Source organism: Balaenoptera ricei, chromosome 15 (assembly GCF_028023285.1).
Source record: "Balaenoptera ricei isolate mBalRic1 chromosome 15, mBalRic1.hap2, whole genome shotgun sequence".
NCBI classification, from domain to species: domain Eukaryota; kingdom Metazoa; phylum Chordata; class Mammalia; order Artiodactyla; family Balaenopteridae; genus Balaenoptera; species Balaenoptera ricei.
The window spans coordinates 73,785,052-73,901,040 of record NC_082653.1 but is presented as its reverse complement, the minus strand read 5'-3'; the positions used below and the strand labels follow the sequence as shown (position 1 = coordinate 73,901,040).

The 115,989-nt window shown below is 46.2% G+C and overlaps 4 protein-coding genes and 1 pseudogene across 5 annotated transcripts; 2 read left to right on the top strand and 3 right to left on the bottom strand.

The window, feature by feature from the left end:
• Positions 1 to 7,660: 7,660 nt before the first annotated feature.
• Positions 7,661 to 44,542, bottom strand: ITGAM (integrin subunit alpha M). The gene is made up of 30 exons (XM_059898890.1): positions 44,460 to 44,542; positions 42,343 to 42,448; positions 39,487 to 39,590; positions 39,143 to 39,213; positions 38,879 to 38,996; positions 33,772 to 33,902; positions 33,181 to 33,326; positions 32,246 to 32,399; positions 31,073 to 31,223; positions 30,017 to 30,090; positions 27,474 to 27,603; positions 27,062 to 27,204; positions 21,338 to 21,478; positions 21,040 to 21,249; positions 17,501 to 17,631; positions 16,804 to 16,967; positions 14,521 to 14,675; positions 14,293 to 14,424; positions 14,048 to 14,121; positions 13,674 to 13,815; positions 13,456 to 13,578; positions 12,353 to 12,432; positions 11,399 to 11,482; positions 10,975 to 11,050; positions 10,238 to 10,345; positions 9,955 to 10,038; positions 9,684 to 9,797; positions 9,497 to 9,598; positions 9,162 to 9,272; positions 7,661 to 8,715 (listed from the first exon to the last, which is right to left on the bottom strand). The coding sequence occupies exons 1-30, from the start codon at positions 44,485 to 44,487 to the stop codon at positions 8,644 to 8,646; spliced, it is 3,459 nt and encodes a 1,152-aa protein (XP_059754873.1). The 5' UTR covers positions 44,488 to 44,542; the 3' UTR covers positions 7,661 to 8,643.
• A 4,130-nt stretch (positions 44,543 to 48,672) lies between these two features.
• On the top strand, positions 48,673 to 49,098 carry LOC132348918 (small ribosomal subunit protein eS26-like; annotated as a pseudogene).
• Positions 49,099 to 74,581: 25,483 nt separating this feature from the next.
• TRIM72 (tripartite motif containing 72) lies at positions 74,582 to 84,169 on the bottom strand. Its single transcript, XM_059897181.1, has 7 exons — positions 83,931 to 84,169; positions 83,092 to 83,488; positions 80,279 to 80,374; positions 79,959 to 80,189; positions 79,083 to 79,105; positions 78,066 to 78,184; positions 74,582 to 77,156 (listed from the first exon to the last, which is right to left on the bottom strand). Exons 2-7 carry the CDS (start codon positions 83,479 to 83,481, stop codon positions 76,579 to 76,581), a joined length of 1,437 nt encoding a protein of 478 aa, XP_059753164.1. The 5' UTR covers positions 83,482 to 83,488; positions 83,931 to 84,169; the 3' UTR covers positions 74,582 to 76,578.
• Positions 84,170 to 91,297: 7,128 nt separating this feature from the next.
• Positions 91,298 to 92,504, top strand: LOC132349158 (apoptosis-associated speck-like protein containing a CARD). The gene is made up of 3 exons (XM_059897331.1): positions 91,298 to 91,573; positions 91,775 to 91,831; positions 92,191 to 92,504. Exons 1-3 carry the CDS (start codon positions 91,300 to 91,302, stop codon positions 92,445 to 92,447), a joined length of 588 nt encoding a protein of 195 aa, XP_059753314.1. The 5' UTR covers positions 91,298 to 91,299; the 3' UTR covers positions 92,448 to 92,504.
• Positions 92,505 to 98,604: 6,100 nt separating this feature from the next.
• FUS (FUS RNA binding protein) lies at positions 98,605 to 108,727 on the bottom strand. 2 transcript variants are annotated; one of them, XM_059896630.1, is made up of 15 exons: positions 108,640 to 108,727; positions 107,066 to 107,090; positions 106,819 to 106,973; positions 105,928 to 106,072; positions 105,577 to 105,758; positions 105,154 to 105,361; positions 103,523 to 103,557; positions 101,972 to 102,004; positions 101,057 to 101,160; positions 100,570 to 100,699; positions 100,224 to 100,325; positions 99,965 to 100,088; positions 99,537 to 99,637; positions 99,273 to 99,420; positions 98,605 to 98,967 (listed from the first exon to the last, which is right to left on the bottom strand). In XM_059896630.1, the coding sequence occupies exons 1-15, from the start codon at positions 108,650 to 108,652 to the stop codon at positions 98,928 to 98,930; spliced, it is 1,545 nt and encodes a 514-aa protein (XP_059752613.1). In that variant the 5' UTR covers positions 108,653 to 108,727; the 3' UTR covers positions 98,605 to 98,927. The 2 variants fall into 2 exon arrangements, with proteins under 2 accessions (XP_059752613.1, XP_059752614.1); XM_059896631.1 differs by having other exon boundaries at positions 105,928 to 106,069.
• Between the last annotated feature and the right edge of the window lie 7,262 nt (positions 108,728 to 115,989).

Genomic DNA, 115,989 nt, shown 5'->3' with positions numbered 1-115,989 from the left:
TCTGTCTGAATTAAAAAAAAAAATCCCACAAGGACTCAGAGGCAAAGAATATACAAATCAATTTTCACTGCAAAGTAAAGGAGCTGTTACAGTGGAGGATTACTGGACTGAATGTCAATATTATGACATAGTATGAGTGTGTTTCATGTTTGGTAATTGCAATCATTGTTGCTTTTGTTGTGGTCATCCATGTACAATGCTTGGTGTCAGTCTATTTATCTCTTGTAAAAATAAAATACAGTGTGTGTGTGTGGAAAAAAAAAAAAAAAAAGCACCAGCAAGTAAATATTTTAGGCTTGTGGGCCATATGGTCTCTGTTGCAACTACTCAACTCTGCCACTGATAAAGGTGTGTGGGTATGTTCAATAAAATGTTATTTATGAAAAAAAAACAAAACAAAAAAACAAACAAACAAAAAACCCACCAACATTCGAATTATAGGCGTCCCAGAAGAAGAAGAGTGAAAGAAAGGGACTCAGAAAATATTTGAAGAGATTATAGTTGAAAACTTCCCTAATATGGGAAAGCAAATAGTTACTCAAGTCCAGGAAGCACAGAGAGTCCCATACAGGATAAATCCAAGGAGAAACATGCCAAGACACATATTCATCAAACTATCAAAAAGTAAATACAAAGAAAAAAAAAATATTAAAAGCAGCAAGGGAAAAACAACTAACATACAAAGGAATCCCCATAAGGTTAACAGCTGATCTTTCAGCAGAAACTCTGCAAGCCAGAAGGGAAGGGCAGGACATATTTAAAGTGATGAAAGGGGAAAAACTACAACCAAGATTACTCTACCCAGCAAGGATCTCATTCAGAGTAGACGGAGAGATTAAAACCTTTACAGACAAGCAAAAGCTAAGAGAATTCACCACCACCAAACCAGCTCTACAACAAATGCTAAAGGAACTTCTCTAGGCAGGAAACACAAGAGAAGGAAAAGACCTAAAATAACAAACCCAAAACAATTAAGAAAATGGTCATAGGAACATACATATTGATAATTACCTTAAATGTAAATGGATTAAATGCTCCAACCAACAGATATAGACTGGCTGAATGGATACAAAAACAAGATCCATCTATATGCTGTCTACAAGAGACCCACTTCAGACCTAGGGACACATACAGACTGAAAGTGAGGGGTTGGAAAAAGATATTCCATGCAAATGGAAATCAAAAGAAAGCTGGAGTAGCAATACTCATATCAGATAAAATAGACTTTAAAATAAAGAATGTTACAAGAGACAAGGAAGGACACTACATAATGATCAAGGGATCAATCCAAGAAGAAGATATAACAATTATAAATATATATGCACCCAACATAGGGGCACTTCAGTACATAAGGTAACTGCTAACAGCTATAAAAGAGGAAATCGACAGTAACACAATAATAGTGGGGGACTTTAGCACCTCACTTACACCAAGGGACAGGTCATCCAGACAGAAAATTAATAAGGAAACACAAGCTTTAAATGACACAATAGACGAGATAGATTTAATTGATATTTATAGGACATTCCATCCCAAAACAGCAGATTACACTTTCTTCTCAAGTGCGCATGGAACATTCTCCAGGATAGGTCACATCTTGGGTCACCAATCAAGCCTTGGTAAGTTTAAGAAAATTGAAATCTTATCAAGTATCTTTTAGGACCACAACGCTATGAGATTAAATATCAATTACAGGGAAAAATCTGTAAAAAATACAAACACAAGGGGGCTAAACAATACACTACTTAATAACCAAGAGATCACTGAATAAATCAAAGAGGAAATCAAAAAATACCTAGAAACAGATGACAATGAAAACACGACGACCCAAAACCTATGGGATGCAGCAAAAGCAGTTCTAAGAGGGAAGTTTATAGCAATACAATCCTACCTTAAGAAACAAGAAACATCTCAAATAAACAACCTAACTTTATACCTAAAGCAATTAGAGAAAGAAGAACAAAAAATCCCCAAAGTTAGCAGAAGGAAAGAAATCATAAAGATCAGATCAGAAATAAATTAAAAAAGAAATGAAGGAAACAATAGCAAAGATCAATAAAACTAAAAACTGGTTCTTTGAGAAGATAAACAAAATTGATAAACCATTAGCCAGACTCATCAAGAAAAAAAGGGAGAAGACTCAAATCAATAGGATTAGAAATGAAAAAGGAGAAGTAACAACTGACACTGCAGAAACACAAAGGCTCATGAGAGATTATTACAAGCAACTATATGCCAATAAAATGGACAACCTGGAAGAAATGGACAAATTTTTAGAAAACCAAAACCTTCTGAGACTGAACCAGGAAGAAATAGAGAATATAAACAGACCAATCACAAGAACTGAAATTGAAACCGTGATTAAAAATCTTCCAACAAACAAAAGCCTAGGACCAGATGGCTTCACAGGTGAATTCTATCAAACATTTAGAGAAGAGCTAACACCTATCCTTCTCAAACTCTTCCAAAATATAGCAGAGGGAGGAACACTTCCAAACTCATTATACGAGGCCACCATCACCCTGATAACAAAACCAAAGAAAGATGTCACAAAGAAAGAAAACTACAGGTAAATATCACTGATGAACATAGATGCAAAAACCCTCAACACATTACTAGCAAACAGAATCCAACTGCACATTAAAAGGATCATACACCATGATCAAGTGGGGTTTATCCCAGGAATGCAAGGATTCTTCAATATACGCAAATCAAGCAATGTGATACACCATATTACCAAATTGAAGAATAAAAACCATATGATCATCTCAATAGATGCAGAAAAAGCTTTTGACAAAATTCAACACCCATTTATGATAAAAACCCTCCAGAAAGTGGGCATAGAGGGAACTTACCTCAACATAATAAAGGCCATATATGACAAACCCACAGCCAACATCATCCTCAATGGTGAAAAACTAAAACCAATTCCACTAAGATCAGGAACAAGACAAGTTTGCCCACTCTCACCACTATTATTCAACATAGTTTTGGAAGTTTTAGCCACAGTAATCAGAGAAGAAAAAAAAATAAAAGGAATCCAAATTGGAAAAGAAGAAGTAAAGCTGTCACTGTTTGCAGATGACATGATATTATACATAGAGAATCCTAAAGATATTACCAGAAAACTACTAGAGCTAATCAATGAATTTGGCAAATTTGCAGGATACAAAATTAATGCACAGAAATCTCTTGCATTCCTATACACTAATGATGAAAAATCTGAAAGTGAAATTAAGGAAACACTCTCATTTACCATTGCAACAAAAAGAATAAAATACCTAGGAATAAACCTACCTAAGGAGACAAAAGACCTGTATGCAGAAAATTATAAGACACTGATGAAAGAAATTAAAGATGATACCAACAGATGGAGAGATATATCATGTTCTTGGATTGGAAGAATCAACATTGTGACAATGACTATACTACCCAAAGCAATCTACAGATTCAATGTAATCCCTATCAAACTACCACTGGCATTTTTCACAGAAGTAGAACAAAAAATTTCACAAGTGGTATGGAAACACAAAAGACCCCAAATAACAAAAGCAATCTTGAGAAAGAAAAACGGAGCTGGAGGAATCAGGCTCCTGGACTTCAGACTATACTACAAAGCTACAGTAATCAAGACAGTATGGTACTGGCACAAAAACAGAAATATAGATCAATGGAACAGGATAGAAAGCCCAGAGATAAACCCACGCACATATGGTCACCTTATTTTTGATAAAGGAGGCAAGAAATTACAATGGAGAAAAGACAGCCTCTTCAATAAGTGGTGCTGGGAAAACTGGACAGCTACATGTAAAAGAATGAAATTAGAGCACTTCCTAACACCATACACAAAAATAAACTCAAAATGGATTAAAGACCTAAATGTAAGGCCAGACATTATCAAACTCTTAGAGGAAAACATAGGCAGAACACTCTATGACATAAATCACAGCAAGATCCTTTTTGACCCACCTCCTACAGAAATGGAAATAAAAACAAAAACAAATGGGACCTAATGAAACTTAAAAGCTTTTGCACAGCAAAGGAAACCATAAACAAGACGAAAAGACAACCCTTAGAACAGGAGAAAATATTTGCAAATGAAGCAACGGACAAAGGATTAATCTCCAAAATTTACAAGCAGCTCAATATCAAAAAAACCAAAAACCCAATCCAAAAATGGGCAGAAGACCTAAATAGACATTTCTCCAAAGAAGATATACAGATGGCCAACAAACACATGAAAGAATGCGCAACATCACTAATCATTAGAGAAATGCAAATCAAAACTACCATGAGATATCACCTCACACCAGTCAGAATGGCCATCATCAAAAAATCTACAAACAATAAATGCTGGAGAGGGTGTGGAGAAAAGGGAACCCTCTTGCACTGTTGGTGGGAATGTAAATTGATACAGCCACTATGGAGAACAATATGGAGGGTCCTTAAAAAACTAAAAATAGAACTACCATATGACCCAGCAGTCCCACTATTGGGCATATACCCTGAGAAAACCATAATTCAAAAAAAGTCGTATACCACAATATTCATTGCAGCTCTATTTACAATAGCCAGGACATGGAAGCAACCTAAGTGTCCATCGACAGATGAATGGATAAAGAAGATGTGGCACATATATACAATGGAATATTACTCAGCCATAAAAAGAAACGAAATTGAGTTATTTGCAGTGAGGTGGATGGATCTAGAGTCTGTCATACAGACTGAAGTAAGTCAGAAAGAGAAAAACAAATACCATATGCTAACACATATATATGGAATCTAAAAAAAAAAAAAAAAGATCATGAAGAACCTAGGGGCAGGATGGGAATAAAGATGCAGACCTACTAGAGAATGGACTTGAGGACACGGGGAGGGGGAAGGGTAAGCTGGGACAAAGTGAGAGAGTGGCATTTACATATATACACTACCAAATGTAAAACTGATAGCTAGTGGGAAGAAGCCACATAGCACAGGGAGATCAGCTTCGTGCTTTGTGACCATCTAGAGGGGTGGGAGGGAGCGAGACACAAGAGGGAAGAGATATGCGGATATATGTATATGTATAGCTGATTCACTTTGTTATAAAGCAGAAACTAACACACCATTGTAAAGCAATTATACTCCAATAAAGATGTTAAAAAAAATAAAATAAAATAAAATTGAAAAAAGAAAAAATGGTGCACCACAACATTCACACACCAGCTGGTGAAAAGATGGCAAGGAGAAAAGGAGCATACTCCTTCTCTCAAAGGACCTGACTCCAAAGTTGTTCACTCACTCTACTCACATCCCCTTCACCAGAATCTAGCTACATGGCCACACCTAGCCACAAAGGAAAATGAGAAATGTTCTTTCATTGTTTGGCTGTATTAGTTATCCATTGCATCATAACCAGCCACTCCAAAACACAGTGGGTTGAAACATCCACAATTTATGATTTCTCACAGTTCTGGGAAGTGACAATCTGGGCAGTTCTTTTGTTGGACTTGCCTGTGGCTGCAGTTGTTGGATGGTTGGACTGGGCTGGAAGGTCCAATATGGCCTCATGCATGCGGTTTTGCTGGCTGTCGGCTGGGGGCCTCAGTTGTCTCATTCTCCAATAGGCTAGCTGGGTCTCAGCACAGTGGTCTCAGGAGTCTGAGAGGTTGAGCACAGAAGCTGCAGTGCTTCTGACGGTCTAGGCCCAGGAACTTGCACAATAGCCCTTCTACCACATTCTATTGGTCAAAGCAAAGCACAAGAGCAACCCAGATTCCAGAGGGTAGAGAGGAAGACCCCACCACTTGATGGGAGCAGCAGCAATGTCACATTGCAAGGGAGTGGGATGCAGGGAGACACAATTCATCGAGGGTCATAACTATTAATATAACAATATAACAATCTTCCACGGTGTCCCAGATAAGAACCTATTACTAAGTAAGAAAAGAAGGGTGGAGACTGCAGAGATTTGTTTATTCTGAACCCCAAAAAGTAAAAACAAGGACAGACTTTCCTGGGTTTATCTGCTTCTCACCAGAGATCTATGGCCCTGTTTATTAGTAACTTTGTGATCATGCTAGGGTAATTTGTCACTAGAAATAATTTACTTTTTAACCTATCATAAAGCTCCTATCTGACTGAATTCAACACAAGTTTCCAGTGCAAAGAGGCCGATGTGGACTCTGAGCCTTGACTGCCCATCCAAGGACAGGTGCCTGCAGGTACAGAGGCCCTCTCCCTTCTGGGTCACTTAAGGACATCTGGAGATCTTGAGGTCTTTTGTCTTTCAACTTAAGGAAGAAGAAAATGGATTTTTAATGGATTTTGAAGTCAGAAGAAGAAATCATGTAGAACAATTTCAAGTGACATGTGTTGCAACACCCCCAAAGATACAAAGGGCCATTGTCTTATCAGTCATCCTTTGATGACATCTAATTGCACTTTGAATAAAACTCAAACTCCTCACTCTAGCTTACAGAGCACATATGCCCAAGCTCCTGCCCACTCTGCTAGCCCCACATGTGCTGCCCTCTGACTGGAAGACTCTTGCCCCTACTTGAGTCAGGGGTCGCCTCCCCTAGGACACTTCCCTCACCTGCCCTCCTTCCTATCACATCTGGAGCAGATGTCCATCTAAGCCATGATTTTCCTGTATCTCGATGAACTGCATGCAATTGCCATTTTTGTCAACAAATGTGTCAGCGATTTCATATGGTTCACCTGATATTATAACAGCTAAACAACAGCCACTCTCTCCCCACTACCTCCCTAGTGCCTGCTACAGGCCATTCCTCTGAGGCCGTCGGGACAGTAAAAGAGAAAAGCTTTGGAGCCAGACAGAAACAGGTTTGAATCCCAGCTCCATCTCCTCTTTATCTGTATGACCTCAGGCAATTGAGATGATCTCTCTAAGTCTCAGCTTCCTCATAAGTGAAATTCAGACATCAGTAAATAGCAAGAGATGGCCACTTAGCAGGACTGATGTGAGCATTAGGATGGGTGCTAAGGGCAGAGTCGTGGGTATTGCACTGGCAAAGGTTGGGAGATGGGCAGTGGGAGAACTCCCCAGAGGAGGGAGGGCTACCTAGAAACAGCTATCAAAACTTCATCTGTACTCACTCTTCATAGCAAGTGCTGTTGGTACCCTGCCTGGATCCCTGCGGGCCTTGCCAGGGGCTATGCTCACCTGGCAGACTTCCAACTGGCAGCATCTGTAGCCCTTTCTCTGGCCACCAGAGCCGCTCTGCCTACATTCAGGGCCGGCCAGAGGTGCCAGGGAATTAGCACTTCCTTCCCCACAAAGAGCAACCCTCAGCCAATAACTATGTGGAATTGGTGTATCCATACGCCAGCTCCTTCTCTGCTCGGGTGGGAAGTGTCAAGGTGTGTGTTCTACTTTGCGTCCCAGACCTCCCCGGTGGGGTTACACTCCAGGAGCTCATAATGGTCCCTCTGTTGATAATATATCCTTTACTGGCTGCCTTTCCCTCCCCAGCTCACGTCCCTCCCCCACTGATATTTCCTGGAGTCTCTCCTAAATAAGTTTCTTTCACTCAAATTCTTCTCTTGGGGTTGCTTCTGGCAGAATTCAGACTTCCAGGAATGTATCCTATAAATTATCTTACACATGTGCAAAAACGACATATATTCAATTTATTAATTCACCATTGTTTGTCATTGTGAGAATCTAGAAATAATATATCGGAGGGAGACAAGGACGTTAGGATCCACCCACACAGTGGAACATGGTGCACTATATAAAAGAATGAAAAAGTACTTTATGTCTTGATATAAAACAATGTCTGAGCCATATTAATGAAGAAAGCAAGATGCAGAACAGTATAAACAATGCATGCTGCCATTTGTGCACAAAAGCTTGTGTGTGTGTGTGTGTGTGTGTGTTTGCATATGCCTAGAATCTTTGTGAAGGAGACCCCCAAACGCATAACCTGGACTACCCTTTACAAGAGACCTAAATGGCTGGCAGACCAGGATGGAAGGGAAACTTCATCACACACCCTTGCGTGTCTTTTGATTTTGATACTACGGACCTGTTCATCCATTCAAAAAATAAAAATAGCATTAAAATAATAAAGTGAATACATAAAGGGAGGTGCACCATTGCACACTGGACACATCAGCTCTAGTGTGGAATGGGTTGGACAGGTTCCTGCTGGCTTGTCCAGGTAGGCTCAGGCCCAGCTGCATGGGCTCCTGCTGGCCTGCGGGCTCACACACAAAAGGAGGTCTCACTTCCTATAGCTGGGGGAGGATTTCTTGCACTTCCCTTTGTGTTCACCCACAAAAGCTGCCATCACTTCTGTCCCCGAGGAAGAACCAATGGCACCTCCACCCACACACAAGGAAGCCCAAGCAACTCCCTTCTGCCTGAGATTTGTGCGGAAGGCACTTGTCCTCATGCGAGAGAGATCTGAGCCACACACACAATTCACACTCGTGCACGCGCACGCACACACACACACACACACACACACAGGAATGGAAACCCAAGCAGGTTGCTCCTGAGTGAGACATCACCGCCCTGGTCTCCCAACAGATGTGTCCATCCAGCAGCCTGGGGACCCGCTCACTCTTCGGTCCGACCACATCCTGTTTGCTGCAGGGAAGGCCACTCAGCAAGGAGTGGGGAAGGAGCTGCTGTTACTGGGGGGAGGCAGTTTCAGGACCAGCTTCAGTTATCATGTCCTTGTACTGTCGTTTGAAGAAGCCAAGCTGTGGAGGCAGAGGCAGGGGAGTAAGGGCACCAAGGCCAGGAGGGCGAGTGAAGGCCATGCAGGCCAGGCTGGGAGACAGCGGGACCAAGAGATGCAAAGAATAACGTGGAGGAGTGCAGAATAGATCTGGGGAAAGTGGGACAGGGAGGGGGATGGCATCACTATTGAGAAAGAAAAGAGGGAAAGAAATCTAAAATATAATAATAAGTACTCTTTATATAGTGTTTACTCTGTACCAGAGACCATTCTAAGTGCTCTAGAGATACGAACCCAAAGACCTCCACAGAATGGGTATTTATAGTCTCATTTTACAGCTGAAGAAACTGAGGCTCTGTGAGCTGCCCGAGGCACAGCTGGGAGCTGAACCCAGGAAGGCGCTGCTGAGTGAGAAGCCGCTGGGGTGGGGGGAGGGGAGGGGCAGGAAGAGGGCCCCGGGGGAGTTACCTTGTACAGGCCGGCAGTGACCAGGGCCAGGAGCACCAGCCCCCCAACCGAGCTGCCCACGATCAGCGGGACAGGGTTATGTACTTCGTAAGGCTCCACCTTGGTCTCTGTCTGGAGCAGGGAGAGGGGGAGGGGGGGCATCAGGGGAGAAAGACTCTGGATTTCTGGGGGTTCCCCAGTCAGAACTTGTGTGCTCCCCAAACCCCATGACTAAATCCCCTGTGCCCCCTAACCCCAGCCCTCACTCCTCCTCCCCAGCCTCCTCTCTCTCTCTCTCCCACAAGCCCAGCCTCCTCTCCTGCCTCCAGCGGTCCCTCTGTGTCCGAGACAGATACCTGGGCCCTCACAAACGCGCCCTGTCCTGGGAGCAGGGCAAACTCCGAATCATCAAACAAGATCTCCGCAGTGCTCACAACCTGAAGGTGGTTATGCAAAGTCTGTGGGAGAGAGAGGATGGGAGCTGGACCCATTGGCCCTGGAGGATCTCATCTGTGCCCAGCCGAGCCTCAGGTACCCACCTACCTTGATATACCAGTCAAATGCGAGGTTGCCCTTGAGGGTGACCTTGAATTCTTCTTGGACGCCAAAGGACGGGATGTCACACTGAATTCTCTGGCAGACAGCGATGGAGCAGTTCTGGGGAAGGGAGGAGGGGAGAGAGGTGAGCAGGAAAGCTGGATGCAGGCCACATCCCATGCACTCAGCCGGCAGATGAGAGCCGGTACTGGGCCCAGGTGAGGGGGCAGTGCGGAGTCTGCGTGCAGCCCGAGGCTGAGGCTGGGCTTAGTCTCACCAGCAGTGGGGTCTTCTTAAGCTCCCCCAGGAAGTCAGAGCGACGAGGGTCACTCTTGTTGGTGTGGCATCTACTGGAGAGGTTCTGAGGAAAGAGGGACACTGTGAGGACGGATTGAAGCGAGGGCTCCTGGGTCCACCCTCCGGGAGGTGAGAAAACCGAGGTCCAAGAGAGGATCAGAAATGGCTCCAAAACCCAACAGAGGAAACAGAAGTGATTTTAGGAAAGACCAGGGCTGTGGAGAGAGGAGCTGGGCCCAATCCTCAGGCCCAGCTGTGCTTACCTGGGAGAAGGTGACGTGGAGCTGGTCCCACACAGTCACCTGGTTCAGCTGGATGGGGACCAAGAAGACCGCACTGATGGGGAGCTTCCTCCCTCCCAGGTTGTTGAACTGCGTGGAGGGGGGGGGCAGATATCAGGGTTCTGGCCTTTCTGCCCCCACCAGCAACTAGAATCAGGCTCCCCACTCCCGACAGCCCAGTACTGAATCAGGCCTCACAGACCCAAGCATCCTGCCTCTTGATGCTTTCTGAGAGACAGGAGAGCACAGGGGTTAAACACCCATTCCAGAACCAGACAGGCTGGTCGGAAGCAGTGGCTCTTCCACTCACTAGGGGTGAGACTGTGGGCATGTTCTGTTAGCCTCTCTGAGCCCCAGTTTCTTCGTCTATAAACTGGGGGAGACAACAGTACCTCTGTTACAGGGTCATTACGAAGATAAAATGAGTTAATACGTGTGTGTATACACATACGGATGCACGTGGTGGTGTGTGTGGATTCACAGCAAGCTTAGAACAGAGCTTGGCCCAAAGCAGGCACCTCATGCATGTTTCCCATCATATATTTTTTTGGCCACGTGGCATGCGGGATCCTAGTTCCCCGACCAAGGATCAAACCCGTGCCCACTGCATTGGAAGGCAAAGTCTTAACCACTGGACCACCAGGGAAGTCCCTCCTACCATTCTTTCTGTGTTCCCATCATCTCGATTTCCCTCCCCAGGCTCCTTCTCAGCTCCCCACCTGATACTGATGCTCTATAATGTGGCTGGTCTTCTCTGAGGCTGTGAAGTTGAGATATTTGGTCGAGACCTCAAGGCTGGTGGGAGAAAGAAGAAGGGGCAGGAGGTGACAGAACATCAGGGGAGTCCTGGGAGGGGTTCTTGGGCTAAGTGTGTAAAGGGGTGAACAGGCACGCAGGTAACGCAGCCCTGAGAGGGTGCGAGCGGGATGGTGTGCAGGGGCAGTGTGGGTGGGACCTGCAGCATGTGCCAGTTTGAGCCCCTCACACACACACGTACACGTGCACGTACAGACACACACGTGTGCACACATATCCTCAGACTCACTCACAGGCACACGTGCACAGACTCGTGCACACAGATACTCAATGCGCCATGTCCAGCCCAGTGGTGAAGGCAGAACTAAAAGCCCCAGCAGCCAGTACCTGGTGACCACCATGTAGACAGCGTATTTCACAGGCAGCTGCAGCTGGAATTCGGTTTTGTTGTTCCCAGGTATGTTGTTCTCACTGAAGGGAAACAGAGAGCTCTGGTCAGCTCTTGAGAATTGAGAATCAGCCTTTCCTTCTCCTTCTTCCTCTCCCTCACCCTCCATCACCAACCAACCACCAAGTCCTGTCCTCTCAGCATCTTAAACGCTGTCCTCTAAATCCAACAGAGGAAACAGAGATTGTAGGAAAGATCAGGGCTGCCCCTGTGTAGCCCAGGCCCATCCCTACTCACCAGGATGGATGCCTGCAGAAGGATGTCTTCTTCTCACTGGTCCCCTGAATTCAAAATGACTCCCACCCCAATCTCCCCCGCTCCTGGAGAGTGATCTTTCTAGCATGCAAAGGTGATCACGTCACTCCCAAGTTAAACTGCAAGTTCCCTAAGAGCACTCATCATGTCATTTCATGACACGGCCTATATCTAACCAACTCCTTCAATCCTGCCTCCTGTGCTCAAACTCAGCCTGACCTTTGCAGTCTCCGGGCTTTGCTTGGTCCACACTTCCTTCTCTCTGTCTTCATGCCCAGCCTCAATTCATGCCTTTGCTTGGCTAACTCACAGCCTGAATGTATAGTCTTCTCTGAACACCAATCTCCCAAGAAGACTGGACATCATTCATTTCATACTGTATCATAATCATCGGCTTTCCTGTCTGTCTTTGCCCCTAAATTATAACCTCTGTGAGGGCAAGAATCACAGCTGTCTTGTCCATCACTGTTCCACCAGCACAGGGGGCCATGCCTGGAACGTGGTGGGTGCTCAGTTGGTGTTTGTTGAGTAAACAAATGAACGGAAGGGAGAACCAGTGGGGAGAGGACAATGGTCCACCCTGAACAGGGGTGCCGGGGGCTGGGGCCTCAAAATGGAGGAGGCCAGGCATAGCGCACCTGGTCACATTGGCCTTGAGAAGTAGTTTGTTTCCAAAGAAAGCATCAGGGTTCACGTCAAATGTGATATTGAAGGTGATCTGGAGTTGGAGAAAGAAGAGACAGTGACAAGAGTAAGAGAGAAGGAACAACCCAAATGTCCATCAGCTGAAGAATGGGTAAATAAAATGGGGCACATCCGTACAACAGAATATTATTCAGCAGTAAAAAGAATCTGAGTATTAATACATCCTGCAACATGGATGATCCTTGAAAGCATGATGCTCAGTCAAAGAAGCAATCCTATTATATGATTCCATTTATATGAAATATCCAGAATAGGTGAATCTCAAGACAGCAAATAGAGTAGTGGTTGCCTAGGGCTGGGAGAGATGGGATGACACAGGCTGATGGCTAAGGGGAGCAGGGTCTTTTCTTGGGGTAATAAAATACACTAACATTGATCATGGTGATGGATGCACAACACTGTGAACATTGCAAAAGCCACTGGATTGTATACTTGAAGTGGGTGAATTGTGTGGTAGATGAATTTTATCTCAATGAAGCTGTTTTTCAAAAAAAAGAAACATCTACTTTTAAAAGAAAGAAGAGAATTCCCTGGCGGTCCATTGGTTAGGACTCCATGCATTTTCACTGCCGAGGGCGCAGGTTCAATATCTGGCCAGGAAACTAAGATCCCACAAGCCATGTAGTGCAGCAAAGAAGAAGAAGGAGGAGAAGGAGAAGGAGGAGAAGAAGTAGAAATAGCAGAAGAAGGAGGAGGAGAAGAAGGAGAAGAAGAAGGAGGAGAAGGGGAAGGAGAAGAGGAAGGAGAAGGAGGAGAAGAAGAAGAAGGAGAAGAAGAAGAAGGAGGAGAAGGAGAAGGGGAAGAAGAAGAGGAAGAAGAAGAAGAAGAAGAAGAAGAAGAAGAAGAAGAAGAAGAAGAAGAAGAAGAAGAAGAAGAAGAAGAAGAAGAGGGAAGAAGAAGAAGAAGAAGAGGAAGAAGAAGAAGAAGAAGAAAAAGGAAGAGGAGGAGGAAAGAAGAAGAAGAAGAAAAAGAAGAACTAGGGAAGAATTCAGAGGAAGACAAAGGAGAAAAAGGGAGGAGGAGCCAACAGCCTGACCTCTGAGTTCTCTAGGAAGATGGGGTGGTTTATGCTGCAGCTGGTGCTCTTCAAGGTCCCAGACCCTTCAGTGGAGACGTCAGACTCACAGATCAGGCGCCAGAACCGCTGTGAGCGCTGGTTCTGGAAGGCAAGGGAGGCAGAGGTGATGATGTCAAACACCAGCCATGGGGGCAGGGAACGCAAAGTCAGATGGAGCCTAAGAAGGGTTTGGCTACCTGGGCGCCTGACACCCTCCGATAGGACAAGCCAGATGGGTAGAAGAAGGTGACCTGTGTTCTGTAGGAGTCCTCGCCCTGGTTTCTCACAGTCAGCGTCACGTTTAAGTCCCGGGAACCACCCACCACCAGGGTGTCCAGGCTGTGGTGGGAACAAGCCATGCCATGAGATGCTGAGTGCTTTCCTGCAGCGGGTCTGCTCCGGCGGGAAGGAGGCACGGACACTCGGAGAGAGAAGACAGTGCACGAGGCAGCCACACAAACACACCTCTGAGGCAGCTGCTCTGCGCCAGGCTCCCCTGGGGGCCAGGAGAAGAACAGAGCAGCAGGTCATGGTGCAGGTCTGGGTGTAAAAATGAGGACAGGAAACTCACCTCATAAAACTGAAGGTGATGCTGAGGTCATCCTGGCAAATGCTGTCATTGCCACAATTCTTCTCAAAGGGAAACTGCCAAAACAGAGTATGAGAAAAATGAAAGGAAATCATGAAAAGAGGTGAAATGAAACAGTAAAATGAAATCTTGAAATAAAATTATGTGAAATGAAATAAAATGAGCTTCAACAACCTTGGCCTCTGGTCCCTTCCACACCCCTGCAGGACTCCAGCTCCCAGACTCACCGAGGCTGTGAAGAGTGTCGGAGCATCTACAGCCAGCACTGGCCGGAGGTTCCCAAAAGAGGACAAGGGCTTTCCCACCAGAGAGAAGTTGAGGCGCAGGGCAATGGGGGTCAGTGAGTCCTCTACACAATCCTGAGAGACAGTGGGGTTTTGGTGGTCTGCCCTCCTCAACATCCCAAGCCTGCCCCATGCTTGGAGGACCCAGGAGTATGGTCACCCTCTGCTCACCAGTAACTGGAGCTTCAGGGTCTCACATTTCTGACTCAGCCCCAACGTCACTATATGTCTGAGAGTTTTGTTCTTTGTCTCTTCAAAGATGGCCTGGGAATGTGGGCGACCTGGGTCCAGAGCCAGGTCATATGTGATGGTGCTCTGGGTATCTCCTGAAGGGACAGGGTAGAATGGTGGTGAGGAGCCTGGGTTTGGAGTCAGACTGGCAGCAGGTGGAGGCCCAGCTCCTCTGCTCTCCAGCTATCTGAATTTGGACATGTTAGCTGACCTCTCTGAGGGCCTCAATTCCTTATTTTTAAATTGAAGATATTGGACCTTCCCAATAGTGAAAACAAAATAGTGCCTACAGAGCATTTAGCATAGTGTCTGCCACACAGTAACTGCTCAATAAATAGTAGCTATTCTGTCACATACTGGAAAATTAAGTATATTTTTTCTGGCTGCTTTTAACTTTTATTCTGTCTTTGGCCTTCAGCAGTTTGTGCCTTGGGATGGTACAATGTCTAATGTTATCTTTCTTTGATTTGGTAGAGAATCTTTTTTTTTTTTTTTTTTTTGGCCACATGGCATATGGGATTTTAGTTCCCCAACCAGGGATCAAACCCACGCCCCCTGCATTGGAAGCAGGGAGTCTTAACCACCAGACGGCCAGGGAAGTTCCTAATTTGGTAGAGAATCTTGATGGTTTTCATCAATTTTAGAAAATTCTTTACCACCATTTCTTTTTTTTTTTTTAATTTTTATTTTATATTGGAGTATAGTTGATTAACAGTGTTGCGTTAGTTTCAGGTGCACAGCAAAGTGATTCAATTATACATATACATGTATCTATTCTTTTTCACATTCTTTTACCATTTAGGTTTAACTCTTGCTTCTTTCTTATTCTGTCTCTCTCTCTCCCTTCTTTTTGGAATTCCAATTACATGTTTATTAGATCTTTCACCATGTCCCATATGTCTCCTATGGTTTATTTTTCATCCTTTTTTCTCTCTGTGTGTTCAGCTGGATACTTGCAATTTACTTACCTTCCAGTTCACTAATTCTCTGTTCTACTTTTTTAAAATATAAGTATAGTTGATTTACAATATTGTGTTAGTTTCAGGTGTACAGCAAAGTGATTCAGTTATACATATATTTTTTCAGATTCTTTTCCATTATAGGTTATACAAGATATTGAATATAGTTCCCTGTGCTATACAGTAAATCCTTGCTGTTTATCTATTTTATATATAGTAGTATATATCTGTTTGTTCTGCTTCTAATCTACTATTAAATCTATCTATTGAATTCTCAATTTCATTCAGTGTATTTTTCAGGGCTAGTGTTTCCATTTAACTCTATTTCATGAATTCCAGGTTTTTTATGAAGTTCTCCATCATTTCCTATTTTTTCTCGAAGATATTAATTTTAGTTATCTTTTAAATTCTTATCTGATAATTCTAATTGCTGAATCACCTATGGGTCTATTTCTATTGTCTATTGTTTCTCTTGGTTTGCTGGTTTCAATGGACATTGTCCCAGTAGAAGGACCAAGGTGTTTTTTAAGGTCCCTCTCAAATCTCTGCTTCCCCAGCATGGGGAAGCTGCTAGATTTCTGTTCAACTCTTGAGCTCTCCAGTTGCTGTCTTCCACTGAGTTTCTAAGAGTATTGATCTGGACATGCATGGCTTAAAAGTCAGCCAATGACTTACAGGAAATTTCTATGTAGATTCTGGGACACCTTCTCTGTAATTCTCTAGTCTCCAAGACTTTGCTCTCAATTTCTAGCCATGCTGGCTGCCCCAAATTCTGACTGCTATCTCCTCAGTCCGGTAAGATTACTGCTAGAAACCAATTTTATCCCCTCCCCCTGTTTCTCTCTAGAACCATCATTACTCTTCCTCACCCTAAGCACAGTGCCACTCTTTGAGAATAGAGACAAGGAAGGAAGTCAAGTTAGTTGTGATAAAATGCATATCTGAATGCTTTGTGAGTTTGTGTTTAGCTTCATCAGCTCAACCTCCCCTTTAAACGAGTTATCTCTCAGTTTAAAAAAAAGACCTGGTTAGTTCACAGGGGCCCTTCATTCTCTGGAGAACTGAGAGTGTAAAGGAGTGCCACATGCTTACTTCTTTAGGGGTGTTTGCTGGGCCTCCCCACCCACCCCCCCAGCAGGGGAACCACTTGCTCACTCCACCCAAGCTTGAAGAAGGCTATCGGAGCCTGTGAGAACTTTACTCTGGGCCACCCATCCATGTCCCCAGTCGTTTAACCTCTTGAGACTTACTCACCCAGCCTCACCTTCTCCCAGCCTGTCCCGTGTGTTCTTGCGGACACGGAGGCAGACTCTGACCTCCCCAGCGATCTGGCCTTTCACCACCCGCTCACGACACTCATACACATCCCTTGCCACTTCCCTGGGTGTGAACTCCATGGTCGCCTCAATTTTCAGCACCGGCTGGGACCTGTGGGGGGACACCAGAGGGCCCTCAGGGGCCTTCGTACAGCAAAGCCACTCCTTAAAAAGAAGATACCTGGGAGACTTCCCTGGTGGTGCAGTGGTTGAGAATCTGGCTGCCAAGGCAGGGGACACGGGTTCGAGCCCTGGTCCGGGAAGATCCCACATGCCCGGGAGCAACTAAACCCATGCACCACAACTACTGAGCCTGTGCTCTAGAGCTCGTGAGCCACAACTACTGAGCTCACGTGCTACAACTACTGAAGTCTGCGTGCCTAGAGCCCACAAGCCACAACTACTGAGCCCGCATGCTGCAACTACTGAAACCCGCACGCCTAGAGCCCATGCTCCGCAACAAGAGAAGCCACCATGATGAGAAGCCCGCGCACCGCAATGAAGAGTAACCCCCGCTTGCCGCAACTAGAGAAAGCCCGAGCAACAACGAAGGCCTAATGCAGCCTAAATAAATATTTTTTTAATTATTAAAAATAAAAAGAAGTACATATGTTAAGAAAAAGAAGATACCTGGTGTGCTCTCACCTGAGCAGCAGCACGTGCCCCTGAGCCCCTACAGCCAGGTCCACCAGTCCATCCACTGTGAGGTCCTGGCCCCCGCTCAGTGACTGCCCAAAATACTGGAGCCTCGGAGAGAACTGGGAGCCTGTGATCCGCTGAGGGTAGAAAAGAGGAGGAGAGAACGGGGTGGGAAAGAATAGGGAAGAGTGTAACTCAGTCTCCTGGGATGACCCAAGGAGAGATTGTCTGGGCTCCACTCAAGTCATACCTCCCACACCTTCTCAAGGAATTAGGGTAACTATTAAGCTTTAGACCACAACCTTGAGATGATAGCCAAGTGTCCATCAATTACTGGGTTTTCCAGGGAAAACAAAAAGTTTCACAGGAAAGAAGTGATATAGTATACTATTTGACTCAGTTGAATCTCTTTTACATGGTCAGGAAAATGCAAACACTGAACATAGATCTAAGCAAAATTATCATATAAATTTAAGGAATGGGGGGGTGGGATGGGAGGCGTGTGAATATGTGGCAAAAGGGGCCTGAAAGAGAGCTCAGTCCTCACCTCCCATAGTGGGAAGTCAATGCGAAAACAAAAATCAAGAAGCAGCAAAATAATTGTGTCCTCGGGAAGTATGGAGAATCATTGAAAGAGCTGAAAGTGGTTTCCTCAGGGGAGGGAAAATGAAGAGGAAATCACAGTGTGGGTGTGGAAATTGTTGCTTTTCATAATAAGCTGTTAAGAACAATTTTACTCTTTAATCTATGTGCAAAAGTAACACTGAAAGGATAACAGCCAAATATATTAAGAAATTTTAAAAGTGATTTTGTCACGAACTTAATGCCACTGAAGTGTACACATAAAAGTGGTTAAGATGGTGAGTTTTAGGTCATGGATATTTTACTGCCATTTTTTTTAAGTGAATTTATCAACTAGAAAGAAGAATGAGGAAGTGTGGGATGTTGGAAATGTGCTATATCTTAATCTGGGTGGTGCTTACTCGAGTTCACAGATAGGAAAATTCATCACTTGAGATTTGTGTGTTTACTGCACGTACATTACACTGCAAATTTTTTTGAGAAAAAGTTAGCGTATTCCGTTGGAAGGATGCTTTGTTTTGAAATTATATAATATGGTAGTTGGGAGAGCCACAGCAGTTTTGCTCGTCTGCATACTGATCACCCTAGCCCCAGTCATAGGAAAAGAGCAAGTAAAAAATGCAAACAGTAGAGCAATAGTATTGCACGACCCTTTTTGCATTTGTTTTTTAATTCCAAAGTCTGTGGGGTGGGAGTGGGTGTATGGGGGTTGTGGGTGGGTGAGAGCAGGTATGTAGGTGTGGGTGAGGGTGGGTGAGTGTGTGGACCCTCCCCTTACCTTGTTTTCCTTTCCAGGTGCAGATAAGGGGAGGGTGTTAAGACTTTCACTGTTGGTTTTTTTCTTCTTTTTTTCTTATTATTTTACAAACCCTTGTGTGGAGGGCTGACTTTCAATAGATCGCAGCAAGGGAGCTGCTCTGCTACATACGAAACCCCGACCCAGAAGCAGGTTGTCTACGAATGGTTTAGCACCAGGTTCCCCACGAACGTGCGGTGCGTGACGGGCGAGGGGGCGGCCGCCTTTCCAGCAGCACCCCGTGTCCCAGGACGAAGGGCTCTCCGCACCGGACCCCGGTCCCAACGCGCGGCGGGGATGGCGGGGGGGGGGACCGGCTATCCGAGGCCAACCGAGGCTTCCGCGGCGCTGCCGCATCGTTCCGCCTGGGCGGGATGCTGACTTAGAGGCGTTCAGTCATAATCCCACAGATGGTAGCTTCGCCCCGTTGGCTCCTCAGCCAAGCACATACACCAAATGTCTGAACCTGCGGTACTGTTTACTTTAGATTTTTTAATTTGTACAAGCATGTAAAGCTTTTGTAATAAAAGTGAAGTAAAACCAGAGCCTTCAAATCCCATTTACACAGAGAAACAACAGGTGCCAATGAAAAGAGGCATATTATAATATTCACACAATTGTGGAAAGAGGCTCCGTGACACAGAGGGAAGAATGTAAGGCAGTAGTGCTTAGCCCGGGCTGCAACTCCAGAGCGTGTGAAAAATACTAGGGCCTATGTAGTGTACTATTCCATACACTAGAATGGGCAAAACTCATCTGTAGTGGAAAATAATTGGAACGGTAGCTTCCTCTGGGAGGGAATGGGGTCAGAAATTGACTGGATGGGGGCGGGAGGGAACTTTCTAGAGTGACGATTATGTTCAGCATCTTGATAGGATTGTGGATTATATTTTTCAAAATTCTTTGACTGGCTAAAGATTTGTGCTTTTCCTGTCTGTACATTTGATCTTAAAAATAACAGTAAGCATATTTGAATATTTTGAATTCTAGTTGATGATATACACGCTGAGGTATTTAGGGGCGAAGTTGGACTGGTGTTGCAAATTACTTTGAATTGCACTAGAAAAAGTAACGATGAACTTGATGGACAGGTAGAAAAAGGATGGAGATGTGATAAAGTAAATCTAGTAAAATATTCATCGTAGATTTTAGCTCATAAATACACAGATGTCCACTGGACAAGTCTTTCGACTTTGCAGTTAACTTTGAAATTTTTCTAAATACAATGTTGAAAAGACTCTACTGATGCCTGGGGCCCTGACCCCAGACCAATTAAATCAGAACCCCTACTGGCAGGGCCCAGGCACCTGTTTTTTAAGACCTTCAGGTGATTTGGATGTGTGGGTAGGGTTGAACCTCTAGGGTGAGGGATTTGGCAGGAGTGATGAGGAGACAGAGAAAAGACAGAAGAAAAATGTGAGGCTGGAAAAAAAAACAGAGACCAGAAGCCAGCAGACTGGATGGCCTCGGCGGGCTGTGATGGGAGACTGCCAGACCGTGGGGGTCCCTCCAGACAGTGGGCTTCATCCAGCAGGAAACAGGGAGCCAGTTTAGAGAGGAAACCAGTTGTGGTGACCCGCATTTCAAGTGACCAACCATCAGGATCAGCTACATAATTTGCAGGACCCAGTGGGGAGAAAAAAATGTAGGACTCCTTGTTCAAAAGTTGTTAAGAGTTTCAAGATGGCCAGAGCAGAGCCTTAATCTAAGCACAGCGCCGTTCTGAGACAGGAGCCCCGTGTAACTGCACAAGTCACAAGCCCATGAAGCATGCAGTCCTGGAAGGGTGACCAACCATAGGCCTTCCTGAGCTGTGAGACTTTCAGTGCTAAAACCGAGACAGATCTGGGCAAACCGGGTCTGCTGGTCATCTTACCAAGACTGAGATTCGGAGGAAAGGAATGTCTACATCCTAACACTTCCACCTCAGCGTTCATCACCTCTGAGCCTTCATCTTCTCGTCTGTAAAGTGGGAGTGATGATGGCCCTGTGCACCTCCTCTAGTTGTGGTAAGAATGAATCTTTTCTGTGAAGTATGTGTTATTTTTGAAGCTTCCGAAAAGGACTACTGGGAGAACTGATCTGGCAGCTGTCGGAATATTGAATTAGAAAGGGACAGATTGGCAAAGAGGCTACAGTTATAACAAAAATAGTGACCGGGCCTCACCTGGCTGTGGGCGGGGCTGATGCCCAGTCCCGAGGTTCCGTGAAACAGGTAGACAGCACCCCGGTTCTCCTGCTCTCCCGGGGCCCCGATGGCCACGTCCGTCAGCCTGTCCCCGTTCACATCCCCCAGCACCGTCAGAGCTGCCCCAAAGCGGGCCCAGAGGTGGCCTTGCTCCCCTCGCAGGACAGCACCACACTGCCACTTAGCCCTCTGCAGAACAAAAACAGTGTCAGGGCTCACCCCAGGCGACCCCTCCACACCCAGACCCCACCCAGCCCGGGTCTCATCAGCCACTCACCCCCCGGGGAAAGGGGCACACGGACACCTGCCCCCCCCGGCTCTGCTCATAGTAATGGGGGGCCCCGATGAGGACCAGGTCGGAGCTGCCATCTCTGTTCACGTCCACGGAGCTGAGGGAGGCCCCGAAGTAGGAGCCGATCTGAAAGAGATAAGGCCAAGATCACATACCTCTTTCCACCTAAAGCAGAGCACGGGGATTTTTCTCCCTGTGAAGAAAAATCATGCCTGCTGAGGAAAGCCCTTTGGAGCGGATGTGGTCCTCTCTCTGTTTCATGATCAATCCTTGTTTGAATGTACTACCAGTTAGAGGAGTATATGGTAGAGTTGACAGGTAGTGAGGATCTACCCCAAATGGTGTTCCAGGGAGATGATTAAGGTAGCGAAGAAGTTGGATTTGAAAATACAGACAGAAAAGCCTGGAAGACCAGACAGGATATCCTTTCAATATATTGCAAGTCTTTAGGGAGGTAAGTCAAATTTGGCAGTCTGGCTAACAAGGAATCAACTGGCTTAGATGAAAAACAACTATTGCCACAGGAATTTTTTTGCATGATATTGAGAAATAATGTCTACCTTTTAAAAGAATCTTAAAAGTATGTTCAAAAAAACACCAAAATATGTTCAATGTAAATAGGTAGAATTCATCCATAGGAATCATCCATTTAGTCATTCTTTCATTCAACAAACAAGGGTTTTCTATTTGCTAAGCGTGAGGCTGGGTAGTGGAGACAGTGCCTTCCAAGGCTCTAGGTGCAGCAGGGTGGAATGGAGGGGAATAGTAACAGATAAAAGGGAGATGTATATGGAAATTTCAAGCTTCTGGGGCAAGTCCTAGGGAGGAAAGTGCAGAGGACGTCAAGACATGACTCACTACAGTCTGATTTCTGCCCCACACACCACTGAGGGAGGCCTCCCAATGGTCCAGTAAAGGCATTTAAGCTTCATCCTAAAGTCAACAGGATTTTTTTGTTTTTAGGTCAAGTTTATTAGGGTATAATTTCCATACAAAAAAAATCAGACTTTTTAGTTTAGTTTTATGAGTTTTGACAAATACATAAATTCATGTAACTGCCACGATGGTCAAGATTCAGAACACTTTCATCACCCCCAAAATATTCCCTTATGCTGTAATCAACCTCTTCCCTCAGTCACCAGCCCCTGACAACCACTGATCTGTTTTTGTCCCTATAGTTTTGCCTTTTCCAGAATGTTATATAAATGGAACCATACAGTATGTAGCCTTTTGGGTCTGGCTTCTTTCAACTAGAGTAAGCATTTAGGATTCATCCAAGTTTTTGCGTGTATCAGTAATCCGTTCCCTTTTATTTCTGACTAGTATTCCATTGTATGGATGTACCACAGTTTGTTTATCCATTCCCCAGTTGAGGGATATTCAGGTTGTTTCTAACTTTTGGCAGTTACGAATAGAGCTACTAGAAACATTCATATACAGGTTTTCCAGTGAACGTCTATTTTTATTTCTCCTGGGTAAATATCTGAGTGTTATGGCAACTGCATAGTGAACTTTGTAAGATACTGAAAACTGTTTTCCAAAGCAGCCGTGCCATTTTCCATTCCAACAGCAATGTCTGAGAGTTTTAGTTGCTACACATCCTTGCCAGGACTTGATACTGCCAATTTACTTCCTTTTTTATGTTAACCATACTAATCGGTGTGCAGTTGTATCTCATTGTGGTTTTATTTTGCATTTCCGTAATGATTTAATGACATGGGACATGTTTTCATGTGCTTATTTGCCATTTACATATCTTCTTTGGTGAAGTGTCTGTTCAAATACTCTGCTTATTTTTGAATTGGATTGTTTGACTTCTTATTCTTGAGTTTTGAAATCCTTTATATATTCTGGATTAAGTCCTTTGTCAGATATGTAATTTTTTAAAAAAGAAGTAAAATTTGTGAATATTTTCTCCCAGTCTGTAGCTTATCTGTTCATTCTCTTAATGAAGAGAGCAAAACTTTCCATTTTGTTGAAATCTTAGTTATCAATTTTTTCTTTATGGACCATGCTTTTAGTGTTATATCTAAGAATTCTTTGCCTAACACAAGGTCACAAAAATTTTATCCTATGTTTTCTCCCACAAGTATAGTAGTTTTAGATTTTACATTTAGCTCTATGATCGATTTAAATTAATCTTAACATGGTTGAATTGACAAGATATGGGTAAGGATTTTGTTTTGTTTTGTTACCATGGATGTTCAATTGTTCCAGCACCATTGAACTCGCCATTGAATTGTCTTTGTGCCTTTATTGAAAATCAATGTGTCAGGCTTATACTTCAGGCCTATTCTGTTCCACTGATCTTCATGTCTATCCTTTTGTCAATGCCACGCTGTCCTGCTTACTGTAACTTTATAGAAAGCCTAAAAATCACATAGTGTATGAATCTTCCACTAAATACCTAATGGTATTTACCTAAGATCCTTTTCAAAACTGTTTTGGATATTTTACTTTCTTTGATTTTCCATATAAATCTTAGAATTAGCTTGTCAATTCTACAAAATAAAATAGGATTTTGATTGGCATTGTGTTGAGACTATAGATCGACTTGAGGAAAAATGACATCTTAACAATTTTGAGTTTTCCAGTCCATGAACACAGTATATTTCTCCATTTATTTAGGGCTTTGATTTCTCTCATTAGTGTTTTGTAGTTTTCAGTACAAAGATGTTGTACACATTTTGTTAGATTTATACCTAAGTATTTAATGGTCTTTGGTGCTATTGTATTAATAAATGGTCCTTTTTCTTTAAATTTAAATTTCCAAATGTTCATTGTTAGTATAGAAATACAACTGATTTTTACATATTGATCTTGTATCCTGAGAACTCACTGAAATAACTTATATAGCTTTTTTGTAGATTCTTTGGGATTTTCCATGCAAACAATCATGTCATCCCCAAATAGAGACAGCTTTATTTTTTCCTTTCCACTCCGCATGCTCTTTTTTCTTTTCTCTTCTTGTCTTATTGCACCAGCTACCTCTTCCAGTATGATGTTGTATAGGAGTGGTAAGAGTGGATATTCCTGCCTTGTTTCCAATTTTAGGAGAAAAACATTCTCTTTTACTTTAAAATATGATGCTAGCTGTAGATTTTTTTGTAAATGTTCTTTCTCAGGTTGAGGAAGTTCCCTTTAATTCTTAGTTTGCTGAGAAGAAAACATCATGAAAGAATGTATTTTGTCAAATTCTTTCTCTGTATCTGTTAAGATTATTACGTTTTTCTTCTCTAGTCTGTTGTTATGGTGAATTACATTGAGTTATTTTTCAGAATGGCTCTTTTAAATTGAAATAAAATTTACATTCCACAAAATTCATCATTTTAAAGTATAAAATTTAGTGGGTTCTAGTATATTCACAACGTTATGTAACCATCACCACTAATTCCAAAACATTTCCATCACCCCAGAAAGAAGCCCTGTAACTGTTAGAAGTCACTCCCAATCCACCCCCCACCATACCCTGGCAACCACTAATCTACTTTCTTTTTTTTTTTTTTTAATTTATTTATTTATTTATTTATGGCTGCGTTGGGTCTTCGTTGCTGTGCGCGGGTTCTCATTGCGGTGGCTTCTGTTGTTGCGGAGCACGGGCTCTAGGCGCGCAGGCTTCAGTAGCTGTGGCTCGAAGCCTCTAGGGCACAGGCTCAGTAGTTGTGGCACACGGGCTTAGTTGCTCCGTGGCATGTGGGATCCTCCCAGACCAGGGCTCAAACCCGTGTCTCCTTCATTGGCAGGCAGATGCCTAACCACTGTGCCACCAGGGAAGCCCTAATCTACTTTCTGACTGTGGGTTTGTCTACTCTAGACGTTTCAGATGAATTAAATCATATAATATGTGTCCTTTTGTGACTGGCTATTTTCATGTAGCATAAATTTTTCAAGGTTTATCCATGTTGTAGCGTGTATCAACACTTCACTCTTTTTATGGCTAAATAGTATTCCACTGTATGGATATACCCCATTTTGTTTATCTATTCATAAGTTAATGAACATTTAGGTTCTTTCTACCTTTTGACTATTATGAATAATGCTGCTATGAACATCCACGTATAAGTTTTTGTTTGAACAACTATTTTCATTCTGGAAAAGGGTATATACCTAGGAGTGAAATTTCTGAGTCATATGATAAATCTATATTTAACTTTTTGAGGAACTGTCAAATTGTGTTCCATAAGGGCTGTATTATTTTACATTCCCACCAGCAATGCATGAGGGTTCTAATTTCTCCACATCCTCACCCACATGTGTTATTTTTCATTTTTTTCTTTAAATAGCCATTCTAATGGTATCTCTATTGTGGTTTTGACTTGTATTTCCCAAATGACGAATAAAGTTGAACATCTTTTCATGTGCTTATTGGTCATTTTTATGTCTTATCTGGAGAAATATCTATTCAAATCCTTTGCCCATTTTTACGTGAGGTTGGCCTTTTATTGTTGAATTGTAAAAGTTCGTTATATATTCTAAATACTAGACCTTTATCAGATATATGATTTGTAAATAGTTTCTCCCATTCTTTTCATTTTCTTGATAGTGTCCTTTGCTGCTCAAAAGTTTTTAATTTAATGAAGTCCAACTAATCTATTTTATCTTTGATTGCTTGTGCTTGTAGTGTCATATCTAAACAATCGTTGCCAAATCTAAAGTTACAAAAATTCACCTATGAATCCCTCTAAGAGACTTATAGCTTTAGTTCTTACATTTAGGTCTTTGATCTATTTTGAATTAATTTTTGCATATTGTGAGGTAAGGGTCCAAATTTATTCTTTTGCCTGTGGACATCCAGTTGACCCAGCACCTTTTTTGAAAATCAATTGACCATAGATGTATGGGTTTATTTGTGGACTCTCAGTTCTATTCCACTGGTCTATCCTTATGCTGGTACCACCCTGTCTTGATTACTGTAACTTTGTAGTAAGTTTCAAAATTGGGAAGTGTGAATCCTCCAACTTAGTTCTTCTTAGTTCTTCTTTTTCAAGATTATTTTGGCTATTCTGGGTCTCTTGCATTGTCATATGAACTTTAGAATCAGCTTGCCCATTTCTGCAACATTGTTGAACAAGCCCCGCATCATTCCTGGGATAAACCGCAATTGGTCATGATGTGCTATCCTTTTTATAGATTGCTGGATTCTGTTTGCTGATACTTTTTTGAGGATTTTAAAAAACAGCTTTTGCAGGGGTGATATTCAAAATATTGAACTCCTGGGACTTCTCAGGCACCAACCATGGGCTTAGCTGGAGTGGGTCCTAGAGGTGCCCTGAGGTTCCCTGTCTGACTTCATAGTTGCTGGATCATGGGGAAGTTCAAAGAGTATTGGGGGAGGGGCCAGAGTGAATGGCAGGTGCAGGGGGGAAGGATGTCTCAAGGAAACAGCTATTTATTGACAGATATAGAATTATTTCAATATTTTAATAACTAATATGGCTATACTGGTTATGGACTGGTCAAATGCCAGCTTTGTGTACAGGTAGACTTGTAGAGAGCTCTGTACAGGTCAAGTGTTGTTATTTACCATTATTAGAAAAGTGAGGACACAACATTCTCAAATGCAAAGTTGGTCCCATGACTCTCCAGCTTAAAGCCCTCTGCTTTACAAAACTCTGTCACACTTGGGATCTGATGATGCCCATCCCAGAAGCCCTCAGCCCCCAGGGTGCCTCTGTTGGCACATCCATGCCCCACACACTCTGCACTCACCTGGGTGCCCTTGATTTCAGCGTTTTTCTCCCAAGCACCTGCATTCTTTTTGAATATCACCACCAGGCCGATGTGCTGATATCGAGGCGCCCCCAGAAGCAGGCTTTGCACCCGGTTCCGCAAGATGACTTCAGCAGCATAACCTGAAGATAATGAACTAAGAGGAAAACACTGCCCCCTCCAACAGGACTATCCCTTGAGCAGGGGCAGTGGGGCAGCCCCATGCTTGGGAGCTTGGGGTAATTGGACCCTGCACTATATTCCTCTTCGTTAACATAATTAAAATGAAGCTTTGAAATTTCTGTCTTTAAACCTATCCCTAGAGCTTATGAAAGATCCAAGGACATCTAAACTAGTTGAGTTATGCCATATCCTGACCCCTTCTTAAAGTAACCCTGCCCTCTCTACTTACCCAAGTAAGCATCATTCATGTCTGAATCTACCCTGGTTGTGTTGATGAAGGTGACTTTATCCTTTGACGTATGCAGAAAGGCTCCGCCAGCCCAGTCAAAGCTCCCCACAGCGCCCAACAAGGGACCATCCTGGGCAAGAAGGTAGAACAGGATTGAGAAATCTAGAGCTTCAGCGTTATCCCTATCAAAAATCCCAATGGCATTTTTTCACCGAAATAGAACAAACAATCCTAAAATTTGTATGGAACCACAAAAGACCCCAAATAATCAAAGCAATTTTGAGAAAGAACAAAGCTGGAGGCATCGCACTTCCTGGTTTCAAACTATATTGCAAAACTATAGTTATCAAAACAGTATGGTATTGGCATAAAAACAGACATGTAGATCGATGGAACAGAACAGAGACCCCTGAAATAAACCCATGCATATATGGTAAATCAATATACAACAAAGGAGAGAATAATATACGATGGCAAAAGGACAGTCTCTTCAATAAATGGTGTTGGGAAAATTAGACAGCCACATGCAAAAGAATGAAACTGGACCACTATCTTACACTAGTCACAAAAATCAATTCAAAATGGATTAAAGACTTGAACATAAGACATGAAACCATAAAACTCCAAGAAGAAAACATAGGTAGTAATCTCCTTGACATTTGTCTTGGCGATGAGTTTTTAGATTTAACACCAAAAACAAAATAAGCAGTGGGACTACATCAACTAAAAAGCTTCTACATAGCAAAGGAAATCATCAACAAAATGAAAAGGTAACCTACAGAGCAGGAGAAAATATTTGCAAATCATATATCCAATAAGGGGTTAATATCCAAAATATATAAAGAACTCATACAACTCAAAAGTTTGTTTTAAAACCTGATTTTTAAATGGGCAGAGGGTCCGAAAAGACATTTTTCCAAAGAAGACACACAGATGGCCAAGAGGTGCATGAAAAAAGTGCTCAACATCACTAATCATCAAGGAAATGCAAATCAAAACCACGATGAGGTATCACCTCACACCTGTTAGATGCCTGGCATCATAAGAGAAGAAATAAGTGTTGTTAAGGATGTGTAGAAAAGGGAACCCTTGTACACTGTTGGTGGAAATGTAATTGGTGAAGCCACTATGGAAAAGAGTATGGGGGTTCCTCAATACTTTAAAAATAAAACTACAGTATGATCCAGCAATTACACTTCTGGATAAATATCCAAAAGAAATGAAAACACTAGCTTGAAAAGCTAGTGCAACCCCATGCAACCCCATGCAACCCCATGATCATTGCAGCATTTTTTACAATAGCCAAGACATGGAGGCAACCTAAGTGTTCATGAACGGATGAACAAATAAAGAAAATGTAGTGTATATGTACACAATGGAATATTATTCAGCCATTAAAAAGAAGGAAGTCCTGCCCTTTGTGACAACATGGATGGACCTGGAGGATTATGCTGAGTGAAATAAATCGGAGAAAGTCAAACACTGCATGATCTTACTTATATGTGAAGTTAAAAATAACAAACTTATACATACAGAGAACAGATTGGTGATTGCCAAAGGCAGCGGTGGGTGGTGTGCAAAATGGGTGAAAGTGGTCAAAAAGTACAAACTTCAAACAAAATTGAGTTATTTGTAGTGAGGTGGATGGACCTAGAGTCTGTCATACCGAGTGAAGTAAGTCAGAAAGAGAAAAACAAATACCATATGCCAACACATATATATGGAATCTAAAAAAAAAAAAAAAATGGTTATGAAGAACCTAGGGGCAGGACAGGAATAAAGACGCAGAAGTAGAGAATGGACTTGAGGACACGGGGAGAGGGAAGGGTAAGCTGGGACGAAGTGAGAGAGTGGCATGGTCATATGTACACTACCAAATGTAGAATAGATAGCTAGTGGGAAACAGCTGCATAGCACAGGGAGATCAGCTCGGTGATTTGTGACCACCTAGAGGGATGAGATAGGGAGGGTGGGAGGGACAAGCAAGAGGGAGGAGATATGGGGATATATGTATATGTATGACTGATTCACTTTGTTATAAAGCAGAAACTACCACACCATTGTAGAGCAATTATACTCCAATAAAGATGTTAAAAAAAAAAATACAAACTTCCAGTCATAAAATAAATAAATCCTGGTGGTGTAATGTACAGCATGGTGACTACAGTTAATACTGTATTGTATATTTGAAAGTTGCTAAGAGAATAAATCTTAAAGTTCTCATCACAAGAAAAAAAATTGTGTAACTGTGTAAGGTGATGGATGTTAACTAGACTTATTGTGGTGATGATTTCGCAATGCTATATACATATATTAAATCACTATGTTGTGCACCTGAGGCTATTATCATGTTATATGTCCATTATATCTCAATTTTTTTAAAAAGAGAACAGAATTGATGAGGAAGAGAGAAGGGACCACTGCTGCCCATCAAAGAGGTGCCTCCCAACAAACACCTGTCACAGAGATGAGCCCCCAAATCTTTGAACCTCTTCTCCCTCTTCGTCTTGCCCCCAACCCCAATTAAACAAAAGACCACTTACAGAGGTGAAGACAGCACTGAAGCCTTCCTGAGACATCTCATACTCAAAGGAGCTGGTACTTCCTGTGTGCGTACCTGTGAGGAGAAGAACGTTTACATTAAAGAAAGTAGAGGAGCCTAGAACAGGGGTTGGAAACTCAGTGCTATGGTGGCCAGACAAAAGGAGGCTCAGATGGAAGCCATGTGCACCCCCCTTTTTCTTACATGTCCTCTGTTATGCTTTCCTTTTTTTATTGAAGCATAGTTAATTTACAATATTAATGTTAGTTTCAGGTGGACAGCATCGTGATTCAGTATTTTTGCAGATTATACTCCATTAAAGGTTGTTACAAGATAGTGCAGGGACTTCCCTGGTGGTCCAGTGGTTAAGACTCCGCACTTCCACTGCAGGGGGTACGGGTTCGGTCCCTGGTCAGGGAACTAAGATCCCGCATGCCTCATGGCGTGGCCAAAAAAATAAATGAATAAATCGGAAAAAAAAAAAGATAATGGCTACAATTTATATGCTTGTTGCTTATCTAGCCACATGCCCCTTTTAAAGGGATGGTGGCTATTTGGCTCCAACTACTTTTTGCCAAGCGGGAATATGGTCCTAAAGGTGTCTAATCTTCCAAATTTTCAAGAGAAACCATAAATCCAGACTGTATATGAACCTTCCCCCAACTTTTAAATTCTTTTATTCAACAAACACTTATTGAGCACCCTTTATGTACCAGGCATTATTCTAGGCACTGGGGATACAGCAGTGAACCAAAGAGACAAATGTTGGCAACACATCCAAATTTGGTGGAAAATACTGTGAGGGATTTGACTCCCCTACCCTCTAATTTTTCAGCCTATAGCCAAGATTGCAAAATTAGAGAGAAAAGTCTAGATCCTTCCATTTCAAAGTAATTGAGCAAGAGAGGCCAGAGTTGCTGGGAAATGGAAGAAGGGAGTTGATGCTGAGGCTCAGGGTACCAAGGGCTAGGAGGTTCTTGTTTCTACAGGGAAGTACGTGTTTTGGGATAAGGAGCTGCCTTTGGAGTTGCTCCAGGATGACAAAACCTTAGCTCACCCTCAATCGCAAAGATCTTTTCCTGAAGCTGGTTCTGAATGGTCTTCAGAGCTTCAAAGTTATTCACCTGGAACACATGATCACCAGGCGGCTTGGATGCGATGGTATCGAGCTCTTTTACAGATTTGTCACTGAAGAAGGCATCTCCCACCTGTTACCAAAAAACAGAGGCCGAATCAGACACTTTCTGGGGGTAGCACTCTCCTCCAGCAAAGAAAACTCTGCAGGAAAAGAATCTGAAACAATATCTGTCCAAGGAAGGAATGCACCAGAAGGCCCCTGGGACAGAGCTGCCAGGTACGGTAGAGCAGGTTGTACACTCTACATTCTGTCAAGGGAGAAATTGGGGCTGAAATCCAGCCTTTGGTCCATTTGCTGTGTCATACCTCCTGGTGTGGGGCTGATCTCTCTTCAGAGGAAGGGGGCGCTTTCTACTTCATATGAAGGTGTTTCCTACTTGCCAAGCCAGAGACCCGTGATGATACCTCTTTCTATGTCATGCAAGATACTGTAGTAGTTTGAGGACACTGATGTTCCCAACCTTTTGCCCCTTCCTGTAGCCAAGACCTTTCCCCAAAGCTGTACTCTGCCCTCCTCCTCTTGGCAGAGTATTCTGTTCCGCTCATTGTCTCTGGGCTCAGCCATGTGTACTGCTTTAGCCCACGGACATTATCATATGTGATAAAAACAGAGGCTGGAAAAAGTGCTTGCAACATTTCCACTTGCTCTTTTGCTCCTCTGCCTTCACCATGAGGACACGCCCCAGCTAGCCCACTGGAGGATGAGACACAGGGAACAGAAGAGCCAAGTTACCCCGGTCGTTCCAGTCCGGCAAACAGATATCAATGGCAACCCTCAGAAATGGAGAAAGCCCAGCCAAGATCATCAGAGCTGCCAACCAACCTGCAGCTGATTACAGATGCATGAGGGAGTCCAGCTAGGACCAGAAAAATTGCCCAGCTGACCCACAGACTCATTGTTTTAAGCCACTGAATGTTGGGATAGTTTGTTACATAGCATTATTGCAACAATAGTTAACTATTGTGAACATATGGGCTAGCAGAGATGAGCCTTGCCCCACTTTGATTTTATTGATGTTTGCAAATTCAAAGGAGGGTGTATCCAAGTAGAACCCTCTACAGAAGCATCAGGCCGGAGAGCCACATTTCCTACCCCAATGACGTAGCGAATGACCCCCTTTCTATCCGCTTCAGGGATGACATCCTTGTAGTCCAAAGGATCGCCATACTTTTCTCCATCTGTGATGACAACCAGGATCTTAAGGGCATTCTCCCGGGCTCCACTTCTGCTGTGAAACAGTTCTCTTCTGTCCAGGGTAGAGGAAGGAAAAGTCAAATTCGAGCCGACAGAGATACGCCTGATGCTAGGGAAGGAACGTCAGCAGTTACAGTTGCAACTGTGCTCTGTCTAGGAGGCACTTGGGTTCTCCTGGGACAAACACTGAGATGTAGCTGCCCCAAGATCTGGAAGGGCAGCAGGAGAACAGGAAAGAGTGGAGGGAAAGGAAGCCTTCATTGCCATTATATACTTTGGCATAGATTGATTTTTTTTTAACTGAGTATTATTCCTTCTAAATTAAAAACAAATTAATAAGCTTAATTGTGCCTTCATCAAACCTCTCCTGATGTGAGGCAATGGTTCTCCAGCGTATCCTCCTGCACTTCTGTCCCAATCCCCACCCTTGCCTCTACACAGACACACACACACACACACACACACACACACACACACACACACACACACAGAGATCAGAGTGAACTTTCTAAAACAAGATATGGGTACGTCTCCCCACTGCTAAAACCTTCAATGGATCCACTGGCTTTTCAGTTGCCTTGGTGACCTGGCCTCAACTGATCTTTCTAGCCTCCCTCTAGCCTTCCCTTCCCTCCCCGCCCCCTTAATCCCACCTTGACTCACGACTTGTATGTCATGAACATACCAGGCACAGTCCCTCCTCCACACGATTACTCACCCCTCCACTGGAAATACCCTCTACCCCAGCCCTGTCTGAACAACTCCCCTCTTCCTGCAAAGCCCAATGAAAAATAAAACCTCCTTCCATCCTAAGCAAAGAGAGAAGAGCTTACACAACTTTGCGGATCCCTGTGGCTGTGTGTGTCCTCCCCAACAGCTGTATTATTGGCTTCACCAGCAATTCCGGGGAAGGGTTTCTCTTGAAATCATTGAAGGTGAAATGAGTCTGAAATTCTTCAGAGTACTGCATCAAAGAGAACTGGGAACGGGCACCTGGTATTACACTGGAGAAGGTGTCCCTCCTCCCCCTTAACCATCTCCCAGCAAGCTCTCCATAAATCTTGAAACACTCTAGTCTCCAAATTCCTCCAAATTCTGCCCTGCCCCCAGTCCTTCTGCCTCACCGGGACAGAGATCGGCCATCAGCTCCCACTTCCCAGCACTAGAACTCAGCCAGAGATGACATGTGGGTTTCATGTCCCACGCCAACCCGTATCAATTAGTCTGCCTGCTTTACAGGGGGCTGGAGGAAGGCTGAGGCCACATCCAGACAGAGCGAGAAAGCAAATCATGAAAGAAAACGATGATCAACTGGCAAGTTGGCAACATCTCTAATAGAAGCAGGACAGTAACGTGGCAGCCTGGTTGCCACGTATTTGCCAACCTTATGCAAGCTGTTCCCTAACCTACCCACTGACCCTTACCAAGGTTTTGGACTTTTGGAATTGACTCATCACAGTTGAGACAAAGTTCTTCATCCGCTGAAAGTCTGTTGGGTTGATGCTACCAGAGCCATCAATCAAAAAAGCAATGTCACTGTCTTGCTGAGGGCACCCTGGGGAAAAAGGAAAAGGAATTGATTACAAGAGACTCAGGGTTCATTTTTTGCATGTCAGCTCTCTGCTGAGCAATGAGAATGAAAGGTGAACAAGATGTAACCCATGTGCCTAGCTAAATAAAAGCATGGGACAGATTGGTATGGAAAAATATGGTTCATTCTGCTCAAGGCAGTCAGGAAAAGCAGTGCTATCAGAGCTACCTCATGAAGAATAAGAAATAATTTGCCAGAAATACAAAGGGAGAAATAAGTTACAGGAGAAAAAAGGAATAGTGCACATAAACGTATGCTGGATGTCCTCCCTCCAACCCCCCATTCTGCCCCAGCCCCAAATCCACTTTCTACTATTCTCCACTTTGCCCAGAGCTCAGCCCACATGGGACATGTCAACAGGGCTCTTTCAACCTCTGGCTTCTAGCTGTGTTTGCCCAGTAAGAAACCTCAACAGGAGACCGGAGGGAGGGAAGAGGGTGAGATCAGAGTATTTCCCTCAGCTCCCTTCCTGCAAGGCTGCTTTGGGCCAACCGTGTCCCTGAACGGATCAGTGCTCCTCTCAAGGAGGCCCACTCCCCATGACTCCCTGTCTTTCCAGATTCTGGGGACTTCTGCCTCTCCTTGTCCCATCAGCCTAGGGTGGCAACAGCTCCACTGTTTTTCACCCTGGGTTCCTGGACCATCCCTTGTAGCTTCTTTAGACCCTGCCACACCTTTATAATTAGTCCCTTTCTAAATACAGTTGAGCAACGCAAGGATGAGGGGCCCCCACCCTCCATGCTGTTGAAAATCCGTGTATAACTTCACAGTCTGCCCTTCGTATCCGCAATTCCATATCTGCAATTCTGCATCTGCGGATTCAACCAACCTCAGATCTGGTAGTACTGTAGCACGAATTTAGTGGGAAAAAAATCCACATATAGGTGGACCCACGCAGTTTAAACTGGCCGTTTTTCAAGGGTCCAGTGTAGAAAGGGATAGCACAAAGGATTTTTTAGGTGGTAAAAGAATTCTTTCACATCCTGTTCATGTTGCTGTTTACACAAATCTAAGCGTATCTTAAAATTAATGGAATTGTACATTACAAGGGGAAAAAAGGTCAATTTTACTGTATCATCAGTGAAAAAATGAGATAAAATTACCCAGAAAAAGTATTGGCTTTTTAAAAAATAGACAAGCAGATTCTAACATTTATATAGAAAATAAACAGGGAAGATAAGCCAGAAATTTTCCTGAAAATCTCAAAGGTACACTAAGTGAAAAGAATCAAGGTACAATCCAGTGTGTAGAGCACGCTACCTTTTGTGGCACAAAGTGAAGTATACAGACGCCTATGTCCATAAATATTGATACGTGGAGTACCTCCAGAAGAAGCCATGAGACGCTGGTAACAGTAGCTGCCTCTCAGGAAGGAAAGACGAGGCTCGGAGACCCAAGAAGGAGAGATTTTTATGGTATATACCTTAGTGCCTTTTGAACTTTGAACCGAGTGCATGTTTTATCTATTTTTAAGGAAATGAAAATGTTTTCAAAAAGAAGAGTCTGGAACGCTTAAGAGCGAGGATTGAAGAGAGAAACGTGGGGGTGGGAGCTGAAGCCACAGAATTGGATGCAGTCAGACACGAAGAGCACATGGGCAAGAACAGAAGCTGTAATCAGATGCCCTTAGGTGGGCAGGGGAGGCAGAGGAAGACAGCTTGGAGCTGGAGCTTCATAGAAGCCCTCAGTAGGGGCACAAGCAAGAGAAAGAGAAGAGAGGAGAGGAGAGATGTCTGAAGCCAAGGTGCTGGGAGAAGGAAGAGGTGATCTTCAGGTCACATTGGAAAAGTCAGAGAACATGAGGACAGAATAGAGATTTGGCCTTTAGAGGGTCACAGATGCCACTGGCAACAGCAAGGTCTATATGATGGGTGGGCAGGAGCCAGATGTCAAAGGGCGAAGGATCACAGCATGGGGGCAATGGAGACAAGGAGAGAGATCCCTTCCAAGAAGGTTGGTGATGAAGGGAAGGAGAGAGGGTAGAAGATGGATAGGAGACCGGGGGAGGGAAGGTAATTTTCATTGCTATCAGTTTGAGTGGTTGATTGTTTTTAAGTTATGGGTAGCATGAGCAGGTTTACATTCAAAGGAAGGGACGGGATTTAGGTTCCTAGAGAGAGCAAGTGATTAAAGATGTGAACCCCAGAGTTGGTGACGCGAGAGAGCCTCAGAAGCCCAGATGGAAGAATTACTCATGGAAAGGACGGGTCTTCCTCTAAAACCAGTGAGATGCTGCCAAGAGTGGTGCCATCGAGGAAATCTGGGCAAGGAGAAGGAAGACGTAGAGGGAGTTTACACCTGGTAGCCTTGGTTTATTCTGTGAAGAAGGAGGGACGGTTATTGGTTGAGAGTGAAGTACAAAGGAGCTTGAGAATAAAAAAAAAACAAAACTGTAAAAAGAAGACATATCTGCCCTTGGTTCCAGAACCAACTTGGAAACAAGCAAAAAGATGGCCAAGCAGTTGAAGAAATTGGTGTCAGAAATCAGCTGGATATGGGACTTCCCTGGTGGCGCAGTGGTTAAGAATCCTCCTGCCAATGCAGGGGACACGGGTTCGAGCCCTGGTCCAGGAAGATCCCACATGCCACGGAGCAACTAAGCCCATGTGCCACACCTACTGAGCCCGCGTGCAACAACTACTGAAGCCTGTGCACCCTGGAACCCACGTGCCACAGATACTGAGCCTGCGTGCTTCAACAACCACAGCCCATGCTCTGCAACAAGAGAAGCCATGGCACTGAGAAGCCCGCACACTGCAACGAAGAGTAGCCCCCGCTTGCCACAACTAGAGAAAGCCCACGCGCAGCAACAAAGACCCAACACAGCCACACACACAAAAAAAGAAATCAGCTGGATTAAAAGATTCATTCACTCACTCTCTTTCAATCAACAGATGTTTGGGGAACAAGGGTAAGGAGCCACCAAGATGGTCCCCGAGATTCTCACCTCCTGATATTTAACACCCTTGCATAATTTCCTCATCTTGATTGTGAGCTGGAGTTTTTATTTATTTATTTTTACTGAAGTATAGTTGATTGACAATACTGTGTTGGTTTCAGGTGTACAGTAAAGTGATTCAAGTATATTTTTCAGATTATTTTCCATTTTAGGTTATTACAAGATATTGAATGTTGTCCGCTGTGTTATACAGTGAATCCTTGTTGCTTATCTATTTTATGTGTAGTAGTGTATATCTGTTAATCCCAGACTCCTAATTTATCCCTCCCACTTCCCTTTCCTCTTTGGTAGCCATAAATTTGTTTTCTATGTCTGTGAGTCTGCTTTGTTTTGCATATAGGTTCATTTATTATTTTTTAGATTCCACATAGAAGTAATACCATGTAATATTTGTCTTTCTCTGACTTACTTCACTTAGTGTGATATTCTCTAGGTCCATCCATGTTGCAGCAAATAACATTATTTCATTCTTTTCTGTGGTTGAGTAGTATTCCGTTGTTCCGTTGTTTCTGTTTATGTGTGTGTGTGTGTATATATATATATATATATATATATATATATATATATATATATCTCACATCTTCTTTATCCATTCTTCTGTTGGTGGACACTTAGGTTGCTTCCATGTCTTGGCTATTATAAATAGTGCTGCTATGAACACTGGGGTCCATGTGTCTTTTTGAATTAGGGTTTTTGTCTTTTCCAGATATATGCCCAGGAGTGGGATTGCTGAATCATATGGTAGCTCTGTTTTTAGTTTTTTAAGGAACCTCCATACTGTCCTCCATAGTAGCTGTACCAATTTACATTCCCACCAACAGTGTAGGAGGGTTCCCTTTTCTCTACATCCTCCCTGTGAGCTGGACTTTTTGACTCACTCCCAAAGAATACAATATGGCAGAAGTGTTCTGAGATTAGATTATAAAAGACTGTGACTTCCATCTTGGGTTCTCACTCTCTCTTGCTCTCTCACTGCCTTGTTCACTCACCCTGAGGGCAGCCAGCTGCCATGTTGTGAGCTGTTCTGTGGGGAAGCCCATGGGACAAGCAAGTGAGGGAAGCAGCCAGCCAGCAGCCAGTGTGGACTGAGGCCCTCAGTCCAACCATCTTATAAGTGAGCTTGGATGTGGATCTTCCCCTAGTCAGGCCTTCAGATGAGACCACACCCCTGGTTTGACAACTTCAAGCTCACGAGAAACCATGAGACAGAGATATCCAACTAGGCTGTGTCCAGATTCCTGATTCACAGAAACTGTAAGATAATTAATGTTTCTTGTTTTAGGCTACTAAGTTCAGGGGCAATTTGTCAAGCAGCAAGTCAACAAACTCAACAAAATCTCTGCCTATCACAGAGCCTACATCCCAGAAGAAAGGACATTTAAGAAATAAGTAAAATATGGATATATAGGTATGAAGAGGGCAAAGCAGGGCAATGTGGTAGGAAGTGATGGTGGAAATGATTAGAAGAGTCCCTCAGGGAAGGTCTCTCTGAAGAGTTAACATTTGAGCTGAGATGACAGTAATAGGTTGTCAGCTGAGATCTGGGGAAAGAGCATGCCAGGCTGAAGGAATAGTGAGTGCAAAGCCCCTGAGGCAGGGACAGCTTGGTGTGGTTCTTGGAGAAGAAAGGCAGCTGGAGCACAGTGACTAAGGTAGAAGGGTTGGGAAAGAAGTTGGAGAGGTGGACGGGGGCCGCACCAGCTAGAGCCTCAAAGGCTACAGTCAGGCACTATGGCCAGGCTGAGTCCAGGCACTAACTCTAAGGACAACGGTTGAGACATTGTCTCACAAAGATGGGTGGTTATATCAGGACTTTCCTCAAAGCGCAAGATCCTAGCACCTCTCCAGAGCCCCTCTCTGCATTGGAACCCAGTTCCCTCACGCTTCTGCACCAAGACTTTTAAATAAACCCCCAGACTATGAGCCCCTCAGCCCAGTCCTGCCAGCCCCCTCCAGTCTCATGCTGCTCGTCTGTACCCACCTCTCAGGGCCTCTGGGAGCCGTCTGAGTTGCTGCTGTAGGTCAGATCCAAACAGGAAGCAGAAGCCGTTCACATAGGTGTTCTCCTTGCAGATTTGCTGCCCGGTGGGGCCACAGGCCTAGGGAGCAGGGGATAGGTGGGAGGGGCTGTCCCTGCTTCCTGTCCTTTCACCCCAGCACCTCCACCCACCAACACCCCAGCCCCAGCAGTCTTAGGCCCCCAATTCCTTCCCTTGGGACACTCCCATGACCCAAGGCAACTCACCAGCAGCTGGAAAGGGTTGGTGGCGAACGCCAGAGTCAGGCCCAAGGACATGTTCACAGCCTCCGGGGGGACTGAAGGGACAGATATATACATGGTCACTCTCGGGGATGGACAGGAACCTCAGCCAGGGAGACATGGAGGTCTGAGGGGTTCAAGGAGGCACGTAGGTCATGGAAAGGGACACAGAGGGGTGTCTGAGGGTGCCTGCATACAGCTCAGAGGCCAGGGAGCTGGCTCCCTGGGCCCCCATCACAGATCCCAAGACAAAGGCAATGTCTGGCAAGTCCAGCTGTGTGCAGAGGTGGAACCCTAGCCCTAGGTCCCAGCGAGGGGCAGTGACTCACCCTGCAGGGGGATGGGTTCACACTTGCCCATGCTGCAGTCGCACTGGTAGAGGCCGCCCGTCTGGTTAGCAGCCTTTATCTCCTGGGGGGCTCCAACCACCAGCCTGGGGGACAAGAGAACGCTATGACATCTGGGGAGAGAAGGAGACCGTGGAAGTTCCGCCACCCAAAATAAAAGTGGGGGAGCCAACCTCACAGGGATTCCCCAACTCCCAGAAATAGGAGGAAGATTCAGCAAAGAAAAACATGGGAATTTTTTTTAACCGCTGATTGTTTATTGTGAATATTCTCATAATCCAGTCATTTGAATTCCCAGGGGTCATTTCAGTAAATTCAAGAATTTCCAAATCCTGAAGGCCAAACAGTGAAGGTAGACAGTCTACCTTCCCAACTTGGAATCACTTCCCTGTTCAGGCAGGGATGCAATATTGCATAGAGGACAGGAATAGAGGCCTTGGAGTTTTACTGCCTGAAATTAAAATTTAGTCCCACCCTTACTTCCTGTGTGACCTTGGGCAAGTCAATTAATTACCTTATTGTGCTTCAATTTTCTCATCTCTAAAATATGGATAATAGCAGTACCTACCTCAAGGTTATTATCAGGATTAAATGAGTTAATCCATGTACAATCCAAAAGTGGGAAAATGTTTAATCTTGGAGTGAGAAGGGCCTCTCTAAGAATGACATAATACCCAGAGGTCATTTTAAAGTGAATACATTCAACTCCACAGTCATTTTAAATAAATTTCTGTATCTGATCAACTACCAAAAGCAAAGTCAGAAAACAAACGATAAACTGGGGGAGGGAGGTGAGCAACTCACACCCCAGACTACTTTCCTCAGTATAGTCAGAGCTCCCACAAACCAGTAAGGAAAAAAAAACAAACCAAGAGAAAAATGGGCAACAGATAAGAAAAAAATGTTCACAGGAAAGGAAATAAATCTCTCCTTAAAAAAGAAATGCAGGGCTTCCCTGGTGACGCAGTGGTTAAGAATCCGCCTGCCAATGCAGGAGACGTGGGTTCGAGCCCTGGTCTGGGAAGATCCCACATGCCGCGGAGCAACTAAGCCCGTGCGCCACAACTACTGAGCCTATGCTCTAGAGGCTTCGAGCCACAGCTACTGAAGCCCACGCGCCTAGAGCCCGTGCTCCACAACAAGAGAGGCCACCGCAATGAGAAGACCCCATGTGGCCATAAATTAATTAATTAATTAATTAATTTTTAAAAAAGAAATGCAATTTAAAACTAAATTGCAATACCATTTCTCACCTGTTCAATTTACAAAGATCGTAAGTTTGCTAACACTTTGGGTTGGCAAGTGGGTGGGGAAGTAGGTGTTTGCATAAACTTCTGGTGTGAGTGCAAATTGTTGCCACCCTCACAGAGAGTAATTTGGAAAAATCTATTAAAATTACATATGCACATGTACCCTTGGATCCAGCAATCCTAGTTCTAGGAATTTACTTCCAAAATATACTTGCACATGTACAAAATGCCAACATTGTTCATATAGCAAAAGTTTGGAAACAATCTCATGTCCATTAAGAAGAGATTTGGGGACTTCCCTGGTGGTCCAGTGGGTAAGACTTCGCGCTCCCAATTCAGGGGGCCCAGGTTCAATCCCTGGTAGGGGAACTAGATCCCACATGCTGCAACTAAGAGCCCACATGCTGCAACTGAAGATCCTGCATGCCGCAACTAAACATGCCGCAATGAAAATCCTGTGTGCCGCAACTGACCCAGCACAGCCTAAATAAATAAATAAATTTTAAAAAGAGATTTAAATGTAATATAAATGTAAATTACAGTACTTCCAAATAATGGAATATGATGTAAGGATTAAAAAGAACAAGTAAGCTCTTTTTTCATTTATTTGGTAAAATCAGCAAGCTCTATTAATTTAAAAAAAAAAATGCAAAGGACAGTGTAGAGCAGAGGCCAGCAAACTTTCTTCTAGAAAAATAACATTATTTCCATAAATATTATTTCTGTAAAAGTAAATATTTTAGGCTTTGCAGGCCGTAGAGTCTCTGTCCCAGCCTCTCTGTTCTGCTACTATAGCTCCAAAACTGCCCCAAAAAATAAATGACTAGAGATTATCATACTAAGTGAAGTAAGTCACACAGAGAAAAATGATGTAAATGAACTTATTTACGAAACAGAAACAGACTCACAGATTTCAAAAACAAACTTATGGTTACCAAAGGGGAAATGTGAGGAGGAGAGATAAATTAGGAGCTTGGGATTAACACACACACACTGCTATATATAAAACAGATAACCAACAAGGACCTACTGTATACCACAGGGAACTCTACTCAATTTTCTGTAATAACCTATATGGGAAAAGAATCTGAAAAAAATGAATATATGTATATGTATAACTGAATCACTTTGCTGTACATCTGAAACTAACACAACATTGTGAATCAACTATACTCCAGTAAAATTTTTTTAAGTATTGGAAAATAATAATAATAATAATAAATGACAAGTGGGGAGTAGGGGTAGCCAAGTGTCAATAAAATGTATTTACAAAAATAGGCAGCAGGTTGTAGTTTGAGTATAATGTGTGCTACAAATTGTGTGCAGGATGATGTGGAGGTCTGTGCACTGTAGAATCTCTCTGAAAGAATACATGAGAAACCATTCAACAGGGACCCTGCTAGGGAGGGAACTGGGAGAAGGGAGTGAGGAAGAGACTTTCTTACTATCACACTCTTTTGTATCTTTTGAATTTAGAACTCTGATAAATTAAGAAAAAAACAAATCAAGGAAATTGTGATTTTTTTTTCAGGTATGTTAAGCCTTGGAGGGAAAGTGTGTGGACAGGGAGTCCCCCTGTGGCCCTTACCGGGATCCCTCAAGCTGGACCACGCTCTGCCCGAAGCCCCTTGCATTGTTTTGGAAGATGACTGCATTTTCCGTGTCCAGGTTGAACCCGTGACATAAGGCCAAGGCTGGAGGGAGAACAAGGGGGGCGGGAGTCAGGAGGAGAGAAGGAGACAGTTAAGAAAGCAGCCTGGGGACTTCCCTGGTGGCGCAGTGGTTAAGAATCCTCCTGCCAATGCAGGGGACACGGGTTTGAGCCCTGGTCCAGGAAGATCCCACATGCTGCAGAGCAACTAAGCCCGTGGGCCACAACTACTGAGCCTGCGCTCTAGAGCCCGTGAGCCACAACTACTGAGCCCACGTGCCTAGAGCCCATGCTCCGCAACAAGAGAAGCCACCGCAATGAGAAGCCTGCGCACCACAACAAAGAGTATCCCCCGCTGGCCACAACTAGAGAAAGCTCGCAGCAACAAAGACCCAATGCAGCCAAAAATAAAATAAATAAATAAATAAATTTATTCTTTTAAAAATAAAAGAAAGCAGCCTGCTCTCCTGCCCCAAGCATCTTCCTGTTGGGATTCACCCTAACCCAGCATGGACATGGGTGTCTCCCAGGTCCCAGCCTGGAGCAGAGGTCACCACACTTTTTCTGTAACGGGCAAGATAGTAAATATTTTAGACTTTGTGGACCAAGAGGCAAATGGAATCTATTACGTACGTACCTATATAAGAAAAGAGGTAATGCATGTCTACAGATTTTTTCATGAAGGAAATTCAAAATATAATAATTGAGTACAATTTTTTTTGTAATACAAATTTACTGATGAGACAAGTGGAATTCTTTAGGAGAAATAACATTGCACGCCATTCAAAGCTAGTGTTCAAAGTGATTCAAAGTTAGTGTTCCCTGTCATGAATCGATTATAAATGTTCATCTGGGACCTATGGCTCCAGGTTGTACAAAAACACATGGTGGAGCCCTCATCTTATGCCCACAGAGGACAGTTTGCTGACTCCTGGCCTAAGAACCACCAACAGGGTGTAATGGAAGAAATTTTCACGTTTTGAGCTATGGGGGAGTCATTCTGGCTTATACATGATTTAGCTTGAATTTTATGCTAACTAAAACAGCCTGTGTGTAGCCTATCAAACATACATCGTACAACTATTCTAATAATTAAAGAAAAGCATGCATTGTCCAGAAGTAAAGAACATCCATGTTAAAAATAAAGATTAAATGCCTCCCTTCCTGGGACACCAGTGCCACTACTCCTTTGATGATAAGACTCCCAGGTGCCAAGGCCATACTGACTGGCTGTGTACATGCTGATCTGTTGCTTGTTTGCTTTGGTTTTTAACCTTGAAGGAATGTATCCCTGACTTGTTTGATGTTCTTTGTTCTGACAAGATATAGAACTGTGCTGAAAACCATGCTTCTCCGGAACAGTTCCTCAGAGTTCTCTGAGAGGCTGTCTCCTGGGCTATAGTCCTCAGTTTGGCTCAAAGAAAACTCTTTTCTTGTTTATTGATTATTTCCATCAACAGGTGCATTCAGCCCCTCTCTGAGCCCCACCCTGGGTTCCCACCCCACTGATTTGCCCAACAATCAAGTTCCTAAAGACTCAAGTAATTTCCTTCCTATGCAACTTTCAAGCATTTCTTTCCCTTCTCTGGCTCTTAGTCCACAAAACACAGACACAAAGGGAAAAAACTTGAATCATTTTGATCAGTCAGTCATTCAACAAACATTTACACCTGCGTCCTTGGAAAAGAGGAGACCAATAGGAGGAGGGGAGGTGGAATCCAAGAAGATACACTCCAAGAAGAGAAGCCAAGACCTGCTGTGCACACTTAGACGTGTCATTTCACCTCTCGGGTCCCCAGTTTCCTCCTCTGTGAAGAAGGGACCAGCCAAACCCCCTTGCATAGTCCATGAATTGAGTCATTTATCCAAGCTTCTCTGCTCATCCCATCTTGGTCTAGCTCTACTCTGCTTCTTGAATCCCTTAACCTTCCCCCAACCCCCTTTGTCTCTCCCAGCCTAACTCCTAAATATTCTGTACCTTTTCTCTCCACAAACTCACAAACCCAAAAATTCCCCTCCTCCTCACTGTGAGGGCCCCCCAACTCCTGGCGCACCTGTTAGTAGAAGGACTCTGTGAGTCATAGCTGGAGAGAGCAGGAGCCGTGAGGCTGCAGGCACCACTGAGCCACTTCAAGGAAGCCACCAAAGCCAGAAAGGACTGAAAAAGGGAAGTAGGAGGCAGAAGTCTATCAGAGACTCAAAGGAAGAGGACGGAGGCTCAGTGAGCACACAGCCCTGCCAGACCTGCCCCCTCTACCCAGCCTCCCGGCCCAAACCATCAGGGCCGCTAACCCATAGGTGGCTTTTTTTGCCCACCTGCTTCTAGAAACATTATGAACAGCAAAGCACAGACTTATGACCTGGCCCCCAGAACATGTCTCCCTGAAAGCACGCTTTGCAAAATGTCCCTCCCTCCTGCCCAGGGAAGTGGGAATACCTGTCAGCCAGAGCTATCCTCCTATGTGGCCATCAGTAAGGTCAACTCAGGTACAGAGAAACCCGGTGCTTTTTTTTAATATAAATTTATTTATTTATGAATTTATTTTTGGCTGCGTTGGGTCTTCGTTGCGGCGCGCAGGCTTCTCAGTGCGATGGCTTCTCTTGTTGCGGAGCACGGGATCTAGGCGCGTAGACTTCAGTAGTTGTGGCGCATGGGCTTAGTGGGTCCGCGGTATGTGGGATCTTCCTGGGCCAGGACTCGAGCCCGTGTCCCCTGCATTGCCAGGCGGATTCTTAACCACTGCACCACAAGAGCAGTCTTCTACGCGGTGCTTTTTTTAATATTATTTTGCTTTTAAAAAAAAACAAAAAAAAACGGGGCTTCCCTGGTGGCGCAGTGGTTGAGAATCTGCCTGCCAATACAGGGAACACGGGTTCGAGCCCTGGTCTGGGAAGATCCCACATGCCGCGGAGCGACTGGGCCCGTGAGCCACAATTACTGAGCCTGCGCGTCTGGAGCCTGTGCTCCGCAACGGGAGAGGCCTGCGCACCGCGATGAAGAGTGGCCCCCGCTCGCCGCAACTAGAGAAAGCCCTTGCACAGAAACGAAGACCCAACACAGCCAAAAATAAATAAATAAATAAAGAGTGAATGGTGGGAAAAAAAAAAAAAAAAACAGCCTCAGGACTTTTCTGGTGGCTCAGTGGTTAAGAATCCGCCTGGCAATGCAGGCGACACGGGTTCGAGCCCTGGTCCAGAAAGATCCTTCATGCCGCGGAGCAACTAAGCCCGCACGCCACAACTACTGAAGCCCATGGCCTAGAGCCCGTGCTCCGCAACAAGAGAAGCCACCGCAATGAGAACCCCATGCACCACAACGAAGAGTAGCCCCCTCTCGCTGCAACCAGAGAAAGCCCGCACACAGCAACAAAGACCCAACGCAGCCAAAAAAAAAAAAAAGCCTCAAACTCTTTTGCCCTGGAATTTTCACTTCCAAGAATTTATCCTAAGAAATATCTGAGAATTACAGTCAAAGATGTCTGCACAAGCTGTTTTCAAAGACACAGGAGCATATCTTCATGAAATTACATAGAACACCAAACCATACTTGTGTGTGTCTGCTAACGTGATCCACAAGCCAATCATTTTTCATTCTCTCTCCAGCATGTTTTCTCTTGCCCTTAGTTCTGCTTTCTTAATAACCAGAGCAAAGAAATGTGTGTGCTCTGAATAAAATTCCATTAAAATTCTGAACATTTTGTTTTAAAATTACCTGTTTAAAAATACGTATGTGTAGGAAAACCAAAATGTTAATAGTGGTTGTCGCTGGATCATAGGACAATGGGTCTGTTCTACTCTATTGTTGCAGAGCAAACTACTCCAAATAAAACGGCAACTATTTTTAAAATTTATTTTATTGAAGTGTAGTTGATTTACAATGTTGTGTTAGTTTCTGGTGTACAACAAAGTAATTCAGTTATACATATACAGAATAGTTTGCATCTGCTAATCTCAAGTTCCCAGTTCATCCCTCCCCCATATCCCCTCTCCCTTGGCAATCACAAGTCTAAAACAGCAACTTCTCATTGTGTCATGGTGCTGTGGATTGTCTAGCCTCAGCAGTTCTCACCAGGGAATCTCAGATGGCTGCAGTCAGATCGTGACTGGGGCTGGAGTCCTTGAAGGCTCAGCTCGGCTGGACTTTCAAAATAGATCACTCCCATGGCTGGAAGTTGGTGCCATCAGCAGGCCAGGAGCTCGGTTGGAGTTGTCAGCTGCAGGACCTCCATGTGGCCTCTCTCTGTGGCTTGGGCTACTCACAGCATAGTGGTTAGACTTCAAGAGCAAGTATTCCAAGAGATAAGAATTGAAAGTTCCCAGTCTCTTAAGGTGTTGATCTGGAAACTGTCACAGAGTCACTTCCACTATATTCTAGTGGTCAAGCAGTCACGGAGCTCGACCACATTCTAAGAGAGGGGGACAAAGATCTCACCTCTCAGTGGGAGGTGTGGCAAAGAATTTGTGATCAACTTTAATCTGCCACAGGGTGATTTTAATTTTCTTCTATATATATTTGTGTACTTAAAACTTTTATACAAAAAAAAAAAAAAAAAGAGTGACGTTTATAATCAGAAAGAAAAGAAAAACACCAATAAGTAATTTAAACAACAAAGGGCCCATTCTTGTTAGCAGGAAAGGAGGCTGAGGAAAAAGAAATAAGACCATTGGATCAGGATGAGAAGCTACCAACCAGGGTGTGGGGACATATTTTAATAAATAAGCTGGCGGGACTTCCCTGGTGGCACAGTGCTTAAGACTCCGCACTCCCAATGGAGGGGGACTGGGTTCGATCCCTGGTCAGGGAACTAGATCCCATATGCATGCTGCAACTAAGAGTTCACATGCCACAACTAAGGAGCCCACATGCTGCAACTAAGACCCGGCGCAACCAAATAAATAATTTTTTTTTAAAAAAAAGAATGAATGCAAAAATAAATAAATAAATAAATAAGCTGGGTTTGTTTTTGATAAAAAAACTTTCACACTCTGATCACCACAGGAGGTTGCTCGGATATCACGGCCCCTCTGTGCCCTTAGCAGAGGCCAAGGGCCCACTTTAAAGGCATAGGCAATATCTCAGAAAGATTGTCCAACCCCCAGAGCTTTTCTTAATGACCCACCTTATGGTGTGCACCTGACCAGGTAACCACAGGTGGGCACCTAGCTATAAGCTCCCATCCATCCCCTACCCCTACTCTTGACGAAAGCTTACCTTGGGTTCCCCTGTACATGAACACTGAGACAAGGGGAAGTAATTTATTTGAGAGGTAATCCAGGAAACACTGGTGAGGAAGTGAACCCATAAAAGCTGTGAGATGAAACAAGTTACTGCTGTGGATGATCGGAGCTCAATACACTGAGGAACTCTGAAATCCAGGGCAGAACATGCCTCAGAGTTATCCACCTGAGAGGAGAGGGGGCTAGATTTTTATCTACAACTCACATTAGCTATCAGTGGAGGGCTGCTCTCCGGGAAAGCCTTACTTCTCTGGTGCATCCAATTTGCCCTGCACCCAGGCAGAGAAGGCTCCAGGAGCCAGAGAGAGCCCTCAGGCAGGCAGGTACTGGCAGCTGGAAACCTGGCCAGCTTGCATGAGAATGATAAACACTGATGGGACGTGAATGGAGCAATTGCAGTGTCTGCTACAGATACTCAGATATTTTTTCATAGCACTTATTATTACATGAAATTATATTACATATTTATGTAGTTTATCTATTGTCTGACTCCCCAACTAGAGTCTATAAGCTCCAGAGAGCAGAGATTCTTGCCTGTCTTGCTCATCACTCTATTTCCAGTGCACAGAAGAGTGCCTGGTTCGTAAGAGAGATCCCCCCCACCCCTCCCTCAGAGAGAGAATTCTGGAAAGAGGGCAGGGTAGCAAGCACCAAGAATCCTTCCTCCCCAACTAGATAGCAAGTGTACCAGAAGAATCTCTCTGATGTAACTATTTAGGAGCTCTGAGTCTATAATGCACCAAAAAAAAAGACCTGTGGTTAATTTCAGTGTATTTCAGCTCTTAGCACTGTAGCAGCTACCAACCGCTCACTAACTGCTATCCCACCGCACGCTTTGCAGGAGCAGGTTGCATGAAGCTTGTAGGAACCAAGGTGTCAAGAACCCATCCGTTTATGATGCCTATCATGGAATCTTAACTACAAAATCTTCAAAACTTGAAATAATTTGAGTGAACCAGTGTTCCTAACATCAAATCAATCTAAATAGAGCATAAGGCGCTTTGCTGGGTCAGGTTAAAAACAACCACCATGCTCTCTCGCCTCCTCGCTTCCAAGACGACCAGGAAAAGAAGGAATAATGGTCGTGCCTAAAAGGGGCGCGGCCACGTGCAGCCTATTCGCTGCACCAGCTGTGACCGATGCGTGCCCGAGGATGAGGCCATTAAGAAGTTCGTCATTTGGAGCATCGTAGAGGCCGCAGCCGTCAGGGACATTTCCAAAGCGAGTGTTTTCGACGGTGAGTGAGCTCCTGGCGCGAACTGTCCTATGTGCTTCCCAAGCTGTATGTGAAACCGCATTACTGCGTGAGTTGTGCCATTCACAGCAAGGTAGTCAGGAATCGTTCTCGGGAAGCCCTGAAGGACCGAACACCTCCACCCCGATTTAGACCTGCTGGTGCTGCCCCAGCACCTCCACCAAAGCCCATGTAAGGAGCTAAGTCCTTAAAGACTAAAGAAATACGGTCCCCTGGAAAGACAATAAAATGGAAATTATACTTCTAAAAAACCCCACCATTTGCTTAGTGATTTACAGGTCCCTTTCACAGACATAATCTCTTCTGATACTCAGGCTCAAACTATGAGTTAGATGCTATTATTAATTCTAATTATCATCTTTCTTGTGCAGAAGTTCTTTTGTTTCATGTGGCCAAATTTATTATTAGCCTTTTCTGTAACTTGTTTAATAAATCTCCAGAGTTAGAAAATTTTTTTTCATCTATATATTCTTCTCAAATACTTCTTTTACTTCAGTTATTTAACTTCTTACTTTGTGTACTGTTGAATTTTTTGTGTGCAGTGTGAAACAGGGAATCCAGTTTCATTTTTGTCCATATGAACAAATAATTTTCCAGTTCCATTCACTGAAAAGAGTTTAAAATAAGCTTTTAGAAGGAAATTTTACTTTCCTATATTTGTCAAATTTTTTTTTACTGCCCATCTGTTTTCTACCCAAGTCAGTATAATGAAAGATTCCAGTATTACGTATCACCCCGGTGCAATTATTTTCTTTCTGAGTCTGAGTAAATTAGGGTATCCAGAACCCAGAGCCCAACTCTGTGGAAAACCACTTCAAAGAGAAGAAACTTTTGTTTCCACCCCAAGGGCAAAAATGATGGGCAGCAGGAACATCCAATCATAACCCTATTTCCTACTTGAGGCAGATTCAATGGGCAAAAAAGTCATCATTTGCAGAAAGTATGAAAACCCAAGACCATTAAGTGATAACTTGTTAGAACTAATCTTATTCAGCAAGATCAACATATAAAAATCTAATCCATTTCTTGTTCAGCTAAGACTAATTTTCTGATTAGAAAATATAATAGGAAAAACACCATTCGTAGCACCAAAAAGCTATAAAACACGTAAGCATAAATCTAGCATGAAATATGTATGAACTATTTATTTTTTAAGCTATTACTCTTTCCTGAAAGACATAAAAGAATAGAGAGCGATGCCATATTCATGGGTGACAAGGCTTAACATTATAAAGGTATCAGTTCTCCGTCAGATTACTCAGTAATTCAGTGTAACCTCACCCAACAAGATTATTATCGAATTTGACAAGCTGATTCTAAAAATCACCTGGAGGAGAAAACACACAAGAATAGCCTAGAAAACTATGAAGCATAGCTTATTACATAACTCCACTCCATAGTCAGACATGCCATATCACAGCACTACCTTAAAGTCAGATAAGCAAAGGTAAGGTGTTGGTTCTGGAATAAATACATAAAACCAAATACATAAAACCAATACTGGTGTATATACAAAAATCTGATATTCCCACCAGAATTAATATATTTCTTTTAATGAAAAAGCAAACAAACTTTATCTGATCCCACTTCCCCTACCAACCACTGCCCCATTTTTTGGCGTCCCTTTTGCAAAGCAGATTCCAGAACAGTTGTCTGTATTTGCTGTGGCCAGGTCTGCCCTTCCCACTCTCCCTTGAACCCATTCCATTCCAGCCTTTGCCCCACCCCAGCCTCCACTTCACCAAAACTTTTTTCATCACTGTCACCAAGGATAAGTGGTTAACTCCAAGAACTGGTTTGCAATCTTCATCTTAAGGGATTCCGCAGCAGCTTTTCACATTTGCCCACTCCGTCCCAGGATTAATTTGTATATTGGCTTCCAAGGACCCTCACTCACCTGTTTCTCCTTCACCTCCATCCCTCCTTCCAGGTTCTTTGGCCAATCCCTCCTTTTCTCCCCAACCTGGTAAGGAGGATTCCAGAGCTCAGTCCTTGGGCCTCTTTTTTTATCTACTCCTGTCCTTAGGTGGGCTCAAGGCTGTAAACATCACCTATATGTCGATGATCCTCGGTTTCTGTCTCCATCCCAGACCTCTCCTGAGCTCCAGACTCAGATAGCCGATGGCTCGCCCCATGTCTGACAAGCTCCGCAAACCAAGTATGTCTAGACCTGAACTCCTGATCACTCCCAATCATGCTCCCCGCATCTGGGCCCATCTCAGCCTCAAGCACATGAGACAAGGCTAGGCCAAGGCACAACTGATTCCACCGGCAAAGTTACAATGAGCCACTGTTAGGTTCATACGGTTTATTACTTACATAGACAGCAAAACCAATCCTTCCATGGTCGTCCTACACATCAAAAAGGACGATACCAAAAAAAGGGAGGCTATATCCTAGACTAAGAGACAAAGCAGTTTTAATCTGGAGCTCTGTTGGGGGGCAGGGGGCGGTGGGTGAGGCAGAAAGCCTCATACAGAGTCAGAACCTGGGACATGAGTCACGACTCCTGAGAGCCTCCTAAGGGACGTAGGAGGGGAGCAGGAGGTGGCCCCAGAGCAGCTCCTCATCCTCTGTTCCAGGAAGATCACAGACGTTCTGCTGAAGCTCAGACGAGCTGTGGTTCAAGCCTTTGCCTGTGTGGCCCACGTGGTAGTGCCAGGTGGCTGGGGGCACCATGGCGGCGCTATTCCCCCACTTTCAATCAGTGGCAGTAGTGTCCTTGTGAGACAGGCTGGGGCCTGGGACTCTTTGCTGCAGTGCTGTAATGCTTGCACCTGGACAAATGTCTCCTCGAGCAACAAAATACAAAGAAACTGTAAGAGACTATAACTGCATGCATGTGCAGTTGGGGCAAATTCTGGACAAAAGAGACAAAAAGACCAAAAAAAAAAAAAACAAACCCAACTGCCACTTCTGAAGAAAAGGGAGCTAAAACAGGGTACTGCGCATGCCCCCTGCACTCAACACCACCTAAGGGGTGGACAGACCACCTAAGCCACGCCTCCAGCCCGACCCCTGGACACACCCCCACCCTCACCCCATATAAGGAGCTGGCTCATCCCCGCCCCTCTCGGGGAGCGAGCAAGGAAACCTGTTACTTGTTTTCGCCCCCTCCTACAGCTGCAGGAACCCCAATACAGACTTGCCTGAAGTTCCTCACTGGCGTCTTCTCAATTTCAGTTGATTGCGGAAGGCCAAAAACCCTGGTCAGTAACACTTCCAGTCACTCAGACTGAAAGTCATAAGGAAATCCTATGGCTCTGCCTTCAAATATGTCCAAAAATATGATCCCTCCTCACCAACTCCACTGTTACCAAAATTGTGGAAACCACCATTGTCCCACCTGGAATGGAGCCTTAGACCTTGTCTGTGCCCCACTGCTTCTCTATTTCCCCCCAACAACACAAAGTCAGTTTTCAACATCGTAGCCAGAGGGAGCCTTTCAAAACACAAGGCATATATTATTCCTCTGCTCAAAAGCTTACCAAGTCTCCTCACCTCGCTGGGAGTCCAAGCCAGTCTTTCCATAACCTACCAGGCCCTGAGTGATCTGTCATCCCAGCCTCCACCCTTGCCTCTCTGAGCTCATCTCCTTCTCTTTGAGCCCTTGCTCCCACCACTCCAGCCACATTGGCCTCCTTGCAGTTCTTCAAGACCAGCACATCGGCTCTTCCCTCTGATTGGAGTATTTTTTCCCCAGATCTTTGCATGGGTCACTCCCTCACCTCCTTCAAACAAGTGGGTTTGCTATCAAATGACTCTCCATGCTCAGCCTTACAAATCCTCTCTGCCGTGTTTCTTCTCCCAAACTTTTCTGGCTTTGCTCTCAAGAGAAAGAAGGTAGCAGGGTCTCCATCTCCTGTTGCCCCATGCAGCACCTAGGATCAAGGCTCCTCTCTCCCCAACACAATCTCTCAGACCCATCTCTCCAAATCTCTTTTCCCTCACCTAGCCAGACAACTTACCTCTGTCTAAACCCCTCCAATTTGCCTGACATACCACATTCAAAGGCAATTGCCTCACAGGATCGACCCTCCTAAGAAGGTTCTGGGAAGTACCAACAACAAAATATTGTTTTTCCATTACACTGAATTGCCAAGGAAAGTTCCACTTGAATGTCATCCTCAACAATCTGGTTAAGCCTTTGATGCCTGGGGCCAGACTTGGGGGGTTAAAATCCTAGCTCTAAAAGCCTGGGACCTTGAACAAGTTATTCTCTGGACCCCATTGTCCTCAACTGGGAAATGATGGTAATAATAGTACTCACCCCTTGGGGTTGTTGTGATGATTAAATGAGATAATAGATGTCAGAGTGCATGTAGTGAATATTCAGTCAACATTAGCTATAATTATTTGACCCACTGTGTCGTGGGATGACCATGATATGGCTGGCATGGCCCCAATGACACATAAATGGTATATTGGCATCAGAGTTGACTGTCACTCAGTTGGAAGCATTCTAGACTTTTCCACCTGCTCCCTCAGTTGTCCAAGCAGGGAGCCAAACGTCAGGCAGATCAGAGAAAAATTCCTACCACAGGCTTGATGGGCGTCTTGGGCATTTCCACCAAAATCACACTAAGAACATGGCTGGCCAGAAGTCACTCGCAGGGCAGGGTCAGACGTGCACTGCCACCACCCCTGAAATACTTCCTCCTGCTTCCCATCCTTGAAAGCAGAAGTAGCTCAGGACCTGACCTGAGCAGAACAGAGAAGAAAACTACTAATTCCTGGAATAGGATGGGAAGGAAGTTGTGCTTCTGTCAGGGGAGGAGAAGAACCAGAATCTCTTTTGTACAGATTCTTTTACTTCTAGGGGTGAGGGGGGTAGACGCAAATGTAAAAGGGCAACCACCTCTCCCCAACCCCACAAGGCAGGTTCTTCTGGAGCGTGAGTCTGATATGTCCTAAGATATCTGACTGTTCAACCCCTAAGAAGTTGGGGCAGGCCTAGGAAGCCACTGTAATTGTATTTCTTTGCAAACTATGCAAACAGTATTATGACAATACTAAAGAAAACAAGAAAAAACAACACATAGTCCCACGACCATAATATATCAGCTTTTCTGCACAGATACTATTTACAAACTTGTCATGATAGGATAGGTTTGATTCTGTACTATGGTTTTGTCATATAACGTTTTAGCACAAATATTTCATGTAGCTTTCCAAGACTTTATTTTTAAAATTTTATTAGGGTATAGTTGATTTACAATGTTGTGTTAGTTTCAGGTGTACAGCAAAGTGATTCAGTTATACATATACATATATTCATTCTTTTTTAGATTCTTTTCTCATATAGGTAGGTTATCACAGAATATTGAGTAGAGTTCCCTGTGCTATACAGTAGGTCCTTGTTGGTTATCTATCTTATATATAGTAGTGTGTGTGTGTTCATCGCAAGCTCTACAGGGCTTATTCTAATGGTATAAAATATTCCATTAAGTTGAGAAATTTTAGTGTTTGACTATTTTAGGCAATACTGCATTAAATAACTTTCTACAAACAGCTCTTTGCAATTCTTTTCTTCAGATATAATTTTTTAAAACATTTTCTATTTATTTTGGCTGTGCTGGGTCTTAGTTGTGCCACACAGGATCTTAGTTGTGGCACACAGGATCTTTGTTGCAGCATGTGGGCTCTTAGTTGCGGCATGCGGACTCTTAGTTGTGGCATATGGACTCTTAGTTGCAGCATGCATGCGGGATGTAGTTCCCCCACCAGGGATCGAACCTGGGCCCCCTGCATTGGGAGCACAGAGTATTACCCACTGGGCCACCAGGGAAGTCCCCAGATAGAATTTTTAAGATGAAATGACTGGGGCCAAGATGCTGCACAATTTGGGACCCTTCCTACTCACTGCCAAATGACTCTCCAAATGGGTGGTACTACATGCATTCTATTTTGAAGCCAATGTTTGCAGAAAGCTTTATAGTTTCAAGCCATTTAATAAATTTTTGTCTCAACCCCCCCTACCCCCCACACACACACCCCACCCCCCACCCCTGGGCAGGTTGGTCTGACTTCTACCTCCACTCACTCTTCTGTGTGTCTCTCCAATAGGGACTGGAAAAGCTGTTTACAGGTTTTCCCAACCTGTCTCACAGCGCGGCGTGGTCATGTGACCCCATTCTGACCAAGGAGATGTAAAGGAAAGCCTTGATGGACAGAGGACTGACACCGCCCCTCCTTGACCGTCGATGTTCCCTCCTCCCCCCTCCCCCCTTTCCAGAATGCGGAAGTGATGCCTTGGGCAAACTAAATTTCGAAGGAGTAGAGGTAACAAAAAGGGAATTAGAGTCTATTCACAGAGAGCAGCAGAGATGTGAGGGAGCGGCACAGCCTCTGAGAGAGGGGTGAAGAGCAGCCTGCCTCTGGGGGTGCTTAGTCCCCCAGAACACACATCCTCACACCTGAGCCCCATGTATCTTCACACCAAGCCCCCATTTTCTTGCAGAAATTCAGGCAGGTCTCTATCCCCTGCAGATAATCAACCGTGCAGGGATTACAGCAGTTCTTCTCACAATTAATATGTGAGAAGTGGGTGGATTTGAAGGATCCAGGCAATCAGGGGTTTGTTCTTCCCGAAGCACAAGAAGAGAGGAAGGTGTTCATACACCAGAGGCCCACTGATCGCTGTCTGAACCACTTGCAGCCTGTGGGCGGTGTGGAGGGTGAAGCAGGTTGTAAGAGTGACAACCAGGTGTCCGTGATTTTCCAACAATCCCAACTTCAAGTTTTTTAAACTTGAAGTTAAAGCGTGCCCCCAATTTGTGGCCAAATAGGTCCAAGAATCAACAGGGAAAAGGGATCCCATTAGATCCATTTTTATACCCTCTTCAAAGCAGCCATCAGTCAGCAGAAAGCCGACTGGGCACAGAAGTGCTCTGTGGAAAGTGAAACATAAAGGTACTTGGTCAGAGTCAATCACTGGAAGCCACATGGCATCATGATTAAGAGTATGGCAATTGACCTTGGTTCAATTACTAGCTCTGCCTTCTTCTAGCTGTACGACTTTGGGCAAGTTAACTCGCTTCTCTGAGACTCATTTTCCTTATAATATAATTAGAAATCATGTTACTTAACAGTAGTGGATGTTGGTTGTTTTTAGGCCACTCAGCATTCATTCCCCCCTTCTTTTACTAATAACAGTCAATTTCCTGTTGGCCAACTACCTCCCCACCATTGTGTACAGTCCTGGTGAGACAATAAATCAAGGTAAGTTAAGGTGCCTTACCTTTTCTTAACTAAATGAGTAACCTCTTGCCCAAAGCTAGGCAAAGTGGACTCTACATTTAACTTGAATTTTGAGCACAGTGACGCAAGGGTAGAAAACTAATATTTGGTTTATTTCTCTCTTGGCAGGACCTCCAAAGCCATGGTTTCTGTCCTCTCTGTGTCTTTCAACCCTCTCTTCCATTCTTTAAGCCACTCTATTTCCTTCCAGTAAATTACATTTTTTACTTGTTAGCTAGAGTCTTCTGTTATTTTTGCCCAGAATGCCTTAACTGATGCACCACTTAACAACAATCAAAAACCTGTAAGGATTAAATTAAATAATTAATGTATGTGGAAAAGCTTAGCGCAGTGGCTGGCATATAGGATGTGCCCAACAAATGGTAATTTGTATTAGTCGAGGGTGAGGTTCAACTGCTGTCATAGGACCCAAAATCTTAGAGGCTTAAGCCAGACTGTCCTGCTGACAGTCCAGGGAGGTAGAGAGGCTCCACAGTGTTGGAAAGCCAGGCTCCTTCTAGCAAGTTGCTCTGTCATCCCAAGGTACTGTCCTCATCCAGCCCATCAAAGATGGCCCACCGCCATGTCCACCCTCCAGCTGGCAGGAAAAATAAAGAATGTGGATGTGACTCTTTCCTTTAAGAGTGTGACCCAAAAGTTGCACATATCATTTCCACTCTCATCTCATTGGCCAGAACTTAGTCACATGGCCACACACAGCGGCAAAGAAGGCTGGGAAACATAGTCTTTATTCTAAGTAGCCATGTGCATGGCTAAAATTTGGAGTTGAATTAGTAAAGAAAAAAAGAGGAAGACAGATACTAGGAGACAACTAGCTCTCTCTGCCACATTATCTTACCACGACACTAAACATCCTCTGGCTGAAACGTCTCCAGTTTGACAAAGTAACCTTGATCCTTGATCTGATGCTGTATCATTATTGTCACATCCAGCTTCAGGGCCTCCATATTCAGGGCTTTACAGGCCTTGGGGTTCAAAGAAAGGCTGCATGTATAAGAGCTTTCCTCCAGAAAAGTTTTATGTGGCTTAAATAAGATCAAGAAACAGGGAGAAATGGGGACTTAGTGGTTCTAAATGAAGGAAAGAGGGTTAGAGAATGGGTAGGCCTGGAGAGGCCAAGGAAGGCAGGCGTTACCCCCTCCAAGGGGCTCCTCAGCAGAGAAGGGGGCCATGGTAAAGCTAAATATCACCCCCAGGAACACCTTGAACCTCAGATCCTGAGGACCATGAGAGGAGATGGACCCAGCCGCACACGAGTGAGATTAGGGGCACCTCCGACAGCCAATAGGCAGCCAGGCACATGAGGAGCCCTCTGTTCTCTCTCCAGTTCTTTCCTCCCAGTCTCTCACCCTGGAGGAGCTACAATCAGAAGAGGGAAGAGGAAAGGAGGAAGAGTAAGACAGTAGATCACAGCCCCATCCTCTCGAAGTCCCTAGAGCCAGAAATGGACCTTATATTGTATGGTGAATTACATATACATCCATCTTTCCCCCAGACTATTCATTCAACAGATATTTACTGAATGCCTATTATGTGCCAGGTGTTGTTCTGGGCTCTGAAGATATACACGCGAACAAGAAAGGAAAAAAATCCCCACCCTCGGAGAGTTTATGTTCTCAGGGAATAATAGACTCTGCTTCACTTGAGAGCTGGGATTATGTCAAATTCATGGCTCTATCCCAGGGCCCAATATTATCTTTGACTGGGGCTCAGTGACTGTTGTTTAGATGAACCACAACACAATTTTGATTTTGTTTTGAACACTTGCGGTTTCCTCCCTGCGTCCAGTTTCCCTCTTCTCAGCAACTTTCAATTCCCATTTGAAGGACTATGTCATTTGGGGAGAACTGACTTCACCCCCAGCTCTGAGGGTGGAGCATGTGGACTAAACTAAGCCAATTTGTATATTCCAGACCCTTGACTTCAGTGATGGGTTTAAGTATGGGCATGTGATCTAAACCAGACCAATCAAAGTGGATCTGAGGAAAAAGATGCTTTTGCTCTTTCCAGTGTAATATAAAACTTGGACTCACTGGAGCCATTTTTGCTATTGTGGAGAAAGTCCACCTGAGGATGAACCAACACATCACAGAAATAGAGCCAGATCCCTCTTGAAAATGTGAAACTCTGGATCAAACCACACCTGAAATCCTCTCTACCTCTGGACTTTCCAGTTGTATGAGTCAATGAATTCTTTTCATTGCTTAAGTCATTTTGAGTTGAATTTTTCATTTGCAACCAAAAGTATCCCAACTGATTCAGAGATTTTGTTTTACAAAGTGGAAGAATATCCAAGTAGATATATGACACAGACAGTTTCTAAAAGGCAGTCCAACACAAAACTGAAAGACAGAGTGTGTGTAAATCTACATGAGGTATCAAACAGCCCAAAGAAAAAGCAGAGAACATCAGGGGGTTTATTTGGACATATTGGAAAGCTCTTGCTGTATAATATGGATAAGAAGAGAGAGTTCAAACTTCTAGGTGCCTTCTTAAAAACCTTTCAATAATTTCTTATCACGAACAGTTAAAAGCCAAACTCATTAGACCCTGACAATTTAGTCCATAAATACCTTTGATTCATTTCTAATCATTTATAGCCCAAGCACAATATATCAGTTACACTTAGCATGCCCTGTATAGTAGCCAACATCCAAGATGGCCCCTAACAATCTTCCTATCCTAATATTCATACCCTTGTGTAGCCCCCCTTCCACGCTGAATCATGGCTGACCTGTGTGACCAAGAGAATAGAGCAGAAGTGAAGGTGTGTGGCTCCCAAGGCATTTCAGCTTCTGTCTTGCTCCCTTGGATGGGTCTCTCTCTGGAGGCCGGAGGAAGCCACCCACCATGCTGTGAGGACACTCAAGCTACCCTGTAGAGAGACCCTGGTGCAAAAGAACTATTGAGGGGAAGGTATGAAGATTTCCCATATACCTCCTACCCCCACATATGCATAGCCTCCCCAGTCATCAACATCCTCCACCAGTGACATTTTTACTGTCTCCATAGTTTTACCTTTTCCAGAATGTCATATAGTTGGAATGACACAGTATGCAGCCTTTTCAGACTGGCTTCTTTCACTGAATAATATGAATTTAAGTTTTTTCATGTCTTTTCATGGTTTGATAGCTCATTTCTTGCTCGTGCTGAATAACATTCCGTTGTCTGGATGTACCACAGTTTATTTATCCATTCATCTCCTGAAAAATATCTTGGTTGCTTCCAAGTTTTGGCAATTATGAATAAAACTGCTGTAAATATCCATGTGCAGGGTTTTGTGTGGACGTAAGTTTTCAGCTCCTTTGGGTGAACACCAAGGTGCACGGTTGCTGGATTAATGCAGTAAGAGTATGTTTAGTTTTGTAAGAAGTTGCCAAACTGTCTTACAAAGTGACTGTACCAATTTGCATTTCCACCAACAATGATTATTGTTCTTTTAAGCCACTAAGTCTGTGGTCATTTGTTATGAAGCTTTAGATAACTAGTTCAACCTACCATTGAACATGTCTAGAATGCCTTTCTTCTGCTTCTCTTTGTCATCCTTAGAAACTCCTGCCTGCTTTGATTTTCCTACTCAGACTCAGGCTGTCTTCCATACAGCTCTATTAAGAGTCCTCACATTGGGATCTCATTAAGTGTTTAAGAGGTTATTTTTTCCACTATTGTTTATTGAAGGCAATTTTTTAATTTTTATTTTTTATACAATCTTTAAAGGTTACACTCCACTTACAGTCACTACAAAATGCTGGCTATATTCCCTGTGTTGTACAATTCATCCTTAGAGCCTATCTTACACCAAATAGTTTGTACCTCCCACTCCCCTACCCTTATATTGCCCCTCCCCCTTCTCCCTACTGGTAACCACTAGTTTGTTCTCTATATCTGTGAGTCTGTGAAGGCAACAATTTTGAATTATCCAAATTTATATTCCCAGGACTGAGCATGGTACATGCCACGTTAAAGGAGCTTAGCAAATGCCAACTGAATAAATAAGTAACGGAAAGCTCAGCTCTGGGCAAGACAAAAAAAGACTTCCACTGGTCTGGGGAGCAAAGAAGGAAATAGTGGAGAGACGAACCAAAGATATTATTGCAGGACGCGTCTTGCTCCTAGCTCCTTAGTTCACATTGAAAAACTCCTTTTCCTGGTAGTAAATATGCCAACGAAGCCTAGGTAAGCTATAGTAGGTGGTTCCATAGTGGTTTTTACTCACAAAAAATTACTCTGCTGATAGAAAAGTGTAAGAACCATTGCAACAGAAAACTGGAGCAATCATGTGGCCAAAAGCTGAGTGTCAGGGCCATGGTCAGGGGAGGGAAGGAGGCTGGATTTGACAGTGTCCAGAAAAGAGGAACATCTGGTTTCAGACACTTCCTGCGCCCAGACAGAGCAAGAGGAAGTGGGGTTTAAAAGGGGGCCCATCAGTGGGGATAGAAAAGCCATAGACTGGGTGTCTTTTTCCAGAATCTTTGTAATGAAGGTTATTTTGAGGGTAGAGAGTAGAAAGGTCTCAGAGGTAAAGCACTGAGTCTAGAAACAAACTGGAATTTAAGAAAAGGCTGGAATCATGTCCAGTTAGAACACAGGAGGGAGAGGTGGATCTTGGAAACATTAGAAAGTAGAAATGGAGAACAAATTCAGATTCAGTTCTAGATATAGGATTTAACTGATTGATCTGAACAAAACAACTAATAAGGTAGCATTAACAGATATATGTGGAAGATTAACTTTCAGAAATAGGATATAGTTTTTAAAGCACTAAAGCACATTTTGCGAAAACCATTCCAATTTTATGCCACATAAGGGCAGAAATGGGGAATTCTCTGGTGGTCCAGTCAGTAGTTAGGACTTGGTGCTTTCACTGCCATGGCCTGGGTTCAATCCCTGGTTGGGGAACTAAAATCCCACAAGCCTAGAGGCATGGCAAAAAAAAAAAAAAGGCAGAAATGATACATGCCATATTCTCTGATCATGCTACATTAAGGTAAATAATAGAAAATATCAAAAATACAACTAAAAATGTCTAATTTTGAAAATTGAATGTTATAAGAACTTAGAACAAATAGTTAATGCACAGTATAATAAGATATTATATTTTAAAGTAATAAGAATAAAACACTAAGAACAATTGACATTGTATGAGTATTTGCCCTGTGCCAGGCACAGTTCCAAGTGCTTTGCATGTGTTAACTCATCTAATCTTCATAGAAATACTACGAAGATATTATTATCCCCATCTTGCAGATGAAGAAACTGAGGCACATAAAAGTCATGTAATTATATACCAAGTTATTACAACAGAGTTTATATCTGTTGGGATGCTTTGGGCTACAAATTAATAGAGATCCCAATTCAAGCAATAGTCAATGTATCATACCACAGAACAAAACCAGAGGGGGTCTCCAAAGCTGAGTATCCAGCTGCTCGGTGGCATTATTAAGGACCCAGTGATTTTGTGTCATTTCATTTGAATTCCATGATTTTGCTAAACTGAATTGTTCTCAAGTTTCTCTTAACTACTATCAGGGTACTCCTTGCTTTCCCTTTTTCATACAAAATGAGGCTCGTTTACCTGAAGCGTTTAGCTTCCACAGTATCTACTACTGTAGTTTGCTTAGTCTCTTGCTAGACCCTTGCAATTGAATCCATGAATTCTTCACTCATTCATTTTGTCATCAAAATACTATTTATTAAGCAACTATTATGTGCCAGGCCTTGAAGATCTAGAAATAAGCAAAACATGAAGCTCCTGCCCTCATGGACCTTACATTCTGTTTGGGGAGTGTGGCAGACACTGTCAGCATCCTGCCCTCAAATCCCTCAGATCCTAACACCCTCAGACCCTGCAAGTCAACTTCCAGATGGCTGCTAGGCCCACACGCCATAAGCTAGAAGTGCAGCAAAATCAATACCCACCCCATCTCCAAAGCAGCTTTCAATCAATTACTTTCAGAAGTTGGAATATCAGTATCCCATCTCCCTCACACCTTAGGTGGGATAATTCTGAGGTATGTGTTTTTCATCATTTCCCAGAGTTTTCCCTCTGGATTAAGGTCCAGTCACTCACTAAGGTGACTGGCTTAATAATGTACCGCCCTTTGTACAAAGTTTCAATTATGCAAGATAACTAGGTGCTGGAGGTTTTGTGTACAGTGTGGTAGTTGCAGCTAATAAAACGATCTTGTATACTTGAAATTTGCTAAGAGAGTAGATCTTAAATGTTCTCACCACAAAAAAAAAAAAGATGACTATATGAGATGATGGATGTGTTAATTATCTTGAATCTGGTGAATCATTTCACAATGTGTACATATATCAAAGTACCACATTGTACCCTGTAAACATATATAATTTTTATTTATCAATTATACCTCAATAAAACTGGGGGAAAAAGTGAAAAAAAATGCACCTTGAACTTCCCTGGTGGCAGAGTGGTTAAGAATCTGCCTGCCAATTCAGGGGACACAGTTTCGAGCCCTGGTCCGGGAAGATCCCACGTGCCGAGGAGCAACTAAGCCCGTGCGCCACAACTACAGAGCCTGCGCTCTAGACCCCACGAGCCACAACTACTGAGCCCACGTGCCACAACTACTGAAGCCTGCACGCCTAGAGCCCGTGTTCTGCAGTAAAGAGAAGCCACTACAATGAGAAGCCCGCGCACCTCAGCAGAGTAGCCCCTGCTCCCTGCAACTAGAGAAAGCCCGTGCACAGCAACAAAGACCCATCATAGACCGAAAAAATTTTTTTTAATTTTTTTAAAAATGTACCCTTTCTGGAATCTAAAAAATAAAACAAAGTAGTGGATATAACAGAAAAGAAATAGACTCAGGAATATGGAGAACAAACTAGTGGTTACCACTGTGGAGAGGGAAGGGGTAAGGGCAAAATAGAGGGTAGGGGATTAAGAGGTACAAATTATATAAATTAGTATGTATAAAATAAATAAGCTACAAGGATATATTGTACAGCACAGGGGAAATAACCAATTATAATGACTATAAATGGAGTATAACCTATAAAAATTTTGAAGCACTATGTTGTACACCTGTAACGACTATAATATTGTAAGTCAACTGTACCTCAATAAAAAAATAAGGTAAAATTAATTAAAATAAAATAAAATAGGGAATTCCCTGGTGGTCCAGTGTTTAGGACTCCGTGCTTTCATTGCCAGGGCCTGGGTTTGATCCCTGATCGGGGAACTAAGATCTAGCAAGCCAGCATGGCGCAGCCAAAAAATAAAATAAAATAAAAATTTTAAATGCACTCTTTATTGGCTGCCTTCCCTCCCCACCCCTCTGCCAGTGATCCCTGCACCTCCCTCATACTCGGAGTCCTTGTCTCAGGATCTGCTTCTGGGAGAACTAAAACCAAGGCAGAGACAGATGATAAGCAAGAGTGAGGACACTGCTTCAAGGAAGTCAGACGTCCGCCACGTGAAAGGCTGCTGAGGCGTGAAGATGAAAACAGAAGACTGTCCATTGGGTTTAGCAACACAAACACAAAAAGGCCATTGCAGAAGCGTGGGGCGTGTGGAAGCCAAGCTGCTGCAGCTTGAAGAGTGAGTTCAAAACAAAAAAACAGAAAAAATATAGGTGCGGTCTCCACACTACAGGAAGAGGGAGGGGTGATGGCCTTGGGGACTGTGGCCACAGAAGACAGGGCGATAGGAGGTGAGATGGACAGATAAGGAACTGGATGGAACCCGTGGTGTGTCTGGACGTACCTAGAGCAGATTTAGACACCTGGCAGAGAGGCTGGTGACTGAATTAGGGATAACCACGAAGAGAACCAAGAAAAAGAAAAAGACAAGTATTCATTATAGAGAAAACAAAAAGCTATGCAAGAGAGAAAAAGAGGGACTTCCCTGGTGGTCCAGTGGCTGACTCCGCGCTCCCAGCGCAGGGGGCCCTGGTTCCATCTCTGGTCAGAGAACTAGATCCCACATGCACTGTAAGAGTTTGAAGGCCACAATGAAGATCCTGTGTGGGAGCAGCCAAATAAATAAACAAATATATTTTTTAAAAAGAGAGAGAAAAAGAAATCAAAATACATTACATGGTTCTGCCATGAATAGCATATACATGGTCATCATAATATAAAGCCAGAATATTGATTTAATCAAAAATAAAGATTTAACTATATTGGGAGGATGGAGGAAGAAGAGAAGGAGATTAAAAAAAAATCTTCCGTAGTAGGAAGGCCTAATAAATAATGCCTAAAAATTAAGAAGTAGCATTATAAGCATGTTACTTAGAGTTATGAAGATGAATACCAAAATTAAGGAAAGTGAATGCCAGAGAGGGGGAAGGGGGCAGGGTGGGAGAAAGAGAAAGGAACGGCAGGTTTTTTTGTAACAAACATTGTATAACTATTTGACTCTTTAAACCAAGGTTGTTCAAACTTTTCTGAATGTCACCACAGTAAAAAACTGAATTTTACTTCACAACCCAGTACAGACATCCAAGTGTTAGAGCGGTCCACGGAATCTCTAATCACTGCTGGTTAGTGTGAAAATTGGAGAACCCAGGTTTCCACTTACCCAGCAATTCCACTTTTAGGTATTTTTCAAAACACATTTAGCACATATATGCCAGGAGACGCATGCAAGAATATTCACACCCATACTAGTCACAATGACTAAAAACTGGAAATGAGCCAATGCCCAACAGTAAGAGAATGGACAGATACAATGGATAAATAGAATATTTTACAGCCAGTGGAACACCCTGGATGAATCCTAGCAAAATTATGTAAAGTCAAATTAGCAGGTCTCTGGTATTACATGGTAATAAGGAATCGTTGTTGATTTTTGTTAGGTGTGATAATAGCAATATAGTTATGTAAGAAAATGTCAACAGTTTTTAGAAATGAGTATTGACGTATGTACAAGTGATTAAATGCACAAGTACAATTTTTTGACACCCAAATTGTAGTTTTTATTCAAGTTATTTTTACAAATTTATGTCTCCTAATGTGAAAAGGTGGCTTTTTACTTCGTGCTCTGCAAATTTATATCAGCAGTAGGAAGGGCTTCAGTGAAATGATAAGATGTCTAAGATTTGCAGGAAAAGAGAAAGAAAAACATGATAGATGAAGCAAGTGCAGCAAAATCTTGATAATGGTTGGAGGTGGCTGCTGGGTATATAGAGGTCCATGACATTCTGCTTCTCTCTGTTTCGTGGGTTTGAAATTTCCATAACAAGAAAATTTTTAATAAACAAGCCAGTCCTAGAAAACAAAATATTTTCATGCTTCTTTTATACAGTTCAGAAGCAAGTAAAATGAAACTAAAGACATCTGTGATAATTAAAAGAAGGAAAAGCAGAAAAATGAAAACACAAATCCAGGCTAGTGGTCCCTTCTGAGAGGCAGGCTGGGGCTGGGACAGGGCAGAAGCCTGTCTGTGAGGAAGTTCTTAGAAATAATCTATGCGTTGGGTTAGGCGCTGGATTCAGAGGTGCTCAGATTTTTTAATAAATAGGTAACAGAAAACAAGAGGGGTATGCATAGACCATTTGATGATAGTGGACCAATGAAGTGTTATGCATAATCCAATTTTGTGCACCTGAGTTTTGAAAAAAGTATATGGGACTCACAGACACAGAGAACAAACTAGTGGTTACCAATAGGGAGAGGAAAGCGGGAAAGATAGGGGTACAGGATTAAGAAATGTAAACTGCTATGTATAAAATAGATAAGCAACAAGGATATATTGTACAGCACAAGGAAACATAGCCATTATTTTGTAATAACTTTAAATGGAGCATAATCTATAAAAATATTGAATCACTATGTTGTACACCTGAAGCTAATATAATATTGTAAATCAATATACTTCAATTTAAAAAAGTAAAATAGGGGCTTCCCTGGTGGCACAGTGGTTAAGAATACGCCTGCCAATGCAGGGGACACGGGTTCGAGCCCTGGTCCGGGAAGATACCACATGCTGCGGAGCAGCTAAGCCTGTGTGCCACAACTAGCGAGCCTGCGCCCTGGAGCCCACGAGCCGCAACTGCTGAGCCCACGTGCCACAACTACTGAAGCCCGCGTGCCTAGAGCCCGTGCTCTGCAACAAGAGAAGCCACTGCAGTGAGAAGCCCATGCACCACAATGAAGAATAGCCCCCGCTCGCCAAAACTGGAGAGAACCTGTGCGCAGCAACGAAGACCCCACGCAGCCAAAAATAAATAAATAAAAATTTAAAAAATAAATAAAAGTTAAAAAATAAAGTAAAATATATATTTTTTAAAATATATGATTTCAGGGAATTCCTTGGCGGTCCAGTGGTTAGGACTCTGCACTTCCACTGAAGGGGGCATGGGTTGGATGCCTGGTCAGAGAACTGAGATCCCACAGTCCGCACGGCACGGCCAAGAATAAATTAATAAATTAATTAATTAATTATATGGTTTCTCTACTGGGGATCTTATACTTCCAAAAGTGGGAGTGTTGTCTCAAAAAGGTTTCTGAAGTAGGAGTAGGGAAAGAGATGGCCTGTCTTTGTTCTGCTAGTTCCTGTGACTAATTCCTGTGGCTGGCTCAGTTTCCTCACCCGTAAAATTAGCAATTTGGCCAAATCATTGCTGAAGCTCCTATTAAGAAAGGAAGGCTGACTGAGTACTGGGCAGAGAGGCAAAACATGACAGGTGTCTCTGGCAACAGGCTTCCAGCACCCCCGGAACAGCAGAGAAACCTCACCCCATCACAACCTCCCCCAGGGCCCCACCTCCCTGTTCCAACCCCCTCCCACTTCCAGGACCCCGGGTCTGGCCTCCGTTCTTCCCCGCTTCCTCAGTCTTGGATAACCAGTGCTGAGCCCATTCGCCACGTCCCCACACCCAGCATCTGCCCCTCAGTCTCCCTTCCCCTCCCAGAAACCCAGTCATCCAGGCCTAGCCCCTAGTCATTCTTGGGAAATCCATTCTGCCTTCAGTACATGAAGATCCAGTGCCAGGTCTAGTGGTGCATGAAGCCACCTCCATACTCCCTTCTCTCAGGCCTGGATGTTGCTCCCGGGCCCCGAGGAGCAGGCAGGGCCAGAGAGGGTGACTAGGTCCTCACAGCAGGGGTGACTCAGCCCCAAGGAACAGCCAGGGGGCCTGCTTTGCTGCTGTGTCCCTCCCAGGTCAGTTTCACTTGTCCCCCTGCCACTCCCCTTCTCTCTTGCCCACATCCAGGAACTGAGAATCCTCTAGAAGCCCTCCCGCTGCCTCCACATTTACCTCAGGAAGCCATCTGAGATCAGAGACTCTAAGCCAGTCAGAGGGTGTGACTGACACCGGCTGGCGGCTGGTCCCTCGGGCCTCACATCTCTCTGTGCTTCAGGCCTTCCCCCCACTGCAGCGGCTTCTCCCCGCCTGAGGGCTTTCTCTGAAGCCTCAGAAAGTGACCTTGCCCTTGTGAAAGCAGGCTAGAAGTGCAGGGGAATGAACCCCGCCTTGGAGCCACCCTCTACCTGTGGCTGACAAGAGCCAGTCGTGTCTCGTGCCCAGATCTTCCCCCTCAGGTGGGGTGAGGCGACTGCTTCTCAGGGGAGGAAGCTCCACTCGCCACAGCGCAGACCTGCTTCAGAACCCACCTTCCCCACCTCACTTCCCCGCACCCTGGAGGGGGCCGGTTCCTGCACCTCATGAATAAGCCCGCTTTCCCTGGGATCTTTCTCTTAAGGTCTGCTTCTGGGGGAACCCAAACTAAGACCATGGGATCTCAGAGAATTCTTTAGAGCAGTCCCTTCCCACTACAGATGAGGAAACTGAGACCCAGAGAGGAGACAACCTGCCCACCCCACCCCCAGCCTCCTGACGCCTGGTCATCACCACGGACATGGCCTCCTCCACTTGAAAGAGAACTTGCCAAAATACCTCAGATCCTTTAAGGACTGTTTCCCAGACTTCATTCATTCACGTATCGTCTTTACAATTTTTGCCAGAAGCCACATGCCCTTTTCATATTTGTCACATTGTCACCTGTAGTATTTACTTCACATATTTTAATAGACTCTCTTTTTCACTTAAATTTTCTTTTTCCATGTTAGTTTCTATTTTTAAAATAAAAATTATATTTTTAATAGATAATACATTCGTATTGTTCAAAATTCAAAAGGTTCAATAACGTACACAGTGAAGTTTCCCTCCCAGCCCTGCCCCCAACCTCCCAGAGCCACAGGACCAGTATGTCTTTCCCGAGATAATCTAGGACTATACAAGCGTGTGTGTGCAAGTGTGTGTGTTTTCTCTAATACATGTATTTTTTCAATTTTTTATTGAGGCATAGTTGATGTACAATCTCATGTAAGTTTCAAGCATACAGCAATTTTTAAAGATTATACTCCATTTATAGTTATTATAAAATATTGGCTATATTTCCTATGCTGTACTAATACATGTATTTCTTTTTTCATTTATTTATTTATTTTTATTTTTGGCTGTGTTGGGGCTTCGTTGCTATGCACGGGCTTTCTCTAGTTGTGGCGAGCAGGGGCTACTCTTCGTTGCAGTGCATGGGCTTCTCATTGCGGTGGCTTCTCTTGTTGCAGAGCACGGGCTCTAGGCACGCGGGCTTCAGTAATTGTGGCATGTGGGCTCAGTAGTTGTGGCGCCCGGGCTTAGTTACTCCGGGGCATGTGGGATCTTCCCAGACCAGGGCTCGAACCCGTGTCCCCTCCATTGTCAGGCAGATTCTCAACCACTGTGCCACCAGGGAAGTCCCAATACATGTATTTTTAAAGTTAATGTTATATATCAAAACCATAGATAGAAGCCAGTATTACTTGCTTATAAATAGAAAGTAATGGTAAAAATAAATATAATGAATACAAAAGAAAATTAAATTCCTGCAAGACTTTGCTTATTATAGGGTCTGAACCTGAGACGAACATCTTTCTCTGTTACAAAGATGAGTAAGCGTCCAAGAGGTGCTAAGAGTCCCAAATGCAGACCTTCTCCTGGACTGAATCAGCAGGATTATAGGTGTATCAAAAAGAGAATAACGTTCTCGTGTGTGAGTCACTGATGAATGACTGTTCCAGTAAAACCATCAAGTTATCGTTACAGAACATCCCTTCCAGAGACAAAATTTACTTCATGGCCTTGAGGTGTAAACTAGTTGTGAGTTAGACCGAACCAGCTTTGCCACTTCCTACTTTTGTTACCTCCTCTAAGCATCAGTATCCTCACTGGTTTGAAAAAGAAAGTAACACTGATGGTCCCCGCCTAACAGCGCACTTGAGTGTGGTCCCATGAGACATCTCTCTCTGAGTCCTCATCCCTCCATCTTGTGGACATCTATGACGGCACCCACTCACTGCCAAAAACGGGGGGACGGCAGAGAAATAGAAAGAAGAAAAGTTAAATCACCGGGAATCCCATGGGTGACATGTTTTGGCATTGCTTTTGTCTTTGTTTCAGAGAAATTTTTTCTCATAATTCCAACCATGGTGGATATATAGTTTGATATGACACTTGTTTGTTGTCTCTCACTTAAATCATGAGTAAGTCCCATTTCATTAAAAACTCTTTGACATATCATACACTATTTGGTTCACAAAGTTTCATGATGGTTTGAAGGAAAACAACATACGTTTACACAGAGGAAGCTGTTTCTATCCATTCAGCCAGATCTTGGGCGACTGAACAGGGGGTTTCCTGGCTCTCGAGTCCTTTCCTGAAACCCCCAGCTCCACCCAGCCTTTTAAAATTCTTTGCTCAGGCTCTATTCTCAGGAAAAAGCCTGAAAATCAGTAACAACTTAGGTTGGCTATGATTACCTTCAATTTCACTAACACAGCATTCCTTCTGAAGATCTCAAGGTACCTGTCATATCCCCCCCACAACTTCTTCAGATCTCTTTTAAGCTGAGGATTAAATAATGACTGTGTGGAAGACCAAGTCAAGAAAGGTCAAGATTTGGAGAGAAACAGACTTGGGCTCCAAGCCTGGCACCATCAGTCAGTTGTCATGAGAAACACAGTTTTCTCCAATAAGATGGAAACATAATTTCCATTCTCCCCCAACCCTCCAAGAGGATCAGATAAGATTATAGATCCGAAAGCGCTTGGTACAATCCTAAAGCACCACCTATGTAAGGTGCAGTTGCTTTGAAATTGGGAGGTTCTGAAGAAGTTAGGGTTTAAGGTTCAAACTCCACTTAGGGACAAGGAATTTTCCTACCAGGCAGAGCAGTGGGGGTGTTGATACAAAGAGCACATGCTCAAGAGTTAGAAGCCCTCTCCTGCTGGAAGGACCTCACAGCTTAAAGAGAAGTGTCTATCCTTGTTCAGGTAACCTGAGGGCACAAAAATACCCATGCAAAAGACACTTGGGCCTGAGCTTTTCAAAAACTTTTTCTCTAAAACCCACAAGGCACAGAATTCCAAAAACAAAAGACAAACTGTCTGATTAGGAGAAAAAAACTTGCAACGTACATATGTAGTAGACAAAGGATATGTATGCAGAATTTATAAAGAACCACTATAACTCATTAGGAAAAAGGAGCAAGTGATATGCACAGGCAATTTTTAGAAGAGGAAATATAACTGGTCTATAAATACATGTAATGAAAAATATGTAAATTAAAATAACAGTGGGACATCTGAAGCTAACAACATTGTAAATCAACTCTACTCCAACAAAAATTTTAAAAAAAGAACAGTAGGATACTGTTTATTTATTTCTTACCACATTGGCAAAAAGAAAAAAGAATTTGAGTTTGATAATATTGAGTGCTGGAGAAGATTTAGGGAAACTATATTCTCGTATTGGCGCCGTTTGGAGTATAAACTGATAGAGACAATTTTTGTTTAAAGTCCCAAAGCTAAGGACAGTACATGATCACGATCAATACGCTGCCCCAGATTCTAAAGAGAGCTGCGGACATACCCTTTGGGACTTCCTAGTAAGAGATCAGGTCCAGCCCCACAAATTCCACCCACATCACCCACCTGGATGGACTACAGAGCTGTGGGGTTTCCCCTCCTGTCCCCCAAAGAGGGCTCCTCACACCTGGAAGCAAGTGAGAGGGTTTACCAAAAGAAGCCTTCACGGAGATTGGAGGTAGCTCTCCCGCCCTGGGTTGCAGGAACTGGAAAGATGAAGGCTGGCGAGAAGTTCTTAGGAAAACCTGACACATGTCCCCTGGGCTTGGAGACCTACATGGACTTGGAGACTGACGCTGGCTTCCCATCTGGAGGACTCTAAAGAAGGGACAGAGTATACAGGAGTAGCTCAAGATGGTTAGGCAAGGAGAGAGATAGGATCACACCCTTATCTTTATGTGAGAAGCCCTAGGCCAAGTGAATGCAGACAAAAGTAACTGGGCTCAAGGTGTGATAGGTCCCTGCCTGGGGCAGCCGCCCACCTGCCTTGGCAAAGGGACCCAGCAGTAGTGTAACCACTGCAGGAGTGTGGCACGGGGACACAGGGCAGGAGCTGAGGGGTTGTCACAGGAGGGCCCGAGAGTGTCTGCCTACATCACCTCTGAAGAACCCAACAACGCCTCCCATGAAAGCAGCAGTATTTGGATGCCCGTCGTGACAGGGGTCCCAGATTAGAGCCACCACCAATCATATGTCACTCTGCCTCTTTTTCCTCTAAGTAACCTGAACCTTGAAGGAGCCAGCAGAGCAGGGGTGGGGAGGGTTTGGAGGAAGGAAGGGGATTGAGAGGAGAGTGAAAAACCCGATCCCCACCCCCTTTTCCACTGAAGTGGAAAGTGGTCGCTTTAAATTGACAGTGATGTTGAAATTTTGAATTATGCTGGACTGGACATTCTCATACCTGAAAATGATATCAGAATGACTGTTCTGATAGCTGAGAATGACCCAAAAGCTATACAGTCCTCCAGAGCATGGCTGAAACCAGTGATAAAAGATAGTTTCCTGATGTAATCCTTCAGGTCCAACAGCTTTGAAGTTTTAACCACTTCATGTCCATGTAATCCTTCCACTCCACCACTTTTTCTTCAAGTCCACAACTTAATGGCGACACCATTAAAATGTTTAAGATGCTCATGCTGGGACTCAGAAACTCCACCACTCAGTACCTACCCTAGAGAAGAAACCCTTGCACATGTGCACACAGAGGCACATCCACAGATGTTAACTGCAGCATTGTTTGTAATAACAAAGGTTAGAAACAAATACCAATCAATCAGGGAATGATAAAGTAAGCTATGGCACATTCACACAGTGGAATACTACACCACAATCAAAAAGGAGAAGGTACATTCTATATAGTAACATGGACAGATCTCCTGACTGTATGACTGAATTGAAAAAAGGATGTCGCAGAATATGTAGAATAATATGTCATACTCATATAGAGTATGACATCATTTATACAGAAAGAAAAACACTGTATTATATATCAATATTATCTGTGGGACACATATATGTACAGAAAATCCTGGAAAACTACTCACCAAACTGACAACAGGGATCATTTCTGATGAGGAAGGAAGAGAAGAAATTAGGATTTGAGAGCATGGGCAGAGAACTTTCCCTTTGTAAAATATTATTAAGTATATTCATGCATTATTTACATATTTTTTAATTTTTTAAATAATTTTAAGAACTCATATCCTTGAGGGTCTGAAAGTCTAGATCCAAACAGCCAGCACCAGTGCAAAACTTTGTGGACATCTCTTGTTTAATCTCAAAAATCTGTGCAAATTCTGTACTCCATAATGTTTCTTTTGATACGAACATGATGTTTTCAATGTTTACTTATTGGTTGAATAACACAACTTTCCCACCACCACCGCCATTATCAAGAAAAAGAACCCATGCGGGTTGCGGGATCTCTTGGTGTAAAGGTGAGGCCCCAGGATATACCATGCACCTGTGGTACATCCTTCAGGGTCAGACCATCATGTTCCCAGGGATACTCGAACCCCAGGGAAGAGGCAACCGAGCCTGGTAGCCTAGCGAGATGCTAGTTGTCGTGAGGCCTAGGGTTATGAGGATAAATGAAATGAATGAAATATTGAATACAAAGTTATTGACACATAACAAGCTCTCAATAAATGTTTTTGCCCGCAGTTTAGCATGGCCCTGGCAGGTGCCAGTTTTTTCTTGGACACACAGAAGTCAGGAGGCACAGGAAACCTCTCTGCAGCCAGTTGCAATGGGTTCCCAGAGTGTCCACGAAGGGGGAAGTATTAATACTAAAGGAGGAGATTCTGATCCTTTGCTGGAGGGATCCATGTCTCTGTTCCCATTTCCCCTTCCTCCAGCCCCAGGGAGATTCTGGCTGAACCAGGTGACCTCCATCCAACAAGGATCAGGCAGAGTTTCCCACAAACTCGTCCCATCACGACTGCCTTTGGCTCAGGGACTCCATCTCTCATTCAGTCAGCCATGGGGAAGGTCACCAGGTCATTTCTCTCAATGCACACAGCCAAGCCAGGCTAAATTTACACACAAAGAACCTGTGAAGGCTGTGAAAAGGAAGTTTCCCACTGTAACTCCAACAAAAGAAAATTGCCCACTGTAACTTCAACTCGTGGAGCAAACGGCTGAGGGCAGCCGCAGAAGAGCCGTGAGACCCATCCCCGCATCTGTGCCCAGTCCCCGCAGGCTGCTCCCTCGAGCAAGGCAGGGACACAAAGGCAGGCTCAGGGACACCCAGGGCCCCTCACGGGGGCAGGTCTCTGGAGGAGTTCCCACAACAGTCGAGGACACATCCACCCAACCTTCCCTCTCTCCTTCACTCGGGGTCAGATGGGCATCACAATCTGACGGCCCCATTTTCTCTCTCACAGGCGTCTTCCCTCAAAAAAAATCCTTGCACATTTAATCCTGTCTTGGCATCTGTGTCTCAGAGTACCCATTTCCTAGAAAAGGGCTGGAGGCTCTTGGGCCCAAGAGCCTCCAGCCCTCCCCAGGCACCCATGACAGGGATTCAGTGCAGTGGTTGCACATTGTAAAGAGGTGCTGGGATCACGAGAAGCTAAGAAATGTGGTGTGTCTGGAGAAACTTGTAGGATGAGTGGGGGAAGGAAAAGCCATTCCTAGTGGAGAGTTGCATAATATGGAGTGAACAGGGACCCCAAGAGTTCAGTAGGGCCAGAGTGTAGGCGTACGTGTACACGAAGCACAGGATGCGGCTGGAGGGGGAATTCCCTGGCGGTCCAGTGGTTAGGACTCCACTTTCACTGCCGAGGGCTCTGGTTCAATCCCTGGTCAGGGAACTAAGATCCCACAAGCCGAGCGGCGCGCGCGGGCAGCCAAGCCAAAGACTGGGGGCTTCTTCCTGCAGGAAACTAGGAGTCCTTGAAAGTTTTGAGCAACTGAATCACATGACCACATTTGGGTTTTTAGAAAGATTTGATGGGTCAAGACTGAAGGCTGGGCTGGCCATGAGAGGATACTGCCTAGCAATAGGACATTCATCTCTTCACACGGATTCAGTGAGGAAGGAGTCAGAATATAATCGTGTTTATTCATGCTGCTAGATTCGACAACCAAAGAATCCCTTTACTTTATGGTTTTATTTTCTAGCATGAAAGAGCCTCTCAAATGAATCCTCTCTTCTGTGTCCCAGAGCCAGGGCCCAAGAGGCCCTCCTCTGTCAGACGCAGCCAGGAGTGCACCCCCAGCCAGGTCTTGAGGCCTTTCTAACCCTGCCCACCTTCCTCTCCCCCCACCCCCAGAAAATTCCCACAGTTGCCAGGGGGCCCCAGGCCTTTTCACACAGCAGCAGCAGGCCCACTGGTGACAGTGAATGGCCGCAGGCCTTCACCCTCCCTTAGGATGAGAGAGGCAGCAGCCTCCTGTCCCACCTGCCTGAGTCCCCAAAAGCCTCTCCTCCAGGGAAGAGGGACTCCCACTCTTGGCTTCAGTGGTTAGTCCAAAACCCAAGAAACAGGCCTTTGAGTTAAAAAAAAAAAAAAGTTGGCTTTTGAGGAGGCAACTGGGGGTTGGGGGGTGTGATGAGGTGGGAGCTTCTATCCTCCACAAGCAGCAGGGCCCAGGGCAGGGCTAGCTTCAGGCTCTTTCTCTTGGTTGGCAACTTGGGGGATTTCCTCCATGTCCTAGACACTCAGTGAACATATTCCAGAGACAAAGGGCAAAAAATTGGGGGTCAGTTTATTCACCCAGCATAGGCTCTGGCAGTTTTTATTTTTATTTTTTTAATTTATTTATTTATTTGTTTGTTTTTTCTTTTTGGCCGGCTTGGGTCTTCGTTGCTGAGCACAGGCTTTCTCTAGTTGCGGCGAGCAGGGGCTACTCTACGTTGCGGTGCGCGGGCGTCTCATTGTCTTGGCTTCTCTTGTTGCAGAGCAGAGGCTCTAGGCCCGCGGGCTTCAGTAGTTGTGGCTCGCGGGCTCTAGAGCACAGGCTCAGTAGTTGTGGCGCACGGGCTTAGTTGCTCCGCAGCACGTGGGATCTTCCCGGACCAGGGCTCGAACCCGTGTCCCCTGCATTGGCAGGCGGATTCTTAACCACTGCGCCACCAGGGAAGCCCTCTGGCAGTTTTTAAACAGCCGTTGCGTGGAGGAATATGTTTTGGGTTTTCTATGCCTCATAGCTGATAGCTATGTGATAACTGACTCTCTGTAACAGAGAGCTGACTGAACAGAAGGACGGCTGAGTCAGCAATGCTTCAGGTGTGATCCTGCGTGTGACCTGTAGCATCAGCCTCCCCTGCGGACTTGTTAGAAAGGCACATTTTTGACCTGCCCTGACCTACTGAACCAGAACCGTTAGGTGCTTTGAAAAGGTGATATTGATGCATGCTCCGGTTGGGGAATCACCAAGTGGAAGGCCTCTTGCTACAGTGAGTCTGGACCCTGGCAGTGGAGGCCCCCAAGGGGGAGCGGAGTGCAAGGCTGCAGGGGCTCCTCGCTCTACAGCAGGGCTCCCCAACCCCCAGGGCCACGGACCGGTGGCAGGCTGTGGCCTGGTAGGAACCGGGGCCGCACAGCAGGCGGTGGGCAGCGGGCAAGCCAGCCGAAGCTCCATCTGCGCTCCCCATCGCTCCCCATCGCTGGCATTACCGCCTGAACCATCCCCCAAACCCCCGCCCCGCCCCCGATCCGTGGAAAAATGGTCTTCCACGAAACCGGTCCCTGGTGTCAAGAAGGTTGGGGACCGCTGCTCTACAGAGTTCTCCAGCTCCTCCCCGCAATTCTCCCCAAGCCCCCTGACCCTTAACCTGTTTCTTCTCAGAACCCTCGGGCTTTCCTGGTTCTCCAAGTGGAGTTCCCCCACTGACCTGACTTTAGATCTCCCTTTCCCACCAGCACTCCAACCCCTGGCTGGCAGTCCCCTGTTCATGCCAACCCCAAAGTTCTCAGAACGCTTGAAGTTCCCGGTCCCCAACCCCCTCCGCCCTGCCTTCAAGCCCGGCAACCCGACCCGTCTCTCCTTCCAGGCCGGCAGGGCCCCGCACCCCTCCCCAAACCCGGCGGGCGGCTCAGGCCTCCCCGCCGCCGTCGGGCCCCACGAGCAGCAGCGGCTGAGTGTTCTTGCCCTTGTCGTGCCAGCACACGTCGAAGAAGGGGTACACAGGCCCGGGCAGGCGCTCGTGGAAGGCGAAGAGCAGCTCGAGCGCGTCGGGGTCGCTGGCGTCGTAGAAGGAGAGGACGCCATCGCAGAAGCTCAGGTAGATCCCGATGCGCGTCGGCCGCCTCTCCGGGGTGCGCAGGGCGCGGGGCTCCTTAGCCTCGACGTGAGCCTCCAGGATCTTGCCTTCGCGCAGCCCGAGCAGCCAGAGCCCCTGCGAGGGCACCGCTTGCAGCCGGCCGCGGCGACCGGCCTCGGCCGCGATCACGCCCAGCGCCCAGCGCGGCTTGTCGCCCACCTCCACCTCCCAGTAGTGCTCGCCCTCGGAGAGCAGCTGGTGCGCCACTACCGCCACGGCCTTGTCGAACTGGCGCGGGTCCTCTCCGGCCGGCGGCGCTTTCTGCTCCGAACACTCCACGCGGCGGCCCGAGGCGCACAGCACCAGGCTTGGGTGGGCCGTGCTCGGGTCGAAGGTCAGCTCCTCCAGCGCTGCCACCGGAGGGAGGAGGGTCAGGCCCTGCAGGTGTGGCTCCCGCGAGCCTTCTGCCCACCCACCTGTGGGCCAGCTGCGTCTCCTCTAATCCTCCCGGCATCTCCGGGAAGTGAGCCCCTCTCTGCTTACTGGTGGGGGCCAAAGACCACACCTCTCAGGGCTTCAGATTGTTCAGCTGTAAAACGAGGCCATAATTGCCTCCTTCCAGGGTTGTGGGCAGGACTAAGTTGATATAAGGCATGTCACTCGCCCTCTAAGGCCCCAGAGCAGGAGATGGTCAGGAAGCCTGGTCCTAGGCCAGTCCCTACCTCACCCCACTGTGTGACCTCAGTGGTGATCCAGTCTCTGGGCCTTAGTCTTCTCTTGGATAAAATGGAGGTCCCTCCATTCCCACCAGTGAGGGCTGCACCAGCCTTGTGTACGTGTCCTGGAGCTCTGTAACCTGTAGCACCCCAATGTGCTTTAGCTATTGGGGAGAGGAGGCTGAGCCCTTGGGCCTCCCCAGCCACAGGCCAGAGTCAGTGTCTGACCCCAGGGTTCCATCTCTGCAGGTCCTCAGCCCCCAGTTAGCAGGGATCATCATCTCCACTGGCCAACAGGGGCAGGGACGGGCCAAGGATCACGCAGGGCTCAAACCCGGGCCCCCGCCTCCCCTCTGCCGGCAGCAACACCCTCTCAGTAAGCAGCGCCCTCACCATGTCAGTCACCCACCTGAAAACCCCATGCCCTTTAAGATCCTTCTCTGAGCACAGGTTATGAAGGTGCAGGGAAACCCCAAGGGAAAGGGGCAGTGGGCCCTTCTTGGATGACCTCCCCAGCTGGGACCTCCCTCTCTGTATGTGGCCGGAGCCTCCCATCAACCACACAGTTACAAACGCAAACCCAGAGCGAGACCCTCCCAGTACCTGGCATCAGAGCTCGGAACATCTTCCTCCACACCTGGAATTTGAAGTCATCTGAGATGACGGGCAGCTGGATGTCCAGACGGGCAGGTGGTGGTGACTCTGCCAGGATCTTCTGCAGCCTGGGGGGGGAGGGGGGAGAGGTGTGTGAGAAGGGACTTCCTGGAGGAGGCACGGGGTTGGGGGAGGGCAAGCGGGAGTACCCAGAAGAGAGGAGGACGCGTGCTGTGGTGGAGTTCCGGGGTCCCCCCAACACCAGCCCCACTGCATCACACCCTGGCTTAAAACTCCTCTGTTGGTGTTTCAGTTGGGGAAGATGAAAAAGTTGTGGAGATGGATGGCAGTGATGGTTACACAACAACATGAATGTACTTAATGCCACTGAACTTAAAATGTACACTAAAAAAAAAAAAATGGTTAAAATGGGGAATTCCCTGGTGGTCCAGTGGTTAGGATTCTGTGCTTTCACTGCCGATCCCTGGTCAGGAAACTTAAGACCTCGCAAGCCGCGCCAAAAAAAAAAAAAAAAAGGTTAAAATGGTAAATTTTATGTTATGAATATTTTACTAGAACCTTTTTAAAGCCTTCTGTTGGGATAAGGTCCAGTTCCTCCGCCCTTCACAGTTGGGCCCCTCCTGCCTCACCAGCTTCATCTTCCCTCCCTCTTAGCGGTTTGCACTGCTGTTCCCTCTGCCTGCAATGCTCTTCCACCAACTCTTTAACCTAGCCAACTCCTGTTCGCTCCTTCAGCGTCCAACTCTACAATGCACACCTCCGGAAAACCTGCCCTGGCCACCACCTCCCCTCCACGGCAGCACTGAGTGATTCCTGTGTCCTGTGTCCCTGTCTGTCTCCAGGACAAGTCTGGGAGGTCCCTGAGGAGAAGGACATGTTGGGTTCTTTTCTACATCCACACAACGTGCAGGGGAATCGCAGTGGACTGAATGGGAGTAGAGGGTGCCAGTGTCCCTGGCAGACAAGGGCAAAGTGGGAAAGGGGGCAGGGCCAGGCTGATCTCACCTGCTGGTCACCAGGCAGTATTTCTGGAAAGAGAGAGAAAGAGAATGGAGCTGAGCAGGCAGTGGGCACACTGGGGACTTCTGAGGGTGGGGGGGACCACAGAAATGCTGAGTGTGGGACCAGGAAGAATCAGAGAAGACAAAAGAAGCCCAGAATTCAAGGTCGCCCTTAGCCCTTTACCTCTGTGTGAATTACAAAAAAGTACCCTCCTGGGACTTCCCTGGTGTCCCAGTGGTTAAGAATCTGCCTGCCAATGCAGGGGACACGGGTTCAAGCCCTGGTCCGGGAAGATCCCACATGCCGCGGAGCAACTAAGCCCGTGCACCACAACCACTAAGCCTGCGCTCTAGAGCCCGCGAGCCACAACTACTGAGCCCACGTGCCACAACTACTGAGCCCGCCTGCCTAGAGCCCGTGCTCCGCAACAAGAGAAGCCACCGCAATGAGAAGCCCGCGCACCGTAACGAACAGTAGCCCCCGCTCACCACAACTAGAGAAAGCCCGTATGTAGCAACGAAGACCCAACACAGTCAAAAATAAAATAAATACAAATAATTTTTTTTTAATTTAAAAGAAGAAAAAAGTACCCCCTTCCTCAAGAAACTAATTCCACCTGGTAAAAAAAATTGTCCTGATAAATATGCAGACCTACAATATCTATGATATGAATGGTGCCCACTTAGATATAGTGTCCTTGTGCAGTGCCCAGCTTAAACAACTATAATGGCCATCTTGGGGTGCACCCCTCCTCAGTGTGTGACCCTGGCTCGTCCCTGCCCCTCTCTGGACCTCAGGGTCCCTGCCTGACAATGGAATGAGGTCTTTGAGACCTGAACCCTGGCTGAGGGGCAGAGAGGAAAGCCATCCAGTGCTCACCATGAGGAACTCAGTCTGTGGCTTGTCTGCCACCTCCTCCAGCACCTTCTCCATCTGCCGCAGCTGCTCCAGGTAAGAGTTCAGGCTCCCCAGCTCCCGCCGCAAGGCTACCCCTGCCTCACCCCGTACACGTTCAGCTTCGCGGTCCAAGGAGCCCTCCAGCGCAGCCAGGAACAAGCGCATCTTGCCCAGCTGCTCTCCCACGGCCCCCCGGAACTGACGCACTGTCTCCTGTGGGGACAGACAGACAAAAACATTTGGCTGGGGACCCCCCAACCTAGACCCCCAGTCCCCGGGCTCTGCTGTGCGGAGCCCCTCACCTCCACCTCCACCAGCTGATGCTCGAGCACAGCCACACTCTTCTCCTTCCGCATACACGCCTCCTGCAGCTGCAGCTTCTGCTGTGGGAGCTGCGTCTGGGGGGTGAGACATAAAGAAGTGATGTTGCTGCCCACCTCCCCCACTTAACCTGCTCCCTCTGGCTCAGCCTCAGTGCCAGCTTCTCTTCCAGCCAGGCTGACATTTTACCATACACACTCGCTGGTCTCAAGTCCTTGCCGGTACCGGTTCTGAGGTCTAGAATGCTTCACCCTCCTGTTGTCTGTCTAGGTAAGTCCTCCCTAGCCTTGCCTTCCTTCCCTGATTCCATCTCCTCAGCAGACAGCCCCCCAGCACAGGTCTTCGTGAGGATGATAATCACAAATGTGGTTTGGTCTCCTCCACTGGAGGGGCAGGGGCTTTGCACACAGCAGGTTTCAGCGGTGAGCAGAGGGTGTGTAAAGAACAACTGCAGCCTCCTGCTATTCCTGGCCTTCACCCTATACCTAAAAGCAGAACCTTAGCAAAACACCCTAATCAGCCCCCCTGCACACCGGTGGGCTCTGAGGGTAGACATTTTAATAAAAATGTCTTCTGCATGGATGAACCAAACATATCTGTGGGTCAGCTCCTACTCTAGGTCTGTCAGTTTGTGACTCCTGAAATGCAGGTGTAAGGGAGTTCCTATACCTCCAGCCAAAGCCACTGTTTGCCGGGAGGTGCACAGCCCTGGAATCAGACCCATGGCCCTGGAATCAGCCATGCCTCCATCGCTTCCAACCTCAGTTTGCTCTTCTGCAGAATGGGAACTGTCATCCCCACCTCACCTCTGGTTGTGACAAATTGGCAGCCTCCTTCCCACCTCCCACTAAAGGAAGCTGGGAGACCCTCTAGGCACTGTTTGCTGATGAATCCTCACTGGAATTGGACCATGGGCTCCCGTGGCCAGCCACCAGGTCCGTCTCCTCCCCCAGACGTCCTGCAGGGCCACAGCCCTGCCTGCTGCAGGATGGGGTGGGCCTGGTGGCTCTCAGCCATCCGAGGTTCATGGGCAGAAGGGCTGAGCCATGGGGACCAAGCACAATGCCACCCTAGAAGCTGGGGGCTGCACAGACACTTTCGGAACATCCTGCAGTGAGGAGGTGTGGGGAGCAGTGCTCCACGACGTGGTGTGTGGTGGATCTTACCGACAGGCTTGTCTCCTTCTACTCCGAGGCGTGCAGGAGGAGGCAGCACGGCTTCAGGGGGTCGTGAGTGTCCCCCTCACCCGGCAGATCCCATTCAACCATACTTGGGTCTGGTACATGGTCTCTGGACCCAGCCCCTCTTCCTCCCCAAGGACCCAGGTGTTCAGTCCCACCCCAGGCTTCCTGCCCCACTCCTCTTTCAGGCTCCTTCCAGGGATCCCCATTTCAGACCTCCAGCCAGCCCCTCCCTGCGGCTTAGGGTTGGGCTGGTACAGACCCTGGCAGACTGTATCCCACCCCACCTGCCCCCTCGAGGCTCCTGGGCTGCCTGGTGCCCTGTCCCATTTCACGGCCTCTGTTCTCTCTTCGCAGATAAAGATGGGTAAGGATGGGAGTTCTGTGGTTATCAGCAGAGGTTTGCCTGGGTAGGGAGGGCTCCTGGGTGGAGGAGGCTCCTGCACTGGGTTAGGGACCACCAGCCAGCACCGAGCGGGACTGTGCAAGGCTGAAGCCGGAGGTACGGTGAAGTTGGGCCCCTAGGGGAGACTGGGGCCCTCGAATACCAGCCTCAGGGCGGGGTCTACCCCCTCTAGGAGTCTGGAGGCCAAGGAGAAGTGCATTGCAACGCTGATGTTTGTGGGCAAAGATTAACCCCCACCCCACCCCCCCACCTCCCCCAAACAGCAGCGCGAGAAGACGGTGGCAGCTGCTGCACCGCGGAGACGGAGACAGAGGACCGCTCCATGCCTCCAGACCCCGCCTCCTCCCGCCCCTGCACCTGTCGTTTATTCTTCCAACAACCCTATAAATGCTTCATGACAGACCTCCTTGGGCCTGTGTATACATAAACCCTCCTGTAGATGCATGCGTGTGATTTGCCATACGTATGACAGCTGAGCCAGCGTGTGCCTGTGTCCCCATTTGCCAATGTCTGGGTGTCTTTGCTGGGCTTCCATGGAAATCGCCAACCTCGGGGCGCACAACTGTGTGTGGGCTCTGGAAGCGTTTGGAACTTCCAGCTCCAATCACAGTAACAGCCTGGACTTGGGTCTCGGTGCCAACCTGGGCCTGTGCACAGAGTTGCGTACCCAGGCGTGCCTTGGCCTCCCGGGTCCCCTTGGATTAGGCCACATCTGGTGACGGTCAGGCCCGCACAAGCTCGGAGGCTCCAGGGGCGCGGGGGGGCCACCGCCCAGCAGCTGTGTGCCCACCCCGCCCACCACCACGCCCCCCCCGGCCAGCCCCGCCCCTCTTACCCGGGCCTCGGCCCAGCAGCAGAGCCTGCGCGCCTGGGCGGCGGGCACCGACTCAGTCCTCGCTCAGCCCCGGGCTCCGCAGACTCCGCCCCGTGGCTGAGCCCCCCGCATCTCCGGCGCGCTCCAGCTGCCGCGCCTATCCCGCCGAGGCCGGTCTCCGAGCGCCTCTTCAAGGCTCGGGTCTCCGCCAAGCTCCGCCTTCAGCCCATCAGCACCCCCATTCCCTAGCCGCCCCGCCCCGCCCCGCCCGCGTACCCGGCAGCTCCAGGCGCACCGGGCCCTGAAGCTCAAGAGGCCCGATCGGCCCGGCCCCGACCCGTCCAACAACCCCATCCGCCCCCGCCCCCCACCGGAGGCCGCCCGGCCCCGCACCTTGAGGCGCGCATGGGCTTCGGCGGCGGGCAGCAGGCGGTGGCCGCGGTGCGAACCGAGCGAGGCGCACACGCCGCACACGAGCACGCGGTCCTGTTCGCAGTAGATGCTCAGCGGGTCTAGGTGCTCCTCACAGTGGCCCTGAGGCACCTGCGCCAGCCCCTCCACCAGGCGCGCCAGTTGCTGGTTGGTGCTGAGCGCCTGCGGCCGCGTGGGTGCCTGGCAGCTCGGGCAGAGCACCGTGCCGTCCGCCGCCGGCTCCCCTGCCACGCGACCTAGGCAGGCGCGGCAGAAGCTGTGGCCGCACTCGGCTGTCACGGGCGCGTCGAACAGCTGCAGGCACAGCGGGCAGGACAGCTCCTGGTGCAGGAGGCCGGGGGCAGCCGACATTGCGGGCCTGGGTAAGGAGGTGCCGGTCAGGGAGGCTCAGCGGAGCCACAATCCCGGGCCAGCCCCAGCCCCAGGCGGGGTTGGCAGCCCCGCAGGGAGGATCCCCAGCCTGCAGAGGCCTCTCATCTCAAACAGGAAGGGACTCTGGTTCCGGCCAAGGGAGGGAAGGGGACTCCCTCTCAGTCCCAAAGGCAGCCTCAACTGCGGTTCTCAGCCCCGGCCCCCCAAATAGCCCCTATCAGGGACCCGGTCTCAATCCCAGTTCCTAAACACGAGGCTGGGTTGCAAACACGGTCTTACCCGCTGTCCTTCCCCCGACTTAGCCCCAGGCCTCAGCCCCAACCCCAAATTCTCCAGCGCCCCTCCCCCCTCCCCTCCTCTCACCTCTCCAGGGCCTGCAGCCCTCCCCTCCCCCATATCCCCAGGCCGGCCGGACCGGCAGGACTCACAGGTCTGGTTGGAGATCTTGGACAAAAAGAGACTCGCAAGAGGCCCAGTCAAGGTCAGGCCTAACTGTAGGTAGGTCAGAGCTGTGTCTGAAGACAGGTGAGAAGGAAGCACCGAGCTCAGAGCGAGGACAAGGGACACCACGGGTGATGGGCACGCAGTGAATAGCAGACAGACCCTCCCAGACTGAGCTCTGGCCCCAGGACTATATTTAGCTGCCCTGCCCATCCCCTTCCATCACTTCTGGAAACCGTTCTAAAAGTGAGGACTGAGCGGTCAGACAAGCATCACATGTCAAGGCCACCTGTCCTGGCCCATCCCCTGCCCAGCCTGGAGCCAGAGCTCAGAGCCAGCAGAGAGACAGGGCCTCTCATACCACGGAAAAGACAGAAACATGATTGGAGGGAGTCTCCCCTTTCTCCCTCACCCCAACCTCCGCACTCTCCAGCCTCCGCTGTTCCCTGCCTGTGGCCCCCTCCCCAGCTTGTCACCCACTTATTCCCCAAGCTTAAGGCTCTCCAAAGTCACACCGGCAGTATTATTTCCACCTGCGGGAGAATAGAACCTCCCCCAACCCTGAAAGTTTTTCTTCCTGCAGGGCTGAGGGGAGAGCCTTTTCCCTGTTGGTGTCTCCAGTGCTCAGCACAAGCTGTGGGGCAAAGTGGGCCTCCCTAACTGCTTGGAAAATGAGTGATAGAGGGACAGCTAAATAAATGAATGAACTAGATCCAGAGCCTGCAGCCGAGAACTCCGTTCTGCTCTGGGAGCCTCAAGGCTTATCCTTCAAATCTCAATTTAAAAACCAAAGTCCTCACACCCTAGTCATCACTCATCTCTCCCTCTGCTCACTCCCGCCTCGGCCTTTGCATTTCTCTCCCCTCTGCCTGGAACACTCTTTCAAATCCCAGTTATTTTGTGACTGCCTCCCCCTCCTCCCTCAGATCTTTACCCCATGTCACTTTTTCAGTGGGGCTTTTCCTAACTCCCTGATTTTAAATCTCACATCTCCCTTCCCCTTTTTATTTTTCTCCATAACATTTATCACGATCTGACACATGATATATTTTACTTGTTGGTTTCTTGTCTGTCTCCTCCTACCAGAATATAAATTTTGTTCACTGCTCATCTCCAACTTTGAACAAAGCCTGTGGCACACAGCAGGTGCTCAGTAAATACTCAATGAATGAATAAACACAGAGACTAACTCTGTCCTTCTCTTCTGGCCTCTCAGCCTTTTCCTGGATTTGTTCATTTCTCCCTCGACCACTCTCCGTCTCTGTTAGTCTGAGCTTCGACAAGAGCCAGGTCAATTGTCCCATGAGAGTAGCCAGACACCCCACAGGTGAGAAACAAGGAAGAATTATTTTCCCTGCTTATAAAGGAGAAGGAAGCAGCTGTCCCCCTTCCCTCCTTAAAAAGTCTTCTTTTTTTTTTTTTGGCCACGCCTTGCAGCATGAGGGATCTTAGCTACCTGACCAGGAATCGAACCCGTGGCCCCTGCAATGGAAGTGTGGAGTCTTAACCACTGGACCACCAGGGAAGCCCCCCTTAAAGATCTTCTTACTCCAACTTTTTGGCAAGTAAATAAATCTCCCCAGGAGTCAGATAGCTCCTAGCACACCTCTGCTTTTATGACTTGTCTCTGAGTTCGGGGGCTCATTCCTTCTTGAACATTTGAAGTTCTTGCATGTTTCATGCTGGCCCACTGAGGGAGCTGCTCCAGGCTTCCTGGCACCTTGGGGTCTTAACCTAGGAACTTTGTTCGGGCTGTAATGATTTGGGCCTCTCGGGAAGAGATAAGTGAGGTTTTATCATTCTTTTGGATTAGAGCAATTAATCCTGGTTATATGAAGGATTCTGGTTATATGAAGAGTCTCAGGAAGGTAGGGCTTTTTACCAGAACCCTGAGAAATCCAGGGAAGTTCCACTTCCCCAAACAGGAGGCAGGTGGGGATGAGAGCACATCTGGAGCTGGTCTCTGAAACCACTAGCCACTTCATTTCGGTTCAAAAAGTCAACAACCTGAATGTAGATCTCACCTAGAGTTTCCACCCCTGCTAGGCTAGGGCTGAAGGTTTTGGTCACTAGGAGTGGGTGCCCAGGAAAGGGAGGTGACACTCAACTCAATCCCTTTCTGTAGATGGGCCAGATCTGACCTCTGACCCATGAAAGGGACATAGATCATCTACAGCAGGGTGGGGGACAAGAAGGGGCCCAAAACCACGTCCAGGGGAGGAGGAGGTGAGGACTAGTATTGCTGAGGCCCAGAACTCAGAGGGGGCAGATTTCAGCTTGTCCTAAGGGAGAGCGTCCCAACGGCTGGAGTGATAAGTGCCATGGGAGGTGAGAACTCCTTGTATTAGATAAATGCAAAGAGAAGCCAGAAATCCCCCGATCGGGGCCCCTGCAGATGCAGGATCTGAATGCTGGTGTCACAAACTCATGCTGGGTGCCCCCAGAAAGATCACCTACCTTCTTGGGGTGCAGCCTCTTCAGCTACAATATAAGGATAAGTAGGATAATAATACCATCCCTGTAGGGTTGTTATGAGGATGAAACTAGATAATACACTAAATAAACAGCAAGAACAGCATGCTTGCTGGCACCCAAGGACTTAGAAAGCAGTGACTGCCACCACTAGGTTCAAATCTTGACTGCTCTTTCCTCGTCGTGTGACCTTGATCAACCTGATTTTCTCATCTGGAAAGTGGGGATCATGTCAGGATTATTATCGAGACTATTGGATCGTTATGAAGATTCAACAAGCTAATTCATAGAAAGCTTTTAGAACAATGCCAGGCCCGTAGAAAATGTTCAATAAATGTTGATATTGATATTATTACAATTATTACTACTAATTGTTCCAACGAACCTTCCCTACAGCCCTGTAAGGTCAATAACATCATCCCCACTTCACAGATTCGGAAACTGAAGCTAAGAAACTTTAACAATGACAAACAAAAGCACCTACTCTGTGCCAGGCCTGTTCCAAGCACTTCACAATTCTCAATCCATTTATAACCTCATAACCTCATTTATAACCTCATAACAACCCCATCATTTTTCCTATCTTAACAGGAAGCCATGAGGCATAAAGAGATTAAATAACTTGCCCAATGTCCTGGCAGTCTATGGTCTTCTGACCCCAGCAGGTGCAATCTGGCTCCAGCAATCAGTTACTTTTGTTGGGTGGTGGAGGTGTCGGATCACACCCAGGAAGCATCTTACCACCAACAACTGGTCTGGCCTAGTCCGGGGGCAAGAAGATGGGCCCGAGGGGAGACCCAGAGGTTCTTTCCTGCCAGGAGTCAATGCTCAGAACTCGGAGTACTTCCCCCAGAAAAGGGGGGCCCAGGGAGAAGGGATTACCACGGCTTCCCAGAGAGTTGCCCAGGGCTCTTATTCCCCACCTCCGCAGGGGGAAACCGCCCTGCAGTCTCCAAGAATGAGCTGGCTCTGAGTCTACCTCCCTGGGGTACCCTAGAGAAGCCACTGTCCTTCTCAGAGCACTCATTCCCTACGTGCTGGTGAGTGCAGACCCCAGAAAAGGGCTGTGACCACCCTGAGTCACACAGCTAAGAGGTAGAGGGTCTGGGAATCAAATCTGAGCGGGTCTGATACCCCTCATCTCCCGTTTTTCTCACTATTCCACAGTCTTCTGAATGTGCTTTGTGAGTTTCTTGAGCATTCTGCAAAGAGGAGGAAGTTAACATTACCATTCCTAGTATTGCAACATCTGCCCTCCTAAGGGTGTATTTGGACAGTCTGGAGGAGGCATACATTTCCATATACATTATCTCTCCAAGCAGTTTGTCAATTTCTGAAGACAGAGAGTGGGACTTTGAGGACGTAGGTTGGAATCTGGGCCCAGGAGTCAGGTGGCTCTGTCTGTATTTCCTCATGTACTACCAGCGCAGGCTTCCAGAGGAATTTTTGAAAACTTCAGTTTCCTCCTCTGTGAGGTAGGATAGACACACTTACCTCATGGGGTTGTTGGGAGAATTAAATGAGATTATGCATGTTAAGTGCTTAGCACAGTGCCTGGAACAGTAAATTTGAAAAATGGAAGCTGTCGTTACTATTATTAGTCTCCCACATCACTTATCATGAGGTTGGGCATCTAGTAGGTCCTTAGTACATCTTTTTTTTAATTTTTAAATTTTTATTTTTTATTGACGTATAGTTGATTTACAATGTTTCAGGTGTACAGCAAAGCGATTCAGTTATACATGTGTGTGTGTATATATATATTCTTTTCCCGATCCTTTTCCATTATAGGTATTACTAGATATTGAATATAGTTCCCTGTGCTATACAGTAGGTCCTTGTTGTTTATCTATTTTATATATAGTTAATACATCTTTTTAGGATCAAATAGATTCTCCTTCTGAGTTGAGAGTCTACAGTGGGCTCAATAGAGCATGTCCACCTGACAAGGTGTCACTTGTGCTCTCTGCCCTCCAGCCTGAAATCACTGCAGGAGTGAGGCTTCCACTGCTATTAGAGGACGCTCCTGCACTTCCAGCCCCTTGTCCCTTGGCTCCCTGTGACATCACACCGAAGTGCTAGTGTGTGCTCTGAGGCATGTCAGGTGAAAAATCACAGCCGGATCTTCTGTGTCTCAGTCTGAATGTGTTTGAGCAAGAATGAGACTGAGTCAGGTGCCAGGGGCAAGCTGGGTCCAAGAGGAAGGGCCCTGGGTGGTGATAAGCAGGAACAAGGGAAGGGGCACTGTGTCACACCACGACACACATCCTCAGCTCCCCCACTTCCAGGAAGCCAGGTGTGAGGAGGAGACCACCTTCTCCTCCTAGTCATGACACACACTCCCCAAGGTGCAATTCCCTGCAGCCCCAAAAGATCCGTTGAGATGTGTTATGTTGGTTTTACGTAAAGCCAAGGCCACCCCATCCAAACAAGAATTCAAGAGATGCAAATGGCCATATGTATGGCCAAGGGGATCCCCGCTCTTTTGGGGGGGTGCGGTTTGAATCAGGCAATCGCTTTTTAAATTCCATGGATCAAACACCCAAAGCTTCTGAGATTCCAACAAATGTGAAAAGAGCAGGTTTCTATGATCCTAGATTCTAGGATTCTTTTGTCATTTCATGAAAGCTTATCAAGGCTGGATCTGTGCCAAGCCCTGTGCTGGGTGCTGTGGACCTGAAAGGGTCCTCAGTCTAGTGAGGAAAGCAGAGTGACCAGACACAGTGTGTGATAAACACTGTGAGAAAGGCATCATAGGGGTATCCAGCCGACATGGCCAAGGAATAATTCATTTTGCACAGAGAGGACAGAAAAGCCAACTGGGAAGCGTAGACAGCGGCCAGACTCAAAAGCTAACCAGACAACCTGCATGATCCCTCAGCTATATGACCTTGGGCAAGTCCTTCAACCTCTCTGAGCCTCAATCTTCTCACTTGTACAATAGGGCTACTATTCCCTATCCCAAAGGGACTGTTGTAAGGGTTAGAAATAACGCATGTGGAGGATCACAGCCTATACATAAGGGCTCAATTTTTTTATTTCTTAGAAAAAGTGACTCCTGATGCATGTTGGAGGACAGGCAGGAACTCATCAAGCAGACCAGGAGGGAAGAGAGGCCAAGCGGAGAGCAGGTGCTGCACGTGCAGAGGTCCAGAGGCTCACAGGGTAGAAAGTGCTGCCGAGGAAGTTGGCAGGGGACTTAAAGGCCAAGCCAAGGAGCTTAGACTTGATTCTGGGGGCACTGAGGGGTCATAGGAGGTTTTCAAGCAGGGGAGGGACAGCATCAATGTGTGGGCTAGGAAGATGTAGCCTTCTGGCCACAGTGCACAAAATGACATGGAGATTCTGCAAGGACGAAGACCAGTGAAGAGGCACAATAATAAACAGCCATGAGCCAGGGAACACTAGCCGCTGGGCCACAAGTGCCACCCATGGTAAGGATGTTGGCACATAGTACTACCCAGGCTGTGTGGGGCAACACGCACACAGATGGGGAGCAGGGCCCTGCTACTCTGATGGAAGCTTTTGAACACATGTTGCAGGTAACACAGCCTCAAGTCATTCCTTCATTCAGCAAATCTTCACTGAGTACCTATTATGTCCCAGGCACTCTTGATGCTGGAGATTCAGCAATGAACCAGACAAGGTCCCTGCCCTCATAGAGCTCATGTTTTAGCGGGGAGGTGGGTGCCTAAACAAATACTCAGTTACAATTTAGTCACAATCGCTATGAGAGCTACAAACCAGTAGCAAGTGTTTTGAACTGGAGGGATTCTAAACCTGGTCTCCCAGAAGAAGTGGCATTTAACTTTAGACCTAAAGTCTTGAGAGTTTGTCAGGCAGAGTGAGGGAAGAGAGCTCCAGGTTGAGGGAATAGCATGTGCAAAGGCTTGGAGAAGCAAAGGAGCCTGGCACATTTGAGGAGCTGAGAGGCCAGTGTGGTTGGAACTCAGAGGTGGAGTGTGGTGAGGGTGTGGCGCAAGACAAGGCTGGCGAGGTCCACAGGGGCAGACCAGCAGGGCCTTCCCAGCCATGTTAAGGGCAAGTTAAGGATTCTGGGCACAGCTTGGCCTCCAACGCCAACCCACGCCATCCCACTCCAACCTACACCAACCCAAGCCACCTTTCATCTGCTCTTCTGGGTCAAGCCCCCTGATCCCAGAATAGCTCTCTTCCCATGACTTTCCTTCCAGTCAAGAATTTTCTCAACCATTACAAGTGTCTCTTGTCATCACTTCCCAAGAAATTCAGTTCCTGGGGGACCAAATCCTGGCTCTCCCAGCAAGCATTTGGCAAGGTTTCAGGCACCATCAGGTAGCCCAGGTTATGCTAGAATATTTACTAAGTGAATGAGTGAGAGTTATTATCCCCATCTTATGGAAAAGGAAACTGAGGCTTGGCGAGAGAAAGCAGTTATCTCTACCTGTGGAATTTGGGAAGCTACATGGCTGTTAGGATTCTCTGATTCTGATCCTATGACAGGGAGAGAGGATGATAAGGCTTAAGGAAACATGGAGATTTCAGGGTTCCAAAATTCCACTATTCTAAGCCTTAGCGCTCCAATAAACCAGGTTCCTGATCTGTGCTACCTAGTCCAAGCCTGGAGAGGCAGGCAGCACCCATGAGCCCTTTTCCACCAGGTCTCCTGGGTCCCACCTCGTAGACCAGCCAAAGGATGCGATCTGGGCGCCCCCCCCCCCCCATGGTCAGGAGAGAAAGGGAAGGAACACAGTAGTCAGGAGCCTAACACCCAAGGGCAATGTTCTGGGGCAGCAACAGGAGTGAAGGCGGGGAGTTCCAGGTCCCGCCCCAGAGCAGACTTCCTGCTCAGCAGCCACCCCAAGTGAGCTGAAGCGGCGGCTGCCGGAGGGGACCCCAGGAGCCATGGGGTGCACGCGTGATGCCATCCTGGATGCACTGGAGAACCTGACCCCTGATGAGTTCAAGAAGTTCAAGATGAAGCTGCTTTCAGTGCCGCTGCGCGAAGGCTACGGACGCATCCCACGGGGGACGCTGCTGCCCATGGATGCTGTGGACCTCACCGACAAGCTCGTCAGCTACTATCTGGAGGCGTACGGCGCCGAGCTCACGGTGCTCGTGCTGTGCAACATGGGCATGCAGGAGGTGGCGGAGCAGCTGCAGGAGACCTTGCGCAAGGGTGAGTGCGCCCCCTCCACAGGTCCGGACCAGTATCCCCTCTACACCCTCCTCCCAACCCAGAAGTTCGCCTCTCCCGGAGCTTCCGCTTCCTGTTTCTGCTACCCTTTAATAAAATCTCCTCCTGCTGGGGAGGCTTCCGGACCAAGAGACCCCTGACCCCAGAAACACTTGGGAGACACCACTTAACATTTTCTTACAGGCCCCGGAACCACGCCAGCCGGGATCAAGGCACCTCCCCAGACAGCAGCCAAGCCAGGTAAAGCCTTCAACACCCAACCTCACCTACCTGGGCACCTCACCAGCCCCGCCCCACCGTACCCCTGCATAGCCTCTTGTCCCAAGGCCAGGAGCACCCAAAGAGCACAAAGCTAGGCCAACCCTTCCCACCCACCTACTCACGAACACCTCCTGGGGCTGAGCCTGGTTGGGAGGAGAAAGGGAGACAAAGTTAAACTTATCCCACTATACGTAGAGTCCCGGTGGCATGCCCGCCTTGAGCCCCACCACTTAGGGTTGCATTCAGGGCAATTCCTAAAGAAAGCAAAGTGTCAAGAGGGACAGGCTCCAGCACCCACCCTGGTCCCAGCTCATCCCCTCTCCCCCCTCCCGCCCCAGCACTGCACTTTGTGGACCAGCATCGGGCGGCACTCATTGCACGGGTCACAGACGTGGATGGGGTGCTGGACGCCCTGTACGGGAAGGTCCTGACAGAGCAGCAGTACCAGGCAGTGCGGGCGGAGCGCACCAATTCTACCAAGATGAGGACGCTCTTCAGCTTTGCTCCAGCCTGGAACCTGACCTGCAAGGATCTGCTCCTCCAGGCCCTGAGGGACACCCAGCCCTACCTGGTGGTCGACCTGGAGCAGAGCTGAGGCATCTTCCCCAGCAGCGGTCCCACAGACAACCCCTGGCAGTTCCAGCCAACTTACCTGGAGTCTGATTTTTTTAATATATACATAATATATGAAAAACCAGCTTGTACTTGGTGTGTTTTCCTACTTCCAGCCTGGAAGCTCATGCAGAGCTGAGCTACATATCCAAGCGCCGCAGCGGCTCAGATGAAGCTCTGGTCTCCGCCTGTTCCTGGGGCAGCAGGCTCCCCAGACATTTCATCCTACCTGCCTCAGTCACCATGGAATGGTCCCTCACTCACCATTTGGTGGCTCCCTTAATGCCACCCCAGAGGGTCTGCCCTTGAGACCTGTGAACATGTTAGCCTTGTGGCCAAGGTCTAAAAATTGAAATAGAAATATGTACAAAGGGCCTGGAGCTGTAGGGGGCCGGACTTGACAGATGCATTTAGAAACAAGACTCGTCTACCAAGCTTCTCTTTCGCTTTTTCATAGGAAAAAAAATTGCAAAATGAGAGCAATTTTCAGAGGAAGTGACAAGAGTATCATCTAAACAGGAAAGAGCACAAACCACCAAGTGTCCCTAGGGCTCCTTCTGGCACTGACACCAGCAGGCGTCACTGCTCCCTCTGCTCCCTCCCACCCACTGCAAGAGGGGTTATAGGTTACACTTTGCCCAGAAAACATGCCAACCACAAAAGCAACTTCAGGAAATGAGTTCTAGTAGCTGTTCCTTCTCTTGATGAAATTGTGCCCACAAAAGAAAATAGGAGTATTTATTTCCACAAAACAGCACTTAGGGAGCCTTTCCAGAGGCTGTTAGGCAACCAGATCCTAGGACCACATCCTGAGTACACTTTGCACCCAAATTCTTTCTGGCCTGCAGGGGGTGGATGCAAAGCAACAGGCAGGCCCCAAGGAGGCCAGATATCCTATCCTTAGGAGTCAGATCATCAGACTCGGCGATCCAGGCATGAGGGTACGAAGTGTGCCACTCACAACGACAGACCAGCGAAGAATGAAAAAGCTGTATGAAGGCTTCACTTGGAACACCCTCCCTAGACACAAGAATGGACAGATGCAGTGTTTATCCCCCTCCCCCCACCCCACACCGTCTAACACTTCCCTATTCTGATGACCGGATCACCAGAGCAACAGGAGAAAACAAGCTGTTTGCTGCAGGAGGAAGCTACCAAAAAGCTAAGCTAATGACCACTGTCAAGGCTACGGTGACATGGGACTGCTCCTAATGCCATTTAGGACTCCAGGAGGAAAGCTGAGCTTCCCCAAAAGCGGGAATCAACCCACTCACTCAGGATCCCGTGGGCTCATCTTCTTTGGCCAACTACCCCATAAAATAAATGATGCTCCCCATTTCACCCTCAGCCCTTTTCTACCAAGTCTTCTTAAATCTTATAAACCAAGCCTTATTCAATCCCTGAGATGTGCTTGTTCCCTTATGTTCTGAAGACCTTACCATTTCCCAGACTGAAGTTGTCTTCCTTTTACTATCCCTGTATCTCGACATATGGCAACAGCAGCAGCCTAACCAGAAAACAAGAAACTCCAGCATGTTCCGTAAGGCCCAGGTTTAGTCAGTCTTCCAACTTACACCCAAACACCTTCAACTTCACTGCCCCCAAATGGCATATGCCTTCATGCCTTACCCACAACAGGCCTCCTGATCTCCCCACTTCTAGTCAACCACCTTCAAGGGCCTGAGTATTGAAAACTGATGGAAATGGACTCCCTTCTAACACTAGGACACCTAAGCCCTGCTTCCAGCCTGACCCTGAATAACCCCATCCAACCTCTCCTACCTTCCTCTTCACACACCACCGCATCTCAACACTACTTACACCCCCTGCCCTACCGCACGCTGGTCCCGACTCTGGATACCTTGAAACCCACCTGTCCTAGCATGCCCAGAGAGGGCCTTCCTCTGGGTTCCAGTGGCACTTTCACCTAGGTTCCCCGTGGTAGAGCAAACCATATTGTCACGTTCTAGTTTCACACAGGACTCTCCCGTTAGAGCCCCATAAAAAGACATCTTTTCAACCTCTGTACAGTGCCTTGCATGTGAAAAATAGCAGTCACTGTGTATGTCTAGTGTCTTAACAGAGGTTTTTTTTTGAACTTCATAGGAACCTAATGCTTCTCATGAGATGGAGCCGTAACACTTCCTTGCACAGCAGATGCTCAAACAGAGCAGCTACAAAAACTAGTGCAGGCCTGAGGCAAAAGACACGGTTCTAAGAAACAGCTCCCCTAAGTTGAAAGACTTCTTGGAGGCTTTATTTTTCCTTTATATTTGGTGGGGGAGGGGGAAGGGGGAGGCTCAGAGTTCTACCAGCCACAGCATACTGGTTAAGGACACACTTCTGCGGCCAAAGGACAGATTCCAATCCCTGCTCTACCCCACTCACCAGTTATGAGACTTAAGGCCAGTTTGTACCTCAGCATCCCATCTATAAAGTAGGGATAACAGGACATAGCTCATCACCTAACAGCAACTGGCCCACAGCGAGCACACGTTAGTGTCAACAGTGATCTCCAGGATGTTTTCCTTCCTAGCTGCTCAATGGCTTAGGCTCCTCAATCTGGAACAATCAACATTTTCTGCCCAAACCTCTAAGCATCACAAGACTGGGAAAAAAAAAAAAACAAGCAGATCAACAGCAAATGTTCGATGGGCCTGTGCTAATTAGAACAAAAACCCACATGCAGGACCCAGCCTTCCACAAGTGATGACCTTTTTCTTAGCTCCTGGCTTACACTGTCTACATGGACAGTTTTGTACAAAATTGAGTTCCCCTTTCCAGACATGGTGGGGGGAATGAGCAGAAAAGGAGTCTCTGCAGAACTTCAGAACATCGCCAGAGAGGTCGCAGCACCCCACCAGGACCTACACATTGAGTTCGAACCGACGCGCTAACCACATTGCCGAGCGATTCAGGTACGTATTCAACTTAGACACACTGCTACAGAGAGAATCTGCCTCTGCCACCTCAGTCAGACGGTGACAGGTCTGCAGAAGCCTTCTCACATAGGGATTTGCCTTTTCACTCAGGGAAAGGGTATACAGGATGGGCCCTCTTCCCCTCAAATTCTGGTTGGTGGGGGGGGGGGGGGGGGGGGAGACAGCCATCAAGCTAAATCTGACAGGTTCTTACCCCAAGCAGGCTGCACTGAGGCCCTAAGGATCCTGCATGAACAGCTACAAGGCATCAGCGCAACTGTGCAACACTGCCACCCTGAGGCGCGCGTGCAGAACGCTGCCTGGAAGGCCTGGCTCCTGCTCCCTTCAGTTTCTTCTTCCCATACCCACCCCACCCTCCTTGGCACTCTCTACCGGGAAAGGCCTAAGCTCAGCTCCCCACTACACACAAGGAATCCCCTATCTTCGACCCTGTAGTCCAAGCTCCCTTCCTGTCTCCAATCCCTACACTGGTGGCTCTCAATTATCCTTCATGTTAAAGGAGCCCTTCATGCTCGCACTATAACCCCAAGACAATCCAAGGAGCTGAACAGCACAGTCCATCCACAGAGCACTCACTATTCCCAGACCCAAACTCCTCTGACATACTTCTGTTCCTCCCTCAAAAATATTCAGGAATTTTAAATTCAATGGTCTCTTAAAGCTCTAACTGCTAACACCATAGGATGGAGGGGCAATTTCTACAAGCCCAAAAGTCAAACCTGCTGGCAAGATCCACTTGACACTACTTCCTCGTTTCTTAATATACCCAGCACCATGAAGATTACCGTCTGCATGGGGAGGTGAACAAGATAATTTTTGTGGAAACCTCCTAACTCTGAATTATTTCAAAATAAAAAGTTAAAGATGAAAGGAAAGAGGCTAAGTACTGAGGGCCCAAAGGCAGAAAAGGGAGTCTGAGTTCTGGAAAGACTGGAGAGGAATGGCTGTAGATGGGACCTCACACTGAGCTGAGCCTCTCACAGACTAGTAGAGGGAGTGAGACCTGGTTACAAAACCCCTGGTGGAAGACTGACAGGAGACCGGAAGTGGGAAGCAACATGCCTAAATAAAGATGTTAATGTGTTGAGTCTCATAGGGGCTGGACCCAGCAATGACTTAACCTCAGCCCTATATCCAAGTTACTGAAATCCAGCATGTGATGGGGAAAAGGTGAAAAGCCTGAGAACTAAATCAGTGGAAGCAAACAGACCCGCAGCACACTTTTCCCCACCACAACCTACCCTCCTCACTTCTCCCTAGTTAGCCTGTCCCAATTCAAAAAAGCCAGGCGCCTAAGTGCTTCCAGACTGCAGGCCATTTTCCATAATTCAGTAATAATGTATTCTTTAGATCTCTAAGGACTAGCCTAAGATCCTCATCAGAGAAATATGACTGGCTATTACCGGCCTAGTGCTTACAAGGGAATGCAGCAAAGAGCAGAGGGCCCGAAGTCCAACCCCCTTGAGGTCTCACTCCTATTTTCTCGCCAATGGATAAGCTGGCACCAGAACCAACAACATTCCCTCTGTTCCTAGTTCTGTCGTCATCCATTCTTTTCTCCTGGAAAAAGGACCCCAAACTGGATCTACCCACTAGACACTTGGGACACTATTTTCTTTTACTTAAGAGCAAGGCCCATCACTGAAGCCCTTTAAAGGACAAGAACTAAATACTAACAGTCCCAGTCAGTAACTGGGTCTCACCCAGAGCTTCAACCTCCTTCACCACTAGCAGTAGGGATGAAGGAACCACAACCAAACCCGAACATCAGAAATCCACCAGGTGAAGCACACACAATAAACTTCTCAGAGACATGGATAGTGCCATTCAAACCAAGCATCACTGTTAAGAAAGCAGATCAAAAACAGCAGAGGCAGCTGACCGCACCAGGGAGAGAAACACTGCCATATCCTTGGCTCTAATTCTGAGGGTTTCTCACATGTACCAAGTTCAGTAAACCAAATGAAAGCACTGCCTGGAGAAGCTCAGCCATTCTCCACCCACTCTTGGTAGAGCACCTCCACACAGTAGGGAGGATAAAGCAGCTATTCCTTTTGACAAAGCCACAGCTTCTGTCTCAAGTCACCAGAGATTGGAAGATGAAACAACTCTTAAGAAGAGAATACTTACAGCATACTTGACAATTTTAAACCAAGGGAAAAAGCACTTCCCACCATGGGTCCCAGGCACTCTACGAGCTGTGCTTCTGACAGCAAAGAAGCCTGTTGCTGTTGGCTATAATTTTCGGTTCTGTACAACTAAAATTCAATTGCTTGGCAGGGATGGGCAAGTTTTCTAAACTCGGTTTGAGCTGGAAAAAAGGCGGGGGGGAGATTTTTGGGGTCAGGAAAGGCATGTAAGGTTGACGGGCACTAGTCTGAGGTTGCAGCTCATCAGCCCCACCCTTTGCCTTTCTCAAAATTATCAATGACCTCAGCCCTCTGGGTATAGGCAGGATGTAAACACGACCCAGCTAGACCACTGTCTCCCTACAGACACCTACCAAAGTCCCACCTTCAGGAAAACTAATGGGGGGGTGGGTCACCCTGAAATATAAAGAACTGCCTCTACCTTACTGTCCCAGCTAACCTTCCCCCCTTTACCATCTCCTCTCCTTCCCAAGTCTCTTTCCCTAAAATTTAGCATCCTCTTAAGGCCTAGGCAAACAAACGTTCAGGATAGGAGTCTGTCCCTTTCAGAAAAATGATTTCAGAACGAAATGCCAAGAAATGAAAAAGAAGTGAGAAGACAGGGACTCCTTCCTGGAGTCGACCATTTCCTGAGAAATGAGAGCCACATCACCCATGCACTGGGCATGAAGTGAGCAAGGCCACGGAACACCGACCATTAAGTAGGTGCTCAGTTACTCTCCTTCCTGCAAAACACCCAACTGGCTAATAACTACGTGCTCCAATCATGATCAAGCTTGAATACCACCCCCAAAGCAACCTAATTTGTTTGAGCCCCACTCAGAAAAGTGCCAAAAGGCCTTAAAAAAAGAACACAACTACTATAAATAATAAACTCACTAAAACCAGCATGTGAATAAACATGGTAAAAGAAAAACTTCCAAATGGTTGGACAATTCTGGGCCAACACACCACATGTTTCTCATTTACCCCTTTCATTCATCTAGTTTTTACCATAACAGAAAAGTTTAATCTCTACTTTCAAGGATACACTTGACCTTTTCTCCCCTGAAACAAGTATCAAACACTTTATTCCAGTTCCTGCTAAGCGAGAACAAACAAATTATTCCAGTTCCCACAAGGCAGGTTGATCTGAAAGAGGAAAACTCCCCACATTCTTGACCTGGACATCAACGCTCCAGGAGAGTGAAGAGGGGGAAGAGGAAGAAAATTTAACTAAAATGGTGGTTTTTAATGGGAACCAGAGATATGGTTACAATTACATAGTCCGACACAAAAAACCCGTGGGTGATCAGGAGTTGGAAGGTTACAAAATAATGAGGGTAACACTGGGTACAGGAAGAAAGCTGCTCCAGAACTTCAGGAGCCAGGCTAATACGGCCTCTCCCTGCGATCCTGTCTGTGCTCACCCCTGCAAGAAAGAGTATCCATTAGGTCTGAGTTACCAACCTCTCTACCCAACCCACCCCCGAAATCCTATCTGCCCCTGCTACCCAACCCCAAGAAATAGCTCATATCTCCCTAGGTATAGAGAGTACATGGGAGTCTACAGATTAGCTCCCCCAGATAATCTTCCTTCCCTCCTTCCCTACCCACTATGGTTACAGTCTCAGCTTTCCAACCTAGCCCTCAAAACGAAACCACTGTCCCAAAACCTTACAATCCCATGACCTCTGTTCAACTGTTCTACTTTCATTTCAATTTAGTCTTACTTACCTGGAGTCCATCTTGCCAGGGCCAAAGCCACCTCTGTCCCCACCACCCCGGCCCCCTCGGAAGCCCCCACGGTCCCCGCCTCGGCCTCGGTAGCCGCCCCGATCATAGCCTCCTCTGCCACCACGACGATCGTCTCCATAGTTACCCCCTAGGAAAAAAGAAACATGATATATCCCCATATCACATCCCCCAAATTCCTCCTACCTCCCCTCTAGCCTCCTTTTTGATCCCAACTCCTTACCACCAGCTCCGCCTCTTCCTTACCCATATGAGAGCCTCCAGGTCCCCCTCCTGGGCCGTCTGGTTTAGGGGCCTTACACTGGTTGCATTCATTCCTCCAAGAGAAGTTCATGTTCTCACACGTACTGAGGAAAATAAGACAATTAGTCGGGGCCGGGGGGCGGGGTAAGACAAGACCTAGAATTACAAACACTCCAGTTACCTTACGTGAGGAAAATGAGGCCTCAGAAAAGCAAAAGGGCTTGTTTCTCAGGAGCGAGCCAGACAAAAACTGCAGGTTATTGAACCCAGTCCAATACCGTTCCCACTAGAGCTACCTCACCTAGGTGACTCCTGGCCAAGCCTGTCAAAGTGTAGCTTTGACATCTATTAGTCAGAAAACACAAGCTCTACCATAATACCAAAGGGCACACGTGTAAGAGGGCTGAGAAAAGAATTAAAGTTTCACTCACGGATTAGGACACTTCCAGTCCCCTGCTCGCTGCTGTCCTCCACCGCCACCGCCGCCGCTGGGGAATCCTCCTCGGCCACCGCCACCACTGCCACCACCTCCATAGCCTCCACGGCCCATGGGTCCTAGTGCAGGCACAAGAATAGGTCTGCTCCGCTTCCAAGTTTGGTTAACCTAACCTTCTCTCCCATGCAAACCCTTACCACCCTGCCTCCCTTCTCTCCCCATCACCTCTTACGCCAGCAGAAGTAGCTCCTCACCTCCTCGCCCTCGGCCTCCACGACCATTGCCACCACCCCGATTGAAGTCTGCTCGCCGAGTAGCAAATGAGACCTTGATGGGATTCCCAGAGAATTCTTTACCTAAAGAAATAAAGGCGGTATAAAGAGACTTTTTATTAAGACCTGTGGGTCCAAAAACACACTTGGTACAATCAAGAGAAGACTCTGCCTTCTTGTACATGTTTACAATCTCATGAAACGTAAGAAAAAATAAGACCACACCAAAATAGGAGTGTTGGAAGACTCAAAGAAATCCTCAAAACACAGGCCGTTTCCCAAAGCTAGTTACCCTGTCCCCCACCCCTGCCAGCCTCCTCATACATACCATCAAACCAGTCAATAGCTGCTTTAGCAGAAGGTGGGTCATCAAATGATACTGTTGCCTCTCCCTTCAGCTTGCCTGTTTCCCTGTCTGTGTACAGATTAATCATGGGCTGTCCTGTTTTCTTATTTGTCTAAAGAAATCAACGTGAGATAACATCAGTCTTAAAGAAGACAGCACTATCATAACCATACCTTTCTCTTTCACGTAACTTGAATTAAAGCCATCAACTATAACTGTTTCTCACTTCAATATTAAAAGATGAAAGTAAAGATTATAGACTACAAATTCAAAAGTTTTAGACACTCCCTTTTTTATCAGTTGTGCCTCTTTTGTGTTAAAATGTGATTCCCTTTAGAAAATGGCAAAGGCTAATGTTCTTTCCTCAACAAATGAAGCAGGCAACCATTAAGACTTTTTTTTTCACTAAGGTGTGAAATCCAAAAGCCTGCAGCACTGATAGAAAGCACCCACTCTGCTCCACAAGTACCTTAATGATACCAATCTGCTTGAAGTAATCAGCTACAGACTCAATTGTAACATTCTCGCCCAGGCCTTGCACGAAGATGGTGTTGTTGTCTGAATTATCCTGTTCTGCTTGTCAAACGCAGAAAGAAACATGAATTTGAAGAGAGAAAACAAGCAAAGGTAAAACAAGTCAGTGACTCTTAATAACCTAACTTTAAGAAATACTTGCTATTTTGCTTTCAAAGAAAAAAAACTCTAAAGCAAGCAATATACTTTGGTTTAGGTCAGACAAAAGAAATCCCCCATCCCTTCTATTTTATTATCTGAGTACCAGTATGCCAGCCACTTCACAAATTTAAATTTAGTTTTACAACTACCCTTTGAAACATGTTGATACTCACTAAAGAAACAAGGGCTCAGGAGTTAACTGCCCAACCACACAGTAAGTACACCAGTTGTTTGTCAATGTTCAGTTGAAGACCCCCAAGTTAAGAAACCAATCTTACACTAAAATGCAGTATACAAACATAATTAAAACAAAAAATACACTAAGTGCTTCCCTTTATGTGTCTTTTTCGTTTAATAATTTGGTTATGATCCCCATTTTTAAAAGCCACTGCTTTAACTGAACCAGCAGTTCAGGATTATGGTCCACACACAGATGCATCAGCATCTCCTGAAACTTGTTAGAAATGCAAATTCTCGGGCTCCTCCCAGACCTACTAAATTGCTGGGAGAGGAAATCACCACATCAGGTATTTCTGATACATGGCTCATTTATAAATCACTGTTAAGTATAGCTACACCTAAACTCCCTTCCCCACATTTTCCTTCTTCTCTATCCCACAGTTCTTCAGATCCCTTTAAGTTTCAAAGAACATCCAGGAAAAGTCCTGACACCACTTGAGCCATTCCTTCATGCCACCTCTGGACTTACCAGAGTCATGACGTGATCCTTGGTCCCGAGGGCCTTAAGTGACATGAAAAAAAAACAAAAAACAAAAAAACAAGGAAAGAGGAGCCGTTAGTCAACAGGCTGAGAAAGACAAGGAAAAAAATTCACACCAAATCCAAACTTTTGCAAAATATCAGGTAAGTGCTCACAGCCTCATTCCAAACCCTGTCCTGGGTTGTCTGCCCAGAGAAAAATCCTAGGCAGGTCTGGGGAAGACAGAGGCCCCTTTTCCTAAGACCTGTATGTAACTTGAGTCCCCACAGGGACAACGCCACACTTCAGAAAATGCTGCCTCCCCCAGCTCAGGCTGGGAAATGTCCTCAGCACAGACTGGGAGGGCCAGGAGGGAGACCCCTTGAAGTTAACAAACCAACTCACAGCTTGGCCCTGTTCTCTCACCCCAGAGAGAAATGGGCTCACCACCAGCAATGTGATATGCATCCATACCGTTTCTCCAAACTTTAACACCAAAGACACTTATCCCTTGTAGAACAATTTTTAATTTCATCTTTAGAAACCATTCTTAAAACCATGTTTGTTTCCCCCAAAACCACATGAAAATAAAAATCATACATAACAGCTATTATATTTTTAAAGCATGTCCCAGGGAACAGACCAGAAATCTTATTTCCATAATGCAGCCTCTATTTTTTTTCCAGAGACCATCTTTGACCAAAGTTTATCTGAATTCATCATAAATAAATATTGTACCCACACTCAATGACACCTAAATCATGAACCCAAGCCTTTGGCTTTAAATGTTGAGACAAATCAAGAAACCTTTTGTTAGTTAACCAAACCAGAAAAGTTCCAGCTTACTGGGAGACTTCTCAAATTTGCCATTTTTCCATGAATTCAGTTTGTGCTGTTTAAGACCTGGTTATTTCCCATGAGCCACACATACTCCCAACCTTTCTTGGAAGTAGTCCACACCTTCCTTCCCAGAGCTAGTTTCTATTTGCCCATCTGAATTGAGTTTAAATGCATGTATGTAGAATCGCATTGACACCATTCAGTATTTAATATATAAATATATACCAACTTCACCATCCTCAGGGCAGGGCAATAGTTCACATCCCTCGTCCAGAATTAAAACATTTGGAGGTTGTTACATACACATACATACACACACGCACACACACACACACGCACACACTAACCTCGGACACACTGATCAAAAGGCTCCTAAAGCCAAGTTGGCCCCACGTGTTCCAGCACACACTCTCCAGTTTCTCATTACAGTGCTCACTAAGTGCCGGGTGTGGCAACACTCCTGTCAGAGGCCTACTTAAACATCTCTTATTAACCTGGGTCAAACCGAATTGGTACCAGATGCCTGCTGAGTCTTACCCCTGCCTGCCTCCAGGTTAGCACACATCTGGCAGCAGGTGGCATTCTACCCCACCCCTTTCTGGAGGTGGTTCTGGACACTCCAAAACCTTTGACACTTAAAACACGCTAAGACATCTGCAAATGAACAATCAGACAAAGCATTGCTGGGAGTTGGGAATTTTGGAAACTCTGTTCACTTACCACCAAATTTATTGAAGCCACCACGGTCACTTCCGCTGGAGAAGACAAGTTAGAAGAAAGGACATGAAGCTTCCAACGGCTACAAAAGGGCGGTTTTTGATTTTGTTCAACATTCCCCAAACATGGGTAGGTGTTTTGGGAAAATGATAATACAAATGGCTACTAAAATACATTCCCCTTCCTGACCACCCCTTGTCTGACCTTTGAGCATGTCACACACACGTGTGCAATTTCTCAGACACAATTTTTAAGGATTTTGCTTTAAAAGGTTATATATCTATTTCCTCTGGAAAAAAAAAAAAGACCCATTTTCCTTGGTCGTTCTTCCGATGTAGCAGATGTTTTTTCCTCTTGTCGCGAGTGGATGACAACCCAGTAGTTGGTTTAAAAACCCTACCCCCGATTTACCCAGAAGACATTTCACACCAGGCTGGGGTAGCCCTGAACACATTTTTGTGGTTTTTTGCTTTGAAAGCAGCAAGCAGACCCAACCCCATTCCATAAAAAGTCAAAACCAAAGGCAATTTCCCCTTAAAGCGAGACAAACTTAGCTAAGCCCTACCCTAACTACTGAGCTGTTTTTGATCTCTCCCCACCCCCGGGGTCACCCCTTCTACACTGTGAGAAGAGCGGAGTATTTTGCAATGTCACCTTTCATACCTGTGGCACATAAAATGCAGAGCAAGTTAACAGTCACATTAACAGTTGTTTTTCTTTTTAAAGTTTTGCATTAAACACACGCACACAACAGAGTTTTCCTTATTTTGTTTTTGAGATTGCCCCCACCCACCTCTGAATACTTACCATACACAAACTCTTTTTAAAAAACCTACTTTTTCCCAAAAAGGAGTAACACACTGACATTCCTCCCCTCTCAAGGGAGACAGAGTAGGGTCCTTCAAATCATATTTACCAACAGATTTGACAAATGCTTTAACATCAAATCTAAGGTTTTACTTCAACTTCAGCGGGAAGGGGAGGAAAGAAGGTCCAGTTGGACAAGTAACCAGAGGAAGGGGGACAGTGGAGCAAATAGGTGGGATACCACTGTCAAGCGTACTGTATTTTGTCCAAAAGGTCTGCACACTTCAGATAGCCCCATAAACCAAGTCACACACACAAAATCGTTACTGTCAGTCAAATGAGTGCTCGTGGATTCAAATGACTACAGAATAAAGAGAGAGTAGCCAATTCCTGGAAGCTCAAGTCAGGTTAACCATTTACAACTCCCTCAGAGGACACATGGGAATACAACTAACAAGTTTCCCTATTACCAGGAGTGGGATCATCGGTTTCCCTTGCAGAGAAAGAAGCCTTTACTTCCATGTTTCTTGCCTAGGATATCAATGACTCCAATCCATATACACCCATGTTTCTTTTTCTTCAAAAATAAAAGTGTCTACTCAAATCTCTATACAGAGGTGTGGGTAGAAGTTCAGGCTCCCAAGTTCTCACAAAAATAAAATGGGGATGTATGTATGAAGAAGAAACAGTCAATGCTCCTAAATCAAAGCCCTCACAAATCCCTAGAATAAGACTAACCATGCACTAAGGGACTAGGCTTCAAGGGAGATTCATGCAACCCTCCACACTGCTCACTGATGTTACTCCCTGGCTCACAAGACACCTACCCCATGCCGCCTCTGCCTCCACGGCCGCCTCCACGACCTCTGGGTTCATAGCCACCACTGCTGCGGCTGTAACCACCGCCACCGCCCCGGCCACGGCCCCCACGGTCCTGCTGGCCTCCCCCGTAGCCTCCGCCACCACTCTGGTCCTGATTGCCATAACCGCCGCCACCACTACTACTCATGGAGGACTGATCTTGGCCATAGTTACCTGTCAGGAAAGAAAGAATGCCTTTAAAAAACACAAAACAGACTGCGAGGTGGCATAAAACAGTTCAACTGCGCCAGGGGATAAATGACAATAAAAATTAAAATGAAGCTAGGAAACAAAGCGCAAGATTTTTAAGAACCCTTTTAGGGAACGGGTCGAGCGGGATACAATTCCTTACAAAAAGCAAGTATGAGACAAAGTTGAAAACATCTCACCTCCACCACCCCCTCCACCTCCACCGCTACTGTTGTACTGGTTCTGCTGCCCATAGCCCTGAGGGGGATTATAGCTTTGCTGCTGTCCATAGCTTGGAGGCTGTCCACCATAGCCAGACTGCTGGCCATAGCCCCCACTCTGGGGCTGCCCATAGCTGCTGCTCTGAGAACTGCTCCCGTAACTAGGGAAAAAGAAAAAGCAGAATCATAATGCCAGCATGTCCAAAACCTTCTTTCACTTTCAGTACATCCCATTCTCTGTACCCAACAGAGACCAGCCCCGTTACTCCTCATGCTTACTCATGCACCCCTAATCTTTCAGTCCTCTCCCCTCTCCCCACAACTCCTTACCTTCCCGAGGTGCTGCTAGGAGCTGGCTGCTGGCCATAGCCAGGGTATGAGGACTGCTGCCCGTAAGACGACTGAGAACTTTGGCTACTGCCATAGCCACCAGCTGAGCCATATCCCTGGGGAGTTGACTGTGTGCCATAGCCTGCTACAAGAAAAAGAAAAAGGAAGTCACAAAAACTACGACGAAAGAGAAAAGGCAGGGTAATGGGTTGAAGAAAACATTATATACCACCTAATGCTTCCCATACTTGAAAAGTCAGCCTCTTAGAAAATGCTTGGAAATCTTGCAACTCAGTCAGAGATTACCCTTCTCTTTTACCTTAAAGCTTAATATTCCAACTTCTACCAACTTCAGAGTTCCAATCTCATCCGACCCACACCAAAGCCAGCCTCCAGGACCACCACTAATCACAGCCCAAGAGACCCCTATTAATTAACAGCATTTTAACCTGCCCGTATGTGTGCAGTACAAATAAGACAACCCCATATTATTTACACTTCAGGACCTCAGGGCAAATTCCACCTCCTGGTGTATCATGTGATATACAGCAGTCTGACTTCAAACATCCTCAAGGAAGTCATTTTCTCCCTTTAAGTTATCTGAAAGTTTTCTCCCTTTAGGCAATACTACCCACCCACCCCGCCCTCCCATTTCACTTTCATTCTTTGGGGAAAAGTGCAACATAAACAGAGAAGTAAAAAGTCAAAGAAAATAATCGGAAACAGAATTACAAACCAATTAAGCATTTTTGTTTGAAATGACTCAAACGCTCAAGTGCTTTAAGGGTCATAGACTGGTTAAAGGAAACATTTCAGCACTGCTTAGGTTTAAAAAAAGCAACATTCAGAAAGAGCAGGAAGAGGTGGGGTGACCCACTAAAAGAGACTCACTGTTCTGGGTCTGTCCATAGGAACTACCATAGCTGCTCTGGCCATAGCCTGAAGTGTCCGCTGACTGGCCGTAGCCACTGTAACTCTGCTGTCCATAGGGCTGATTGCTCTGCTGGGAATAGCCCTGCCCAGGCTGGGTTGGGTAGGCCCCATAACTGGAGAAAAAGACAAACCGTGCTCTCAGAAAAAAACACCTTCACCACCCTTGCCCTTGACAAACTCTGGAAGCCCAGAAATTGACACTCACCTTTGGGTTGCTTGTTGGGTATAGTCTGAAAAACAAAAACACGATTATATTACCTTCAACCATCCCTAAGAGTAGACTAGAGCGAAAAGTCTTAACTCAAGCTAGCTTTGGGGCCCCCGGAGAGGAGAGTCAACGAGGCATAAATTCCCACATGAAACCCTAGTTGAGAGGAGCAATCTGGCAGACCGTAGTCAAGTTTTCTTACAATAAAGAAAAGCAAAGAAATAGCCAATTTCTACAGAGACCAAGAAGCCTGAAGTACTGGAAAAAGCAAGAGTCTTGGTGAACAGCTATAATTTTCTGCAACTTCAATCGATGTCAGGAACTGCACAAATATACACATTTCCTTCTCACACCCGCTCGAAGACGAAGACATCACCAAGAGTCAAGCTAAAATCACACAGCTGCTTCAGCAGAACAGATTTTAATTCAAGCCAGAGGCAGAATTGTTCGGAACGTAGCCTCCACTTTCTCAATCCGAAAAACAAGAACGTCTCCAAAGAGGCCGCTCTTCACCCTCTGCCCAATCTTGGAGACTGGAAACGGAGGCTTTTAATGCAAAGCTAGCTAACCAAGAGAAGAGCGCTCTTTGATCCCAAACGACGGAGATCACCATCAAAGAGCGGTCGCCTCGGGAGGCAAGTCGATTGGTACTCAAGTCCCCAGCCCTGTGGCTCCCCACGAGTGCGTTTTCTTATCTCCCTTGCCTGCCTCGGGGCTGTGGGGAGACTCGGTGAACCGAAGGAAGCGAAAGCGCTTTTAAAACGCCACATGTTAGACGCACTGGCCAGATCCACTCGTCTCCCCGGTACAGGAAACGAGTCGCTTCCTCCCGCAGAAAAGGGCAAAAGGACCGGGAGAAGGTGTGGCCTCGGGCGGCCGTTCCTTTCAGTTCCCACCTCCGAGAGAGGAAATTTAGGCGGGAAAAGCCTCGGGCCGGGTCCCCAAGTCCGTTGGACCACCCCCAGCCGTTAAGCGCGCCCAAGCCTCCGCCCCCGCCCGCGTGGCAAGCGAGGCGGGAACGAGGCGGTCCCGCCCCTTCCCGAGGGACCCCGGGGGCGAGGCCCAAACCGGACGCGCGCCGCGGAGCCTCCAGCGAAGGGTCTCGCGACAAAAAGCAGGACCGACACGAGGCGGGAGGGGGGGGTTCGCGCCGCCAGAAAGGGGGGAGGGGCCAGCAGAGCGCGTGCGCGCTCCGAGTGCCCGGATGCAGCACTGCGACAAAGCGGGCCCGAGCGCGAGGCTGGGGACGAGGAGGAGAAAAGGCTACAGGGACCGAGCATTTCCATCCGTGCCTCACGTTTCCAATCACCAAGAAGAGTCCCTCCCAACCCTCATCTCAAGGAAAGGGGCTACGAAGGGAAGACCTCCCGCCCCGCGCCAGGCGCCAGAGGAGCGAAACAAGATGGCGACATCGGCCTCCCCCTTCCACCCCTCTCCGCTGCTTCCCGCCACTGGTGCGAGAAGACCCTACACGCGATCGCCGCCCACGTCTCACCGAAAAACAAAAGCCCGACTAGGAGGCAACGAGGCCCGGGGCCGGCACGCCACCGCCGCCTCGCGCCCTTACATACCGTTTGAGGCCATGTCCGCGCACGCGCGCACAGGCCGACAATCAACAAGATTCCAACACCACAGCACCGACGCCTCGAGGACTAAGCAGCCCCGCCTCCTGCGTCGAGGTTTATGTACGCCTCCCCGCCTACGCATGCCGGGGGAACGCACCAACTGCGGAAAGGAAAGGGGGAATCATGGCCGACTCCTGCCACTCTTCAGGGAGTATAGAGGACCCTAGCAGGCAGAAAGGAAGCGTATTAACTAAGAACCTTGCAAATAATATATGTAATCCTCTGTTTTTCTTACAAAGAAGTTAGATTTGCTTTGCAGGACTAATCCCACGATTCACGTCACCCCTATGATTGCATAATGGTACGGCCCGATTACCCCCTGGGGGCGGGGCGAGGGGCACAGGGCGGTTGCGGGCGGAACTGTAGTCAAAGCCGGGAGTCGAGGGGCGGGAACCGAAATTCCTCAGGCTGGCCCCTTTCACTGGGCCTCACTTTCACTCAGGATGGAGAGCTCCTGCGCTCCATTCGCCTTACACTGCATCAAACGCATCCTCCCTCTGGCGCCAGCCTCCCTCTCTGGCTCTAGTGTTTCTCCACCGACAACACCCACCGACCCTCTCCCTGCGTCTAGGTATTCACTCATCGTCTTTCAGGCTTGCGTCTCCTGAAGTCCTTACCAGGGTTTGTAGATTGTGACGTTTGCCATGAAGGAAAGCATGGAGTTTAGCCCGGACCCTTGGGTCCTAGTCTGGTCAAGCACTGATCGCCCACCCACACCCTCACGGCTTGGCCCGTGAGTAGCTTGGCTTGACTAGCTCTTGGACGGGAAAGCCCAAACCCTCCGGATCTCAAAGAGCACTGAGATTAGATCTGGGATTTCCCAGCCTTTTTACTGATAAAGGGCTACTCTTTTATTTTCCTGAAACCCTACCGAGGAACCAATGTGGAGATCCAATAATAACTGATATTTGTATAGAGCTGAAGTGGTTTCAAAATGCACAATTAATTGCTTTCCCATTACAGTCTTATGAAGAAAGTAAAGCTATCTCCATTTTACAGGTAAGAAAAATGAGACTCAGGCTGAGTGCAATCCATGATTATAGAACAGCTAAGGGTCAGGGGTCCTGATTTGAATCCAGGTCTGTGTGGCTGCAAAACACTCCTTATGTTGGTTATGCGAACACTTTGAAGTGTTCTGAAGCCTTTTCACTCCCTATAAGAGCAAGGACAAAAAGTGAAATTCAAATTAACTTGCAACTTGCACTCTAATCAGCCTTGCCTAGAGAAGGAAATTTGAAAGTATCGAATAAAACAAGACAAAGGAGGTTATTCCTGGTACATGTGCCATGCAGATTTTCCTTCCCAACTTACCTTTGATGTGGGTTCCAGAACTTCCTTTGTAGGTTAGACACGTTTTCCTAGAGAAATAATTGTGGGCTATGCCCACAAACTTCTACTGAATTCCTGACTTAGGCTCTAATGGCCCTTGAACACCCTGTCACCCACCCCACCCCCACTGGGAGGGCAGTGTGACACTGGAGTGAGGGCAAACAGAGGGAAGTCCATCACTCATTCATTCATTGATTCTACAAATATTTATTAAGTACCTACAGTGTTCCAGGGACTGTCCAGGGTACTGAGGATGAATTAGTGTACAAAATAGATGAAGCAATTTAATAATAAAGCTAACATATAATAATAATAATATTTATATATAACATTTATAATAACATAACACTTTGATAAGGCTTACTAAGTATCAGGCAGTGTTCTGAGTGCTGTAAGTATAGCTTGTTTAATCTTATTCTTCACAATAAAATGCTGACATGAGGATTACATTTTACAGATGAACAAAAAGGCATGGAAAAGTGAAAAGCTGTGCCCAGGGCTACACAGAAAGTGGCAAAGCCAGGTTCCCAACCCAGGCAGCCTGGCTCAGAGTTCCTGCTCTTAACCCCTGTGCTTCAGCAAACATCGCTTGAGCACTGCATAATATGTACCAAGCCTGGGGCAGACCTAGAGAGAAGAGGATAAAAAAATCCAGTCCCTGAGCCACAAGACCTTATAGCCAGTGGGCAAGGTGTGGGTGAGACCCACAAACCCCAAAGTGTATTTGAATCAAATGTGGTAAGTGCTGTAACATGGAATCAAGGACTGTGGAAACTCTTCTGGGAGAGCAAGTCATCCATCAGGTAGACAACCACAGAAGAGGAAAAAGAGGTGGTGACATTGAAGCCAGGCCTTACAGGATAAGTAGGATTTCACCAAGCAGCAGAGGATATGGTGTAACAGGCAGACGGAATGGCAAAGTCAAAGGCGTGGGTGGGGAAGGGCACTCATGCAGCAGGGTGGCAGGGAGTAATAGGCTCAGACTGTGACTCCTGAAAGGCTACCTCAAGTGACTGTTTCTCCAGGCTTATCTCTCTCAGTGAACCTCTCCTGACTCACGAAACACAGGGGCCTCTCACTCCTCCTTAAAAGTCTCCTAGCTTGGCATCCCTGCTCCGGGCCCTCCCCCCTTTCCCACTGTCCATTTAGCTCCTTCCCTGCATTCTCCTCCTCTGCTCGCCCTGCAGATAGCAGTGCTCTCCAGAGTTCTGTGTTCAGCCTCCTTTGCTTCTTCCTTGAGACTCAAAATCCCCAACTGCAGCCTGGTGTGAAACTCAGCCCGCAGACAGGTTGTCTGTAGCCTACATGTTGTTTTAAATTTTTTTAACCATTTGCCAACACTAAAAATAGAGAAAAGTCCAAACTTCTGGCTTTTCTTGAAAACTGGAGGCTCTGGCCATCCAGGGCCCACTTTCCCGCAGGGCAAGGGTCAGCTGGGACAAGAAGCTGCTGGGGCACGTGCTTGCAACTGACCAGAGTCTCCATTACTTCCTAGTATTCCTGACATGGAAGCCAGAGTCAATTGCCATCTATATCAGGTGTTTAACGTAGTTGTTCTTAGAGTGGAATTAAAAGCAAGGGAAAATATTTCTTCCCTTCAAACGTAAGAAACCAAAGCAGGTCCTGGTTTTCAGGCCTCTAACTGGCCCTTGGAGGCAGTTGAGTTTGTGATTAGTTCCAGATCAGAGGTTCTTAACCTCTTTTTGTGCCAGAGTCTAGTGAATTCTGTGGACCCCTTCTTAGAATATTTTTAAATGCATAAAACAAACATTGTAAGAATACAAAGGAAACCGATTAAATGAAAACAGAGTTATCAAAATATTTCTTAAAAATAGCTTCGTGATCAAATATACAGACCTGATAGCATAATATCTGAATTTTGAAGTAGAACAGAATGTAAAAAATGTTTTAAGATACCTGCAACAGCTGCAATGTGATATGAAAATTTCTGAGATTTCTGTTGGTGTCAAAGACCCAGACACTGCTGTGGTTTGTTGCCTATAGACAGCCTATTGAGAAAAATGCTAAATGTCAATTGGAGGTTAGTAAAAATTTAAATGTACTCTTTTCCTGTCCAAATCTGTGACCCCCCGTTGCTATTCTCAGACCCCTAGCAAAGACTCCAAGGTAAAAATTGGGCTGTGGACAATCTCATCCACATCGTGCCTTCAGCTCCCTGATGTGTAGGTCCAGCCGTGACGCTCCTGAGTTCCACGCTTGTCTCTTGATCATCTCCAGCCCAATTTTGTCCAGCAGATGCATCACGCGGGATTGGAGGCGGCAGTCATTTTTGGTACATTCAGCTGTTCCGGCCAGCATAGCAGCCCAAGCCTTTGGTCCTTCAGGGGTAGCTCTTGTGCAGGTTATAACATCCTTAGTATCACTAATGCCAATGGCATGAGGCAACAGCACTGGAATTTCCACTAGAAATTTTCTGTGGTGTTGTTGGACCCTCAGCCTGGTATCTATTACTGGCTGGGAAGCATCCAAACTTGACTCTTAACCTTCTCAAAAAGTTAGTCACCACCTTATAATCCCTTTCTGCTTAAACTAAAATAGATTATATCATCTGCTACTGAGAACTCCAATTTATACCATTGTCATTGCAGCACTGTCTATATATCAAAATATTAGAAACCACCTAAGTGCCTATCAATAGGGGATCTGGTTAACTGAGTTATTATACAGCAAAATTTCTCGATCTCAGCACTATTGGCATTTTAGGACAGATAATTCTTTGCTGTGGGGGACTGTTCTGTGTATTATAGGATATTTAGCAACATTCCTGACCTCTACGCATATTGGATGTTTGTAACCACCCCCAGTTTTAATAACCAAAGTTGTCTCCTGGCTGGAGGAGGAGGGGGTACAGAGTCACCCTAGACTGAGAACCACTGTGATACAGCTATACCATGAGATTAAGAAAATTAGATAGATCTAAGTGTACAGACACCGTGAGATTTTTTTTTTTTAATGAGGTGGATCTAAATGCACAGATATAAAGACTATCTAATCTCTATTATTAATGGGAGGAAGGAGCAAGGTACTGGACAATATGTGTGTAATATGCTATTATTTAGGTTTTAAAGTGAGGGGGGAGAGTTACTGATATATATATATATATATATATATATATATATATATATATATATATGTTTGTTTATGCATAAAATATCTCTGGAAGAAGAAAAAAACTAGTAACAGTGGTTATTTCTGGGGAAGGAGTCTGAGAAACTTGGGATTGAGTGTATGAAGGAAACTCACTTTTCCCTGGATCCTCCTTTATGTTTGAATTTTTTACCATGAATGGATATTGACCAAAAAGAAAAAGAAATTGACTCTTACAGAGTGCCATAGCAGTAGGTGGTAAGAGGATGTTGTAGGGTGGGACCAAAGAGGCTTGATTAGGTTTGCAGTGAGCAGTGGAATGGATCAGGCTTCCCTATAATAGACGTGATGACTTTTCAGCTGGGAGTCTACAAGACGCACAAGGCATCTGTCATCCCAAGAATGGCGTGAACAGAGGAAGGAGGAGGAGCCAGCTTGACCGAGGGCCTGTCCTCCAGATGCTGTGGCTGGGTCCCTGTCTACAGGGCTCATGGGGAAGAGCAGGCAACATCCCTCTTCTCAGGAACTTTAAGAGGGATGGAGTGGGGCTTTGGGCCAGACCTGGGCACTTCTAGCCTGCAGTGTGTCTTTGTGTGACTTGGGAAGACATCCCTTCCTCCAGGCCAATACAGCCCAAGCAGGGCCCAAGGCTTAGCGAATAGAGCAGGAGCTGAATTTCACTCAGCCCCAATTTGCCTCTTGGAGACGAGTTTTCTGCGGGACAAAACCTAGACCACCCTAAGCAGAGGCCCTGAGGTGTAAGACAACTCTGCTACTTCCTATAAGTCAAAATAAGAATGAAAGAAAGCGACCTTGTAGGTCTAAGGTGAATATCAAATGATATTTCCATCTGCAAATCACCTGTAACAGGGCCTGGAACATAACTGCATGAATAAATGTCCTTTTCTCTCTCACCCGTCCTTCAAGATGCACAGCTTCAAGTAAGAAATAATTGCTTTATTATTTCCTTGGGCAGCTCCCAGGACAGGAAGTGCCGCTGGCTGGCGGGGCGGTTAACTCAGTTTCTGTGTCTCTGTGGGAAGTCGTCATGATAAACGGAACTGGGAAAGTAAATACTGGGCAGCTCACTGGGCTGTGCTAAGAGAAAACCTGCTTGGACCGGCTAGAAAAGGGCCACACAGTTCACTGGGTCTGAGCAAGAATGGCAGAAAGCCTCCTAGGAGGCAGAGCCAGGAGACAGAAAGGACACGGGGCGAGGAGTTTGGTGGTCATGGTGACACCAAAGGGCACAACTGTCCTGTCATAATGGCACATCCACTTCCAAATGGGTTAGAGGTCCCAAGGGAACAAACTGGCCAGCCCCAAATACTGGTACCCGATTCATGAAAATGAAACATGAAAGGCTCTGGTGGCATTTCCGCATCATTGCCTGTCAGGGAGGGTCTCTCGCTCTACAGACAAAGGAAAAAGGAGAAGGGCTGAGATAAGGTAGCAATACAGGGGCTTCCTGAGAAATAAGCAAAAAATCTGAAAAAACTTTATGCTTGAGTTGTTTATGCAAAGACCTGAACATGCCAAATATATTTTGTTCAAATTCATTTGCATATTTTGACAGGAAGATACAAGTAAGAGGAAAGTTCGCCTTACTTTCTTTGTGGGGCAACTAAAATGAAAACTACACATATAAAAAATTGTTTCTAATGAATGTCCAAAGGAACTATCTAGGGCCTTAATATCCACTTACGTAGTTTTAATTTTTCTAGGCCACATTTTAAGAAGTAAAGAGAATCAGTGAGATATTTTACACTATTATTTTTTCAAGCTATGTCTTCAGATCTAGTGGGTCACCAAGATGAGCCTAGCCAAACTGCAATGAATTCTGTTTCCAACTAAACAGGTTTTGAGGAGTTTTTTTCTTTTTAAGAATTTTGCTCTAAGGCTCCTGCCTCTTAGCTGATTAGAAACCAGAGAACTTAGCAACTCCTCTTTTTTTATTTTTTCTGGCTGCGTTGGGTCTTCGTTGCTGCACGCAGGCTTTCTGTAGTTGTGGCGAGCAGGGGCTACTCTTCTTTGTGGTGCACGGGCTTCTCATTGTGGTGGCTTCTCTTGTTGCAGAGCACGGGCTCTAGGCGTGCAGGCTTCAGTAGTTGCGGTGTGTGGGGTCAGTAGTTGTGGCACACGGGCTTAGTTGCTCTGCGGCATGTGGGATCTTCCCAGACCAGGGCTCAAGTCCGTGTCCCCTGCGTTGGCAGGTGGATTCTTAACCACTGCACCACCAGGGAAGTCCCGCAACTCCTTTCTTTAGTGAAAGCTTCATATGAAACAACTTAGGAAAGTGTTGCTTAAAAAAAGAAAAAAGTGTGAAAAACATGGCATAGTAAAACTGAGAGATTTGCTTCTCATTTCAGGGGTTTTCTTTTTTTTTTTTAATTTATTTTTATTTATTTATTTTTGGCTGTGTTGGGTCTTCGTTGCTGTGCGTGGGTTTTTTCTAGTTGCGTCAAGTGGGGGCTACTCTTCATTGCAGTGCGTGGGCTTCTCATTGCGGTGGCTTCTCTTGTTGTGGAGCACGGGCTCTAGGCGCGCGGGCTTCAGTAGTTGCAGCACACGGGCTCAGTAGTTGTGGCTTGCAGGCTCTAGAGCACAGGCTCAGTCTTTGTGGCGCACGGGCTTAGTTGCTCCGCGGCATGTGGGATCTTCCCAGACTAGGGCTCGAACCCGTGTCCCCTGCATTGGCAGGCGGATTCTTAACCACTGCGCCAGCAGGGAAGTCCTCAGGGGTTTTCTTACCTGATGGTCCTTACTGAAATAAGAAGACATTATGGGTAAATTTGGCTTTAGTAATTTTTAGGTGGAGATGTATTTCTTCTCTGCAGTAGAAGAACCACATCGTTCCGT

What these genes read in the sequence shown, in the direction of transcription:
- LOC132349158 (XM_059897331.1), top strand. Translation starts at nt 91,300, where the DNA reads ATGGGGTGCACGCGTGATGCCATCCTGGATGCACTGGAGAACCTGACC. An exon ending in GCAGGAGACCTTGCGCAAGG is followed by an intron (nt 91,574 to 91,774) that starts GTGAGTGCGCCC and finishes ATTTTCTTACAG; the next exon opens with GCCCCGGAACCACGCCAGCC. An exon ending in CCAGACAGCAGCCAAGCCAG is followed by an intron (nt 91,832 to 92,190) that starts GTAAAGCCTTCA and finishes CTCCCGCCCCAG; the next exon opens with CACTGCACTTTGTGGACCAG.
- TRIM72 (XM_059897181.1), bottom strand. Translation starts at nt 83,481, where the DNA reads ATGTCGGCTGCCCCCGGCCTCCTGCACCAGGAGCTGTCCTGCCCGCTG. An exon ending in AAGCCCATGCGCGCCTCAAG is followed by an intron (nt 80,375 to 83,091) that starts GTGCGGGGCCGG and finishes CTCACCCCCCAG; the next exon opens with ACGCAGCTCCCACAGCAGAA. An exon ending in ATCAGCTGGTGGAGGTGGAG is followed by an intron (nt 80,190 to 80,278) that starts GTGAGGGGCTCC and finishes CTGTCCCCACAG; the next exon opens with GAGACAGTGCGTCAGTTCCG.
- ITGAM (XM_059898890.1), bottom strand. Translation starts at nt 44,487, where the DNA reads ATGACTCACAGAGTCCTTCTACTAACAG. An exon ending in ACAGGGATCCGCAAAGTTGT is followed by an intron (nt 32,400 to 33,180) that starts GTAAGCTCTTCT and finishes TACCCTGGACAG; the next exon opens with AAGAGAACTGTTTCACAGCA. An exon ending in AAAGATCTTTGCGATTGAGG is followed by an intron (nt 30,091 to 31,072) that starts GTGAGCTAAGGT and finishes TTCTCCTCACAG; the next exon opens with GTACGCACACAGGAAGTACC.
- FUS (XM_059896630.1), bottom strand. An exon ending in TGGAGGCCGAGGGCGAGGAG is followed by an intron (nt 100,089 to 100,223) that starts GTGAGGAGCTAC and finishes TGCCTGCACTAG; the next exon opens with GACCCATGGGCCGTGGAGGC. An exon ending in ACCTGGAGGCTCTCATATGG is followed by an intron (nt 99,421 to 99,536) that starts GTAAGGAAGAGG and finishes CTTTTTTCCTAG; the next exon opens with GGGGTAACTATGGAGACGAT.